The following is a 144,179-nucleotide window of genomic DNA, read 5'->3' on the forward strand; positions in this document are numbered from 1 at the left end:
AAAAGAAAGCCCAAGTACATGGGCTCTTGCACCCACTTGAGAGACCTGGATGAAGCTCTTAGCTCCTGGTTTCAGCCTGGCCCAGCCCTGGCAGTTGCGGTCATTTGGGGAGTGAATCAGTATATGGACAACCTTCCTCTCTGTGTGGCTTGCTCTCTCTGCAACTCTATCTTTCAAATAAATAAATAAATAAATAAACCTTTTAAAGAAAATCCACACCTAAAAAGACAATTTACTTATGAAAGCTAGTTAAACATATCATTTGCCTGTGTGACAGATTCACTTAAATTCTAATTCCTGAGGAAGCATAGAAGCAAGCTTGAATTGAGCCAATACTAACGTTTTGGCTTATGCTGTCATTTATAATTAGGGTTTTAAGTTTTTGTTTGATTTCTTAATAAAGAATGATCAAATCTCTTAAAACATGCAGTGACTAATTTATATAAAATAATTTGAAGAATAAAAACTGGTCAAGAAGCCCTATCTCAACTTTAATCTGATCAACTATAATGTTAACTCCTACTTATTTTTAGTAATAGCCACATAATGAAACAATAACCATAGCTGTCTTATAGATAATAAAGCTTTACTTTAAAAAAAAAAAAAAACTTACGTATTTGAAAGACAGAGATATTTCATCTGCTGGTTCACTCACCCAAATGGCCACATGAGTATAGTTGGGCCAGGCCATAGGCAGGAGAATGGAACTCCATCTGGGTGTCAGGAGCCCAGATACTTGAGCCATTTTCCACTTAATTCCCCAGCACTTTACCAGGAATCTATATTAGAAGCAGAGCAGCTAGGACTCTAACTAGTGTTGATGTGGGATGTTGCTAGCAGTAGCTTAATCCACTTTGCCACAACACTGGTCCCATTTAGTTTTACTTTTTAAGATCCTCAATACACAAGTAATTTTGACATTGACCTGTTCATCATTTGGCCTCTTGTACCTTCTTTGTAAGTATTTTGAGGAAAAAAAAGTATTGCATATAACTCTATTCTATGATCAATAATAAATGTTATAGACTGATTTTTTTCTGGCCAAAAAGATATGTGGAAGCCTTAACTTTAGCATATGACTTTATTTGAAAACAGGATTGTTCCCATATAATTAGTTAAGATGAGAGCATAATGGTATATGCCGGGCTCCTAATCCAATATTCCTGGTGTTTGCTAATTGTGGCCTATTGTGTAAGCTGCTCCTGGGCCACATTAGAGTGCCTGATTAGGTACTGGCTCTAGCTGTTGATTCCACCTTCCTGCTAATGCAGAGCCTAGGAAGCATCAGATGATGGCTCAATTACTTGGTTCTCAGTCACCTAGTTGGGAGACCAGGATTGAGTCCCAAACTCCCAGCTTCAGCTTGGCCCAGTCCCAACCACTGTGGGCATTTGGGGAGTTAACAAGCAGATAGGAGCTCTCTGTTTTCCCTCTCTGTTTCTCTGTGTCAAATAAAAATAAATGCGTTAAATATTTTTAATGGCCATGCGAAGACACAGAATGATAAGAAGAATACTAAACGATAATGGATAATGGTGGCTGAGGTTAGAAATATGTAGCTAGAGGCCATGAGATGCCAGTCATTGCAGGTGATAACAGATGGTAGGAGAAAAACAAGAAATGGATTCTCCCCTAGATCGTTCCACACAGTATGACTGGGCTGACAGCTTTACTTTGGACTTCTAGCCTACAGAACGATGAAACAATATATTTCTAGGCATTTTTGGAGTGGATTTTTAAGAGCCCCTCCATTTATAGTACTTCATTATAGCAGCTTTAAGAAACTAATACAATAAGTTAGACAAAATAATTTGTTTGCTATGAGACAATCAAACCTACATTTTCTTCATCTGTGTCTACTCCTCTTAACTATACCACCAACATTTTCTTGTGAAAATGGGAATGACATTTGCAAGCTTGCCATAATCACTCCTGCAATATAAGAAGGAAGTCAGGTTTTATGAGGAAAGTCTGGTTCTTCTTACTCTAAAATGCAAACTTCAGTCTTAACAAACAATTTGAAATAAAACTCCTAAGAGAGACAGATCTTTTCAGTAACTGGCAACTTACTGTCAGGACACTGCCAAAGCACCATGGGTGTGTTATAAACAAGGTAAAGATTGCAAAGGCTGTGTATTATTCAAACATGGTTCTGACAAACAACTGAATTAAATAAGCCATTAGGGTAAGGCTTAGTGAAAACTGAAATTCCATTATATGATCCCACACCTTGAGGAAGGCTAGTACAAAGTAATCAGATAAAAAGACAAACCACAGAATGGTCTCACTGTGAGAATACAGTCATAAGAATTGGACTAGTAAGAAAATAGAGACTAGAAAATGTGTTTTCACTAAATTCTTCCCTGTCATACTGAACACAAAAAATAGCTCAGAACACAGTATTATTCTAAACCCTAATGATGAATAACTTTTGAATGACTTTTATTTCTTGATTATTCAAAATGAATGACAGAGAAAATGTTCAAACCTAAAACTTTAAAAGAACATCATTAGTAGAACCAGGTTGCAGGAGACAAGACAGGTAAGTTAAGGAATCAAGAGAACACTAATTAACTGTGGACTGATAAGTCAATTCTCAGTATTTCATTACTTTTGGACCATCGAGACAGCATGTGTCTTGTTTAGGATGGATTCTCTCAGAGCAAAAACATCTGAAACTCCCAAGACCAAGCTAGTTTATTTTCTTGGTACTTTTCTTTGTGGATCCATATATAAACTTTTTCTCCTATCTTCTTTTTCTAGTACCTCAGTGTCTCTAACTCTGTTCTTTCCAATACAGTTTACTTTGTCTTTTCATATTGTGTTTCTTAAAATACTAGTAAAATCATTATCATAATCGACACAAATCTTCATGGCATAAATCTATGCCAAACACTTTGCTTGTTACTTTGTTAAAGCATCATTTACAAAGTTTTGACAAGTTTAAAGCTCTTTTTCCTTTCTATCTTTAATGTTCTGTCTGCTCTTTGCACTTTTATTTGCTTTCCTGAATTTGAAACCTTTTGATGTTCTTATTGCCTCCAATTCATGCACTTCATTTTGTGATGGTTCCATTATTTGCCACCTTGCTTTTGTCTTGTTGCCTCAGTCAGGAGTCTCATTCAAAGCATTTTTTCATTGTAATTTGTGAATAATTGCCTGGGGAAAGTTCTAGAGTCTAATTAAATTTGACATTAATTGCTTCCAAACTCTGTGAGTTACTATAAATGAAAGCGAGCATCTCTTGCAATAATTGAGGTTTCTTAGGATGAAAAGTGATCACCAAACTCAAGAATCACATTAAGCACTTTTCTACAAAGGTTGCCATCATATACAAGTAGTACAGAGTAAAAATAATGACACAAAAGTAGAGCTAATGTAAAATAGAAAACAATGTCATAAAATGAAGACTACAAAGTAAATTCAAAATAAATATCTCTTGTCAATCTTTAAACATATATTGGAAAAACTATTATAAACTGAGTAGCTTCTTAGTACTGTAAATTGAATATGTGATATATAAGCTTTGACTTTGGCGAGTTTATTAAGTGACAATACTGCTATGTATATGAAACAATAATAAGTTCTATTAAAGTTAGACTAATGAATGTGCTGACTACAAATATATTCAATGTTCAGACAATGAAATATCAAGTAGAGACAAGAATAATGTTGGAGTCGAGTGACCGTATGAACCCTTTTGCAACTGACAATTATAAAAATAGAATTAGCCATTTTAAAAAGATAATGGAAAACATGCAAGTACTTACTGAAGCCCAAGTAGAGCTTACTTTTGAAAAACCACTGTAAAGGGTAATAATTGTGAATCTGGTATAGTTATGACTGTAGAAAAGAATAGCCAAACTGCATATTTACTGATATTGTGAGAGAAACATCAGAAATAGACCAACAATCTGAATATAAACCCTGTCCAAATCCAAGAATGAAAGCTAAATTATGCAGGCCAAAAGAGAAAATCAAGGTGCCTTGTAGGACAGGTGTTGTGTGCAGTGGCTTAAGTCACAGCATGCAGCAGCTGCCATCCTGTATCAGAGGATCTGTTCACTATCCTACTGTGCCATTTCCCATCTAGCTCCCTGCTCTTACTGTGAAATTTGTTAAACTTCAAATAAATAACCAGATAAATAAATAATAAATAAAAGTTTTAAAAAGATACAAAAGCCACAAAAAATGACAATCTTGTGATTAGGAAAGGCAAATTAACTGAGATTATATCAGATACATCTCTACATGAGAACAAGCCTATTTTTTAATTTATATAGCATTTTTATTTTTCATATCCCATCAGTAAAATTCATAAAATTTCTATGTATAAACATATATTGTACTTTAAAATATAGTGTCTGTTGGCAGTTAAGTAATCAAGTCTTTCTTGCATGTTTTAATTGTTCCTCTTCTGCTTTTTGAAAAAGTTTGCCTGTCGAATTACATTCACTTAGAAATGGAGTGCCTTTCAATAATATTAGAACATAAAACAGTAGTATATTTCTACATAAATATCAAATGATCTCCTTATACTTAGAACCAGAAGCTATGGTTCATGTTTTAAGCATATTTTTAAATTTCTTTTCATCTACTTAAAAGGCAGAACAACAACAACAAAAAAAGAGAGACAAATAGAGAGAAAGTGAGAGACACAGAGAGAGAGAATAATCTTACATCCTTTCGTTCATTCTCCACCAGCCTATAACAGTCAGAGTTGAGCCAGGCCAAAGATAAAAAGTTGTAATTTCATTTGGGTCTCCCACATGGTTATCAGGGGCCCAAGTACTAGAGCCAGGACAACTACAACTCAGGAAGCATTATCAGGTTACTAGATTGGATGCAGAGGAGCTGGATCTTAAATCAGTCCACTGTTATAGGGAGTGGTTTTACCAACCAGTGGTTTAACCTGCCACACTACATCTGTCCCTGGTTCTTAAACTTTATCCTGAATAAGAATCACTGTTAATTGTGGGGAGCAACTCGGACTAGACTGTTACTGGAATTAAGACTTATTCTATGCATCTGCTCTCCCACAATATGGCGCTGGGAGAGGAGGAAACAGCTTCTACTCAGCTGCCTCCAGTTCAACCAATAACCTGCAGGACCTGCTCCTGATTGGAGGAGAGCAGCGTACTCGGCGTGTGGGTAGCAGAGTTGGGATTGGTGGAAGAGGACTATAAAGGAGGAGAGAGACAACATGCACGGGGAACATCTATCTGAAGGAACACCTGAGCAGCCCCCGAGAGAGCCGGCCGGCGGTGTGCCGCTCCCCTGCGGAAGTGGGGAAAGTGGCTAGGGGGAACCGCCCTTCCACAGAGGTGGAAGGGTCGGTAGCCAACCCGGGAAGAACCAGCAGCAAACCCGGGGAGGGCTGAGCAGACAAAAGAACAGCGCAGGGTCCTGTGTTGTTCCTCCACGAAGACGGGGAGCGACAGTTAATGATGCTCACTTTAAATTTCTTGTTTACTTAAAAAGTTGCTAATTCAATAAATCTAAGTTGGCACTGAAGATTGTATTTCATAAAAAGTTAACTGTATTGCATTGCAATTAATAGTAAATAATATCTGCATTCCAATGGTTCCTTAATTCATTGATTTAATTTATTTACAGATCTTGATTTAGGCTCAGTGGTAATCTAGGGTATTTTAGAGACGTGCTTTTACTTTAAGATTTATTTATTTATTTGAAAGTCAGCTACAGAGACAGAGGGAGAGACACAGTAAGAGACTGAGATAGTTCATCTGCTGGTTTGCTCCCTAGTTGGCCACAAGAGAAACCAGGAACCAGGAGTCTCCCATGTGGATGCAGGGGCCCAAACATTTGGGCCATCTTCTGTTGTTTTCCCAGGCCATTAGCAGGGAGGTGAATTGGAAGTGGAGCAGCCAGGAAACAAACCAGCACACGAATGGAATGCCAACATCTTAGGCAGTGATTTTAACTGCTACACCACAATGCAGTCCCTACAGTTCTGTTTTTAAGCAATGGTTCTAGGGCTGGCACTGTGGTGTCGTGGGTTGGCACTGCCTGCAGTGCCAGCTTCCCAATGGGTACAGGTTCAAGTCCTGGCTGCTCAAATTCTGATCCAGCTTTCTGCTAATGTGCCTGGGAAAGCAGTACAAGAAGGCCCAAGTCCTTGGGCCCCCATACCCACATGAGGGACCCAGAAAAAGTTCCTAGCTCTTGGCTTCTAGCTTCAGATCAACTCTGCTCTGGCCATTGCAGCCATCTGGGGAGTGAACCAGCGGATGGAAGAGCTCTCTAACTCTGCCTTTCAAATAAATACAGATATCTTTGAACAAAACAAAATAATAAAAAATAAACAGTGGTGCTTAGGGTGGCAGTGGGGGCACAATGGGTTGGACCCTGCTTCAGAAATGTGCATCACATATTAGATGCCTGCTTCAAGACCTGGTTACCTTGTGCTTCCAATCTAGCATTCCTGTTAATGTATCTGGCAGGCAGCAGATGACACACCAACCACTTGGGTTACTGCCACCCATGTGAGACAGCCAGATGGAGTTCCTGGCTACTAGTTCCTGGCTTCAGCCTGGCCCAGCTTTGGTTGTGGTGTAGCAGGATAAAGCCCTGACCTGCAGCACCAGCATCCCATATGGGTGCCAGTTCGAGTCCTGGCTGCTCCACTTCTGATCCAGCTCTCTGCTATGGTCTGGGATAGCAGTAGAAGATGAACCAAGTCCTTGGGCCCCTGCACCCATGCGGGAGACCTGGAAGAAGCTCCAGGCTCCTGGCCTCAGATCAGCTCAGCTCTGGCAGTTGTAGTCATTTGGGGAGTGAACCAGCTGATGGAAGACATCTCTCTCTCTGTTTCTACCTCTTTAAGTAACTGTCTTTCAAATAAATAAAATAATTTTTAAAAATTAAAGGAAAAGCAACAGTATTATTGTGAGAGAAACATTAGATAAAATCAAATTGAGGGACTTTCTATAAAATATCTGACCCATGACGCCCAAAACTGTCAAGATGATGAACAAATGAAGGAAGACAGTGCAACAATCACAGGAGTAACCAAGGAAATATGACTGGATAGAACACTAAATGCAATCTAGAAAAAGTAGGAAATTCCAAAGAAGTGTGCAGTTGAATTAATAGCATTGTCCTAATATGAATTTCTTAGTTTTAATAAAGGCCTCATGCTAATGTAAGTTGTTAGAATGGTTCGAACTGGACTGAGGTATATAAGAACCTTTGGTACTATCATTGTTACTTTTTTATGAAGACAAATGTAGTAAAAAGTAAAACACAAAAACAGAGTAAAATTCAACTGACTAAAAGAGCACACTCACACACCCACACTACCCAAAAGAGTTAATTTAAAATAGGCTTAGTAATTATGACAGAAAAATTACACTGGACACAGTTAAAAAATCAAGGAAGGTTCAATAGTCAAAACTATTGCAAAAGGGAACAGAAATTTAACTAAACATCCCCAACAATCATTTGAAAAGGCAAGACAGTTTCTACATCCCTGAGGTGAGTTAAGAGAAAAACACTGGAGGAAGTTTGGACATTACTAGGGAGATTGGTCAATGGTGATGTCATTGTTTGTTAATTGGTTCTATTGAAGTTAGGCTCTTCCCTACCCTCCCACATAAATAAGAAGGCAGGGCACTACCTCTCATATTTACATTTCAAAGGGGTGGCTTCTAGATTGTTGAGAAAGATTTACTAGTATTGTCAATATGGTAAGAGGCTGAAAGATTTACTTCCTAACAGGAGGGAAGATGACTCTGAAATTATGAATTATCTAAAGTAAATACTTAAACAAAAGGAAAGTCAGGGAATTAGAAAACTCATTTTAATCATTTGTTGTGATGTAAGCAGGCATACAGGTTGAAATTGATTAGGTTTGTGAGCTGGAAGACCACAACTTCACCACACTCCTGTGTGACCTCATACCTGTGCACCCACCAGCCAATCAGGTTAATTGGTCACTCCCCTTTGGAAGTGGATTAAAAGCCTGGGACAAGGTGTGCCTACTCTCTCTCCTTTCCTTGGCCTTTTTGCCAGTATGGGGCTTGCTGCAACACTTGTAAGACAGCTGTTTAATAAAAAGGAAAATTTTAAAATCTATAAATGAAATATTACAATTGGAAATTTAGCAAGATTGAAAGAATAAGGTCAATATTCAAGAATTAAATTTCAATATGTCAGAATGAATTTTAAGATTATTAAATTCACTGATTTTAAGAATTTAGAGAATTATTTACTTTCTGAGGGTGAAAATTGTTGGTCTTCAGTTAGAAAATAAAATTTAAAATAGATTATGAAGAAAGAGGTATTTAAATAAGATTTAAATACCACAATTTTAAACAGAGTAATGTAATGCTTTTAAGTATGCCTTTTGGTGAGTTTCCTGAAACCTACTAGATATCGCCCAGTTCTAACCTGCAAGAGGCTACTGTTTCTGAGAACACATAATTTTTCTTCAAAAACTGTCAGACCTTGACTTTCCTACGTTTTCAGCTTCAAGTCATTCTGTTAATAGCTTTTTAAGGCAATCAGTTATCTAGATATGTGTAGCAATATTAGCTACTATGCACTGAATGAGCAATGTCTCTGCCTCTCCATAATTACATGTCAAATGTCTGAATTCCAGAAGCAAGGTTTCAGCTTCAGAAAACCTAAATGAAATGTTGACTAGATGGATACATCTTGTTGTTGAGATGAACATTGCTGTTCTTTTTTTCTGTGAGACTTACTTCATCTTAGAAATGATCTCAAGGAATATCACCCACCCAAAATTGTGAGCCTGCATCCTGTTGAGTTCTAAGAAATGCACCAGGAGGAATTGCCACACAAAGTAATTCATCTATAACAAAGAAGGAATAACTTCCAAAGCCATGCCTCCTTGAGTAGCAGAAATGAGTTTCTTGTATTTTAGGGAAAAACAAGTATGTCAAAAGAGGAAGTATTTGCCCTCACATTTAGGGAGGAACACAAATCCAGGAAGGCATGTTTCAGAAACAAGCTCCAACATAGGTTGCTGGTTATGGCAACAAGGCTTAAGCTGACCCTGAGGAGATCTTATTAAATTGAAGCAAAGGGTGACCTTTGAATACTTTGACTCATCTGCAGGACACTGAGCTTTTTTACTTTAAAGATTTATTTATTTGTTTCAGAGGTAGAGTTACAGACAGAGAGAAAGGTCTTCCATCCGCTGGTACATTCCCCAAATGGCTGAAATGGCCAGAGTTAAGCCAATCTGAAGCCTTGAGCCAGGAGCCTCCTCTGCGTCTCCCACACAGATGCTGGGGCCCAAGCACTTGGACCATCTTCTACTGCTTTCCCAGGCCAAAGCTGAGAGCTGGATTGGAAGAGAAGCAGCCAGGATAAGAACCAGAACTCACATGCCGCAGGTAGAGGATTAACCTACTAGGCCACAGTGCCAACTCAAGGACATTGTTCTTGTAAGAGGGTAGGGACCATTCCACTGTGCCTAATGGTTGCATCTTTTCCTGAAATGCTACTGAAAATCTGAAAGATCATCTTAGAGAATATCAGGCTCTTTAAGGTCTTGAAATAGAAATGAGTCACAAAGACTGTAGAGCAGCTCAGGCATTAGCCAAAGTAGAAACTGGTACATACAATGACATTGGCCAAGTACTAGGCAAATTACTGCTAGATGAAAACATAATTCTGGGGCTGGCATTGTAGCATAGCAGGTAAAGCCACAACCTGCAGATCTCCACCTATACCACTGTTCTACTTCTGATCCAGCTTCCTGCTAATGCATCTGGGAAAGCAGCGAAGGATGGACCAAGTGCTTGGGCCCCTGCCATCAATGTGGGAAACTAAGAAGAAGCTCCTGGCTTCTGGCTTCGGCCTGGTCTTAGATGTTGTGGCCATTTGGGGATTAAACCAGAGGATGGAAGACCTCTTTCTCTCTTACTTTCCCACCTCTCTCTTTAGTTCTTTCAAATAAATAAAATAAATAAAAGTCTTTAAAAAGAAAACCCATAATATAAATAAAATAAATAAAAGTCTTTAAAAAAGAAAACCCATAATTCTAACAAATTTCTTGTATTATTCCTCACAATATTTATTGAAAAATTCTGATTACATTGGCTTTCCATTCTAGACAGGTCAAAGCTTATGGGGAAATTTAAAATAAAAGTGAAAATTACACTCTAAAACTACTCACTGGCCAAATAGTTAAAAATATTCACACTTATTTACAAGTTTGGATAAAATACTGACAGTTAAGGACTCTAAAATATTAGTGGTCCTGAAAAAATTAATGGAAAATGCACATCATAACACTGTGTGTGGATTTTTAAAAAAAAATTTCACTAAGATAAACTCCTTTAAATTCTCTTTAAATTAACTATTTGAAATACCTACATATACATGGTCTTTTAAAGGATAGATAATCTCCACTTTTTTGGAATAAAATATTTAATATATTAATATTTAATATATTGCAATTAATATTTACAATTTTGAGAAACCATGTAAAATATTTGATATAATAGTGCAATTTTCCTTTTTGAATATTTGGTTAGTGAATAGAAAAGCAGATGTACAACAAGACCAGGTGCACAGCCGGCGCCGCGGCTCACTAGGCTAATCCTCCGCCTAGCGGCGCCAGCACACCGGGTTCTAGTCCCGGTCGGGGCGCCGGATTCTGTCCCGGTTGCCCCTCTTCCAGGCCAGCCCTCTGCTGTGGCCAGGGAGTGCAGTGGAGGATGGCCCAGGTGCTTGGGCCCTGCACCCCATGGGAGACCAGGAAAAGCACCTGGCTCCTGGCTCCTGCCATCGGATCAGCGCAGTGCGCCGGCCACAGCGCGCCAGCCGCGGCGGCCATTGGAGGGTGAACCAACGGCAAAGGAAGACCTTTCTCTCTGTCTCTCTCTCTCACTGTCCACTCTGCCTGTCAAAAAAAAAAAAAAAAAAAAAGACCAGGTGCACTGCCACTGTAAGTGTTAACATTAGGACTCCTACTTCATCATTTCTGAAGAGAAAAAATTATATTAATAACTTCTAAACACTCTATATGCCCCGAAAGTACAAGAAATGGAAGTCTCAAAAGACATGTGTTCAAGTTCTAAAATTTGTTTCAGAATCCCACCAGACTCTAACAACTCACCTACACACTCTCACCTTCTGCTATTTCTTTCTTCCTTTTTCAGAAAAGGAATATAGCATTCAAAAAGCAAGACACTAAATAAACAGCAAAAAATAAAACTCTACCCCACTAGTCCCCTTCCCATAACATTCATTGGGGTTCATCATTTAATAATAAGTTCAGAGAGGTAGAATAATTTTAATTTTTCTTTACTTATCCATGAGATTGGTTTTAACTGATCATTCAGGAAAATATACTTTATAAAACAAATGGATTTTATAAATGTGTATATATGTGTACATGTCTACCTGTGTACATATATGTACAGGTGTATGTATATATCTCACAGTATGTATCATTGTTCATTTACTTTCAATCTTTTGTTCTTTTTTTCTGTTTTGTTTTTTATTTTCAAATTTTTAAATTTATTTAAGATGAACGAATTTCAAGTATTTTATACATATAAATTTAGGAGCATAGTGATAAATTTCCATCCCACCTGCACTCCCATCCTCTTCCTTCCTTCAGTTCTTATTATTTCTTTGAGTTTTTACAATAAGATAATTTCAGTTTATTTTATAATCATAAGCTTAATCCTCCACTAAGTAAAGAATTCATCAAATAGTAGGAATTAAAAAACCAGCCAGTGCCACAGCTCAATAGGCTAATTATCCACCTGGCGCTGGCACAGCTGGTTCTAGTCCTGGTCGGGGCACCGGATTCTGTCCCGGTTGCTCCTCTTCCAGGCCAGCTCTCTGCTGTGGCCCGGGAGTGCAGCGGAGGATGGCCCAAGTCCTTGGGCCCTGCACCTGCATGGGAGACCAGGAGAAGCCCCTGGCTCCTGGCTTCAGATCAGTGCAGTGCACCAGCTGCAGCGCACTGGCCACAGCGGCCATTGGGGGTGAACCAACAGAAAAGGAAGACCTTTCTCTCTGTCTCTCTCTCTCACTGTCCACTCTGCCTGTCAAAAAAAAAAAGAAAGAAGGAAAGAAAGAAAGAAAGAAAGAAAGAAAGAAAGAAAGAAAGAAAGAAAGAAAGAAAGAAAGAGAAAGAAAAAGAAAAAAAACCACTGCTCCTCAGTGGTAAAGATAAGATCTGCAAAAAATAATCAAATCTCAAAATGTCAATTTTACTCATATATATTACATTATTTTATTTTGTACTTTATTAGTTACCACAGATCAGGGAAAACATGATATTTGGCTTTTGGAGACTGGTTTATTTCACTAAGTATAAAAGTTTCCAGTTGCATCCACTTTGTTGCAAAAGTAGTATTCCATATTGTATATATACCACATTTTCTTTATCCAGTCATAAGTTGATAAATGATGGAATCTGGATTGATTCCATGTCTTAGCTATTGTGAATTGAGCTTCAGCACACTGGCAGTATAGATAACTCTTTTCATTTTTTTTTTTACTTTTTTTTTGAACCTAAAATCCTTTAAGACATACAAATTTCATATATACAACTTTAGGAACATGGTGATTCTTACACCCCACACTCATTCCCATCCTTCTTCATCCTACTTCTCCTCTCATCTCCTATTCCAATTTTTTATAAAAATCTATTTTCAATTAACTTTATGCTCATAAGATCAAACCTACACTAAGTGAAGAGTTCAACAAATTGTATGAAAAGAAAAAAAAAAAAAAAACCTGTTCCTCAACAGTCAAAACAAAGGCTATTCAAAATCATAACATATCAAAGTGTCAATTTCACTCCTATAAAGAGTACCTTTTAAGTACGCTATTAGTTACCACAGATCAGGGAGAACAGATGGTATTTATCTTTTTGGGCCTGCCTTATTTCACTAAGTAAAATGGTTTCCAGTTGCATTCATTTTATTGCAAATGACAAATTTCATGTTTTTGTTTTTGTTTTTCTTTTTTACTGCTGTGTAGTATTCCATGGTGTACATACCATAACTTCTTTATCCTGTCTTCAGCTGATGGACACTTAGGTTTATTCCATATCTTAGCTATTGTGAATTGAGCTGCAATAAACATGGGAGTACAGATCACTCTTTCATATGCTGATTATATTTCCTTTGGGTAAATTCCCAGCAGTGGGATGGCTGGGTCATAGGGCAGGACTACTTCCAGATTTCTGAGATATCTCCAAACTGTCTTCCAAGGTGGCTTTGCCAGTTTACATTCCCACCAACAGTGGATTAGAGTAATTTTCCCCACATCCTCAACCACATTTATTGGTTTTTTGATTTTTTTTTTTTTTTTTAACAGGCAGAGTGGACAGTGAGAGAGACAGAGAAAGGTCTTCCTTTTACCGTTGTTTCACCCTCCAATGGTTGCCGCAGCCAGTGCGCTGCAGCCTGCGCACTGCGCTGATCAGAAGCCAGGAGCTTCTCCTGGTCTCCCATGCGGGTGCAGGGCCCAAGCACTTGGGCCATCCTCCTCTGCACTCCCGGGCCACAGCAGAGAGCTGGCCTGGAAGAGGGGCAACCAGGACAGAATCCGGCGCCCTGACCAGGACTAGAACCCAGTGTGCTGGCGCCACAGGCGGTAGATTAGCCTATTGAGCCCTGGCACCGGCCAGTTTTTTGATTTATGTCTAAGAGCTATTCTAACTGGAAAGAGGTAAAACCTCATTGTGGTTTTTATTTGCGTTTCCCTGGTGGTCAGTGATCCTCAACATTTTTTTCACGGGTCTGTTGGCCATTTGAATTTCTTATTTGGAAACTGTTCAAGTCCTTTGCTCATTTTTTTTCCCCCCAGGCAAGTTAGTGAGAGAGAGAGAGACAAAGAGAAAGGTCTTCCTTTTGTTGGTTCACTCTCCTAATGGCCACTATGGCCAGCGCTGTGCCGATCCAAAGCCAGAAGTCGGGTACTTCCTCCCAGTCTCCCATACGAGTGCAGGGACCCAAGCACTTGGGCCATCGTCTGCTGCCCTCCAGGACCACAGCAGAGAGCTGGACTGGAAGAGGAGCAACCGGAACTAGAGTCCAGGGTGCTGGCGCCACAGGTGGAGGACCAGCCAAGTGAGCCATGGCACTGGCCAGCTTTGCTCATTTCTTAAATGGAATGTTTGTTTTTGAGGTTCTCATATAGACTTTCCCCAGCATTTTCCCTGGAATTTGAAAATGACACCTCAAAGTCACATGGAAATTAATTTAGCTCACTTTCTCTGTCAAATGTTTCTATTTTATCCCTGTCCTTTTATGAATGCAACTTGGAACCCAAAGAACAGTAGTCTTTTATAAAAGTCAATCTTTCTGCCTAATGTCTAATGGCTAGATTTATCCCTGAGGAAGGATGTAAATTCATTGCAAATGATACTTTAATGGAGCCTAGCTTTTTTGTCATGCAAAGAGATCCAAATGGATGTGGCAGCCAGCAGCAATTCCTATGGGAAGCAATGCAACATGAAGCAAGTGATCTTGTCAGAAATAAGTAAATAAATACTTCTAGCTTTGCCATTTTAACAATTTTATTCCATCAAAGAAATGCAGAACATGATTTACATGTTGTTGATATCTTTTTAAAGAAGGAGTCCAAGTGCTAGAGCTTGTTTGCACTTATTGTAATGGATCTGACAGGTATTTTATTCATGATATGCTGGAGAAAACATTAGCTACTACAAAGATGCAAAATGCTCATAAATGAATATACATTCATTTACTTTAGATAAATGATCCCTTTACATTGCTATGGGTTGTGTTAATTTGTTGACTACCTCTTCTACAGCAGTGTACGTTATTTTTTTGAATGTGTAGTTCCCTCTATATTTTATCATACATTGTAATAGTAACACCCTGGCTCTGAACAAACTGATGGGATTGTGAAGTTAAAAAGATGAGGAAGGAAATGCACACAAACATAGTGAAAATACGTTCGTTCCAAGACATCACAGATAACAATGGCAGGTAGCCCCTTCATAGAAAATGCTTAAAAAATAACCACATTTTAGTTTCATTAAATTACAATAGGTAGCAAGTTTTTTAATACTTTAATGAAAATTATTTGAAATGATATGGAAATAAACAAATATAACAATCTACTTAATCTAATACTGAATTATTAAGGGAATGGTTTGCTGATAGCAACTCTATGGGTAATATTGTAGACATGTCCAGAGTTTTTGAACAAGTGTTATTTGATTCTAACTCCTGTCTTTTGAAAGCAGGGCAGGTTCAGCTACTCATGGATCCGTGAGATAACAGACCAGTTAACATTCTCTTCAGGGGAGAGAAATAATTTCCATGGGAAGTAACCATTGTGAATTTAATAAGATTCCAAATAGTTGCCATAGGAGATAACAGTGATTTAATATTGGCATTAATCTTTTAAATGGAGGAAGGTGTTCAGCCTAGAGGTTAAGATACCCACATCTCATATCACAGTGCCTGGACTCGATGTCTGACTGGCTTCTGACTTCAACTTCATGCTAATGTAGACTTGGGAACGTGGCAGTGACAGCTCAAGTAATTGGCTTCCAGCAGTCCACCTGAGACACCCAGATTATGTTCTCAGCTCCAAATTTCACCCTGGCCCACCTCTAGCTATTTTAGGCATTTGGGAAGTGATCCAAAAGATGGGACCTCTCCCCTCTCTCTGCCTTTCAAACAACAACAACAAAAATTACAGAAATTTTCTATGCTATTCAGTTACTTTATTATTTTTAATACATTCAGTTGTCAGCAATATACAAAATACACATTTTTCATTTAAATTGCAAATATGCAATTATAAAGGTTAATCAGAATGTGAACATCTATGTACTATAAGACAGGTCAAGAAAAGGAGCATCTTTAATATACTAGAAACCGCCATCCTGTGAGTCCATCCTCAACACAGGTCCCTTCCTTTCTCCAGAATTAACCAATATTGTGACATTTGAATGGTAACCGTCTTTGTTTCTGGAGAATAATTAACCCTACCAATTGTATTACTAAAATTGTTATAATTTAGATTTGGGGGAATGTTTTAATATTTACCTATGTTGTTACATGTAGACATGATTATTCTTATTACAGCATAGAACACTACATTGTAATGAAAGACTACAGTACAACTTATATATATGATTTACTTGGTCAATTCCAGCGTTTATAAATAACACTGAGATGTGTAAATGAATGTGTATTTTAAAGAGAGATGAGGTCGACATTATCTATAGAAGTGTGATCTTTGGATCACTAGTGAAAGTATTATCTCAGGACTAATGCTACAAGTATAAATTTTTGAGTTTTTCCCCTAAATGTAGTTCATCAGAAATTCCAAATTTGGGACTCAGCATTCTGTTTTAGCAAGGCTTCTGGTTCATATTGACACACTTTAATGTGCGAGAACTGGGTCCAGCTTTGTGGCACAGTGGATAAAGCTGCCACCTGTGAGGATGGCAGCCCTTATGGGCGCTGGTTCATATCTCGACTGCTCTTCTTCCAATCGGTCTCCCTGTTAATGGCCTGTGCTTGGGCCCCTGCCTTCAACATGTAGCCATTTGGGGAGTGAACCACCAAATGGAAGATCTCTGTTTCTCTCTTTGTCTCTACCACTCTCTCTGTAACAATGACTTTCAAATAAATATGTTTTTAATTTTTTCATCAGAAATCATCTATACCTGTATTTATTTAGTTTTTTGTTCACCTCTGTACATAACATTTAATTTTTTTTTTTTTTTTGACAGGCAGAGTGGATAGTGAGAGAGAGAGACAGAGAGAAAGGTCTTCCTTTTGCTGTTGGTTCACCCTCCAATGGCCGCCGCAGCCAGCGTGCTATGGCCGGCACACTGCGCTGATCCGATGGCAGGAGCCAGGTGCTTCTCCTGGTCTCCCATGGGGTGCAGGGCGCAAGCACTTGGACCATCCTCCACTGCACTCCCTGGCCACAGCAGAGAGCTGGCCTGGAAGAGGGGCAACCAGGACAGAATCTGGTGCCCAAACCGGGACTAGAACCCGGTGTGCCGGCACCGCAAGGTGGAGGATTAGCCTATTGAGCCGTGGTGCCAGCCATAATATTTAATTTGATCTCTATGGTAGTACATATGTTATTGGTAAGGTCATTTTTTATTACTTTATATTTTTGTTGCTAGTATAACTTTTGTGTAGCATTTTTATTTTATACACGTGGATGTATAAATCTGAGAAAACTCTAAAAGGTGGAGAAGAAAAGACAGATACATTAGAGAACCTTGGAATCCAAATAATGACAAGATGGTAGCTGGATTCTTAATTTTTTTTTTTTTTTTTTTTTTTTGCACCACGTATCACTAACACAAAATTGAAGGAAGCAAACCAGAAATGCTAAGAGGTGCAAGCAAAACAAATTCCAATAAAATCTGTTTCTCTAATTAAGGAACAAGAAAAGAGGCAGCCTTGTAGGATCACATGAAAATATGTGGTCTTATTCCTCACATATGCAAGCAAAAGATGAGTAAGGAATCTAGATTTCCACACTCACCAATCCATAATAAGATAACCTAGTCTGATGTTAGCACTGTAGTGCAGGGGGTAAGCCGCAGCTTTCTTCTCCAGCACCTCACATTGCAGTGCAGCACTGAGACAGTTTCTTCTCTGAGGATAGTTATTACAATGTGAAGTCTGGACTCCTACTCCCACTAAGCAGTGAGCCTACACTTTCCTTGTTGCAGAAAAGGTCCAGTAGGACATTAAGGATTTGGGTACTACCCAGTGTTTAGGAGGCTACCTCACTCCCATGGTACTAATAGGTCAGTCACAGAGCATTAATGAGGTAACCTGCCTTCTCCTAGGCATATAGTCTCAGGGGGAAGCCAGAACTCTCACCAGCTCTTAGCTAATGAGGAGGTCATTGTGAGTGTCAACAGAAGCTGAGTAGACTCTGAACTTCCACCTGCACCTGGCAATACTTAAGAGGCTCTTTCCTTCCCTGCTACATGACCTTACTAAACAGAAGATTTAAATAACTTCCAGGGGCCGACGCCGGGGCATAGCAAGTAAAGCCGCACCTGCAGTGCCGGCATCCCATAGGGACGCTTGTTCCAGTTCCAGCTGCTCCACTTCTGATCCAGCTCTCTGCTATGCCCTGGGAAAGCAGCGGAAGATGGCCCAAGTCCTTGGACCCCTGCACTCACGTGGGAGACCCAGAAGTAGCTCCTGGCTCCTGGATTCAGATCAGCACAGCTCCAGCCATGCAGCCATCTGGGGAGTGAACCAGTGGATGGAAGACCTCTTTCTCTCTCTGTCTCTCCTTCTTTCTGTGTGTAACTCTTTCAAATAAATACATAAATCTTTAAAAAAAAATAACTTCTAGCATCCATAAAATATATAAAACCCAAATGGTCAGTTTCAGAAAGAATGAAAAATTACTTATAAAAAGGAGAATGAAATCTCAGGGAAGAGTTAGGGAGAAAATGACAGAGGAAACACCATGCAAATTAGAGGGACACTGTGGATCTATGTGGAGGGTGTGGATGCACATAACTCAGGACCCCAGCAGTTGAGAACCTCAGCACCAAATCTGGAGTGAAGTGAGACCAGACTGCAACAGCCCAAGCCACTGGTGATAAGGATTCAGAAAGAGCCTTGTGAGGAGACAGCTTGGAGCCCTGTGGGAGACAGTGCGTCAGCCAACCTAAAGGGAAAAAAAGGGGGGCACGCTTCTCTCTTCCTGACCACCCGGCACCAGCATCCTGTAACTAGCTGCCGGAGAGTGGGAGCCATTTTGGACATAAATAACACCTGTGCCAGCTGGTGTCCACACGCCCAGCAACCAGCCGAGAGGAGAGCTTAAGTCTGGCTGGCAGAATTGACAGGGGCTGGAGGCTCGTGACTATGGGAGCCTTGTGTGCTGGGACTGTGAAAACACTGTGGCTGCACGGGAGGGAGCAGGGTGTGCCTAGGAATTTGGGCAGTCACTGTGGGCAGCTCCGACTGCTGGGGGCTCCCTGATTCCCTGGTGACGGTCACTGCTGCAGAATCCGTGTTAACACTGAGGACTGCATGGATCCTTTCTGTGGTTCCTGTGGCAGCATAGATGAAATTTGTACCCACTGAGGCTAGCGCCCAGGCATTGGTCTCCTTTGCGGCAAGGAGGAGAGTGTGAGACTATGCCAACAGAGCACAACAAACCTCCCCTCTGATTAAAAAAAAAAAGAAATTTACCACATCCAACTTGGGTGTCACCTTGGACACTCCCTCATCCTGGAGCACAAACAGAGCTCCCTGACTACACCCAGCACACACCTCTTTGTACTCCCTGAAAGAGCAGACACTTCACTAAGCCATAGAGGCATAGTTCAAAGATAAAACAGCTCACAGGGAAAAGAAAACAAAACAAAACAAATAAAAAATAAGTATCACCACAAATGCCTAATAATAAACAAATAAATACAGCAATTCAAAAACAAGAATAAGGAAGACAACATGAGCCCCCCAAAAACACAATACCTAGGGGCCTGCGCCATGGCGCACTAGGTTAATCCTCTGCCTGCAGCGCCAGCATCCCATATCGATGCTGGGTTCTAGTCCTGGTTGCTCTTCTTGCAGTCCAGCTCTCTGCTGTGGCCCGGGAGGGCAGTAGAGGATGGCCCAGATGCTTGGGCCCCTGCACTTATGTGGGAGACCAGGAAGAAGCTCCTGGCTCTTGGCTTCAGATCAGCACAGCTCCGTCCATTGTGGCCATTTGAGGGAGTGAACCATTGGAAGAAGACCTTTCTCTCCATCTCTCATCTCTCTCTCTCTCACTGTAATTCTACCTGTCAAAAAAAAAAAACAAACAAAAAAAAAAACAACTAAAGAATACAACACTTCAAGATTAGAATGTGAAATGAAATGCCAGAAACGAAATTCAAAAAATTGATCATATGATTACGTAGAAGTAATAAGAAGCAAATTCATGAACTAAAGAAATCTGTACATGATATGAAGGGAAATTTTTCATACAAAATTGAGATTTTTAAAGAGAAATCAAGATGAAATACTGGAAATGAAGTATTCAATAGAACAAATAAAACATACGGTGGAAAGGCTTAGGAACAGACTTGGTGAAGCAGAAGAAATAATATCCGAGTCAGAAGACAACTATCTGGAAATTTTACAATCAAAGTGAAAAAAAGGAAGAAATTAGAAAACTAAAACACAGTGTTAGAGATCTATGGGATACTATCAATCAACCCAACATACAGGTCTTAGTAGTTCCTGAAGATGTGGAAAGAGATAATGGGTTAGAAAGTCTTTTTAGTGAAATATTAGTGAAATAATTACAGAAAACATCCCTATTTTGGAAAAAGAAAGGGCAGCCCAAGTACAAAAAACTCACAAAACACCTAATAGACATGACCAGAAAAGAACTTCATGATGACACATTGTAGTCAAAGTCTCCACAGTAAAACATAAAGAAAAGATTCTAAAATGTGCATGAGAAAAACAACAGATCTCCAATTAGACTCACAGCATACTTATCAGAAACCCTACAGGCTAGGAGAGAATGGTGAAACACATTCCAAGAGAAGAGAAAAAAAATGTCAACCCATAATACTGCAACCTACAAAGCTCACATTTATGAATGAGGGTGAAATAAAGACCTTCCATAACAAACAGAAACTGTACCACCTGTACAGCCTTACAAAAAGATGCTTAAGAATGTGCTACACACAGAAACATGGTCATCACACAGAAGGCAAAGGAAGTAAAGCTCCTAGTAAAAGTACAAAAGAAATCCAAAGTAAAAATAGGAGTCGCCTCAAGAGAGGCAGCAGAAGAGTTCTTGCAGGGCACTACTGCAGACCCTCCCCAGATGAGATTGGTTAGAATAGCAAAGAAAAAAGTCCTAGACATCAAGGTGATTAGACCAAAGTCCATTAGGAAAGCACACATACAATGGGGCACAGTGTCCTCACAGCAGACATCAAGATGAGAGATGCTCTATTCAGGTCTGTAAAAAGGGGGTCTGGTTAAGGAATTTGCATGAGGGTTGAACTAAGGCACGTATTTCGTAGCATATCTGTGCCTGGGAATGTTCAAGGCTCTGGCTTGGGCTCAAGCCTTCAGGGAAAATATGGAGCTGGCTCAGTCACACATTGGTCAACGTACTGTATTTCCTGGTCAGGATGAAGATAGAAAGCAGAGGTAGCTGGGGGACCATGGTGCCTCATTCCAACAATAAGCCATTACTTCTTGTTCTTGTTTTTCCAGTGTATCATTTAACATCTGTGGGTCACCTATGTTGATTTCAGTTTCAAATACCTGCCACTCCTTATCTTGTCTACCATATTATATTTTCAAATAAGAAAAGAAATCAAATAAAAAATCTTTCACTTCCTCAAGAGTACAACCACAGGATTACCTACATTCATATCTTTTACTTTGTTCTTCTACTTATAAAGGAGGAACTGCACAGGTTCAGTGACGGCCAATCTCTTCCTGTGTGCTCTGGTAAAAATATATTCCAATCACTTCAGAAATCCCCTCCTGTTACATATTTTTCTTTTCCTTTTTAATTTAACCTTTCTTGTTAATATATTTCCATTAAGTAGGAGACATAGTACTCCTATTTTTCTTCTTTAAATCAAACTGATTGTTTTTTTCTTACCAAAGCTACTTTCAATGCAGAATTCCAAATGATGGGTATAGCATAAATCTTCAATGTTCTTTTTTCCTATTTTTACCCTTTTGTGCAATATCAGTTTTAAATGAATTCATGAATAACAAACCTTATCACATTTCTTACTATTCCCTTCGTTTCTCATCTGCTCCAGACATGCTGTTCTCTCTTTTGCCCATGAACCTTAATTTAAAACAAACATTCCAATCATAGAAATTTAGTCTTTCCCTGTATTCTACTGAGAATACTCTTGTTCCAATATCTGCATAGCTCATTACCTAACTTCACCCAGGTATCTTCCCAAATGTTGTTATGACTACCCTAGTTAGACATATCTCACAGATTCAGCTCCATTAGACTATTTTAGCATATCTCAGGACCCTAATTTATTTTCTGTTTTGGACTTTTTCTACATTTGAAACTGTACATTGTATAGTTATTTAGTTTGGGGACCTATAGTATAAAAACTTTCATAGTTACAGTAATGGTAATTATTTCATGAAGTTATTGAGACAATTAAATGAGTTTCTACATGAACAAGTCCTTTTAAAAAGTTCTTAGAAAATATTGTTCAATGAATTTTTATTTGTATTATTTTAAATTTTTTTCTATAACTAGAATACAATATATAAGAAAGGTTCCAATTATTTTGTTTTCTGCTTTAACTCCAGTTCCTAGAGAAATGACTGACAATGCTCAACAGATATTCATTGAATTAATTCAAAGATGTCTCTCAAAGCTACAACTCTAGCCTGAATTTACCTTGCATTTTATTTGGGTATTTCAAATCACCTTTTAGATTTCCCTTGGATGTCTAATAATATTTCAACCTGTGTGACTACAATAAAAATAATGACTATGTTTCTTAAAATAGTTTTCACCATCTTCAAAAAATTAGTTATCTTTGATCCTTTTCTTTATTGCCGCCCCCCACCAAGCAGTCAGTCTCATAATCACTGAAGTAAATTCCAAACCCAATCACTTGTTACCACCTTCTCTGCCAGCTTCATATCTTACCCAGACCAAAACAATTGCATCCCAATGTTTTCCACTGTTATTTTCTAATTGTGTGTTTTTACACAATAGTTTGATCATAGCATATTACTTTCTAAAACTCACTGATACCCACCTACTGCAATTGGAAAAAAAAAATCAAGCTCTTCATTATTTACAGTTTCCTACAGGACCCAACCCTGCCTGAATATCTGTGCCCATTTCCTTCAAATATTTTCCTCACTTTCATCCAGCCATCCTGCTTTTTGTTGTCTTCCAACTACAGCAAGGGTGTCACCAAGTCAAATTTGTTCTTCCTTCAGCTTGAAGCCCTCTTTATCTAGATCTGTTCTTTCCAGCACCTTAGCCATTAGGCATATGTGGCTATTTAAATTCAAATTAAGGTTCACAAATTTAAAATTCAGTCCTTGGCTTCATTAGCTATATTTCACATGCTAATAGCACCTGAAACAGATCCATCATCACAGAAATTCTACCAGACAGGAAAGCTATATACCTTTCTATTGCCACCTTCTTAGGGTTGTGCAGATTTCACCCTTCTCAAAAAGTTCTTCCATGGTCCCTAAAGTAGCCTTTCACCCCAGTCATTATCACATTACAGCATTTTTTAAACATTTCTCTTATATTTATTTCTTTAAAAATGTAATAACCTATTTGACAATTTTAGCCACCTAACAATTACTATGAAGAATATCCCAAGCATAAGTAGTAATTCAGTAAATACTGTGATTGGCTCATCAATTGGATCAACTGGAGTTTACTACACACATTAAATGTGCTTAAAAATTATATCTTACATAACTCATCCTTAGACAATTTACATTTTCCTCTATTTCCTCCAGCTTTCTCCTTCCTAGGTCAAGTTGAATGGAAAAATCCAAAAACAAACAAAAAATCCCTTTATATCTAGAACTCTATTGACTAGGTAATCTACTTGCTTATTAGTCTAAATTTACTCATTTGGTATGAATTGATTCTGAGTTCTGGCTCCAGTTTCCAACCACCTGCTAATGTAGACACTGGGAGACAGGAATGATGGCTTAAGTAATCGAGTCCCTACCAATCAGGTGGAGACCTGGATTGAGGTCCTGGCTACCAGCTTCAGCTCCTAAAGAGGAATTATGGGCATCTGGGCAGTGAACCAGCAGATGGGATGGTTTTTTCTAGCTCTCTTCTCTATCTATATTTCTCTTCAAATAAGTAAAAATTAAAATAAATAAATAAAGAGCATAATGGAACTGAGAATGTTGAGATACATTGATTCATGGATGAGTACTGAAGCAGAGAATTAAAAGTTGTCAAATAGGATGTTGGACTTCTCCTTTCTATTCCTATCTACAAAGGGATCATTTTCTACCAAGATGGGGAAGAATCACAGCACCTATAAGTTATGGGGACACTAAAAATCAAGCATAAAATATAACCTTTTATTTCTCACTTATTTTGCCACTTTTCTAAATCTATTGTTTTCGCAGGGAAAGATACTTACATGTCCTCATCTCAGAATCTCAGAATCTCAAGGTTATATTTTATGCTTGATTTTTAGTGTTCCCTTAACTTACAGATGCTGTGATTCTTCCCCCATCTTAGTGGAAAATGATTCCTTTGTAGATAGGAATATGTGGGGAGCAACCCGGACTGGACTGAGTTACTGGAATTAAGACTTATTCTATGCATCTGCTCTCCCACAATATGGCGCTGGGAGAGGAGAAAACAGCTTCTATGCAGCTGCCTCTTGCCAACTTGAGTGATGACCTCCAGGAGCTGATCCTGCTCCTGATTGGAGGAGAGCAGCGTACTCGGTGTGAGGGCAGCCGAGTTGGGATTGGCGGAGGAGGACTATAAAGGAGGAGAGAGACAACATGCACCAGGAACATCTAAGGGGAACACCTGTGCAGCCCCCGAGAGAGCCGGCCAGCGGTGTGCCGCTCCCCCACGGAAGTGGGGAAAGTGGCTAGGGGGAACCGCCCTTCCACGGAGGTGGAAGGGACAGTAGCCAACCCGGGAAGAACCAGCAGCAAACCGGGGAGGGCCGAGCAGACAAAAGAACAACGCAGGGTCCTGTGTCGTTCCTCCGCGAAGACGGGGAGCGACATAATGGTGCCGTGACTCAGATAGGAAACTTAGGAGGGAAGAAACGGGAAGAAGTGGAAAATACCGGAGAGAGAGACTAGCAAAGAGCCTAGGGAAAAACCGGACAGAAAAGGTGCCGGAAGAAGCTATCGAAAGCCTAGGCATAGACTCGGATACGGACTGTGGGAAAGAAGTTAGGATTTAAAGTGAAAGCAAGAAGAAACTTAGACTCAGATACGGACTGCAGGTTGAAAGTGAAAGTGAAACCTATAAGAAACTTAGACTTGGATACGGACTGTGGGGAGAGGCCAGGAGAAATGAGGGAGGAATATTGTTGGAAGAAAACTTAGGGAAACATACCGGGTAGAGAAAAATGTTAGGGAGGATGAAGCCGCGAGTGCAGGCCGAGGCGGAGACGTAAGCCAGCTTAGAATTCTTCAAGTCAGTCCGGGGAGCAAAAGGCGAAAATCTGGAACCAGAGGCAGAGACGTGGGCCGCCAGGTTGGAATTCGCCAGGTTAGTCCGGGGAACTTGGACTGAATGCCGGTGGTGGCGGAAACGTAAGCTACGCTGTGTGATTCACGGAAGCCGCCGCGTGCAGAGAGAGCACGGGGCGTGAATAGATAGGGAACGCGGGGCTGGCGCGAGGCCGTGGTGCAGGCGCGAAGGGCATGGAGACCGCGGAGTGTGCGCGCGAAGCCGAGCTGCGCAGAGCCGGGAGCCCGCCGCAGGGCGGGCGCCGGGAAGCCGCGCAGATGAGAGAAGCGCGGGCTGAAGCGGCTCAGAGCCGGGAAGCCGCCGAGAAGCAGCCTTGGGGCGGGCGCTGGGAAGCCACAGGGATAAGAGAAACAGAAGTTTAGAAGTAAAATGAGAGAAATAGGAATGCTGGTAGATAGAAGTAAAATAGGAGAAATAGGAATGCCCGGAGATAGAGAAACAGAAAAATAAGGCCTCCCCACAACACAGCAATGAGAGAGCTTGGATTCAGTCTGCCTGATTAGGACGATAAGCACCTGCGGGCGGCTAGCAGCTTATGCGCCGCAGGTCACCGAAGACAGGCACGAATTAACATTAATAAGTCTCCCCACAATACGGCGATGAGAAGGCTTGGATTCGGTTTGCCTGATTGATAGGACTTGTAAGCACCTGTGGGCAACTCTAGCAAGCAGAGCAGAGTGTGTGCTGCGGGACACCGAAGACAGGCGCGTATCAACGCCAAAAAATAAAAAGAAAGGGGGATCTGTGGGGAGCAACCCGGACTGGACTGAGTTACTGGAATTAAGACTTATTCTATGCATCTGCTCTCCCACAATATGGCGCTGGGAGAGGAGCAAACAGCTTCTATGCAGCTGCCTCTTGCCAACTTGAGTGATGACCTCCAGGAGCTGATCCTGCTCCTGATTGGAGGAGAGCAGCGTACTCGGCGTGTGGGCAGCCGAGTTAGGATTGGCGGAGGAGGACTATAAAGGAGAGAGACAACATGCACCAGGAACATCTAAGGGGAACATCTATCTGAAGGAACACCTGTGCAGCCCCCGAGAGAGCCGGCCAGCGGTGTGCCGCTCCCCTGCGGAAGTGGGGAAAGTGGCCAGGGGGAACCGCCCTTCCACGGAGGTGGAAGGGTCGGTAGCCAACCCGGGAAGAACCAGCAGCAAACCCGGGGAGGGCCGAGCAGACAAAAGAACAGCGCAGGGTCCTGTGTTGTTCCTCCACGAAGAGGGGGAGCGACAGAAATAGAAAGGAGAAGCCCAACATCCTATCCGACAATGAACAGACCACTAGCCTACGTGCTAAACCATGTAGATGGGCTAGGGATTAGAGTAGGGTTAGAGTTTCTCTCCAAAACACACAAATTGCTTATCTCAGTGTATGAGAGGACACAGATGAAATATTCCAAACACCATAATCTGGTGACAGTGGATATAATTATGGGGAGAACTCAAGGTATCTGCATTTCTCTGCAAGCCATTCTTTTGTATCATGATGTATCTGGAAAGTCATGCTTAGCCTTTGAAAATCTCCAGTCAAGTACCACATGACTGATTCTGCCCTCAAGGAGTTCACATGAGATGGAGTATGAATATATCCCTAGGGCTGAGATTCAGTCCTGGTCCTTTCAACAGAAAACTACTGTCTGCATAAAATCAAGGATCACTTGCAGAAAGCCTCCCTTCAAGTTTTCAAATTATAAAATATATTTATCTACTTTGAAAGGAATAGTCATGACAGGTAAAACCACTGTATTTTATTCATTATAATATATATATATATATATATACACACACACACATATACATATATCTGTATCAATCTAGAGACAAGGGAGTGGATTAAGTACAAGACAAAATTCTGCCTTATCAATATGCAGTGCTTTGGTGTTTAACTGTAATCCTTCCTTTCCAGAGGCCCTATGTCTACAGTCTCTAAGGATGTCAGTTGTGAGGCAAGTCCCTCTGAGAAAATGGAGCAGGGTCTTCTTAGGATCAAAGTAAACCTTTGACATGTCTCACATTCCTTTTCTGTCCATCCATGGCAATGAAAGGATGATAGGAGTAGACAATGGATGTCTCCTTTGGAAGTAGTGTGAAATAAAGAATACTTCAAACATCTGTAGAAAATGTGAATTATGACAATATGCATGGAATTCAAATTTTTCAACAACATGAATGTATCACTTAATTCTATATTCCATTAACTTTTTGAAATAACTTCACCCAGTGAAATGACTGTTAGGTGGCTTTGGGGCAAAACTTGTAAATTTTTACCTTATTTACTCCTTTGAGATAATATAATATATACCAAGATCTTGGTCGTGAGGATCAAATACTGGGATGTGCTGAAGAACCATAAGGAAGGAAAATGTTGAGAAATTCTGGGAACTTGGAATAGAATGATTCTTCCCACCATTCCTGCCCTCCCACCCATACTTCCACCCTATCACTTCCTCCCTCTCCCATTTCCAGTCCCATTCTCCTCTAAGACCCAGTTTCAGTTAACTTTATACACAGAAGACCAACTTTATACAAAGTAAAGAGTTCAACAATTTGCGCGGAAAAAAAAAAATTGTTCAACAGGCAAGACAAAGGCTGTTCATAGTCATTGCATCTCGAAGTTAATTTCATTTTTTTGAGAAACTTTAAAGAAGCACCAGAGAATGATACATTTTGTTTGAGCATTTAATACATTAAAAAAAAAAGTAAGTCCTTGAGAACAAGTTTTATCATTAATTAATGAAGCACCTAAGAAAACAAGCAATGGAATTGGACACTAAGGCATAACTAAAACTTGAGACATAAGAATATCCTCCACTTAACACACTAAACCAAGTAAATCTTTGAGAAGAAGTTTTACTGTTAACTCTCATAATACAACTCTGAGAACAGAAGACCTGAGTGGGAAATTAGTGCACAGTGACTCCTACTGTTAATTTAAGTAAAATGTCAGTGACCACCCAAGGCTCTTGACATGCTCTGCCTAGGCTATGGAAGCCCTTTGAATTCACACAGTCAGTATTTAGACAAGGCTTTCTAGGTTGGGGCATTCACTCTTTTTTTAACTCTATATATTATTATTACCAGACACCTAATCCTATTTATATGATCACTGTAATACTTAATTCTATCTATAGCCAGTTCTTTTGACTCAGTTATGCCCCTCATTTTTTTTTTTAAATATTTAGTTATATATTTATTTGGAAGGTAGAATTACAGAGAGGAAGAGAGAGGGAGAGCTTCCATCTACTAGCTCACTCACCAAATGGCTGCAATGGCCAGAGCTGGGCTGATCCAAAGCCAGGAGCTTGGAGCTTGGAGCTTGGAGCTTCTCCTGGGTCTCCCACGTGGGTACAGGGACCCAAGGAGCTGCTTCCCCAGGCACATTAGCAGGGAGCTGTATTGGAAGTGGAGCAGGCAGGATTTGAACCAGTGCTCATATGGGATGCTGGCACTGTAGGCAGCAGCTTTACTCACTACACTACAGAGCTGGCCCCTCCCCTCATCTTACTCTATAGCTACCATTTTCTGTAGGTATATTGGCATACGTCTTGAGATGACTTGATAAGGATAATTTACTTCATCACTGATGGCAAGATCTCTTATACAATATATGAAGCTGTTGAACATACAGGTCTTAAATTCTTTGGGGCATCAGTGAAATATGTTATTCCCTTTATTTCCTCTTTGGATTCTGTATGAATTCTGACTGAATCATCTCTAATGATGGCCTTCATCTCATCAAACTCTCCAAAACATCAATGATAAACTTTCTACCTTAGTTTTTCTTAAATCTGGTCTTGATCCTATACTGTTTTCTATGAAGAAGCAGTTATCAGACTCCTTTTTGATTCCTCTTTATCTCTTGCCACCATCTATTCTGAGACCTCTGAGAGTCTCCTTAGCATTCTGTCTAGCTGAGGACCTTACTGAGGTTCCTTTTCTTTCACTGATCTTATTTCTGATTTCTTCTTCTTCATCTTCCCCTTGATGTTACTATACTTTACCTTCGAGATGACCTCACACCTCATTACTTTATTCACCATCCTCACAAACTTTCTTCTGGGTACCAGAGTCCATCCTATAATTGTCCTTTTTTTTTTTTTAAGATTTATTTATTTATTTGAGAGGTAGAGTTACAGACAGTGAGAGGGACAAAGAGAAAGGTCTTCCTTCCATTGGTTCACTCCCCAAATGGCTGCAACGACCGGAGCTGGCCAATCCAAAGCCAGGAGCCAGGTGCTTCTTCCCGGTCTCCCATGCGAGTGCAGGGGCCCAAGCATTTGGGCCATCTTCTACTGCTTTTCCAGACCATAGCAGAGAGCTGGATTGGAAGTGGAGCAGCTGGGACTAGAACTGGCGCCCATATGAGATACTGGCACTGCAGGCGGAGAATTAACCTACTGCACCATGGCGCCAGCCCTGGCCTTTTCATTCTTGTTCCCATTTCCCCACAGTAGCTGATGTGTATTTCCTCTGTTCAGAGCCCTTATTGCCTCTAGTCACTTCAAATCCTTTGCAATTTCCTGCTTCACATTAGGCTTTCTTGCATCTTTCAACAGTGTCCTTTCTCCCACAGTGTACTCTCCAGCCCATCCAAATGATCCCTTTATATCACTCAAAAACCTGTATCTGTCACTGGATACCTGATTGCTGCTGGATCCTTTTAAGCCTGATTTTCACTCCTTCCACCCTCAAAATTGGGTACCTCTCTGCTACCAGTACCTTTTTTCGCTGAACTTCTCACAACGCTGTGGACTGACACTTCATGAGGATTTTAGTTCTCCTGCTCCCAACCTTTTTTCAGTATAACCTGGCCCATCAGGACGCTGTGCCAGTATCCATTATTCCTGTACTGGTTTCCATCAGTGATGAGATGTAAAACTAACTACAGCATTGCCCTCAAAGAAGCTCCTCTAACACTGGTGTACTCTGGATGACAAAATCTGAACTTCTCTGGCACTGATACAACATTCAGGGAAATTTAACGGAAATGGTATTGCCAAAGAGCAAGTGGATTTTAAGCCCTCTGTACTTAAGGATCAAAGTGGCAAGAATATATAAAATAGATTGAACCTTCTCTGTGAAACTCCCAGCAATTTTACAGCTAGGAAATAGTGTGGTGAATGATCTGGAGCATATCTTAGGAAGGAGTCCAAAAGATAACCTATTAATGCACTCAGAAGGCTACTTCAAGAAGGTTCTATCATAGAGGAAATTGACTAGCTAAGTGACTCCCAGAAATGAATGATGAATTGCCACAAGATGTTAAAGGAGGAAAATAGTTAGAAGACTTGGAAAATGACCTGAAGGTACACTTGGCTTTTAATAAGTTGAACAGTACCTCGATCACTGGTTGTCTTTTTTTAGAAGTGGAAGCTATATACTTCTTAATACCAGGTTTTGCACTTTAAAACATGGGTGATAGAGTAAATTTTGAGGATGCAGTTAAATTGCCAACTTCAACTATACCTTCCAAGATTTTTATGTGATGTTGTTTAAATAATAATTTATGACATTTTTAGAAAACACACATTTCATTGTAAATAATTTCTGTAATATTGAAAAATCTTCACTAATATCAACTGTACTGATTATGATATTTATCAAACCTTTCCTTTTCCTTTGACATCAGGATTTTTCTAAAATTTTTGACATAAGGTATCATCTATGTGTATAAATGTACTAGCCAATAAATTGTCTTATTCCACAAAGCTTGAACTATTTCCTTAATGACAAATTATTTCTTACTAACATTGCTTCTCTTGATCCATTGTTCTTATTACTCTACACTTTAAGAGAATCACTAATATATGTGCTAGTTATTTTAGAACTGATTTGTGTCTGAACAATCAGCAAACAAGGAATAGAAGGAAATGCTCTCAACCAAATAAAGAACCCTTATAACTAACACCATAGTTGATAGTGAAATAAATTTTGCCTCTCTAAAATCAGGAACAAGATTATGATGCTCTCTTTTATCACTTCAACATACATGTGGAAAATCCTAAGAAATCTATAACAGATCTACCAAAGTTTACATGTGATTTCAAGGTAGTGACAGATGTCTACAAACTTTGTGAAGATAAATGAATCAACATACAGTAGAGAAATGAACTGTGTTCCAAGATCAATATCTTAAGACATTACCTACAGATTGATTTACATACTTAATTCAATCTCAATATAAACTGAAACAAACATAGGCATGCTAATTTTAAAAAAAGGACTCATAATAGCCAAAATTTGTTTTAAAAAAAGACAAAGTTGACAGAACAAGACTACTTGTTTTTAAGACTTCTAATATGGTTACTATAAAGCTTGGTGTCTACTTAAATGCAAATAGATCAATGGAACAGAATAGCGTCTAGAAATAATTATTTTTCAAATTATGCAAAGGAAAGAATAAGAAATGAAGGAGGGAGAGAGTGGGAGTGTAGAAGGATCATTATGTTCTTAAAGCTATATATATTTGAAAAACATGAAATATGTTCCATTTATATAAATAAATATTTAAAAAAGATATTAAATCAATTCCTTCTTAGCCCTTCAGACTGTTTCCAATGCTTAATGTTTCAACTTCAGCCTCTCTGGAGAGCACGCACGTATCTAGAAAGTAGATATGAAGTGTCACAAATTATGGATACATGATGAAATTCTGCTTAAATAAAATTCAAATTCGTAACTACAAGAGTAAAAGTGTTAAATGAATATGGACTGCCCGGGAGTTGGGAAATTCGACTTACTTGCTAAGATGGAAGTAGCCAGAACACATTACCCTGTTTTAGACCTGAAACACCCAGCTGAGGATGCTTATTCATTCATCAAGCAATTGACCAAGCACAGTTTAAAACGACAAAGCTTAACAAGACCGGATAAAAAGAAAGAAAACGGCACGCGTGCACAGAGCGCCCACCGCGAGCCAAGCGCGGCGTCGGGTGACCACTGCGGGGGTCTCCAGACTGGGGCTTGGGGAGGAGGCAGCCCTGGAGGAGAAACGAGCAGGGATTCCCGGCAGTCACTTCCAAGTAGGATCCTGGGGTCAAAAGCTGAGCTCTGCAACCTGCGGGCTGTCCACCACTGCGCGACTTGGGGAGGGGGCGGATCTGCTCTTGGGGAAGCTTCAGGCGGGATCCCGAGGACCCCGTAACTCTTCCAACCCCAGGCATTAGCCTACGCGCGAAGCAGAACACACCGGAGGCCACGGACGCTGTCACAGCGGGAAAACTCTGGCCAACTTCTAGCAACTCCCCTTCGCCTAGCTCTAATCCAGTAGCTCCTTCCTGGTCACAACCTAAGCCGCACGATGCCCTTGAGGAGCAGCCGCCTCCTTCAATCACCGTCTAGAATCTCGCCTGATGGGCGGGGCCATGCCGGCCTCGGGCGGAGACAGATTCTCCGCCTTCCTCAAGCTTGGTTGAGAGGTCTGCCTGCAGTTCCAAGTGAACAGCTGTTTGAAAGCCGGCGCCAGAGGTGGCTGTGCGTCCATTGGAGGACTTGTGAGCCAATTACGAAAGGGTGGACTCTGGAGTGGGCGGGCTTATAAGTTCGCTAGAGAGCCATAAGCACCTGGTCTGCTATCTTTGATCAGTAAGCAAAGCGGGATCCCTAGCACCACTGGGGCAGAAACAGGAGCTGTGGCTCTTAACCTTGACCGTTTCCACTCCTAAACTCCACTTCTCGGCTACAGCACTCAAGCTCCGTGTTTCCTCACAGCACTCTTGCCTTAGAGATTTTTGCATTTGCCCTTCTTTCTTAAGGCGCTGGTTTCCCAATAGCCAGATGTGTTGCTTTTGCTTTGTCGTATTGCTCCCTACGTCCTGCCTTGTGTAAGTGTGGTTTTAATTACTAAAAAGATGCCACATGTTCTCCCATGTGTATTCACTGACTTCCTTGACTATGAATGCTTTTTCACTGAGGTCTGTGTTAACCTGTCCTTTAGGGCAGCACCACCTGTCTTCTATAAAACCCATTATTATATCGATCTCCGCTGGTTAAAGGGTTCCCGTGAGCATCAAATGTTGGCAGCAGCAGGTTCATCATAGCCTTCTAATTAGTGCTTTCCTATGTGTATTTGCGTATAAAGTGCTTGTTCAAGGCAAAAAAAAAAAAAAAAAAGGATAATCATTACAAGAACTAAGGATGAAACAGTTGGAAATGCATATTCTAAAATTAATACAATCCTTCTGTAACATATAAGTAATGATTCAAGATAGACCATACTTAAGTATGAAACCAACTATTATAAAATTTTAAAAGAAAATAGGATTAAGTCTGTGAGCAGTTTACTAAATATTTCTTAGTTAATATACCAAAAGCAAGATCCATCCATGAACAAATTAGCAAATTAGACTTTGGAGCCCACACTGTGGCGGAGTGGGTAAAGCCACCGCGTGCAGTGCCGGTATCCTGTATGGGTGCCGGTTCGAATCCCAGCTGCTCCACTTCCAATCCAGCTCTCTGCTATGGCCTGGGAAAACAGTAGAAGATGCCCCAAGTTCTTGGGCTCCTGCACCCACGTGGGAGACCCAGAAGAAGCTCCTGGCTCCTGGCTTCTGAATGGCACAGCTCCAGCTATTGAGGCCATCTGGGGAGTGAACCAGTGGATGGAAGACCTCTCTCTCTCTCTGCCTCTGCCTCTCTGTAACTGTGTCTTTCAAATAAATAAATAAATCTTTTTTTAAAAATTTAAACTTGACCAAAATTGCAATGTGTTATTTGCAAAGCAATATTAATAGAACAAAGGAAATCTGCAAACTTTAAATAAACATTGTCAAAGAAATATATATGACAATATTCTTCTATCTAGAATATATGAGGGTCACTAAAATGTTCATAAAAATGGAATTAAAAGATAACATATTTTCCATGACGTTTGAGGATCCCTCATATAAAGAAATCACAATTGAATAAGAAACAAGCAACTCAATAAGAAATTAGACAAAAGATTTAAGTAAACAAACACATTGTTAAGTTCATTTCTTTACCTTTTTGTTAGGCTTGATTTTGTGGCTTGACTAGGCCAGTGGAACAGTTTTTTTTTTTATTATTATTACTTATCTGTTGCTCCCCCTCTTCGCGGAGGAACGACACAGGACCCTGCGCTGTTCTTTTGTCTGCTTGGCCCTTCCCGGGTTTGCTGCTGGTTCTTCCCGGGTTGGCTACGGTCCCTTCCACCTCCATGGAAGGGCGGTTCCCCCTGCCACTTTCCCCACTTCCGCGGGGGAGCGGCACACCGCCAGCCAGCCGGCCCTCTCGGGGGCTGCTCAGATGTTATCCGGATGTTCCCCTTAGATGTTCCTGGTGCATGGTGTCTCTCTCCTCCTTTATAGTCCTCTTCCACCAATCCCAACTCTGCTACCCACACGCTGAGTACGCTGCTCTCCTCCAATCAGGAGCAGGATCAGCTCCTGCAGGTTACTGGTTGAACTGGAGGCAGCTGTGTAAAAGTTGTTTTTACTCCTCTCCCAGCGCCATATTGTGGGAGAGCAGGTGCATAGAATAAGTCTTAATTCCAGTAACTTAGTCTAGTCCGAGTTGCTCCCCACACTTATCCTGGTTCTTTAAGAGTCACAATATGTCTATAACATTCCCTCACTCTTTCCCACTACCAACACGTCCCTGCCATTCTCCTAAAAAGCAATAAAAGATTACTTCACAACAGAGACTTTTTGAACATATTTCCTGATTTCCTTGGACTGTTTATATTAAAATATGATTGGAAAAAGATAAAAGTGAGGAAACTATTTATTAAACAGAGAACCAGAACTAGATTGTTTGAAAACATCTGGCCTCTTCAGAAAAGGTGCTAAAATTAAGAAACGTTTTCTGAGATATTTGGTTTAGAGATAATGCAAAGGTATGCCTACATAACCTTTTATTATGACCTCAGGGGAGAAAAATGTTCAGTCACACAAAGGGTTCTTTAGAAAGGTTAAATGCATGTTTCATAGATACTTAGGGTGGGAAGTATCACTATGCTCCTAAATCTGTATATTTGAAATACATGGACCTTATATACCTTAAATAAAATTCAAAACAAACAAACAAAAAATGTATGACCAAATTTCCAACATTCATCCAAATGGATTTCACAAGTGTTTTGGAGCAGTGAGTTCTTTGAGCCTCCCATTTTTCCTTATCTTGAACAGGAATCTTGGTGGCAGTTATGACTGTTTAATCATCATATGTTGAATGTGTGTGAAGTGTGTGTGCGCACTGGGGGAGCACTGCAAATAAATTGCCTATATCTGTTCCTCAGTTCCAAAGCCTTTTTAGTGTTTGCCATAGAACTGGCCTACATCCAGTAGTGAAATGTCATCTGTTCTCTACTACTGTGTCATTAAGTACTCCAGAACCTTGTGGCTTCAATTTACAACATGTATACCTTACAGTTTGTGTAGGCCAAATCCCGAGGCAGCACAGTAGGGTCCTCCATGTATGATTTCTAGAGGCTGCAATCATGATACCAGTCAGTGCTTCAGTCATCACAAGGTTCATCTGGAAAGCTACCCACTTTCAGTCTCACTCAGATGGCTGCTGCCACAATTCAATTCTTCTAAAGCTGTTTGCAAGAGGCCAACTTTTGTTACATTATGCAGGGTTTTGAGAGAGGAAGAGGGGCCTCACTGCTAGTTCATTTCCTAAATGCCTCCAAGGGCTGGCACTGGGGCAACTGAATCCAGGAATCAGAAACTCAATCCAGATTTCCCACATGGAACAACTACCTAAGCCATCACTGCTCCCTTTCAGGTTCTGCATTAGGAGGAAGTGGGAGCCAGGAACTGGAGCTGAGAAATGAACCCAGGCACTCCAGTGCGAAATACCAGGTTAAATGCTCATCCTCATGTAGACTTTTCAAGAAGGCTGCTCATTGTGATCAAGAAAGAATAAAGACGGCACAGGCAAGAATGAAATCTTAGTCTCACATGTTAGTATTAGAAGTACCACTCAGCTGTTCATTTCCATTTAATTCTTATTAAGATTAGGCTATCAATCAGATAAGCCTGGCCTTTTCATTACTTGGGAAATTTGTTTTAACCTTTCCAATTCTTTACTAATTCTAATTGGGTACTAGTATAGGTGAAATAATCGAATAGACATGTAAATTTTATGAGATAAAATGATTTGAAATATTTTTGGTGGTATTAAGTATGAACACATAGACTGAAGGATACACAATGATTATTTCTCTGGAGAAAGGGAGAGGGAGGTGTGGATTATGGAGACAATATTTTTTATGTCTCAATACAATTAAGGACCTCTGAGAAAATCTTACTGACCTTGGGGACTGGACCAAAAATTGTGCATTATAAGATAATTTATGGCTTCAAAGACAGTGAGAATGAATGAGAGACAGATCAAGTGTTACATTCCAAGGGAGGATGAGTCCCAGGACCTCAAAGACACCATTTGCTTTTAACTTTGGAGATGTCACTTTCATTTTTCCCCTGGAGAGACTTATTTACTTTCCTAAGTGCGAGGACATGGAATTATTCTCATAACATTTTCAAGGACACTCTCTCAGAAGTTGAGGACAAGAGTTTCCTCTCTGTCTTCTATAAACACCAAGATTCATTTTGTTGTTGTTTTGATATTTCTTTGGTTATAATAGACTCTCATGCCTGTAGGATGACATCTTGTCCTTAACATCATCTCAGGAATAGGAACTTAGGAAAAAAGAAGCCAGTGCAATTGTTTGCTGTAGGAAATAATAACCTCTTTAATTTCAGAAACCTCATATCTGAATTTTGGATAATATAAATAATTATAGATATATGAATATTCTCAGAGGTTTACATGTGCATTTCAATTATATTTGTATTATCTTATTTCTTGATAAAATAATATCTGAAACAAATATAACTAAATATTTACATGGTTCAACCTGGTAAGATATGCAGTAACTAATATATTAGTGTCATATTTTAAAAGAAGCAAATAAAACTATCTTTCATCAACATTTTGGTACAGTCAAGAAAAATATGCTGAAAGAAAAATTTGACCTTCACACACATTTTTCTGTAGTGAAAACATGAAAGCAGTAATTTTACTCTGAAATGTATAAGGAAGTTGTCTGCTTTTCAAAAATGAAACCTTACTGCTCTATACTTATAAACTTCTGAGAAATAATTCATACAGTTGTCAATATTCTGATTTGAGAAAAAGCTTATTTTAAAGATTATAATTTTAATTAATAAATGTATTTTGTAAAACAATCAATTTTTAAAGCAAATCAGATTTTCAAGAGTTAATTTTAAATTTTTTTAAATAGATGATTTTGTCCATAGGGATAATAGTGGCTTATAAAAGTGGCAGAAAGGTGAAGCAAGTGTGCATTCATGTCATCTGTATGGCACATGATATTTTGGAATTTAAAAATTATATAACTACAAGGATCACACGCTCCCAGTTATAGCAGAAGACAGTGCCGATTTCCAAACGGGAATTTCTCCAGATTGGAAGAATTGCCCTTGAATAGTTTAATTACCAATCCTGTAACCACAGTCTATTTATTAATTACTTGAAGTGCTCCCAAATCGTATCACCAGTCATTATTTTAAATTTTAATATGGTTGAAGATTTTACCTGTGGGGATCTATTAAGGGAGAGGAAAAATTTAATCACATAGCTCAATGACTTAAGTCGGCGGTCAGCATACCCAGTGAATTAGTTACTAATGCATTCAACCAAAGACATTAGAATATGGAGGATTATTTGAATCACTGAAAGAAGTCCAGAGACATCCAATCCAGTAGTCACAAAGTGGGCTCAGTGATGTAACTGGGGACACATTTTTCAAACTTCTTTTTTCTACCAATTTTCATGTGGCACATTATGTTAAAGTGTAGTCTGCAGATGGCTCCTGTTGCTCAAAATCTTTTAATATTAGTCTTACAGGTAGAAAGAAGGTAAAAAGGGCAGACAAGTAAATATTTAACTAAGATTTAAAGAGAAAACCTTCTAGATATCCTAACTATAATTTCATTAGCTATAAATCAGTGCCACATGATTGTCCTCACTTATAAGGGAGTTTGACAAAGATAGTATTTTTGGCTGAGAATATTTCCTCACTGTGAAAACTGGGATTCTGTTATTAAGGAAGAGTAGCAAATTGACAGTGGATAAGCAACCTACTAATGTGATAACAAATTAGTATCTTCTCTGGGTCATTGTGAATTTGGATTCTAAACAATGCATCTCATTAAAAAAGATTAACATGCAGTCGGTATTCACTGTGTTTTTAAAAAACGATGACAGCACTTTTTGTGCTAAATAATTATAAACAAAAATTTTATGAAATGGGAATAATCACCCCAAGCATATATGAGGGAATTATAATATAAATAATTAGCTCATGGTCACTCAGATACCACATGTGGTTAGATTCTGTAGCGTTAAAGTCCTCATGGTGATACAGTAATGACCAAATAAAGGTCTACACGGAGACCTCAATATGGTAAATCTCCAATTAAATTCAAATATTATTACTATTTGAACTTTGCCACATTTTTAACAAAGATAATTATTTATTTATTTAAAGACAGAGCAACAGAGAGGGAGAGACATGGGAGATTATATATATGTGTATATATATAAAAAGCTATATATCTTCCATTCCCTAGTTCGCTCCTCAAATGACTGCAATAGCTGATTTGAGCCAGACTGAAGTCTGGAGCCAGGAACTCCATCCTGGTCTGCCATGTGAGTGGCAGGAGCCCAAGCACTTAGGCCATCATCTGTGTCTTCCAGGGTGTATTAGTAGGAAGCTAGATTGGAAGCAGAGGAGTAGGGACTTGAACTGGCACTGCGATATTGGATTCTTGCATTGAAAGCACCTTAACTACTGCACCACAGGACAAACCCTATTTGCCCTATTTTTAAAATATTCTGGAAAAGGCCGGCGCCACGGCTCACTAGGCTAATCCTCCACCTTGCGGGGCCGGCACACCAGGTTCTAGTCCCGGTCGGGGCGCCGGATTCTTTCCCGGTTGCCCCTCTTCCAGGCCAGCTCTCGCCTGTGGCCAGGGAGTGCAGTGGACGATGGCCCGAGTACTTGGGCCCCGCACCCCGTGGGAGACCAGGATAAGTACCTGACTCCTGCCATCGGATCAGCATGGTGCGCTGGCCGCAGCCGGCGGCGGCCATTGGAGGGTGAACCAACGGCAAAGGAAGACCTTTCTCTCTGTCTCTCTCTCTCTCACTGTCCATTCTGCCTGTCAAAAAAATAAAAATAAAAAAATAAAAATAAATATTCTGGAAAAAAAGGTGCTTAGATTAGTATTTTTTTTACACATAGACAATTCTGAGAAATTTAAAGCATATGACTTTCCATAAATACATTAGTGAATTATTAAAATTTCAAGATAGTTAGAATAAACACAAAAAGCAGGGCAGCCAACAAAATTTCATTTTCCTGCTGATAATTTAAAAATAAAATATTTTCACTAAAAATTTCAAACTGAAATTTTGGAACCATTTTATCATTCTTCAATAAAAACACAAACTGTCTTGTTAAACCTTCACAGGAGCCAATAAAATAAATGAGCCAGTTGTTTCACTTCCACTTTTTAGAAATGATAAAATTAAAACTCTGCTTGATTAAATAACCCACTAATTCAAAAGCCCAAGGACCTTGCAAAGGAGGGGCTAGAATTCATTCTGGTGATACGAAATTCTGAATCCAGTGCTTTAAGCACAGGTTGCAGTGAAATTATAATGACATCTTAACCTGTATTTTCCTGTTGATTCAGAAAGTAAACAAGGAAATAAGTATTCAATCAATTTTAAAAAATAAAAATATATTTTCTTTTACAGCCGAGTGGTTTTTCAATATCCTGATTGTTCACTTGAATGCAGAACAGTACAAAAATCACTACTTCTAGTGTTTTTTAAAAAAGATTCATTTATTTATTTGAAAGGCAGAGTGAGAGAGAGAGGGAGCTACAGAAAGAAAGAGATCTTCAAATAGCTGGTACAATCCCCAAGTGGCTGCATCAGCCAGGGCCAGGCCAGCCTGAAGCCAGGAGCCTGGAACTTCATTCAGGTTTCCCATGTGGGTAGCAGGGGCCCCCTGCTTTCCCAGGTGCATTAGCAGGGAGCTGGTTCAGTGGTAGAGCAGTTGGGACTTGGATCTGTATTGTGACACGGGGTGGCAGAATTGTAATCAGCAGCTCAACCCACTTTCAGTTTTCATGCATTAAAAACAGACTCAAACACAGGTCAAAAAAGGCTAGTGAAAAAAACTCAAACTCTTATTTCAAATATTGCTTCTCCAATTGATTTGCTGAATGCCCCCAAGTACATGACTCATAATACATTTGTGTCATTTTCTTGTAGTAAAACGGAAAGTAAACTGCTTCTTTTTTTTTTAACCTTGCATGGGTGTTATATGAACTAATTAGTCAAGTTTAATTAGCAGGTAAAGACATGTTCTAATTAGTCAGTTACAGAATAGACAATTGACTGGTCAAGCTCCCTAACATTTGCTAAAAAGTAGTATTGACTGAAAAAAAAATACAGATTTATTGTAAGTTATTTTAGTAAATTTAAACCACATTTACTGGACAAAATAAATACTTGTTAGCCTTTCTCTTAAGAAAGAATTACCTCTTCTGTTTTTAGTGAGTTCCTGAGAGGTTGGAACTAAATAGATCATTATTAGAATTTCTTTATTACAGATACTTATAAGAAATTATGGCATATAGCTTCAGCATGAAAATGTACCATTCATTTCCTGGAAGCCTACCATATATTTAATTCCTTTCTTTAATCCACTTGCCCTGTTACCCTGTCTTTGAATATTTCTAGTGAGCCCACTACATGTAAGTGTATAGGTGAGTACATATTCATTGCAGACAAAAATGATCAATATTTTCAATCGGAGGTTGTTTAAATCCATTATATGTAGAACTCATGGACATGGAAGGCCAATTTAATATTAAAGTATACAAATGTAAACATATAAGACATAAGTGGTAGCTCAGTGAATGATCAGAAACTGAATACACATGTAATCTCAATCTGAGTTAAGAAATTAACCTTTTCTTTTTTTATTTGAAAGAATTACAGAGAGAGGTAGAGACAACGAGAGAGGTCTTCCATCTGCTAGTTCACTCCCCAGATGGCTGCAACAGCCGAAGCTGAGCCGATCCGAAGCCAGGAGCCAGGGGTTTCTTCAGGGTCTCCCACGTGGGTGCAGGTGCCCAAGGACTTTGGCTGTCTTCTACGGCTATCCCAGGCCATAGCAGAGAGCCGGATTGGAAGAGGAGCAGCCGGGACTAGAACCCGTGCCCATATGGGATGCCGGCGCTTCAGGTCAGGGCTTTAACCCAATGTGCCATAGCAAATTAACCCACGGCCCCCAAATTAACCAATTTTAACACATACATTCCTGTCAACACCTTTTCAATACACATCACATTTATCTATTGAAAGGCAGGAAGAGAGAGAGAGAGAGAGAGAGATCTTCCTTCTGTTGGTTCACTCCCCAATGGTTGCAATGGCCAGGGCTGGGCCAGACTGAAGTAAGGAGCTAGGAGCTTCATCTTGGTCTCCAAGGTGCGTGCAGGGACCTAAGCACTTGGGCCATTTTCTGCTGCCTTCCTGGGCCATTAGAAAGAAGCTGGATGGGAAGTGGAGCAGGTGGGACTTCATTGAGTGCCATTATGGGATACGTGCTTTGCAGCAATGGCTTGATTTGGCTTCTGGCTGTGGCTCCTGATGCCAGCTTCCTGCTAATGTAGGCTTTAGAAGGCAGTAGTGATGACTCAAATGATTAGATTCCTCACACCTACGTGGGAGACATCGATTGAGTTCCTGGCTTTTGTATCTTTGGGGAGTGAAACAATAGAAAGTCTCTCTCATGAATTTAAAAAATTTTGAACGCAGTTCCAAAAAAATTAGATGCATAAACTGCCGGTGAACATACAAAAAGTGCTCAACATTATTGATCAACATAATATAAATTAAAACCACATTTTGATACTTTTTCATACCCACCAAAATTGCTAAAAGACTGATTAGCACAAATATGTTGAGCACATTTTCATAGGATTCTTGGCAATTTATGTATTTCCTTTTGAGAAAATAAGATTCTTATGTATGTCCTTTATTTTGGCAAAGATTTGTGATTCTAATTCTAGATTATTTGAATTTTTCATTTTTGTGCAAACTTCATTCTTTTGTGAATACTTTAGCTTATGGAAATCCTGAAATAAAGCAGTTCAAATCTGAGTCTTCATTTTCAAACTTTTTTTGTTTATTGCAGATCCTTTGTAAGTATTTGGATTTGAAATGTCTGACCTTGAGGGACCATTTTTTTTTTTTTTTTTTTTTTTTTTGACAGGCAGAGTGGACAGTGAGAGAGAGAGACTGTTGGTTCACCCTTCAATGGCCGCCATGGCTGGCGCGCTGCAGCTGGCGCACCACGCTGATCCGAAGGCAGGAGCCAGGTGCTTCTCCTGGTCTCCCATGGGGTGCAGGGCCCAAGCACTTGGGCCATCCTCCACTGCACTCCCGGGCCACAGCAGAGAACTGGACTGGAAGAGGGGCAACCAGGACAGAATCCGGTGCCCCAACCGGGACTAGAACCCGGTGTGCCGATGCTGCTAGGTGGTGGATTAGCCTATTGAGCCGTGGCGCCGGCCAACCATTTTTCTTTTAAAGTTGATTTGTATGTTTTTTCAAAAAGATCCTAAAGGTATTTGAGTTAATATTTCATTAAACTATAGATCAATTTGAGAAAGTAGGCAACTTAATAACATTGAATCTTTTAATGAATTATATTTTAATAATCTTTAGCACATTATAGTTCTACATTATTTGAGTAAAAATCAGTTATCAGCAGGTTGATGCCCCAGTGAGGTTCTGCATAGAATGATTTCTTGCCTCTCAACAGTTTCTGGCGTTGGCTGAGAATCTCAACATCCTTGGTTGTGGTGGCATAACTTCGGTCTTTGCATTAGCATCACATGGTGTTCTTTCTGTGTTTTTCACATAATCTTTTAAGAGCTACATTTACATTGGATTAAAAGCCCATCCTTCTCCAGCATGCCCTTATCATAATTTAAATAATAATATATTGCTCTATATAAATCTATAATTTGAGATAATGGGGTTAGGATTTCAATATATATTTTTAAGGAGATAAATTAAGCCTATAACAAAAGTGTTTTATAATTTTATTGGAGAGATCTTGTATAAGTTTTTGAAATGTTTATTTCTGTATTTATTACTTTGGATGCTATTATAAATAATATTTTTGCTTTTTATTTTTATATTATATGGAGATAAAATTGATTTTTTATATTAACCTTGTGTCTCACACAATTGCTAAATTTTCTCCTTGATTTATTTATTTGAAAGTCAGAGTTACAGAAAGAGAGGAAGAGACAGAGAGAAAGATTTTCCATCCACTAGTTCACTCCCCAGATGGTTGCAATTGCCAGGACTGAGCTAAGCCAAAGCCAGGAGCCAGAAGCTTCACCTGGGTCTTCCACATGGGTGACAGGAGCCCAAGTACTTGGGCCATCTTCTGTTGCTTTCTCAGGCCATTAGCAGTAAACTGAATGGGAATTGAAGAGCTGGTACTTGAACTTGCACTCATGTGGGATTATGGCATTGCAGGCTTTGACGTTACCTGCTATGCCACAATGCCAGCCCCTGACTACATTCCTATTTCTCTAAGTTTTAAAGCACTTTATACATACTTCTGTTTGTAAATATAGTAGTTTTACTGTTTATTCATTTATTTGAAAGGGAGAGAGGGAGAGACATTGAGAGATACACACACACAGGGAGGGAGGGAGGGAAGGAGAAAGAGAGAGAGAGAGAGAGAGAGAGCGATCTTCCATCCACTGGTTCACTCCCCACAAAAGCCACAAAAGCCACAAAAGCCAGGGCTGGGCTAGGCCAAAGCCAGGAGAAAAGAGTTTCATCTGGGTTGCCTACATGAATAGCAGAGGCTGAAACACTTGGGCTTTCTTCTGTTTTCCCTGGCACATTAGCAAGGAGCTGGCTCAGAAGTGCACCAGATGGGACTTGAACTGGCGTCCATATGGGATGCTGGTGCCACAACACCAGTCCTTGTTTTACTACTTATTTCTTTGCCATATACTTTTTTTTTCTCAGTCATATTTGCACTGGCTATGGTTTCCAGAAAATGTTAAATGGGAGTGATGAACTATTGGGGCTGATACTGATCTTAAGTGAAAAGCATACAAATGATAGCAGTGGATTGTTTGTAGATGCCTCAGGCTTTACAGGGTTCCTGATTGCAGTGAAGCAAGGTCCTCTCAGTTCAGATATCTTATTGAGTTCCCTAACATTTTATGTCCTCTCACCAGGAATTAGGCAAGTCCTAAGGAAAAGTGTTGGCAAGCTATTGAAAACAATGTTCATGGCAGGCGCCGCGGCTCACTAGGCTAATCCTCCACCTTGCGGCACTGGCACACCGGGTTCTCGTCCCGGTCAGGGCACAGGATTCTTTCCCGGTTGCCCCTCTTCCAGGCCAGCTCTCTACTGTGGCCCAGGGGTGCAGTGGAGGATGGCCCAAGTGCTTGGGCCCTGCACCCCATGGGAGACCAGGAGAAGCACCTGGCTCCTGCCTTTGGATCAGTGTGGTGTGCCGGCCGCAGCACGCCAGCCGTGGCGGCCATTGGAGGGTGAACCAACGGCAAAGGAAGACCTTTCTCTCTGTCTCTGTCTCTCTCACTGTCCACTCTGCCTGTCAAAAAAAAAAAAAATGTTCATGGGTAATATATGAGGTTGCTACTCATATTGTTCAGTTTGAACTCTCTTACTGTGAACATTCTAAGTTATTTCAAAGTTTGGCAGTTTCTTGTTGTACCTGCATGTGGCATATTTAGTTAAGTCCCATCCCTCGCCAAGAATGAATGCAGCTGTGGGAATCGCCAATCCTTGGAAAGGCTCAGCATTTTCTGAAATTCAGTTAATCTGAAATTGTTTCCTTCTTTAACTCTCTTATGTGTTGAAAAATATATCCAATGTTTTAACTTCCCTAGCTTGTTATCATTGTTAGAATGAAAGCATCTGTCTCTAGTGATTTTCTACAACTTCATCACAAGCAAAAGACTGAAAATCTGTTTATCTTTTATCTATTGTGAATCTTGCAAAATGTACTATTATCATGAGAAAAAAATAACTCACAGAAAAATGTACACCCTTCCTCCTAGATTCTAAGATGTCATACCTTTTGTTGTAAGACATTTTTGGAATTTAATAGAACTTTTGACCCTTTGAAGAAAAAAAAAAACAAATAAAAACAAATAAAGTACTATCACATTAAAAGTACATTTAGTCCCAAAACTGTACCTATCTATTAGAAATAAAATAATTTACTATCATTATCATAAAAGCATGGGTTTTCAAATTGTTATCAGCAAATTTCTGCTTGTAATTCTAAATGAGCTTGTGTTGGGCATATACGATTCATCACTCATAACAAACGTGTTGTGGACAGTACAATTATGATTACCAATCAAGTGAAAAATCCTATAATTTGTTTAATTTATTCAATGCTGTCAAGTAGAAATAAAAAGCTCTACAGAGAGCTCCTGCAGCTGTGGGGATATTAAAACCTCTGGGTCCACCCACTCTCTTGAACCAGAAATAATCGCTGTGCAGTAAGGAATTCACTCATTGCTATTTGTTGGTACACATTAAGTGTCTAATAATATTAATACCAATGAAATGAAAATATATGAAATAACATCAAAGTAAGCATAATTACATTTAAGAATTCCGGTAACAATTTCAGATAGCTTTTAGGCAATCAAATTGGAATGAGGATAGAAACCCCAAATACTTTCTCACCCCAACAAACCAGTCCTTTGAGGACAATTTTCTTTAAAACTTTATGTATTTGAAAGGCAGAGTTACAGAGAGAATTGGAAAGACAGATATATCTTTTCCATCTGCTAGTTCACTTCCCAAATGGCCACAACTGCCCAGGCTGGGCGAGGCGAAAGCCAGGAGCCTGACATTCCACCAGGTCTCCCACATGGGTGGCAGGGGATCAAGCACTTGGGCCATGTTCACTAATGTGCTTCCCTAGGCACATTAGCAGGCAGCTGATTTGGAATTGGAGCAGCTGGGACTCCAACCAGCACTCGTATGGGATTCCAGCAATATGCTGCACCAAAATGCCATTTTCATGAATGATTCTAAGTATATTTTATTTAATAATGACTTTCATTTATTGCTATTATTATTAATTGTTCTTTAAAGTACCTCCTAATGTTGGATAAAAACTAAGACAATCTCTGGTTCCTGTTATTACTTGAGAGGGAACAATCAAATAATTTAAGAACCCAAAAAATTAAGAAATCAATTTGTATAGATTTAAGTTTAAATTATTTATTTTATGAAAAACTTAACTAAACATTGATATTACATTATTAAACAAGTATTGTTACATTGTAATTTTAATTTTTGAGAGAAAGAAAAATGATAATTTCTGTTGTGGGTCATTGAAATATTCATGGTGAGCTAAAATATTAACACTAAGTGGGAAAACAAAAATGAAACAACAATCAATTAAACTATTTTCCAGTTACTAAGAGAAATCTATGGTGCTTAAGGGTCTAAAATACTACCTTTCACATAGTCACCATTTATTACATGTTTTATTAAATTCACTAATTTTACTTATCTTTATAATTTGTGTTAAATGTATAAGTACTATATAATAGGGGTAGGTTCTCTGCAGCCATTATTTAATTTAAGCAAGAGATAATTTAAATAATTATGAATATACTATTACCAGCCAGGTAAGGATGGGGAAACTAAAGTTACACAGTAATTGGTAGATGTGCTATTGTCAGTGCCTACAGCTGTGCTATAAGCTCCAATGAATGTGTCTCTAATATGTGTATATGAGTGTGTATCTACAAGGATATATTGAAAGTTGCTCTATATTTGATAGAATTTTTCTTCCAGTTTATCTGTACTATCTTTATTGTATGGTATGATTAATTATATGGATATTACATTTGAGATGACTATTATTTTAATACCATAGGATATTTATAAGGTATCAGAAGAGCTAATAGGAAACATTTAACCAGGCTGCCAAGTTTTATTAGGGCTCATGTATTTATTGTGACTTTGTAATTTTTTTTTTGACAGGCAGAGTGGACAGTGAGAGAGAGAGAGACAGAGAGAAAGGTCTTCCTTTGCCGTTGGTTCACCCTCCAATGGCCGCCAAGGCCGGCGCACTGCGGCCAGTGCACCATGCTGATCCAAAGGCAGGAACCACGTGCTTCTCCTGGTCTCCCATGGGGTGCAGGGCCCAAGCACTTGGCCATCCTCCACTGCACTCCTGGGCCACAACAGAGAGCTGAACAGGAAGGGGGGCAACCGGGAAAGAATCCGGCGCCCTGACGGGGACTAGAACCCCGGGTGCCGGTGCTGCTAGGTGGAGGATTAGCCTATTGATCTGTGGCGCCGGCCTATTGTGACTTTGAAACTGGCAACACATCTTATAAACTTAAGCTAAAGATTTTCTCAAATTAAAACACATGCAGGATCATTGTGAATAGGAAACTGTAAGACCACATATTGGTGTATTTCAAGTTATTTGTTCCCATAAAATTACTATGCTTGAATTTCAAGTTTAGCTTAGGACTTTTCAACATTTTGATCATTTGTCCCTAATAATTTTCAGTCATACTCCCTGTCTGGCCTTTCTCTCCACATCAGAGTTCTGTTGCCAGAGTTCAGAATAATCAAGTTGAAGACCATAATAGCTACTATGTTTGAAATTTTTTAGAAAGAGAATGAAGGGCTTTTAGATAAATTCTGTTCCCTTGTATCAATACAGTGATTTAGAACAAAATCCAGCAGTGTTTATCATTTTTTCCTTATTTCCTCAATTACAGGATCTCTGTCTTTCCTTATAATGAAAATGAAACTAGAAGTCATCACCAAAGGAATTATAAGCATTTCCACACTTAATTGAATACTGGAGCACATAAAACTTCACTGTAAATTTCTTGATTAAATTTTCCACACTTTCCGACTATTGCCTTTTGTCATTTAAATACTTCTTGTGAAAGGGCAAGGAACAAATTTAATTTAGGATCTAATTTTGAATGGGTCTGATTATTGTTACAATAATAGTCCAGTTAAATAAGATGTGGTATGTAGGATTTATTAAGTTCGAACTCCAGAGTGTAAGCATTCTCCTAAAAGAAAGATGATTTGATGGTTCTAACACTAGTTACGTGGTTAAGAATATGTTTAAAAAGAGACTCATTTCTTAGGAGGTGCATTTAGAGAGAATCTGAGCCTCTGCATTTGATGATTTAGCTGTGCCGCATTAGAATGCTGCTTGGTCCAGAAGTCATATGGGATTCTCTGCCAATACCAGTTATGGGAAGTTTAGGTACACCTGTCAGGATGATTAATTTTGTTCAGTATAAGCATTTTATCCACAGCTAGATTATAAAGGCTGTTAGTATTTTATTCTTTTTAAAGATTTATTTTTGTTTATTTTAAAGATAGAGTTACAGAAGGAGTGACAGAGAGACAGACAGTGTTCATCCGTTGTTTTACTCCCGAAATGGCCACAACAGCTGGGACTGGGCCATGCAGAAGACAGGAGACAGAAGCTTCATACAGGGCTTCCACATGGGTATAGGAGCCCAAGGGCTTGGACCCTTTTCTTCTGCTTTCCCAGGCACATTAGCAGGGAGCTAGATCGGAAGTGGAGTAGAGGGACTTGAGCTGGCATTGCAGGTGACAACTTAACCCACTGCAGTGACAACTTAACATTTTAGAGAGTCTCTTAGATTTTCTCAGTGCTTGGAGGATGTGTGTGTCTGTGTTTTTGCATACTAAGTGGAAAAGGATGAATTTTCTATGTTTATTCAAACAATTAGCTGATTTATTCCAAAGGGAAAAAAAGAACTTCATTTACTTTCCTATGACCTATTACATGTTCAGAAATTTCACGGAAATAATTAGTTATTGAAAGAAATGCATATTTGCATAAAGAGACATCTGTAAATTTATAAGAACACTTCTATCTATGTTGCTGAAATTTATAAAACATTATTCTTTCACTTGTAGCTATTTAATTGTAAAAGGAACTCATTCAAGTAACTATGATTCTATTTACTTTATAAGTCAATAGTTGAAATTAATTAAGCTTTATATAATATAATATTTTGTGTTATGCACTTTCTAATTAATTATAATAAAATTAGCATATGTATATCAACTATAATTTTAAGAAACAGCATGTTATCAATGTTGTCAGATTTCATTAGATAAAATTCTCATCATACTTACTAATTTACTTATTTTCTGATACATAATGGAATGACAACATGATGAAGAAGAACATGCTTTATGTAAATAGACATGTCAGTTAGATGAGGATTTTGCAAGAAAATGAAAATTAAAATGGTCGTGGGGCAGATATTGGATACAAAGGCTAAGATGCCACTTAGGCCAGCACCGTGGCTCACTAGGCTAATCCTCCACCTTGCAGCGCCGGCACACCAGGTTCTAGTCCCGGTCGGGGCGCCGGAGTCTGTCCCGGTTGCCCCTCTTCCAGGCCAGCTCTCTGCTGTGGCCAGGGAGTGCAGTGGAGGATGGCCCAAGTGCTTGGGCCCTGCACCCCATGGGAGACCAGGATAAGTACCTGGCTCCTGCCATCAGATCAGTGCGGTGCGCTGGCCACAGCACTCTGGCCGCGGTGGCCATTGGAGGGTGAACCAACGGCAAAAGGAAGACCTTTCTCTCTGTCTCCCTCTCTCACTGTCCACTCTGCCTGTCAAAAAATTAAAAAAAAAAAAGATGCCACTTAATCTCATACCAAGGGTATCTGGGTTTGACTTCAGCTAGGTTTCCAGTTCTAGCTTCCTTTAAATGTGCTCCCTGGTCCTTTGCAGGCGATGGCTGTTGCGGGGGTATGGGGAATGAATCAGGATGTAAGATTTCTGTTTGTCTCTGTCTCTCTTTCTTTGTCTTTCTGCCTCTCTGATATGAAATAAATGAGTCTTTAAAAATATATGAGGATCGGCCGGCGCCGTGGCTCACTAGGCTAATCCTCCGCCTAGCGGCGCCAGCACACCGGGTTCTAGTCCCGGTCGGGGTGCCGGATTCTGTCCCGGTTGCCCCTCTTCCAGGCCAGCCCTCTGCTGTGGCCCGGGAGTGCAGTGGAGGATGGCCCAGGTGCTTGGGCCCTGCACCCTATGGGAGACCAGGAAAAAGCACCTGGCTCCTGGCTCCTGCCATCGGATCAGCGCGGTGCGCCGGCCGCAGCGCGCCAGCCGCGGCGGCCATTGGAGGGTGAACCAACGGCAAAAGGAAGACCTTTCTCTCTGTCTCTCTCTCTCACTGTCCACTCTGCCTGTCAAAAAAAAAAAAAAAATATATATATATATGAGGATCATAATATTAAAATATTCTAACTTTAAACATTTCTAACAGAAGATTTTTCAACATTTGTTGTAGGATTAGTAACAATAAAGCACTATCTGAATCCTTACAAAAGAAAGGAATTCTGCCATTTGCAAGAACATGGATGAATCTAGAGGACATATGTGAAATAAGCCAGATGCCAAAAGACAAATACTGCATGATCTCACTTGTATGGGAAATCTTAAAAAATCAAACTCAGTTAACTGACAGTAGAACTGTGGTTATCAGGAGCTAGCAGTTGAGAGAAAGGGGGAGATATTGGCCACAATTTCAGTCCTAAAATAGAGTCCTGGAGACGTAATGTACAATATGATGACTAGAGTTAATAGAAATGTAATTATTTTCAAGCAGAATTGAGAAATCCATCCTCAAGCAGAAATTTAAAATAATATACCAAAACCAAATAATACAAACAAGAGATAAAAGTGAAAGAATGGGAACTATGGGAGGACATATTTAATAGCATTTGAAATCAGGAACTAATGTATGGAAAAATGACAAATAAATGCTAATCCCCAAAACCTAGTAAATGTGGCAAATAAAAAGGTGGGGATGTTCACAACTCAGACAAACTTAAGTCCTTATAAGCAAGAAAAGATATGGTTCCAATGCAAGTGAACAGGACAAAAACTTTCATTATAGCAGGAAATTTACTAGGGAAAAATACTGCAAAGTAGATAAAATTTTAAAAGGCAAGATATGTAACAATAGCATTGCAGCAAAGCCGTATAATGAATGTCATCCTGAGGTTGGCATGTGGACTAGTGATTAAATTGACGTGCACCCATCTTATATCAGAATGCCTTTTCCAGTTCCTGCTACTCTGCTTCCAACTGTTTCTTGCTAATGCACACCCTGAGAGGTAGCAAGTGACAGCTCAAGTACTTGAGCCCTGCCACTCACGTGAGAGAACTGAACTGAGTTCCTGGCTTCTGTGTTTGGCCTGGCCCAGTCCTAGCTGTTCTGGCATTTGGGGAGAGAAACTGAAGATGGAAGATTTCTGTCTTTCAAATGACAATGAAAATAAATAAATATATTTTAAAATGTACATATTTATAAAGGAAAGAATATCATTTGAATTATGATTTACATATAATATTAGAGAATGGGATAGAGATAGTCACTGCTTGCAACTGAGTGTAAAAGTCCAATTTTCTTTCTGCCTGACATGTTTCTGATATATACTTTTTTATCATTTTACGAAATCTGCTGATAAAAAATAAATCAAAGAAAATTTAAAAATTCCAATAACTATGGGAATATATTTTTTCACACTCATTATTCCATTTACACAAGTTGAATTAAAAAGTGGAAGAATTAGAGCAGAAGGAAAAATAAATTATACTTTAGCCGTAAATGGAATACAATTTGAATTAAAAAGGAATAAACTTGCAAGGCAAGGATAGACAAAAGAAGCTTGAACACATGTGACAGAAGGAGTGATGTAATTGAAGATAATGTTACATTGTTTTCCCCAATTGATTTTTAACAAGCATTTGTTTCTTCATTGTCAAATATTATATCATATTATATTTATGTATGTATAAATCAATGTTTACAATATATCATAATGGTCATCTCAATGAAAATACTTGGGCACATAAACTATGGTAATAATCAGTTAATACTTTAATAAAACCAAATAAAAATTCTTCTAACTACTCTAGCCACCATGGTTTTAAAATTATTTATTTATTTATTTACAAGGCACAGAGACAAAGAGAGCTCCCATGTGCTGGTTCATTCTCCAGATGTCTATGATGGGTGTGGCTGGGACAAAAGCTAGGATCCAGGAACTCAAACTATGTCTTCTACATGCCCATTTACCTAAGTCATCAACACTGCCTCCCAGGGTCTGAATTCTGGGGAGGGTACAGTCAGGAGCCAGAGTTGGGACTTGAGCTCAGGTATTTTGATGTAGTACATTCAGGTTTTAAATCCTGGGATAAACAGCTGATCCACTAACTGCCGTGTATTAAGTATCACAATTTTACCAGGGCATGAATCAACAAATGTTTATTGTATTAGTGGCTTTGGACCTGAAAATATTGAATAAGATTTTTGTACCTGCATGTTAAATTTTTGAAGAATATTGAGCAATGACATATATAAAATACATACATAAGGCACAACTGTTACATATTCAAGATGATGGCTATTATTTTAACTAGAGTAAAAGAAATCTCTAGAAGTTTTTCAGAATGCTTTTTGTGAATTATTATACAGAGGTCATTGAGAATAGTTACACTGTCTCCTCAAGTGCTTACCATTTGGCTTTCATAACACACACAACTCCTACAGTGCCTCATAATTCATAGCACTTAACTAGCTGTCATACATAATGAGAAGAGATTGTTCAATATATCTGACAATAATTCAGCACGTTGTCAAACTGGATTATCAGCTCCATTAAAATCCAATTAGACACAATAATGAGATGCTTGATTAATTTCACCATATGTGGATTATAGTTTGACCTCTGGGAAAGAAGTATATATATATATATATATATACACACACACACACACACACACACACATATATATATATATATATATATATAAATCCAGAGGAAATACACATACTGCTGTGATTTGATGTGCCCCCAAAAGGCATGTGTTGAAAACTTATTCCCTAGTGCAACAATGACAAGATCATATGTGAGGGCTTTGAGAGGTGATTAGGATTAGGCCATGAGGGTTCCTCCCTTATGAATCGATCATCATCAATTATACAAAGGGGTTTAGGCTGTGAGTTTGATCTCAATTTTTCTTGTTCATGCTCTCTTAACTTTCTAACTTTTCCCATGGGTGGATGATGCAGCAAGAAGATCCTTGCCAGATATGGCCCACTTGAATTTGGACTTACCTATGCCCAGAATCATAAGAAATAAACTTATTTTCTTTACAAACTAAACACTTGATTATATCACATTATAGGAGCCTAAATAGACTAACAAACCACACATACCACCCTATCCTACATGCATATAATTACTGTAGGGAACAGTTTTATTTTAAATGGGATACCAATGATTTATATACCTGTAGCTTTACTTTCGAATTATTTTAAATACTATGATGCATTTCTGACTGTGGAACATTAATTGACATAATTTATATTTTCCTTAAAAATTACAATTTCTTATCCATGACATGAAGAAATAAAGCTTGCTTTGTACAAGTGTAAAGTAAGTGATTTAAATAAATGTAAGGCTTTTCTGGTATAACCAATTGGATCTCATGCCCTATGTACTTTGATAGCAGAAGCAATACTAATACATATTTATATGGTTCTCTGGTAATTATCATAAATGTTTCTAACCTGGAGAAAAGAAAAAAGAAACCATAGGGAAAGTCTTTTTTTTGAAGGCATCATGTAGTATTTCAGGGGACATATCTGTTATTAGTATTTTTAGGTTTTGTTCTTGTTAACTTACATTAAGTGGGCATTTTAAATTGTCTTTTTTAATTTTTATTCCTATAATAAAAGGTGAGATAATCTTTAAATAAAATATTTCCTTGAATTTTAAAGTTTCAAAAAAAAAAAAAAAACCCTCACTGCTCCAGAATCCTAATGATTTTGGTTTATATTCAAGTTCTTCTGCCTATTCTTTGTTTAACCTTCATCAAATTCTGTGTTTGTTTCCTCATCAGGAAATCACATTTCTTTTTGTGAGTAGTAATTGCAAATTTGCCGAGGAATAAACTTTCTAAATTTAAAGAACTATGCAAGTGCAAAGCAAAAATTTAGTAATGAGAGTGTCATTAGTCTTACATGGTTCATGAATCATAAACATAATAAGATAGTCAAATATTTGTGTCATATTTAACAGTGGTGCAGAAATCCACTTCTGTCCAAAGAAAATTTAATGTAGATTTCTTGATGATATTTCAATTTGCTTTCTCTTGTCTTGCATCTCCCACCCTTGTATGGTCAGATTACAACATTGTATCCGATGTCAGATTTTGACATCACACCAAAGTAATTATTTATGTTCTCTATTAAAAAAATCTGTAATAAAAGTTAACTTTAAGATGAGTAGCTAATTTAGTTTAGATGTTTTTTCCAAGCCCATGGTTTAATTTATTAAAACCTCACTGCTTTATGGATTAATTTCTGCTTTATAACTTTAGTTTTATTGCAGCAGAAACTGGGGCATGGAGAGATTAAGTGACTTCTCCCAAAAGTCGTCTGATAAGACAAAAAGTCAGGAAATGAGCAAGACGTTGTAACTGCAGAATCTTCAATATTAATGAATATGTTACTTTCCTTTAACATCTAGATTCCAGTGTGGATCTCAACTCAGATACTCATTTTTTAACTATTCTTTTTTTTTTTTTTTGCTTCAGCATCTTTGTCAAGTTAATTGGCCATTACTAAAAGTGGGGAGGGGAAGACACATCCCAGGAATAATGCAGAAGGATCAGGATATATGCTGAAAATTTCACATGACTACTTGCATGTAATTTTATAATAATCTTATAAGAGTTATATTAACTTCCTGTGACGGAGAAGAAGAAATCTTGAAAAGTATGAAAGTCCTTATAATCAGCAACTGAGAGAGACATCATCAGTTATGCTCCTAACCACCGCACAATCTCAATACTCAAATGTCATTCTTTAAAACGAAGTGATCTTCCCTCACATATCACATTCTACAACATAATTAAATTAAATGCATGCAAACTTTATAGCAAAAACAATCATGGAAGCGAAAGTTGTGAAATAATTTGAAAAATTGAGGAATCTTCATTATGTTTCAAAATGTACTTTAGGAATTTATCATTTTTCTGAAATACCTCAGTGTCACAACTTAATATCTTGAGATTAAGGGTAGGAAAGTTTACATTCATTATACTTTCCTCTGCCAGTAATAGAGAGGAGTGTCATGAAAAGAGACACTTTGATCAAATATTTGAATGCACTTTTAAAACTTAAAATGATATAAAAGAGGATAATTTGTTATGAATGAATAAGGAAGTATAGGTGAGAGTTAACAATTTTTTAAAAAATATTTATTTATTTACTTGAAAGACAGAGTTACAGAGAGCAGAGGTCTAAACAGAGAGAGAGACAGAGAGAGAGGTCTCCCATCTGCTAGTTCACTCCTCAAACGGGTGCAACGACTAGAGCTGAGCCAATCTGAAGCCAGGAGCCAGGAGCCTCTTCCGGATCTCCCACGTGGGTGCAGGAACCCAAGGATTTGGGCCATCTTCTGCTGCTTTCCAAGGTCATAGCAGAGAGCTGCATCAGAAGAGGAACAGCTGGGACATGAACTGGCACCCAAAATGGGATGCCGGCCCTGCAGAAGGTGGCTTTATCCGCTATGCCACAGTGCTGGCCCTTTAAATTTTTAAGATGAGAAACTAATTGTTTTCATTAAGAGAAAGTGATAACCGAATTGAATGCATGTTTATTGAGGGATAGTAAGATAGCTTAAAAGGGAGCAGCATGGGTAGTGTCGCTCCCCGTCTTCATGGGGGAACCACACAGAACCCTGCCTAGGCTTCATATCCGAGTCACAGCACCATTATGTCGCTCCCCCTCTTCGTGGAGGAACGACACAGGACCCTGCGCTGTTCTTTCGTCTGCTCGGCCTTCCCCGGGTTTGCTGCTGGTTCTTCCCGGGTTGGCTACTATCCCTTCCACCTCCGTGGAAGGGCAGTTCCCCCTGGCCACATTCCCCACTTCCGCAGGGGAGCGGCACACCGCCGGCCGGCTCTCTCGGGGGCTGCACAGGTGTTCCCCTTAGATGTTCCCCTTAGATGTTCCTGGTGCATGCTGTCTCTCTCCTCCTTTATAGTCCTCCTCCGCCAATCCCAACTCGGCTGCCCACACGCCGAGTACGCTGCTCTCCTCCAATCAGGAGCAGGTCCTGCAGCTTGTTGGTTGAACTGGAGGGAGCTGTGTAGAAGCTGTTTCCTCCTCTCCCAGGGTCATATTGTGGGAGAGCAGATGCATAGAATAAGTCTTAATTCCAGTAACTTAGTCTAGTCCGAGTTGCTCCCAGTTGCTCCCCCCCACAGGTAGTTATTTGGAGTAGCAATTAAGACATCACTTGGGACTGCTGTATTCCACTTTGGAGCTTGTGGTTTGAGATGCAGATCTGCCTCAAAATACAGCTTCTTGCTAATGTTCACCTTAGCTCAAGTTGGTCAGCACTCACATGGGAGATATGGATTGAGTTCCAGGCTCTTGGTTTCAGTCTGGACCAGCCCCAAGTGTTGCAGCATTTGGAAAGTGAACTAGTACATGGAAGATCTCTCTCTCTCTCTCTCTCTCTCTCTCTCTCTCTCTCTCTCTCCTATCCTCTATCCTTCAAACAAAATAAAATGAAATGCATGAGGATCACCATCAGGAACTATATATTCTTATTGAGTAGATCTCCAGTGAATTAAATGAGTGTGCTTTGTCAAAAATAAATACCACTTGATATTCTGAAACAGGTGATGTAAAGATCATATTTCAAAAGATGTATGTTTTGGTTGCCTCTTCTTCGGGTAGTATCTGAATAAGTTTTATCTCCTGTGGATTTCTTTTTTTTTTTGCTGAGTGGAATAATCAGTAAGAGAAGTCTGTGGTTTGTCCCAAAACCATTGAATGGAAATGATTTCAGTCCCAGAAGGCAATAGCCTTTGTATCAGTTAAAGACCTTACTTAAAACAAGCAAAGAAATAAAAGTGAAAACAAGTAAAAATTCAAATCAACAAACTCAGAAATGGATTTTATTCAAAAATATCATGTGATAGCCACATTGCACAATGGAAGAGGAATGGAGAAAGCCTGCAGGCTTTAATAGGCGGCCTGAAATGTTTGCTCAGGTGTTTGTACCTTTGCCAATCGTTAGGAGAGGAGCTTGCCCAGTTGGCATTTTTTTTTTTTTTTTGACAGGCAGAGTTAGACAGTGAGAGAGAGACAGAGAGAAAGGTCTTCCTTTTCCGTTGGTTCGCCCCCAAAATGGCCACTACAGCCGGCGCACTGCACCAATCCGAAGCCAGGAGCCAGGTGCTTCCTCCTGGCCTCCCATGCAGGTGCAGGGCCCAAGGACTTGGACCATCCTCCACTGCCCTCATGGGCCACAGCAGAGAGCTGGACTGGAAGAGGAGCAACCAGGACAGAATCCGGCGCCTCAACTGGGACTAGAACCCGGGGTGCCGGCGCTGCAGGCGGAGGATTAGCCTAGTGAGCTGCGGCACCTGCCGCCCAGTTGGCTTTTGACACTGGCTTTTACAATGAGAAATATGGGGAGACTTAAGACTGACCATACAGCCTAAAGCAGACAGATCCCAGCTAACTCAAAAACTCATGAAGGAGAAATAAGTGAAATTTTCAGTTGCATAAACTGAATTTATGTAGCAAAAATGTAACAAACAATGAGTAATTCTGATGTCATGAAGGAATTACATTCAAACCATGCATACTTATACTATTCTATCCAAACACACTTGGATATTGTGATGCAATATTAACATTGGATGCCAGGAACTACATGCTAGAACCATCATCAATATTTTCTCTAGAAAGGCAAAACTTCTGCCCATTTCCTAATGAAAACAATTACTATTAGGGTCTACTTAGCAGTGCTACTCTTTTCTGAATTGAAGATGTCCTCATACTAAACCTTGATGTTATGCCTATGTATGTTAAATTGTATGATAAAGATGACAGCACAGAAGGAATTAAGATTTTTGACCCTAAATTAAAGGATTATCATAGGTAACCTGGGGAGCTCCAATGTGATCACACACTTTTGTAGAAGGCAGAAAACTTCAGTCAGAGAGATGAGACAAAACGAGAACAAGTATTTGAAAATGTAGGAAAGGGGCCAGCACTGTGGCCTAGTGGATAAAAGCCACCACCTGCAGTTCCGGCATTCCATGTGGGCGATAGTTCAAGTCCCAGCTGCTCCACTTCCGATCCAGCTTTCTACTATGGCCTGGGAAAACAGCAGAAGATTTCCCAAGTCCTGGGGCTCCTGCACCCACATGGGAGACCTGGAAGAAGCTCCTGGCTCCTGGATTTGGATCAGTGCAGCTCTGGCCATTGCAGCCAACGGGGGAGAGAACCAGCGGATGGACGACCTCTCTCTCTCTGTCTGTCTGTCTCTCTGCCTCTCCTCTTTGTGTAACTCTGACTTACAAACAAATAAATAAATCTTTAAAAGAAAAAAAATGGAGAAAGAAAATTGGGAGCCAAAGGATTCAGCAGCTTTTGGAACCAGAGAATGGCTTGCTGACACCGACACAGGACCTTGGTCAAACAGCAGTAAGGAACTGAGTTCTGCCAACAGCCCACATGAGCAAGAAAATAGAGGCTGCAGAATGGAATGGCCCATGGGATCTGCAATGCACTTCTGAATCTACAGGTCTACCATTAATATATTTGTGGTGTATTAAGCTGTATATTCGTGGTAATATGTTTGGACAGCAATAGAAAGCTTAAATCTTTATATATTTTAAAATGTGCACACTGAGGTGTTAGCTGTGTTTCACAGTTTATTTATTATCTACTGTATTTCCTGACCTTCCAGTGTAGGAGAGAAACTAGCACCTTTTACATTCCTCCACATCTAGTCTTCTCTCCCCACCTCTCGGCATCAGTCTGGTGTACAATAAGTTTATATTGCTAAGGTGAAGAACAACTGTAGTTTCATAAGATTAAATTCCATGGCTTCATATTTACATTGTCAAAAAATTTAAAACATTTGTATCATAACAAAATATCCTTACATCTTCTCTGTGGATGATTGTATGAAAAGTAAAAGCTCAAAAATACATATTTATGATGTTTTGATAATACAAATATGATTCACTTCAAAACCACTGAATTAGAGAGTAGTTTCAATCATAGATTAGTGAAAGTTACTTCCATAAAATGATTTTCATTACTTTTACATTTCATATTTGCTACATACATGACTTTAATAACTGTCAAACAAATCGCCCCTCTTTGTACTACATCAATAAAGTGCTCTAACAAATATTTATAGCCTCGTTAGACTGTATCCCCCATTGTAATGTTTGGGTTCAATATTGGTTATGTTTTCCAACTCTATCTTCTTTGTAATGAAGAAGGGTAGTGCTGACTTCAAAGTGATTTGAATCCTGTCCAGCCTGATCTGTGTAGTGAAACAGCAGATAGGATTTCTCCCTCTCTCTCTCTCTCTCTCTCTCTCTCACACACACACACACACACACACAGACACAAATAAATACATTTAAAAAAAGAATAAAACACATGCCACAATTACTTTGACTCTTACTCAAAATGCAAAAATTATTCCATTTCTTTATTTACTTCATATTTGATAATTCTTTACTTTTCGGGATTTTTTTTCATTTCATTTCATTTTGACAGATAAATCACACATGACATTGTTACTATGTCACTTAAAATTTTCATATTTCTGTTACACAATTTATGTAATTTGAGATGTTCTCACTTCTAGATCTTGAATTTACTTTTATTTCATATAATGTGAGTATTTTCTTGACTCCTATAAAATCATGTTTAGACTTCTCCCTTTTTATTTTTTAAAAATTTTTCTGAAGTTTACTTGAAAATGATTTCTTTCTTTCAAAAGCTAAATCATGGTATTTTAAGCTTTGAGAAATTATCTTCTATTAATCCACCAATTCTATCTGTCTGTATTTTTTGTCCTTTTATTCTAGAACATTGGAATATGATATGTTTACTACATTTTCTCTCATTTTTTGTATCTCTGTAGTTTGCTCCTAATTCTCACAGATAAGCTCACTATCTTTTCTCATAGAGTACAAAAATATGTTTTTAATTTTCATGAGTTCCTATTCTCTAATTGCATTTTTCCTTACAGATATTTATTATAGTAGAGTAGAAAAGTTATTTCCTCTTATGTCTCTAAGTTCACTGTTGGATTTTTTTGTTTATTCTTTGTTATTTAAGAAAATTAAATTTATTTTCACTTTATTTGAAAGGTAGAGATAGCGATAGAAAGAGATCTCCCATCTACTGTTTTACTCCCCAAATATCTGAAAACAACCAAAGCTGCACCAAGCTGAAACCAGGAATCCAAAACTCTTCACCACCACAATCATCAAGTAGCATATCAAAAGATCGAACTCTGAAGCAGTAGTCCCACTATAGGAACCCAAATGCGAGTTTGGTTTTCCATCTGAGAAAAAAATGTTGATGTATACACTTTAGAGATAGTAGAAGGTGATGACAGAACTCAGTAAGACTATGTAAGAATGTATGTGGAAGTCCCTGAAGAAAATTTTAAGCTTGACAGGAATGATTTTTTTCTCTACTTCCTCTCTTTAATATGTTCTATAATATTAGTAACACAGTGAAGTCTTTATTGTCTGCTTTCCTTGAAATATAAAATGAAGATCCCTTTGTTCAATTTGTTTCCTTGCAGTAAAACTTCTGTAGACAATTTTCCCAATTTTATTTCAAAAGGAAAATATAAGAGGTATCTTCAAAATATCCATGGAAAATGCATATTATGAAAAAAAACCTATGCATGGATATCAAATTATTTTAGCACAGAAATAAACATGTTTTAATTCCTATGAACTTTTTGAAGTACCCTCATATGTGTTTATGATATACATTATAAATAATTTGTAAATATTTTCTAAATTGTAAGAAATGTTCTAATGAATTGCTTAAAATACTGTCTAGACTGTATTATTTATCCCTGGGGATAAAAAGGCATTTTGGATCAGCAGATATTTTGCTCTCTACAACTGTTCCCCACATTGAAAGTTAAATAGTGTCTCTGTTCCTCCTACTAACGTGTTATTTGCTTTATTGCTATGACAACTTCTAACAATCTCGCACAGTTCCACCCTTCTTGAAAGATACAAAGGGTTCCCACCAATGACCACACTATGTCAACAGTTGATGTCGTCTTTTCCTATCAGATCTGACTTAAATATACATAGTATATGATTTCTTTATCTAACTCTAATTTAAATAATTTGAGTCTATAAACCATGCCTTCTATTACCTTTGTGTTTCTTGGAAGTGACTGATATTAGATGATGCTTATCTTTTAATGAATATATGCTATCTGAGATGGACCTCATTCCTTTGGGTACTGCATCAGCATGAATGTGATTACATGGCTTATCTTTTGTAGGTTCTCAATATCAAAATTTTTAAGTTGAAGAGGTAATGGAGTATGTGTGTGGAGAGAGAGAGAAGGAGAGAGAGAGAGAGAGAGAGAGAGAATATGGATGTGTTGTGTTAAGGTACTGTGTACTGAATACAGCCAATATAGAAGTTTTGGAAAGTTCTGTATGAAGACAATAGTTTCTGACATCAGTAAGAACACATGAAACTTAGGTTTGTCTTATTCATATTAAAATGTAAATATAAAGCAGACAAATATAAAGCAAAAAGCATTCAGTGAGCAAATTTGATGTGATTGGGTAGGTCTTGTAGTTAGCCGTAAAATGTGAATTTTGATATTAATGTTAAAATAGTCCAACACAATGAAATGCATATTGATTTTGCAGTTAGACAGACTTTAGAATGAATTCTAGTTTCTACCACATTGTGAGAAAAAAATTTTTAATTATATATGAATTTGGAATGGGGAGTAGGAATTTTAGGATATGCAATGTAAAACAAATATATTGATTCATTATTCATACAGAATAGCTAAATGCCATGCCTGGCTAATAAAGCTAGGATGTAGTAGTGTGAACAGGTATAGGCCAGTTGGTGGAGATTTGAGTGATGGTAGCAATTTTCCTCTGGAGAGAGCAGATTTGGATAATGAATCAGAGACCTCTGTCTTCCTCCCAAGACTTTACTTAACATGGATATTGTAATGAACAGGATGGAAATATGAGAGCAGTGAACAGTCAATACAAGTCAATACAAGTTGCTGTAGCAGTTGGAAACGATCTTCTACTACCCCATTAACTCCTAACTTTTTTTAAAAATAAAAAATTTAGAAGCCAGCATTGCAGCCCAGAGAATTAAGCTGCCATCTGCAATGCCAGCATACCATATGAGCACTGATTTAACACGTTGCTGCTGAACTTCTGAGCCAACTCCCTGCTAATGCACCTGGAAAAGCAGAAGCTGGATCAAGTACTTGGGACCCTGGGCTCCAGGGTTTGTCTGGCACAGCCAGGGCTGTTGCAGTCATTTGGGAGAGTGAACCAGTGGATGAGAGATCTGTCTCTCTGTGTCTCTCCCTCTATCTCTGTCTGTAATTTTTCAAATAAAACTAAATCTTTTAAAAAATACTTAAAAAATAAAAAAATCTGTCAATTGATCTTCAGAATACACTTTATAAATTCTAATTCACACATATAAATCCCACTGAGAACTTGGAATTGTGTTATGTTATAGATTTTTCTGTAAAACATAATATCTGGCTGGCGCCGTGGCTCACTTGATTAATCTTCCGCCTGCAATGCCGACATCCCATATGGACATTGGGTTCTAGTCCTGGCTGCTCCTCTTCCAGTCAGCTCTCTGCTGTGGCCTGGGAGTGCAGTGGAGGATGGCCCAAGTGCTTGGGCCCTGCACCCACATGGGAGACCAGGAGGAAGCACCTGGCTCCTGGCTTCGGATCGACATAGCTCTGACAGTAGCGGCCATTTAGGGGGCGAACCAACGAAAGGAAGACCTTTCTCTCTGTCTCTCTGTCTCACTGTCTAACTCTTATCTGTCAAATAAAAAAAAAAAACATAATGTCAATAATGTACCCTGCCCTATAAATACTAGAACACATCAAAAAGTTGTAGTAATCTTGTGTGGACTTTGCAAAATGGAAGAATGAGTTTAACAAAGCAAAAGTCCAGACAAATGAGATTAATATTCATAAACATTTAGAATAGCATGGAATTTATATATCAAAATAAACCAAACATTTTATGAACAGAATTATAAACATTTGAAAAAATAAAAACCATATACTCATACCATATAAAACATAGATTATTTGAAGATATAATCATAAAAATGAAAAACTATATATTAAAGAAATGTTTGCTTGAATATTTATAGAATTTTATAGTAAAAAGCCCATTTAAGAATAATATAGACAAAAAACATAAATGAAATTTTTGATATATTTTTCCATAAGCAGACAATAATTTTTGGCTCTGAAAATTATTGGAAATTGTTTGAATAAGATTCCTGACATAATTACTAATTGTTTCTTTCTTTCTTTGTTTTTACAAGTTTATATATTCCCAGATTTGAGTATAATTTTTAAAAGTCTTATATTTGAAAAATTACTTTTATTTCCTTCTGATAACAAAACAGTGTTCAACAACACAAATGGGGAATTCATAAATTACTCAAGCTAAGGAAGCCATATTTATACTTCTACTTGTCTAGAGATAGGTAAAGCTTCACGAACTAGGCCCCTGAGCCTCACTTCTCTTTATCTGGTTTATAAATCAAAATGAGATGATTCAAATGGGATTTTAAACATTCATAAAACTTCAAAGTGATGGATCATATTTTCAGTTCTGGAACAGAGGTTGCAAGATTTGCATTTAAGTTCCATTTATTCCATACACTAAGAATTTTTACTTCAGTCAGATTACTTAGTTTATAATCTTAGTGATCAATGTGTATATATATATATATATATATATATATTTACTTTTCTAAAAAGAATATTTTATAATTTATAAATGCATTTTACATCATAGCATTGAGTTTGTTTCTTCAAATCTATAAGTTAATTAGTCATTTTAAAACTATCAAAATTATGTTTATATTCCACAAAATGTATTATTTTATTCTTTGATTTTTCTGCAGATAAGTGAGTATATTCACTGTTGATTCTGGGTTGTACTCTGTCTAGGCATCAGAGATAAAAGATTCTAAGATGAAGAAGGTCCCTAGTCACTATGCTGGAGTCAGGAACAGAGCCAGGACTTGAACCCAGGCACTCTGATGGGATGTGGGTTTTATAATCTAGGCCAAATGCCTGCTCCAAGAATATGTATTTTTTTATTTTTTTTTAACTTTTATTTAATGAATATAAATTTCCAAAGTATGATTTATGGATTACAATGGCTTCCCCCCCATACCGTCCCTCCCACCCACTACCCTCCCCTTTCCCACTCCCTCTCCCCTTCCATTCACATCAAGATTCATTTTCGATTATCTTAATATACAGAAGATCAGCTTAGTATACATTAAGTAAGGATTTCAACAGTTTGCTCCCACACAGAAACATAAAGTGAAAAATAATAGATGATTTTTTTTAAATGATGATGAAATCAGATCAGACCTATTGTCATGTTTAATCCCCGTGAGAGTCAAGTTGGGAGTTGATAATTTCTTTTTTTTTTTTCTTTTTTTTTTTTTTTTTTTTTTTTTTACAGAGGATCAGTTTAGTATACATTAAGTAAAGATTTCAACAGTTTGCACCCCATAGAAACACAAAGTGAAATATATTGTTTGGGTACTCGTTATAGCATTAAATCTCAATACACAGCACATTAAGGACAGAGATCCTACATGAGGAGTAAGTGCACAGTGACTCCTGTTGTTGACTTTACCAATTGACACTCCTGTCTATGGCATCAGTAATCTCCCTATGCTCCAGTCATGAGTTTCCAAGGCTATGGAAGCCCTCTGAGTTCTCCGACTCTTATCTTGTTTAGACAAGGTCATAGTCAAAGTGGAGGTTCTCTCCTCCCTTCAGAGAAAGGTACCTCCTTCTTTGATGACCTGTTCTTTCCACTGGGATCTCACTCACAGAGATCTTTTGCCAGAGTGTCTTGGCTCTCCATGCCTGAAATACTCTCATGGGCTTTTCAGCCAGATCCGAATGCCTTTAGGGCTGATTCTGAGGCCAGAGTGCTATTTAGGACATCTGCCATTCTATGAGTCTGCTGAGTATCCCACTTCCCATGTTGGATCACTCTCCCCTTTATTTATTCCATCGGTTAGTGTTAGCAGGTACTAGACTTGTTTATGTGCTCCCTTTGACTCTTAGTCCTTTCATTATGATCAATTGTGAACTGAAATTGATCACTTGGAATAGTGAGATGGCATTGGTACATGCCACCTTGATGGGATTGAATTGGAATCCCCTGGTATGTTTTTAACTCTACCATTTGGGGCAAGTCAGCTTGAGCATGTCCCAAATTATACATCTCTTCCCTCTCTTATATCCACTCTTATGTTTAACAGGGATCACATTTCAGTTAATTTTTAACACTTAAGAATAACTGTGTATTAATTACAGAATTAAACCAGTCATATTAAGTAGAACAGACAAAAAAACTACTAAGAGGGATAATGTATTAAGTTGTTCATTAACAGTCAGGGCTATGCTGATCAAGTCACCGTTTCCCATAGTGTCCATTTCACTTCAGGAGGTTTCCTTTTTGGTGTTCAGTCAGTTGTCACCGATCAGGGAGAACATATGGTAATTGTCCCTTTGGGATTGGCTTATTTCACTCAGCATGATGTGTTCCAGATTCCTCCATTTTGTTGCAAATGACTGGATTTCGTTGTTTCTTACTGCGGTATAGTATTCTAAAGAGTACATGTCCCATAATTTCTTTATCCAGTCTACCGTTGATGGGCATTTGGGTTGGTTCCAGGTCTTAGCTATTGTGAATTGAGCTGCAATAAACATTAGGCTGCAGACCGCTTTTTTGTTTGCCAATTTAAATTCCTTTGGGTAAATTCCAAGGAGTGGGATGGCTGGGTCGAACGGTAGGGTTATCTTCAGGTTTCTGAGGAATCTCCAGACTGACTTCCATAGTGGCTTAACCAGTTTGCATTCCCACCAACAGTGGGTTAGTGTCCCTTTTTCCCCACATCCTCGCCAGCATCTGTTTTTGGTAGATTTCTGAATCTGAGCCATTCTAACTGGGGTGAGGTGAAACCTCATTGTGGTTTTGATTTGCATTTCCCTGATTGCTAATGACCTTGAACATTTTTTCATGTGCCTATTGGCCATTTGGATTTCCTCTTTTGAAAAATGTCTATTGAGGTCCTTGGCCCATCTCTTAAGTGGGTTGTTGGTTTTGTTTTTGTGGAGTTTCTTGATCTCTTTGTAGATTCTGGTTATTAACCCTTTATCTGTTGCATAGTTTGCAAATATTTTTTCCCATTCTGTCGGTTGTCTCTTCACTCTCCTGACTGTTTCTTTTGCAGTACAGAAACTTCTCAATTTGATGCAATCCCAATAGTTAATTTTGGCTTTGACTGCCTGTGCCTCCCGGGTCTTTCCAGAAACTCTTTGCCTGTGCCAATATCTTGAAGGGTTTCTCCAATGTTCTCTAGTAACTTGATGGTGTCAGGTCATAGATTTAGGTCTTTAATCCATGTTGAGTGGATTTTTGTGTAAGGCGTAAGGTAGGGGTCTTGCTTTATGCTTCTGCACGTGGAAATCCAGTTTTCCCAGCACCATTTATTGAATAGACTGTCCTTACTCCAGGAATTGGTTTTAGATCCTTGATCAAATATGATTTGGCTGTAGATGTTTGGGTTGATTTCTGGTGTTTCAATTCTGTTCCATTGGTCTATCCATCTGTTTCTGTACCAGTACCATGCTGTTTTGATTACAACTGCCCTGTAGTATGTCCTGAAATGTGGTATTGTGATGCCTCTGGCTTTGTTTTTGTTGTACAAGATTGCTTTAGCTATTCAAGGTCTCCTGTGTCTCCATATGAATTTCAACATCATTTTTTCGAGATCTGAGAAGAAGGTCTTCGGTATCTTGATTGATATTGCATTGAATTTATAAATTGCTTTTGGGAGAATGGACATTTTGATGATATTGATTCTTCCAATCCATGAGCATGGAAGATTTTTCCATTTCTTGGTATCCTCTTCTATTTCTTTCTTTAAGGTTTTGTAATTTTCATCGTAGAGATCTTTAACGTCCTTGGTTAAGCTTAGTCCAAGGTATTTGATTGTTTTTGTAGCTATTGTGAATGGGATTGATCTTAGAAGTTCTTCCTCAGCCATGGCATTGTCTGTGTATACAAAGGCTGTTGATTTTTGTGCATTGATTTTATACCCTGCTACTTTGCCAAAATCTTCTATGAGTTCCAATAGTCTCTTAGTAGAGTTCTTTGGGTCCCCTAAATAAAGAATCATGTCATCTGCAAAGAGGGATAGTTTGAGTTCTTCCTTCCCAATTTGTATCCCTTTGATTTCTTTTTCTTGCCTAATAGCTCTGGCTAGAACCTGCAGAACTATATTGAATAGCAGTGGTGAGAGTGGACATCCCTGTCTGGTACCAGATCTCAGTGGAAATGCTTCCAACGTTTCCCCATTCAATAGGATGTTGGCTGTGGGTTTTTCATAGATTGCTTTGATTATATTGAGGAATGTTCCTTCTATACCCAATTTGCTTAGAGTTTTCATCATGAACGGGTGTTGTATTTTATCAAATGCTTTCTCGGCATCTATTGAGATAATCATATGGTTTTTCTTCTGCAGTCTGTTAATGTGGTGTATCACATTGATTGTCTTGCGCACATTAAACCATCCCTGCATATCAGGGATAAATCCCACTTGGTCTGGATGGATGATCTTTCTGATGTGTTGTTGCATTCTATTGGCCAGAATTTTATTGAGGATTTTTGCATCTATGTTCATCAGGGATATTGGTCTGTAATTCTCTTTCAATGCTGCATCTTTTTCCAGCTTAGGAATTAAGGTGATGCTGGCTTCATAGAAAGAATTTGGGAGGATTCCCTCTTCTTCGATTGTTCTGAATAGTTTGAGAAGAATTGGAGTTAGTTCTTTTTTAAATGTCTGGTAGAATTCAGCAGTGAATCTGTCTGGTCCTGGGCTTTTCTTTGTTGGGAGGGCCTTTATTACTGTATCAATTTCTGTCTCAGTTATGGGTCTGTTTAGGTTTCGATGTCTTCCTGGTTCAATTTAGGTAGGTTGCATGTGTCCAGGAATCTATCCATTTCTGATAGGTTTCCCTGTTTGTTGGCATACAAGTCCTTGTAGTAATTTCTGATGATTCTTTTTATTTCTGTGGTGTCTGTTGTTACGTTTCCTTTTTCATCTCTGATTTTATTGATTTGGGTCTTTTCTCTTCTTTTTTTAGTTAGTTGGGCCAATGAGGTGTCAATTTTGTTTATTTTTTCAAAAAACCAGCTCCTCGTTTGGCTGATTTTTTGTAATGTTTTTCTTGATTCAATCCTGTTGATTTCTTCTCTGATTTTAATTATTTCTCTTCTCCTACTAGATTTGGGTCTGGTTTGCTGTAGGTTTTCTAGATCCTTGAGGTGAATTGAAAGCTCATCTATTTGGTGCCTTTCCAATTTCTTGATGTAGGCACCTATTGATATAAACTTTCCTCTTAACACTGCTTTTGCTGCGTCCCATAAGTTTTGGTATGTTGTGCTGTTATCCTCATTTACTTCCAGAAAGTTTTTGATTTCTCTTTTGATTTCTTCTATGACCCATTGTTCATTCAGGAGCATGTTGTTCAATCTCCATGTGTTTGCGTATACCCTAGGGATTCCTGAGTTGCTAATTTCCAACTTCATTCCTTTATGGTCTGAGAAGCTGCATGGTATGATTCTAATTCTTTTGAATTTGCTGAGACTTGCTTTATGGCCTAGTATGTGGTCAATCCTAGAGAAGGTTCCATGTACTGCTGAGAAGAATGTAAAATCTTTAGCTGTAGGATTGAAAGTTCTGTATATATCTGTTAGATCCATTTGGGCTATAGTGTCGTTTAAATCTACTGTATCCTTGTTGATCTTCTGTCCTATTGATCTGTCTATTTCTGAGAGTGGAGTATTGAAGTCCCCCAGTACTATTGTATTGGGGTCTAAGTCTCCCTTTAAGTCCGTTAACAAGTCTTTTAGATAAACCGGTGCCCTGTAGTTAGGTGCATATACATTGATAACTGTTATATCTTCCTGTTGAATTGATCCCTTAATCATTATGTAGTGTCCCTCTTTGTCTCTCTTAACGGTTTTTGTGGTAAAGTTTATGTTGCCTGAAATTAAGATGGCTACGCCCGCTCTTTTTTCATTTCTGGTGGCATGGTATATCTTTTTCCAGCCTTTCACTTTCAGTCTGTATGCATCTTTGTTGGAAAGATGTGTTTCTTGTAAGCAGAAAATAGATGGGTTTTGTTCCTTAACCCGATCAGCCAATCGGTGTCTTTTAACTGGACAGTTCAGGCCATTCATGTTCAATGTGACTAATGATAAGTGGTAACTTTGCCCTGCCATTTGCCAAAGATAAGTTCTAATATATGCTTTGAATTCCCTGTGATCTTTTGCTGTTAGCTTTCCTTCCTTTACCTTCTTTCATATTGATGACCGTGTTTCTTTGTTTCTGTGTGTAACACATTTTTAAGCATCTTTTGCAGGGCTGGACGAGTGGCAACAAATTCTTTCAATTTCTGTTTGCTATGAAAAGTCTTTATTTCACCTTCATTCACAAATGATAGCTTTGCAGGATATAATATTCTGGGCTGGCAGTTTTTCTCTCTTAGTACCTGGGCTATATCTCGTCATTCCCTCCTAGCTTGTAGAGTTTCTGATGAGAAGTCAGCTGTGAGTCTGATTGGAGATCCTCTGAGAGTAATCTGACGTTTCTCTCTTGCACATTTTAGGATCTTTTCTTTATGTTTCACTGTGGAGAGTTTAATTACAACGTGTCATGGTGAGGATCTCTTTTGGTCGTGTTTATTAGGGGTTCTGTGAGCTTCCTGTACTAGGATTTCTCTGTCCTTCTCCAAACCTGGGAAATTTTCTGCTAATATCTCACTAAAAAGGCCTTCTAATCCTTTCTCCCTCTCCATGCCTTCAGGAACTCCTAGAACCCGAATGTTGGGTTTTTTAATAGTATCCTGAAGATTCCCGACAATATGTTTTAGATTCCTAATTTCCTCTTCTTTTCTTTGGTCTGACTGTATCCTTTCCTGTTCTCTGTCTTCTAAGTCCAATATTCTCTCTTCTGCTTCACCCATTCTGTTTGTAAGGCTCTCTATTGTGTTTTTCATTTGATCTATTGAATTCTTCACTTCAGTCACTATCCCAGTTTCCTGTTGTACTAGTTGTTTCGTTTCATTTTGATTCCTCCTTAATATTTCATTTTCACGAGAGAGATTTTCTATCTTGTCCATTAAGGATTTCTGTAGTTCAAGAATTTGTTTTTGAGAACTTCTTAATGTTCTTATCAATTTTTTGAGATCTGCTTCTTGCATTTCTTCTATGTCATCATCCTCATAATCTTGAATTGGGGTGTCTTTTTCATTTGAGGGCTTCATGGTGACTTCCTTGTTTTTATTACCTTGGTTTTTGCGTTTGTTATTTGGCATATTGGAGATATTTGGTTTCTTCACTGTGGTGCTTTTTCTTGTTATACTATGACTCTAGATTAAGTGGACTGTTTTTGATGGAGCCTTAGGGCTTGAGATGGGTGTGGCCTGAGAGCTCTGTTTGGTGTGCCAAAGGTGACACTCCCAGGTTAGGCGTGGTAAACCTCTCTCTCTCTCTCTCTCTCTCTCTTTTCTTTTTTTTTTTTTTTTGATTCAAAAGGGAAGTTATTCTGCACAGCTGAACGAAGTTGGAGGTAGTTAGCAGGCAAATGATATACCCACAGGAGCCAGAGATCAGAAGTTCTTTCCCAAGGACCACACAGGGAATCTGTTTGGCCCTCAGAGTGGGCTCAAATTCTCCTTCAGTCTCCCACTGGGTTGCCAAAGTTACGGAATTGTAGCGTCTCTGGAGAGTGCTCGCGTGAATTCCGTGAGTTCTCTCCCCCACCGTCTCTTTTTTCACAGTCTCAGTTCAGTAGCACCACAAATTTACAAGGTCCTAATCTCCTGTTAATTCGCCCCGCCCAGAGTCAGGTTTTTCTGCTAGGCTCAGGGCCGGTGCAGACCTGAGGTCGCTCTGCTTATGACGTATGTCCAAGATGGCGCCTGCTCTTTGTCTTGCTCGCCCTTGAGAGGTGAGCGGAGAGAGAGAAACCCGTGTCCGTACTAGTCACCTTTTTTTTTTTTCCTCTCTCTCTCCCAGTTAGCCTGGTGAAGTCCCCCCCCCCCCCCCGGGGGTCGTTCCCTCTAGTCTCCTCTCTCCGCTTGGCTGCCGGTGTCTCGGGCTATTGAGGTTCGGCTCACCTCGAGTTCCAGCGCTGGTGTGTTGAGTCTGCCGCTGGTGTCCCGAACTGTGGGCTCCCACGCTCTCCACGCAGGTCCGCTCCCCTTCCAGCGCCGATGTGTGGACTCGGAACCCTGGACATCCCAAGTCTCCCCACTGTTGTCTGTGTGGCACACACTCCCCTTCGAGCACTGGCGCCTATTTTTAAACATGTATTTATTTACTTGAAAGCCAGAGGGACACATATAGAGGGACACAGCACACACACACACACACACACACACACAGAGAGAGAGAGAGAGTGAGAATCTATCGTCCACTGGTTCATTCCCCAAATGGCTGCAATGGCCAGGGCTGGGCTAGGCCAAAGTCAGAAGCCAGGAGCTCCTTCTAGGTCTCCCACATGCTTGGCAAGACATGAACCAAAGCTTTCCCAGGTACGTTAAGAGGGAACTGGATCCAGTCTGTTGGGTGTATAAGCTGCAGTCTAACCTGCTACACCACAGTGCTAGCGCAGAATATATATTTTTAAATATTCTTCATTAAAGATTAATTTTCAGACATCAGCTAAAGAAAAAATAAAAACACTCTAACTCTTACTTTCCACAATGACAAACACAGTAATTAAGGGCTCATGTAGACGTGCAGTTTCCTCGTATGCTGCTAGAACCAGAGCTCAGATTGTCCCCTTGACCATCCAAGGAAAGAGATGTAGCTGCTATTGCTATCACCAACACCAGAGATTTAAATTTCAGGTAGTTTTTGATATTTGAATGCTTTATTTCTGTCTTTTCAGTGTAAAGTTCAGTCTTTTCTGTGTAAAGAACCAATTCTAATTAATTTCACTTCACTTAAAAAAAAAATCCAGCTTTCATATGTAGGGATTCATGCTTGTACCTTATCCAAATTGACCTGTGATTTCAGAGTATCTTAGTTAAGAGCTACAAGTCTCTCAATTTTTTTAAACTTTTATTTAATGAATATAAATTTCCAAAGTACATCTTATGGATTACAATGGCTCCCCCCCACCCCATAACTTCCCTCCTACCTGCAACCCTCCCCTTTCCCTCTCCCTCTCCCCTTCCATTCACATCAAGATTCATTTTCAATTCTCTTTATATACAGAAGATCAGTTTAGCATATATTAAGTAAAGATTTCAACAGTTTGCACCCACATAGAAACACAAAGTGAAAAATACTGTTTGAGTACTAGTTATAGCATTAAATCACAATGTACAGCACATTCAGGACAGAGATCCTACATGAGGAGTAAGTGCACAGTGACTCCTGTTGTTGACTTAACAAATTGACACTCTTGTTTATGGCATCAGTAATCACCCTAGGCTCTTGTCATGAGCTGCCAAGGCTATGTAAGCCTTTTGAGTTCACCAACTCTAATCATATATAGACAAGGTCATAGTCAAAGTGGAAGTTCTCTCCTCCCTTCAGAGAAAGGTACCTCCTTCTTTGATAACCTGTTCTTTTCACTGACTGGGATCTCACTCGTGGAGATCTTTCATTTAGGGTTTTTTTTTTTCCCCAGAGTGTTTTGGCTTTCCATGCCTGTAATACTCTCATGGGCTTTTCAGCCAGATCTGCGTGCCATAAGGGCTGATTCTGAGGCCAGAGTGCTGTTTAGGACATCTGCCATTCTATGGGTCTGTTGTGTATCTCGCTTCCCATATTGGATCGTTCTCTCCCTTTTTTATTCTATCAGCTAGTATTTGCAGACACTAGTCTTGTTTGTGTGCTCCCTTTGGCTCTTCGTCCTATCATTATGATCAACTGTGAACAGAAATTGATCACCGGGACTAGTGAGATGGCATTGGTACATGCCACCTTGATGGGATTGAATTGGAATCCCCTGGTATGTCTCTAACTCTACTGTTTGAGGTAAGTCAGCTTGAGCATGTCCCGAATTGCACTACTCTTCCCTCTCTTATTCCCACTCTTATATTTAACAGCGATCACTTTTCAGTTAAGTTTCAACACTTGAGAATAACTGTGTATTGATTACAGTATTCAATCAAAAGTATTAAGTAGAACAAACAAAAAAAATACTAAGAGGGATAACGTATTAAGTTGTTCATCAACAGTCAGGGCTGATCAAGTCACTGTTTCTCATAGTGTTCATTTCACTTTAACAGGTTTCCTTTTTGGTGCTCAGTTAGTTGTCACCGATCAGGGAGAACATATGTTATTTGTCCCTTTGGGACTGGCTTAATTCACTCAGCATGATGCTTTCCAAATTCCTAACAGGGATCACTTTTCAGTTAAAATTTAAACACCTAAGAATAATTGTGTGTTAATTACAGAGTTCAACCAATAGTACTAGAACAAAACAAAACAAAACAATACTAAAATGGATAAAGTATTACATTGTACATCAACAGTCAGGACAAGAGCTGATCAAGTCACTGTTTCTCATAGTGTCCATTTCACTTCAACAGGTTTCCCCTTTGGTGCTCAGTTAGTTGTTGCGGATCAGGGAGAACATATGATATTTGTCCCTTTGGGACTGGCTTAATTCACTCAGCATGATGTTTTCCAGATTCCTCCATCTTGTTGCAAATGGCCAGGTTTCATTATTTTTGACTGCTGTATAGTATTCTATAGAGTACATGTCCCATAATTTCTTTATCCAGTCTACTATTGATGGGCCTTCGGGTAAATTCCAAGGAGTGGGATGGCTGGGTTGAATGGTAGGGTTATATTCAGGTTTCTGAGGAATCTCCAGACTGACTTCCATAGTGGCTTAACCAGTTTGCATTCCCACCAACAGTGGGTTAGTGTTCCTTTTTCCCCACATCCTCTCCAGCATCTATTATTGGTAGATTTCTGAATCATCAGAAATTATTACAAGGACCTATATGCCAGCAAACAGGGAAATCTATCAGAAATGGATAGATTCCTGGACACATGCAACCTACCTAAATTGAACCAGGAAAACATAGAAAACCTAAACAGACCCATAACTGAGACAGAAATTGATACAGTAATAAAGGCCCTCCCAACAAAGAAAAGCCCAGGACCAGACAGATTCACTGCTGAATTTCACTAGACATTTAAAGAAGAACTAACTCCAATTCTTCTCAAACTATTCAGAACAATCGAAAAAGAGGGAGTCCTCCCAAATTCTTTCTATGAAGCCAGCATCACCTTAATTCCTAAGCTGGAAAAAGATGCAGCATTGAAAGAGAATTACAGACCAATATCCCTGATGAACATAGATGCAAAAATCCTCAATAAAATTCTGGCCAATAGAATGCAACAACACATCAGAAAGATCATCCATCCAGACCAAGTGGGATTTATCTCTGGTATGCAGGGATGGTTCAACATTTGCAAATCAATCAATGTGATACACCACATTAACAGACTGCAGAAGAAAAACCATATGATTATCTCAATAGATGCCGAGAAAGCATTTGATAAAATACAACACCTTTTCATGATGAAAACTCTAAGCAAACTGGATATGGAAGGAACATTCCTCAATACAATCAAAGCAATTAATGAAAAACCCACGGCCAACATCCTATTGAATGGGAAACGTTGGAAGCATTTCCACTGAGATCTGGTACCAGACAGGGATGCCCACTCTCACCACTGCTGTTCAATATAGTTCTGGAAGTCCTAGCCAGAGCTATTAGGCAAGAAAAAGAAATCAAAGGGATACAAATTGGGAAGGAAGAACTCAAACTATCCCTCTTTGCAGATGATATGATTCTTTATTTAGGGGACCCAAAGAACTCTACTAAGAGACTATTGGAACTCATAGAAGAGTTCGGCAAAGTAGCAGGATATAAAATCAATGCACAAAAATCAACAGCCTTTGTATACACAGACAATGCCATGGCTGAGGAAGAACTTCTAAGATCAATCCCATTCACAATAGCTACAAAAACAATCAAATACCTTGGAATAAGCTTAACCAAGGACGTTAAAGATCTCTACGATGAAAATTACAAAACCTTAAAGAAAGAAATAGAAGAGGATACCAAGAAATGGAAAAATCTTCCATGCTCATGGATTGGAAGAATCAATATCATCAAAATGTCCATTCTCCCAAAAGCAATTTATAAATTCAATGTGATACCAATCAAGATACCGAAGACATTCTTCTCAGATCTAGAAAAAATGATGCTGAAATTCATATGGAGACACAGGAGACCTTGACTAGCTAAAGCAATCTTGTACAACAAAAACAAAGCCAGAGGCATCACAATACCACATTTCAGGACATACTACAGGGCAGTTGTAATCAAAACAGCATGGTACTGGTACAGAAACAGATGGATAGACCAACGGAACAGAATAGAAACTCCATAAATCAATCCAAACATCTACAGCCAAATCATATTTGATCAAGGATCCAAAACCAATCCCTGGAGTAAGGACAGTCTATTCAATAAATGGTGCTGGGAAAACTGGATTTCCACGTGCAGAAGCATGAAGCAAGACCCCTACCTTTCAGCTTACACAAAAATCCACTCAACATGGATTAAAGACTTAAATCTACAACCTGACACCATCAAATTACTAGAGAGCATTGGAAAAACCCTGCAAGATATAGGTACCGGTAGAGACTTCTTGGAAAACACCCCAGAAGCACAGGCAGTCAAAACCAAAATTAACATTTGGGATTGCATCAAATTGAGAAATTTCTGTACACAAAAGAAACAGTCAGGAAAGTGAAGAGGCAACTGACAGAATTGGAAAGAAATATTTGCAAACTATGCAACAGATAAAGGGTTGATAACCAGAATCTACAAAGAAATCAAGAAACTCCACAACATCAAAACAAACAACCCACTTAAGAGATGGGCCAAGGACCTCAATAGACATTTTTAAAGGGGAAATCCAAATGGCCAACAGACACATGAAAAAATGTTCAAGATCACTAGCAATTAGGGAAATGCAAATAAAACCACAATGAGGTTTCACCTCACCCCAGTTAGAATGGCTCACATTCAGAAATCTACCAAGTCTCTCAATTTTTAAATATGGATGTGGTAAGAAATGTTCTTCATGGCATATAGTGTCAGAATGGCTGGTCTTAGCTGTTCTTCATGAAGCCACTCCAGATTCTTCCCTCTTCTTTGGTAAGTTCCCCTTTAGAAGCTCCTTGATAGTTTCATTGTCACCTTGGATCCAGATGATCTCAACCCAGCAGAGATGAGATTGGATCTCAAAAAGGGAGTGATGGAAGTCTTGAAATTTTTCATCCCAGGGGATTCCTTCTGCCTTCTGCATCTTAGGCCATCTCATCCCAGGAATAATACGATCCACTAAAAACAAGGAAAGGAAAGGGCAGGTTTCTGTCATTCCAGAAACATCTCATTTGAACATTCTTCCAGAACAATGGAAGCTTTCATACAAGTGTGATATTCAAAATTTGTAATAGGTCTCTTGATACAAGCATTGACCTCACAGAAGAGACTTTAAGCAAAACTTCTGACTTGATGACTCATCAATTTATTCTATACTCCTAACAGGCATAACTAAAAGCTTTCACTCCAGTAGTTCTTTCTAAGATGACTGCACTATTAGTAACATTTTTAAAATTTAAATACCGATCATCCCCTATTAGTAAGTTTCTATTTTAAAGATTTATTTATTTATATAAAGGCCAGAGTGGGAGAGAGAGAGAGAGAATCTGCCTGCTGGTTCAGTCCCCTCTCCCTAAATGGACACAACTGGCTGGGCCATGCTGAAGCCAGGAGACAGGAGCTACATCCTGGTCTTTCACATGAGTGGCAGAGGCTCTACTACTTGGGTCATTGTTTTCTTACATTAGCAAGAAGTTGAATTGGAAAAAGTGTGGAGAGGACTGGAGCTAGCACTCCGATGCATCACAAGTGGCTGCTTATCCCTCCGCTTCACAATCTCAGCTCCATAACTTGCTACTTTATTTATTACACTCTCAAGTGCGGTAAGATCACTTTGTGAGGACAACATACTATTTTAATTAATAATAAGTTAGATAAGCTTAACATACTTGGCATGGAATTGAAAAATATATATAATCATTGGTTGGGAATGATACAGGGGCTACAGAATAGGCATCAAAGTTTATGAAATAAAGCAAATAATCCACCCTTTTAAAAGAGATTTAATTTTTATTTGAAAGTCAGAATTACAGACAGAGACAACGAGAGAGAGAGAGAGAGAGACAGACAGACAGACATTGATCTTCCATCAGCTGGGCTCACTCTCCTGATGGCTGCAGCAGCCAGTGCTGGGCCAGGCTGAAGCCAGGAGCCAGGAGCTTCATTAGGGTCTACCGTGTGGGTTCAGGGGCCCAAGCACTTGGGCCATTTTCCACTGCTTTTACCAGGCCATTGGCAGGGAGCTGGGTCAGAAGTGGAACAACCAGGACATGAACAGTTGCCCATAGGGATGCCAGCGTTGTAGGCATCGGCTTTACTCAATAGGTCACAAGTCCGAATAATTCGTCTTTTAAATAGAAGTGAGGTAAGCTCATCAGAGAAAAAGTTGTGTATCATTGCCCATTACCATGTGTAATAAAAACTTTATAATATCAAAACCCATTTCTGTTGGGAGTTGAAGTTATCTCATGTTGGCTTCATTACTAGTCAATTACTGTTATAGGTACATTCAGTATCCATCCCTATTACCACAACTTTGATCATCTTTCCTGTAAACTCTCCTCTTCTCCCTCAGCCTGTCTCAGGAATTATGTTGATGAATGACACATTAAGGACTCAGCCCCAGCATACCAGGGGGCCTGCCTTTGTGGGAAGAGAGGTTATACCAGCTCAAGATGAGAACTGTTGGAAAATTAATGTATGCAAAGATGATGATTATGCTACAGGCTTCAAAGAAGCTTGATTGAATAGACTTGACGCAATCTGTTCACATTTAACTACAGAATTTTTAAATTTGAAAACATAATATTTGCATTTGTGATAGCCTGAAAAATTATTTAAAATAGGAGGGCTGAATTGGCATTATTATTTTATTTTTTAAATGTTGATGAGCATATTATTTCTACCTATTATAAGTTATAATATAATAATTCAATATATGTATAAAATGCATAGTGTTTAAATCAAGGGGGTTATCATTTCCCTCTTCATGTACATTTATTATTTCTGTGTGTTGGGTATCTTAAAGTCTCTTCGTTTGCAGTTATTTTGAGCCATATAATACATTCTTATATATTAGTTACCCTGTATTGCTGTATAACACGAAACTAATTCCTCTGATCTAATTATATTTTGGTGTGTATTATCTAACCTCTGTCTCCCTACCCATTGGCCACGCGTATTGTCTGGGGAAACTGTTTTACTCTCTTCATTATGAGATAAGCTTTTGTAACTTTCACAAATGAGTGAGAACAGACAATATTAGCTTTTCTGTTCCTGGCTTATTTTACTTAAGAGAATGTTCTCCAGTTCTACCCATGTTGCAGCATTGGCTGAATTTCATCTTTTTTATTACTAAATAATATTACAGTATGCATATATGCCATGTTTTCTTTATTTTTCTGTCAATGCACAAGTGACATAACGATTTAGTTTTCTTTGGCTGTATACCCACTCTTGTGATTTTCGGATCATTTGTTAGTTCTAGAAACTATGCTGTTTTCCATTATGGGCTATACTAACATATTCTAACAGATATCATATAGAAGTTTTCCATTATCTGCATTCACACCAGCATGTGTTACTTTGTGGCTTCTTGATAGTAGGCTTTCTAACAGGTGAGATGAAATCTCATTGTGGTTTGGATTAGCACTTCTGTGACATTAGTGGGATTGAGTATTCTTCCATATAGTTGTCAATTTATATGTTTCCCCTTGAGAAATGTTTATTTGGATTATTTGTTCATGTTTAAATTGGATCATTTGTTTACCTACTGTTGAGTTTTTCATTTTCTTATTGATACTGGATATTAATCCTTTATGACATGAATAGTTTTCAAATATGTTTATTCATTCAGCAAGTTGTCTCCTCACATTGTTCTTCATTTTCTTTGTTTTGCAGAAGATACATTTATTTATGTATTCAAAAGGCAGAGCATCAAAGACAGGGAGGGAGGGAGAGAAAGAGGTCATACATCACTCGTTCACACCCCAAAATACCACAACAGCCAACCCATGAATATGGGAGACTTTTCCATTTTGGGGGGTCTTCTATTTGTTTCATTAATATTTTAAAATAGCAGTATTCTTAAAATATCTAAATACCATTTAATCTCCTCTAACATAATATAATCAATAAAATTCTATTTTTAAATATTTATTTTTGTGAAAGGTATCTTCTGTCTGTTGATTCACTCTCCAAATGGCCACAGTAGCATATGCTGGGTCTAGTTGAAGCCAAGAACCAAGAACTCCATGTGGATCTACAACATGGGTAGCAATGGTCTGAGTACTTGGGCCATCATTTTCTGCTTTCCCAGGCATATTAGCAGGAAGCTATATTAAAAGCAGAAAAGAGGGCTGGTACTGCGGCATAGCAGGTACTGGTATCCCATATGGGCACCAGTTTGAGTCCTGGCTGCTCCACTTCCAATCTGGCTCTCTGCTATGGCCTGGGAAAACAGTGGAAGATGATCCAAGTCCTTGGGCCCCTGCACCCACCTCGGACACATGGAAGAAGCTCCAGTGTTCTGGCTTCGCATTGGCCCAGATCCGGCCATCTGGGGAGTGAACCAGTGGATGGAAGACCTCTCTCTCTCTGCCTCTCTGTAACTCTGCCTTTCAAATAAATAAATAAATAAATAGGAAGCAGAGAGGCTGAGACTTGAACCAGTGCTGATGTGAGATGCTGAGTCCCAAGCTGCAGCTTAACCCACTTTGCCACATGCCAGTACCCAAAGTATTTGTGCCCATGCTAACATCAGAAATCTTTCCTCAATGTTTTCTTCTAGTAGTTTTATAGTTGCAGATCTTGTATTTATATCTTTTTATTAGTCTGTTTTTCATCACTGTAACAAAATACTTAAGACTAATGACTAACGAAGGCGTAAAGTGTATTTTGGGTGATGGTTTGGGAAATTCACAGTTCAATATGTGTCCCATTTATTTGATATCTGGTGATAGCATTGTTACTGGCAGAGCCTGAAGGCAGCTAAGCATATCTCATGGAAAGAAGGAGTTCTGAATGCAGACAGAGGAAGGATCACATGTAAAGCCAGGAAGCAGAGAGAGGGGCAAGACCCAGGTGAGCTTTTTATAACTCTCTCAGGAGAACTACTTCCCAGGGCGTGTCTCCAGTGACCCAAGGACTTTCCACTAGGTCCACCTTTTAAATAGCATAACAGGGTTATTTACTCCCTTTTATTGCCTTTTTCTTATGACTCTGGTGTTTATACATTTGGGTAAGTTTGGAGGTCAAATCTTGTTCAAACATAGCAGTTTTGGGTACATTTTGGTTAGATTTATGTATAAGGTGAGAAATGAGTCTATTATTCTCCTGCACATTAAATTTATATCTAGGTTTCAGAGCTCAAGTTATTGAAAAGGCTGTCCTTTCTCCAATTTATGTTCTTGATGCCTTTGATAAATGTTAGTTGAGTTGTAAGTATGTGGATTTATTTCTGGGGTTGCTATTCTGTTCCATTGGTCTATGTGTCTGCTTTTATTATAGGACGAAGTGTTTTGGTTACTGTATCTCTGTAGAAGAGTTTGGGATTAAGTGCTGTGTTTATTCTAGCCTTCTCTTTCTGTACATAATTCTTTGATTACTCACAGTCCTTTGTGATTACACATGGAATGTTTTTGTTTTCTGAAATGTCATTGGTATTTTGATGGGGATGACATTGATTCTATAAATCATTTTAAGTTGTAAAAACATTTTAACCTTAATTCTTTCAATTCATGAATATGTGATGGCTTTCCTTTTTGGTATCTACAGATTCTTCCATCAGTGTTTTATAGTTTTCACCACAGAAATCTTTTACTTTTTGGCTAAATTTCTTCCTAAATATTTATTTCACTTTTAACTATTATAAATATTTGCAAATTTGTTATCAGTAATAAAAATACTATCTTGGCATGTTGATTTCATTTCCTGAAATGTTACTGGATTCACTTGTCAGTTCTAATGGGTGGAGTCCTTAGGTTTTTCAACATATAAGACCATGTCATCTGCACACAAGGGTAATGTGACGTCCTCTTTTCCAAGTTGGATGCCATTTAATTCTTTCATTCTTCTGACAGGACTGACTAGAATTTCCAATATATATTCAATAAAAGTGGTGAAAGTGAATAACCTTTTGTTGCATCTGTGTTCCTCATTTATTGAAAGTTCTTTATTGTGAAGTGTTGTTGGATATTATTGAATGTTATTTCTTTATTTCTCAATAGAATCATATTTTGTTCCTTATTCTGATGTAATATATTTATTGATTTGCATTTGGTGAACTATCATTGCATCTGTGAGATAAATCCCACTTGTTCCTGGTATATAATCTTTCAGATGTGGTGTCTGATTAAGTTTGTTTATATTTTGTTGAGAATTTGTTTTAACATGTGCCATCATGTTCGTCATGCAATTTTCTTTTCTGTTGTGTATTTTATTTTAATATTTTTAGATTTTATTTGATTGAAATTCAGAGTTACAGAGAGAGGAAGGGTGTGGGGTGAAAGGAGCGAGAGAGATAGAGAGAGACAGACAGAGAGAGAGAATCTCCCATCCCCTAGTTCACTCCTCAAATGGCAACAGCAGCCAGTACTGAGCCATGTGGAAGCCATGAGCCTGGAACTTGATACAGATCTCACACGTGGGTGGCAGGCGCCAAAACACTGAGATCATCTTCTGCTGCTTTCCTAGGTTCAGTCCTAGCAGGGAGCTGGACTGGTAGTGGAGCAGCCAGGACATGAATCTGCACTCTCATGGGATGCTGACATTACAGGCAGCACCTTAACCCTCTGTGCCATGATACTGGCCCAGGGTCTTTGGTTTCAGTATTAGGATAATACTGGCCTTAGAGAATGAATTTGGCAGAGTTTCCGTATTTTCAATATTTTTGAAAAGAATCTAAGAGTAATTCAAATTAGTACTTTAAAATATTATAAAATCAGGCAGGGATTTCTTTTTTGTTTTGTTTTTGTTTTTGTTTTTGATTTGAGATGCCTGTGTGTATCAATATTGCTACAAATGTAGTTTTGTTGAGCTTTTATACCTTTGTCAAACCAATGGTCAACAATGTTATACTACTATAGTCTTAATGACTTGTGATTATTTTAAAATTTACTGTAAATGAGTGAAAAAAAAAAAACCTGAGGCATAGAAACTATCAAGTCATGAAATTTTGATTGATAGGAGACTATTAAATAGTCCTTCAATCTTGTCCTTTCTTATTATTCTGTTTAGATTTAAATTTTATTCAATTTTGGTAGTTTTTGTGTATACAGGGATTACCTATTTTTTCTAGATTTTCCAATTTGAAACGTGCATTTTTCAGTTTCATATGATCCTTTGTATTTCTGTGATATCAGTCATAATGTCTCCTGTTTCACTACCTTTTTTATTTATTTCAGATTTGTCTCTTTTTCTTTGTTAGCCTAGCTAACGTTTGCTGATTTTGTTTTTTTCAAAAACTCAACTTTTATTTTGTTGATTTTTTTGCTAAATTTTGTTTATCTGTGCTGCAATCTTTGTTATTTCTTTCCTTCCATGAGTTTTGAGTTTGATTGATTCTTGCTTTTCTAGGGTCTTAAGGCACATGAGTATGCTGTTTATATTAAATCTTCTACATTTCTGATGTAAACATTTATTGCTATAAACTTTCCTCTTAGAACTGTTTTTAATACATCCTGAAGTTTTCATATTTTGTACTTTTATGTGTTTCAAGAATTTTTTTTATTTTCCTTTTAATTTTTTCAGTGACTCATTGTTTTTTTCTGGATAATATCGTTCAGTTTCCATGTAATTGTATAATTCTCATTATTCTTGTTGATAGGGTTTTTGTATTTTTAAATTTATTGCAGCTTTTATGTGGCCTAACATATGCTCTATGCTGGAGAAATCTATGTGCTGATTTTAAGAGTGTGTATTCTAGGGTATGTTCTAAAAATGCCTGGCAAGTGTGTTTGGCACATAATGTAGAATAACCCTGGTATATTTTATTTTCCATGTGAGTTAACTATCCATTGTTGAAAATAGGATATTGAAGACCAAAACTACCACTGGGTTCCATTTTCTCCCTTTTAACCAGTAATATTTGATTTTTACATTTGAACATTCCAGTATTGAGTGCCTCTATATTTATAATTCTGTTATTTTCTCACTGAACTGGTCCACTTATTGTTATATAATGTCTTCATTCATACATATCTTAAATTGGGCTATTTTATCTGGTATAAATATAGCTATGCTTTGCTTTTGGTTCTGTTTGTGTGGAATGTCATTTTTCATTCCTTCATTTTTACTCTGTCTCTGTTTTATAATAAAGTGAGTTTCATTTGGTAACATATATTTGTGACTTTTTTTTTATTGTTTGGCCAGTTTATATCTTTGTTATCTTTAACTTATCTTTTGTGCTGTTAATGTGATGGGGATCCTTTCTATGCGATGTGATGTTTTGTCTTGCTGTTTTTAGAATTTGTCTTGTATTATTTATAGCTTGAATATAAGCCTTGCAGATGACCTTTGTGAGTTGAGTCTATTTGGCACTCTTTGACTTTTAGAATCATGTCCATTGCTCTTTCAAGATGTGGGGAATTTTCAGCTATTATTAAATCAAATAATTTTTTTTAAAGATTTTATTTATTTATTTGAGAGGTAGAGTTACAGTGAGAGAGAGAGAGACAGAGAGAAAGGTCTTCCTTCAGTTGATTCACTCTCCAAATGGCCGCAATGGCCAGAGCTGCGCCGATCCGAAGCCAGGAGCCAAGAGCTTCTTCCAGGTCTCCCACATGGGTGCAGGGGCCCAAGGACTTGGGACATCTTCTACTGCTTTCCCAGGCCATAGCAGAGAGCTTGATTGGAAGAGGAGCAACCGGGACTAGAACCGGTGTCCATATGGGATGCTGGCGCCGTCAGCGGAGGATTAACTTACTGTGCCACAGCACAAGCCCTTTCATCAAATAAGTTTTAAAAATATATTGATTTATTTTTACTTATTTGAAAGGAAGAGAGACAGAGATAACTTCTGTATGTTGGCTCAAGTCTCAGATGCCCATAATAGCCAGTGGTGGGCCAGGCTGAAACCAGGAACTAGAAATTCAGTCTAGGTCCGCCACACAGGGGTCAGGGACCCAAGCACTTGAGGCATAACTTAATGCCTTCTAGGGTGTACCTTAGAAGGCAGCAGAAATCAGAAGTAGAGACAGACATTAAGCAGTTTTTTAATTCCATTATACCTCTCATATCTTTCTGGAATCCCCATAAAATGAATATTTTTCATTTAATGGTCCCATAAATTTCAGGTTTTTTTTTTTTCATTTTTTAATCTCTTCCCCCTATAATTTTGTCTGATGAGTTATTTTAAAAGATATGTCTTCAAGTTCAGAATTTCTCTTCTCTATTGTTGATGTTCTCAACTTGGGCCCTGCACCCCATGGCAGACCAGGATAAGTACCTGGCTTCTGCCATCGGATCAGCACGGTGCGCCAGCCACAGCGCGCTGGCGGTGGCGCCCATTGGAGGGTGAACCAATGGCAAAGGAAGACCTTTCTCTCTGTCTCTCTCTCTCACTGTCCACTCTGCCTGTCAAAAAATAAAAAATAAAAATAAATTATCAAGTTATCCAACTTCAAAATTACCATTAATTTTCAAAAATAATATCTATTTTCATGTTTAATTTCAAATTTATGTTATGACTTGTTTCCCTCATTTGACTGAGTTGTCTTCTTGTATTCTCTTACGTCACAGAGTTTAGTAAGAATCATTATTTTGAATTCACTTTCAGGCATTTCACAGATTTTCTGTATAGGTGAGGAATACTTCTGGAGAATTCTTGTTTTCATTTGTAGGTGTTTTCCTTACATTTTCATGCTTCCTGTGTCCCTATGTTGCATCTGCAAACAAGCAACTTTTCCAAGGTTATGGACTAGCTTTCATAGAGGTAGATTCTATATTTGTAGTTTAGGAAACGATTCATATATTTAGGCCTTTGGATATGTATTTTATTCATTCAAATATTTATATATGCTGAAACCATAGATAAAAAAGCATATTTACATAGAAATAAAAGTTTTAAACAAAATGGAAAGGAAATATAATAAAGATATAAGTATACAATTACCAGAAAATATACTCTGGAAATTATAAATGTGTACTCTTAGATGCAATTGGAATTTATGAATTGTCAGGATTTGTAGAGTTTAGGATGATGTCATGAAACGTCTGTTAATTAAGTGTATTAGGGATAATGAAAATATCTGAATGTATTGACCTTACTTAAAAAGAATCTTACAGGGGTCTGGCTCTGTGGCACAGTAGGTTAAAGCCCCAGCCTGCAACGCCAGCATCCCAAATGGGTGCTGGTTCAAGTCCCAGCAGTTCCACTTCTGATCCAGTTCCCTGCAAATGAACCAGGGAAAGCAGCAGAGGATGGCCCAATTCTTTGGGCCCCTGTACCCATGTAAGAGACCCAGAAGAAGCTTCTGGCTCCTGGCTTCATAGAGGTTCAGCTCTGGCTGTTGCAGCCATTTGAGGAGAGAACCAGCTGTTGGAAGACCTCTCTCTCTTTTTTTGACAGGCAGAGTGGACAGTGAGAGAGACAGAGAGAAAGGTCTTCCTTTTGTCGTTGGTTCACCCTCCAATGGCCACCGCGGCGGGCGCGCTGTGGCCGGCACATCGCGCTGATCCGAAGCCAGATGCCAGGTGCTTCTTCTGGTCTCCCATGCGGGTGCAAGGACTTGGGCCATCCTCCACTGCACTCCCGGACCATAACAGAGAGCTGGCCTGGAAGAGGGACAACCGGGACAGAATCCGGTGCCCCGACTGGGACTAGAACCCAGTGTGCCGGCACTGCAGGCAGAGGATTAGCCTATTGAGCCGCGGCGCTGGCCGTTGTAACTCTTTCTTTTTTTTTTTTTTTTTTGGACAGGCAGAGTGGACAGTGAGAGAGAGAGACAGAGAGAGAAAGGTCTTCCTTTGCCGTTGGTTCACCCTCCAATGGCCGCCGCTGCAGCCGGCGCACCGCGCTGATCCGATGGCAGGAGCCAGGATCCAGGTGCTTTTCCTGGTCTCCCATGGGGTGCAGGGCCCAAGCACCTGGGCCATCCTCCACTGCACTCCCTGGCCATAGCAGAGAGCTGGCCTGGAAGAGGGGCAACCGGGACAGAATCCGGCGCCCCAACCGGGACTAGAACCCGGTGTGCCGGCGCCGCAAGGTGGAGGATTAGCCTAGTGAGCCACGGCGCCAGCGTAACTCTTTCAAATAGATAAATAAATCTTTTTAAAAAGCCTTTCAGCAAATCCAGACCTTGCTATTTTTGTATAATATTGACTCCGATATGATCCCTAATACACTTTCCAACCTTCATCTTTATTCTGTATATACAAACAATATGAATTATTCTAGTGAAATTTTTAAGGTAAATATATATATAAGATATTTTTACTACAAAACATAATCAATTGAAAAGATCATTGCCAATTACTTTACATTTTTTGATGTTAAGTTTTTGAGATGCAGTGTGCATTTACACTTAAAGCACATTCCAAAATTGGACTAACTGCATTTCAATTGTTCATTAGATATATATGACTTGTAGCTACCATATTCAGCAAATCTTCTCAGGAACATTTGTCACAACATGATGATCTGGCGCCCCTTTCTCCAACTCCCGTGAAATTATGTGTCAGTGTTAAGAACATTTCTGGTATATTAAGGAGAATTTAACAAAAGTTCTTCTGAGCAATCACCTACCCTATTTCTGAACTGAGTGATTTTGTACTATTTTATTTTTATACTTTATCAGCGAAATTGCTATAATAATCCTACCTAGTAATGATGTTATCAGATTCTTAAGAACATTAAGCAAAAATGATCACACGTAAGGCATATATTGCTCAATAGGAACTGGCTGTAACTACGAAATCGGTAACATTAGTTGTTGAAGGTGGAGTAGAATATTGTGGGCTGAATAATTTTCCTATTTTTGTCAAAAAAGGTTATTATTGTTTGCATATTGCTATCGCTTGAACAGGATTTGGTTTCCAAAATCATGTAGCTATCCTCCCCTCCCCGTGAATAAATTAATGGTACTACAAGTGTGGAAACGTAATCGAATCATGTTGTTTTGGAGGTGGGAGGTTCTTAAGCTATTGGGGTGTACCCTGAGAAAGTAGCTCTCATGGAAGTGTTGGTTATAAAAGCCAGAGATGGTGGCTTTATATATATATATATATATATATATATATATATATAAAGTATATACATATAAATTATATTATATATATATAAACCTACCCACCTTTGCTTCCCAGTCTACCATCAAATTCAGATAGAAAAATCTCCTGTTTTCCTACAGCATTTCCTAACAAGAAGTATTTCACATAGATTTGTATTGGTTGGGGGTAAGAATTTTATATGTCAGTTTAATATTTTTGTATTCCAGTATTTACAGGCTTTTTATGTGTTCAACTTGATATCCTGAATTAAAAACAATGGTCAGAAAAAAACAGTCTACGTTGGGTCCACCCATTATTTCTGCTTTCTTCCTTTGCCAATTTTCTCTGTTCCCATTTGGTGTTCTGTGCTACCTGGTGACTCTGGCATCAGGACCAAACAATAGGGCCCACTCAATCTTGGACCTAGAACCTCAAAAACTGTGTATCTCTCCCAAACTAGGAGCCAAAATCAACCTCTTTTCCTCATAAGTAGTTGTTTCATGTATTTCATCATAATTATATACATATTCATATCCAATAATCCAAAGTTATAACTCCCAATAGCTAAATTTAACTGTATTGCATTTAATGTTTTAAATTACAGGGAACAACTAATTAATAATTCTAGAGAACATAAGTTTTCAAATTTCTTTGAGCTTATTCTCAATTTATGAGTCACAAGACATCCAGTAAGTATTTTCCAGACAATTGCTCCCTCTTTTTCTCTGGCTGAGAACTGAACACATTGAAAGTCATGACTTGTATTTCCCAGTGTTCACTTAATTAGCTTAGTACACTAACCAAGTAAAAACGCAGTGATATTCAAATATTTCAGGGTACTATTTAGGTTAATCCTATGCAAGTTAGTATTCAGAAAAAAATTGAGATAAAGAAACTAATCTCAGAATTATTAAATTATAGGCTAAAAGTCCATAATATGAGTTATAGTCACAATCTATTTATTATGCCTTCTGCCATGATATAGCTCTTGAAAGCAAAGGGCATAGAATAACTCTTTTTTTTTTTTGGAATAACTCTTTAAATTGAGTAGTTCAGTAAAATTTAAATTTAAAATTTATTTTTCATTTTCAGAAAAAAACTTAAGAAGAAATAAATTTGAATACAAGTGATGGAGAAAATTTACAAAAATTAGATTCAGAAATCTTCCTGTGCCTATGATTAAAAGTAATGATTGCATCATTAGTATTATCTAAAAAGAACTCAAATATTTTGACAAAGATATTTCATATCACTCATTCAAAATAAGTACCTTAAATATTTTTGTGGGAGAACAAGCATTAATTTACTACAACAGATTCTCCAAATCTCAAAGTTTTATTTTCAAAAATTGTTATCACATCACATGGATACATTACTTGAATACATAGGTTGATATGGTGACTAACACATGGTGGAACTGGTAGAGGCACAAATATAGTGAGTCTAAAGAATCCATGTAGCATTCTCTAAGAGGCATAATTACCATTTCTATAGTTAAGAAGTATAAACTATACTTACATAGTTAAGAATTATAAAAACTAGGCAAAATTGAAATGAAATTTGGAATCTATACTGCTTTTTTTTTTTAAAGATTTATTTTATTTATTTGAAACAGAGTTACAGAGAGAAAGGGAGAGCTAGAGCTAGATCACTCCCCAAATGGCCAAACAGCTGGGGGCTGGCCCAGGCTAAAGCCTGGAGCCAGGAGTTTCTTCCTGGTCTCCCACATAGATGCAGGGGCTCAACCACTTGGGCCATTCCCTGATGCTTTCCCAAACACATTAGCAGGGAGCTGGATTGGAAGTGGAGCAGCCAGGACCTGAACAAGCGCCCATATGGGAATCCAGTGCTACAGGTGGCAGCTTAACCTGCTATGCCAGAGCACCAGCCCCCAGAGTTTATATTTCAAAGCATGGTAAGAAATACATGAAAAAATGATATAGTATTCCTTAAAATTTATTTTGAGAGTTGTGTTTACTTTGTAATGTTACACATAACAAGGATCTATATTTTGGTACTTAGGGCATTGAGATATCTTAATCTGACCCTACTCATTATGCAGATAATGAGCCATGTATGGATTTGTGCCTGATTGACCATGAACAAATTAAAGAAACTATTTCAGGCCCCTAAAAATTATTAGGGCTATTAAGTCTGAAATAGGACACAGAAAATAAATGATCCCCTGCTAAAGTTGTTTCAGTGCCTGCAAGGAAGGAATTGGATGGGGTGGGCCCTGAAAGTTTATCAAGAAATTAAGATGCAATGCAAGTAGAGGTGGTACCAAATGCAAAAAGATGGAAGCCTTTTCCTCCATACTCCTTATGTGTTCCTGTTTGTTTTCACAAAGAGAATGTCCTGTTATTCTTGACCACTCTTCTTCATTGGAAAGAGAAAACCAACAGTTTATGTGCTAGAATTATGAATGTTTAATTGAACATTCTTTGATTATCAGATACTGAAGGGGTCAGCTTATAACTATGCATGCCTTTTATTAATAAAGGAAAATGTAGGATGCTCATTCATTTTTAAATCTTCCTATAACTACCAAAAGAATCAGAGGGTAAGTACTTACCTGCTCTCTAATTATTATGAATTTTTTCAGATTACCTTTCCTTTCATCAGTTACATTCTTGATAATTTCCACAACTGTGCACATTATATTTTCATATACTTAATAAATTACTAATAATAAAATTTATTAATTATGAATAAATATGTGTATGTGATTTAGATAATATCTGAAGTTAGGAGATTTAGCTTATTTCTGGGCTACTTATATTGAGTTGATAACATACCGTAGTACTATAAAGATAATTTAAAGTCTACTAATGAGATATTTGATCAAATGGCCTATGTTTTCCAAGCCATTAGGAAAGAGGTTAACTAATTTGTTCGTGATTATTAGAAGTACATGAGTGTGAGATATTACTTAATCCTAAACAAAAGAAAATTGGTTTATTTAGTATTAGGGTTTCCACTTATGCTACTTAATTATTTGTTTCACTTTTTCAACACAATCCACTTACTGTTTTCTTTGCTTCCCTTTGACCATTACTTTCGTTGTCAAAACAAGGAGTTTCAAGTTTGCATAGTACATTATTTCCAATTACCTTGTATGCGTTATTTTACCTCTTCCCCACAACATCTTTGTGTGGTAAGTTGAGTAGGGCTTATTTTCTAATAATGAAAATACATCATTTTGTTAAAAAGTTAAGAATCAACCACAAGCCTTTCTAAATATTATTGTTCATTTATTTTTGAATGACGGAGTAAGAGAGAGACAGACAAAGAGAGCACTCCCATACGCTTGTTTACTCTCCCAAATGCCTGCAATAGACAGGGTCTAAAGCAGGAGCCAGGAGCTCCATCCAGGTCTCCCATATGGGGGGCAGGGACCCAAGTAGTTAAGCCATCATCTGCTGCCTCCAAGGTTTACGTTAACAGAAAACTGAATTGAAAGTGGAAATGGAACTCAAATCCAGGCCCCTGCCAATGTGGGATGTAGACATCCCAAGGGGTACCTTAACTAGCTGCACCAAAATGCTCACCCCAAAATAGTCCTTTTTATTCAAGCCATGGGGTTTTTTCCATCATGTTTTCTATATAATTTGTATCTAATTTCTGTAAGTTGCAGATATTTTGTTATTTTATTTTCAACACATTTATAATTTCAGGATTATATTTATGAAAAGAGAGTAGAAAACATAAAAATTAGAATTTTAAAAAGTCATGCTCAAAAATTTTGTTTTTGCTGAATTACTCAACTCCTTTCATCTCACCTGGACATTATTAGTTAAATTGTGTTTAGTTAATAAACAGAATATTTCATCTTCCAATTTAAATGTTTTAATTTTATGTAACATTCTCTTGGTAATATGAGGGGGTCTTCAAAAAAATCCATGGAAATTGCATATTATGAAGAAACTTAAAAAATCTATGCATAAATATCAAAAATTGCTTTCCCCTACATTCATCTTTTAATTCATATATTTCAGAAACTTTCTGAAGGCTGCTCTTATGAACATAAAAATTTAGAACTTTAGGCAAATGATAAATTATAAAACATTTGGATATGTAGGAAAAGCACATTAAACATAAGATATGATTTATGTCTCCCCAAATAGCAATTAAATATTTTAATATATAAAATTCAGTATTTCTATTCATATTTTATTGCATTTATTTTTATGTCCAAATTATCCATAAAAATTTATAATATTTTACCTATGCTTGTGCATCCACACAACTTGTATATTGTATACATAAGCTTGTTTATATGGTTAAATATATTATTTTAAATATTGTCTTCCCCACTCGGGATCATCATACATTTTTAATATTTTAAGAATATTATTAAAGTCCATTTATTATATACAAAATTATACAGACTTGATATAGTAAGGTCGATAAAGCCATTCCTTAAAGCTGAACTTTACTTTTTTCAGTATATTGTTATCTCATATATTAAATTATCATTATTCATATTTCATATCTTATCTTCCAACAAGGACATTTTGCTTTCCTTTCTATAAGGAGTCATAGTGCTTTTTTTTTTTTTTTTTTTTTGACAGGCAGAGTGGACAGTGAGAGAGAGAGAGAGAGAGAAAGGTCTTCCTTTTTCCGTTGGTTCACCCCCAATGGCCACTCTGGCCGGCGCGCTGTGGCGGGTGCACCGCGCTGATCTGAAGCCCGGAGCCAGGTGCTTCTCCTGGTCTTCCATGCGGGTGCAAGGCCCAAGCACTTGGGCCATCCTCCACTGCAATCCCAGGCCACAGCAGAGAGCTGGACAGGAAGAGGAGCGACCGAGAGGAGTTATAGTGCTTTTCAAATTCAATCTTCATTATGTTATCTTCCTAATTGCAGATCATTTTCCCAGGACATAAATACTTCAAAACGTTTTCAGATCCCCAAAGGCACTCATGAACTAGTCCCTGGTTGCTTTGCTGTCCTCATAACATTTACTGATTTTCACGACTTTGCAGTAACATCAGGCACCCACCTTCCCACACCATTGACTTCATGATCATTGTTTCCCCTGCTATTCTTCCCATAGGTGCTTATCCTGGATAATAACATAACAGTAGCTAAAACTCTTGAAAATAATGTGCAATCTTTTAAGAAATCAAATTGCCAAAGACTTGGTGCCTTCATATTATGTTGTAGCCCTAATCCATCATGTGCCTATTTTTGAGGTTGAGCCTTTTAGAAGGAAAATAAAGTTAAATACAGTCATAAGGGTGGAGCTCTAATCTTACAGGGTTGATGGCCTTATAGAAAGAGCTTATGGAAATAGACATAAAACTCCATTTTTATATCTCTCTCCACTGCATAAGGACACAGTAAAAACGGCCACCACCTGCAAGACCAAAAGAGAGTGCTCACCAAAAATAAAACTCTACCATAACCTTGACCTTAGAATTTCCAAATTCAAAATCTTACACTAAATAAATTTCTGAATTTGAGCCATGCAGTCTATGATATTTTAATAGGAGCTTAAGAGGATTAAGATTTGGATGCTGAAAGGGGTTCTTGTGTAACAAATGTCTAAAATGGTGGTAGCAGCTTTGGAACAGAGTATTGGATAGAGGCTGGGAGAGTTTTGAGGTGTATGCTAGGAGTATGGACCTAAGAGGATATTCTGCTGAGATCTTAGAATGGGAAAGTCAAATTTGGTTACAAAATGCCTACATTCTGGCTGGCGCCGCTGCTCACTTGGTTAATCCTCCGCCTGTGGCGCCGGCACTCCGGGCTCTAGTCCCGGTTGGGGCGCCGGATTCTGTCCTGGTTGCTCCTCTTCCAGTCCAGCTCTCTGCTGTGGCCCGGGAAGGCAGTGGAGGATGGCTCAAGTGCTTGGGCCCTGCATCCACATGGGAGACCAGGAGGAAGCACCTGGCTCCTGGCTTCAGATCAGTGCAGCGCCAGCCGTGGTGGCCATTTGGGGGGGTGAACCAATGAAAGGAAGACCTTTCTCTCTCTCTCTCTCTCTCTCACTGTCTAACTCTGCCTGTCCAAAAAAAAAAAATGCCTAGATTTCTTTGTGGAAGGTAGAGCTTGAGAACAATGAAGAATTTAGCAGAGGAGCTGTCTAAGCAAAACACTGAAGGTACAGCTTATGTCCTTTTTCTGTTTATAGTAATATAGTAATATGAGAGGAGACAGATGAACTGATAAAAGAAATTGTTAGGCATAAATAAAGAATTTTGAGTTATGGAAAACTTTCCATTTATATGTGTTATAAAAATGAGAAATTTTCTCTGAAAAGAAATTTAAGTAATGTTTGTTTGATAAAGAGATCCTAAGTTTGACTCATGGACTTAGCTATTTCAGCAGAAGTCAGGAATGGAGTTGGGATTTTACTAGCACAAACATTGCCAGCTAGGACTTAAGAGCACAGGAAAATAAAATAACATAAAATAAAGGATAAAATAAAGGAAGGTATCAGAATTCTGCAACTAAGAGACTAGACTTTAGAGCCATTTGGCTACAAACGTGTGTACTATACTTCAAGGAAAGGGAAGAATGAACCCAAAGGCAGTTCAGAGATAATCAGGGCTGCTTTCTTAGTTTCAGAAGTAGTCATTCTATTTTAAGAGAAAAGATGAACTCCAGCCATGGTTGTGGTGATGGGGGATCCCTGAAGCCTCGGAGGTGCAGCTGGAGGCATTGTCACCACTCATCAGAGCCACAGGGCAGGATTGCAACCCCTGTGGATCTGGATGATGTAAAATCAATGAAATCAGGTTACTGTCATCCTTTGAGATACAACTGGGGGCTGATCCTGTGGTGCAGCAGGTTACGCTGTCACCTGTGATGCTCGTATCCCATATGGGCATCAGTTCGAGTCCAGGTTCTCTACTTCTTACACAGCTCCCTTTCAATGTGCCTGGGGAAGCAGCAGAAGATGGACTAAGTGCGTGATACCCTGCACCCATGTGGGTACCCTGCACCTGGGAGAAGTTCCTGGCCTCTGCCTGGCCCATCTCCAGCTGTTGTAGTCATTTGGGGAGTGTAGTTGTAGATGGAAGACCTCTCTCTCTCTCTCTCTCTCTCTCTCTCTCTTTGACATGTGAGGACACAAGAGGGCAACTGTCTGCAAATCAGGAAAAGAGCCCTCATGAGAAACTAAATCTTGCCAGAACTTAGATTTTAGACTTTTCAGTATCCAGAACTATCAGAAAAATGTTTCTTGTTTAGACAACAATTCTGTTTTGTCATAACACTGGAGCTGACTAACACACTGATTGAAAGCAACAATAATGATTAATAAGTAGATTAAATAAAAGGTTATATATTACTGACATAGTAATTCTTATACTTGATATGAGTAACAAATATAAATATGTTGATGTATATAACATACAGATTAAAGCACAGAGCTTTAAATGCATCAGGCAATTTGATAATCAAATAACTAATTAAGAATAAAATCAAGTCATTTGACTTCTCCTGGAAACTTCTATTCATCCTCCAGGCTTCAACTTTCATCACATCTTCTTGAATGAAGTACAGGTATAACCACACACTAATTTAGATAAGCCTATTTTGTGCTATTTTTAAAAATAGAACAATATTTAATTTGCATTTTGGTTTAGCAGTGTTAAGTCCTATCATTTTGGAATCTTATGAGAATAGAAATCTCTCTCTGTCTCTCATTTTCAAGTAGGATCAAGGTAGCCATTGCTTACTAAATTTCAACAAATACTTGTTGAATAGATGAAATTTTAACATGGGTTTCAAATATTTCATTGAAATATATTCAGGGATTTGGAATTGTTGAGAAAACCTATCGTTTATATGTGATGGCTAGTTTCATGACTCAACTTGACAGGATCAATTCCAAGTTAAACATTATTTTTGAGTGTATCTGTGAGGTTGTTTATGGAAAAGATTATTATTTCAATCAGTAGACTGAGTAAAGCCAATGATAGTACCTACTACAGCCCGAGGCTATATGGGACCACTGTCATATATGCAGTCTGTTGTTGATGGAGCAGTAATTACATGACACAAAATAAATTTGTTTTAAATAAAAGAAAATGCTTGCATAAATGAAAATACTTGCAGTTACTCTAGCAGTTGAAACAATTTAATAAGATACAAGCACATTAACACAATACAACATGGAGATATTAAGATATTATGATAAAGAAGTAAAAGTAAATAAAGCTGGTGGCAAGACTGATTGTAGAGTGGAAATATATATGTTTTAATTCATACCTTAATATATATATGTGCAAAAAGTAAATACTGATTAAATACTTTTTAAAAAAAAAGAATATTTTAAAAAATATTTTAGAGGCAGAGAGACAGAGAGAAAGAGACAGATAGGCAGAAATAGAACTTCTATCAGCTGGTTCACTCCCTAAAGTTTCAAGTAGTTGGGGGTCCTGCCTCATACATGGAGACCTGGATTGAGTTCCCAGCTCCTAGCTCCTAGCTTTGATTTCTCAGCTGTACTGAGGAGTAAGTGATACAATGCATATCAAGTACTTAGCAGTGAACCTGGCAAACCGATAGTAAGTAATCCAAAAGTATTGACTAAAGCAATAGAAATAATACTATTATCATAAAGTATATTTATATATGTAGGTAAAGAAAGGAAACAGAGAACAATGGAAACAATGCAAATTGTTAGACTAGTATTGGAAATCATTTCTTTAAAAAATAGTACAATAATGCAATTTAAAACTCTTACATTAAAAAAATCAACTCTGTTGCAATGAAATTTTAGAGCAAGGACTTATCCCATCCCATAAAACATGCCTTTCAAAATTGATTTTCATGCACACACAGATATAACACATACGTACACAAAAATAAAGGCACTACAAGTTTCTGTTTATACAGAATGTGTACAATTTTCTCAATCAGCTGCTTTGAGAAATCCAATTTCTAACCTACAAAGTTGAATTTTTCTATATTATGAAAAAATGTATAAAAGAAGCTATTGTAATGACATGAAAAGCAGATACAAGAGTGCATCTCCAAGAAGCTTGTCATCTTGTAGAAAACCAAGTGTGAAATAACAGGCACTGAAAATGATGTAGGTGACACCATATACAAAACAATTTCTTTAGCCAGCTACTTTTCCTGGCTTCTAATGTCACCAACAGAAATAAATCAAATAAGTGATTCAGGGTACTAATACCTTTGTTGATTTTCAACACTTTACAAAATTCTTATGGATTATTGCAAAAATTTAACAAATCTAGGGCCGGCACTGTGGTGTAACGGATTGAGCAGACATCTGCAACACAGACAGTATGAAGTTCCTGGTTCCTGGCTTCGGTCTGGTCCAGCCCCAGCTGCTGCAGCCATTTAGGGAGTGAACTAGTAGATGGAAGACCTATGTCTCCCAGTCTTTCTCTTCAAATCTTCCTTTCAAATAAATAAAATAAATCTTAAAAGAAAATAATAAATCTAACATATTTACTTGGTAAGTTTGCTATGCAAGTATTTCAACCAAAGGGATTCAAATTGTAATGTGATTTTAACCTCACAACCTATCTGAAGAGTGGCTATATCTGTAATGCTACATATTAGGTAAAAAAAAAATCTTTAATCATAAATTGTATGTGATGTGATTTTAATTCTAAAGCAAGAACCCTTTCCTAGCAATATACTGCCTACACATACAGGAAAAAGAGGCAAATGGAAAATTTATATAAGAAACAACCACAGTGAGGAGTTGTTTCTGCATACAAGAATAAAACATATTTTTTAAAATGAAAAAAAATATCCATGCTATCTAAAAACATGTCATTTTTGGCTGGCGCTATGGTGCAGTGGGTTAACATCCTGGCCTGAAGCGCCAGCATCCCATATGGGCGCTGGTTTGCGACTGGGTTGCTCCACTTCCCATCCAGCTCCCTGCTATGGCCTGGGAAAGCAGTAGAAGGTGACCCAAGTCCTTGGGCACCTGCACCCACGTGGGAGACCCAGAGGAAGCTCCTGGCTCCTGGCTTTGGATCGGCGCAGCTCCGGCCATTGCAGCCAATTGGGAGTGAACCATCAGATGGAAGACCTCTCTCTCTCTCTCTCTCTGCCACTCCTATGTAACTCTGACTTTCAAATAAATAAATAAATCTGTAAAAAAAATTTTCATTTTTCCCTTATGAATTAATCAGTATCCAATATACCTATTTTAGAAGAAATGCATAGAAAGGTCTCTTGGACATACAAAGAAGTTACCCTTGGTTTATTCACTACTATGGAAAGAGGCTTGATTATTTTGAATATAGGAATCAGTTTATTTTAGTCAGTGGACATTACTACCCATGAATAATGGCCTTGATGTGCATTCAAGAAAATTGACTCTTTTCATTTGTTATGTATTTGTGTGCCACATTCTTCCTAAGCCACATGTCATTGTGCTCTCTTTCAGTACTTTTGAACTTGCTGATGTAGATTCATTTTTAATATTAATCATATATCCTTTTATTGTAACATTCATAGATTAGAAAATAAGAATTCTTATAATTCTAAAATAGAGAAATGAACAAAAATTTACTCCTTGCACATTATCAAACATTTCTTTATTCTTATTTCTCTAGTTGCAATTATACTTGCATTTATTTATTCTTTTTTTTAAGATTTATTTATTTATTTAAAGTCAGTTACACAGAGAGAGAAGGAGAGGCAGAGAGAGAAGTCTTCCATCTGTTGGTTCACTCCCCAGCTGGCCACAAGGGCCATAGCTGCACAGATCCAGAGCCAGGAGCCAGGAGATTTTTCCAGGTGCAGGGGCCCTTGGACTTGGGCCTTCTTCTAGTGCTTTCCCAGGCCATAGCAGAGAGCTGGTTTGGAAGTGGAGCAGCTGGCACTGGAACTGGTGCCCATATGGAATGCCGGCACTACAGGCAGTGGTTTCACCCGCTATGCCACAGTGCCAGTCTCTTATTTATTGTTTAAATAAATATTGAACTGTGTGTTTTGGGTGTTGTTCTGGCCACTGAGGATAAAGCAGTGAAAAATCTTCACTCTCATAGAAATACATTTTATTTTGGGTAGTAAGCTAAAAAATAAATGAATAGACATAATGCATTGCTTGTTGAAAGTTGAGTGATGTGAAGAATCATGTAACAACGGAGAAACAAGACCACAAGAGAGATGGGAGAATTGCAAGTTGCAAATGGCATGAGAGAAGAGCTCTGTGAATGAGTCACAGAATGAAATAGAAAGTGAAGAAGTGACATCCATGGCTATCAGTGAGGGCCAAGAGATAAATCTATTAGGTAACTAGAGGAGAGGAAGCAGAGAAAATCTGCTGGGGATGACAGTGGAGATGTAACAGGTGTCTGGATTAAATAAATTGTGAATTTTCTACATTCTGACTTGATTCTGAATATCTTGGGAACCATTGGAGAGTTGTGATCTGACATACGCTTACAGAAACACCCTGAATCCTTTTGAATATAAACTCAAAGAGAGCAAAAAGCAAAGAGAACAAAGAGCAAAAGCAGGGCAACCCATGAGAAGCCTCTGCAATTATCTACCTGCATCAGTAATGGCAAAATTTATTAAAAATGTATGACTTAGGTAAATTTGTGGGGAGCCATTGCACGGCGCCCTAAAGATGGCGCCGGCTCCTTTCCCCCGGAAGGACTGGCGAGAAACAAACATCTCCTAATAAGGAGATGTTTGAGCTCCCTTCCGGCTTCCGCGTTGCTGTACCAATCAATGCTTGCCACTTGGCCGCTTTTGATTGGTGTGCGGATGGCTATAAGAGGGAGGGGAGAAAAAAGGGCGCGAGATTCAAAGTTTGAAAGAGGTTCCTGGATAAACTGCTGGAAGAAGAGTTCGGGTCGTGTCTTCCTTGCTGGTCGAGGGACGCGACATAAATTTAATTTTCTTACACAAAGTTAATGTGCTTGGTTTTAAATATCACCTAAATCTTGAAGTCTTTGCATGAATATCAGTAACTTTCTTTCCTCATTTCAGAGACAACCACTTTTTAAATCTCTAAGTCACTTCCATCCCCATTATATGTTGTTCCTTAGTTCTAAATAACATAGCTTTCATGAAAAGATTTCTAGTCATGGATACTACACTGTCATTCTTCCATGGAAAATGAAGACTTAGCCTTCTCCCTATCCCTTCCCTACAGGCTAACAATCCACACATATTTAAAAACAATAGTTTTTGTTTTTTGTTTTGACATACAGTACCCATTGTTGGTACTACATAGTTTTGACATACAGTACCCATTAGACCATTAATTAGCCCGTTCTATCAATATAGTAAGATTTGGCTAAGTAAATATTCAACATTTGTGTAATTGTGTTTCTTTAATAATTATTTTCTGCTCCAGCATGGAATACACTATGATTCAGTTTAATCCACTTTCTTATAACCTCTTATTGTCTTCTCAAAGTTTACAATTTTCTAGTATGCTTAGCTTTTTATGGACTTGCCAATTATTTGTTCCCCAAATCTTAAGAGAAGTAAAACTCTTTTTGTTTTTCATTTACAATATTATTCTAGTTTTTTGAGTCATTGTGGGTTTATTATTACACTAACATAACTTTCTGCATTTCTGGGAGTAGGTGTTTTCAAGGAAATGCTTTTGATTTTGGAAACTATTTGGATAACTAGCTGTTAGGGCACCCATTTTTCACTTTGGAGTACTTGGTTGTATTTCCAGATCTGGTTATTGGATGTAGCTCCTTCTTAGTGCTGGCCATGGGACAAGGTAATGGCTCATGTAATTTGTCTCCTGACACCCTTATGGGAGACCTGGATGGTGTTCCCAGGTTCTGACCCTGGGCCCTGCTCACCCCTTGTCACTGGGGGCATTTGGGTGGTCAAACAACAAAAGGGAACTCCTAGCCCACCTCCTCATTTCAAACTAATAAATAAAATTTTTAAATATTTCTGAATTTGATAGTCTGGTAGGTTTGTAATCACTTGTTGGTCTGTGTTACAGTTTTTAATCTCCTTGCACCTTAATATGTTACATGCACATGGTATTTAAGAGTTCACTGTGGACCAATGCCATGGCTCAATAGGCTAAACCTCCGCCTGCGGCGCGGGCACACCGGGTTCTAGTCCTGGTCGGGGCGCTGGATTCTGTCCCTGTTGCTCCTCTTCCAGTCCAGCTCTCTGCTGTGGTCCTGGAGTGCAGCGGAGGATGGCCCAAGTGCTTGGGTCCTGCACCCACATGGGAGACCAGGAGAAGCAGCTGGCTCCTGGCTTCGGATCAGCGGGGTGCACCGGCCGCAGTGCGCAGGCCGAAGCAGCCATCTGCGGGGTGAACCAACGGAAAAGGATGACCTTTCTCTCTGTCTCTCTCTCTCTCACGGTCCACTTTGCCTGTCAAAAATAAATAAATAAATAAATAAAAGCATTCACTGTGGTTTTAAGTATGGCTAGAACAAACTTTCTGAATAAACACATGCTAGACACACACACATACACACATACATATACAAAATACCATTTTCTTATATCTTTAATAATGTATGTAGGGTGAATTTGGTTATATACAGAGCTAATAAAGCAAATACTCATTTTAAAAAGTGAAATTAGTTATTATTTCTTACTGTTATATCACAAGTCATATAGGATTACAAAGTAAAGAAATGCTACTTTTAAATTAAAAAATAAATTCTGTGCAATAATGGCATTACTATATTTTAATATTTAATGATCAAAACTTTCCTTTTTTCTTTTCCTGTTTCTTTTTGTTTTCTCTTTCCTTCCTTTCTAGCTCTGTGTGCTATGTGTGCTTCTGGTAACGTGTATGCAGTACTTTACATGTAACTATTTAACTACAAGGTTGGCAGGTGGGACTTGTAGTGTTTAGCAGTTTCTGTGGTAAATCAATCCAGTTGTAGCTGGTATCAAGCTATCAACCTCAAATCACTTTGGAAAACAGAGTTGTGAAGAAATGAATAAAACTGACACTTGTGAGCAAATGAGATGCAGTTCTTTAACAGTTATCATGCCAGGTAGCTTTTAGATGTTTGCTACTTTGTTGTTTGTATTTCATCTTTTGAAGTTTTTACTGTTATTTAAGAATTTCATTGTTCTCAGGCACAAAGAATTTTTTCATTTTTTATCTGCTTTTGTGTATAAAAATTTTTTTATCTTGCCTCTACTATCATGTAGCTTATTCATGCATATATTCTTCCAGTAGTGTTATATCCACCTGTAACTTACTGAGATACGAGGTATGGTGTATTTAACTTTATATATTTAAACATTACTATCCCATCAACATTTACTGAATAATTCTTCATCTAATAATTTAAAATACTAAGTTTATTTATTCCTCATTTTTATGTTAATTGGACTACTCTGTGTTTTCTTTATTTCTCTGTTTACTTATTCTTGCATTGGCACTGAACTATTTTAAAATCTTGAGGTTTATAGCATAATTTACTATCTAGTTATAATGTATCCTGTGTTCTTTCTTTTCTGAGTTATTTTTACTATTCTAACTACATTTTTTCTAATGATATTATATTTTCCAATGATACCATATTTCCATTCATAGTCATGAAAGCCTGCATAATGTATTCATCCTTTTATGTGTCTTTGTGGAATTATATACCTCTAATTATATATATTCTAGACATAATTGGTTAGCTATCCCAGACATTATATTGTTTATTTTATTGCTACTTCAATTTTTTCTGTTTATTTTGTCTTATTATTATATATGAGTTTTAGGTATAATTCGTAGTATAGACAGGTATAAGTTTCCAAAAATTTGTTCTTAAAATATTAAAACAAGTTAACTTTTTAGCTAATTTACTCACAATTTCTCAGTATGAAATACTATCATTTGTAAATAATTGTCACTTTTTCCTTTTCTTTTCTAACCTTTTTTTTTCTTATTTTTCTGATGTTAATGCATTGGTAAGAACATCATATTCAATATTGTGGATAAGAAGGCACATCTACATTCGATAATTTTATTTACTGAGTCATTGATTTATTCATCCCATTCAATTAGCTTTAAGTGCATACTTTATTTTTGAAAATGACATTTAGGTTTCACTACTGTGATGACCAATTTTTTACGCCAACTTAAAGATTGCCCAGTTGGTTGAGTAAAACACTACATCTGGATGTGTCTGTAAGCATGTCTCTGCAAAACAGCTTCAGGGTCAGAAGACTCAGTAGAGGAGACTCCTCCCCCTCACCTATTGGACAGTGAATCATAATATCCTTTGAGGTCTCAGATGGAACAAACCAGGCAGGAAGAGGGTGAATTCTCTCTGTCCTTGAGCTCTGGAATCTATTTTCTCTGGATCTTGAACTATGGACTTCCTGGTTCTCAAACATTCAAATTCAGATGGGATTACCCCATTGGCTCTCCTAGTACTCCAGCTTGTAGATAGCAGATCCTGGAGGATTTCTCAACCTCCATAATCATGTAAGCCAGTTCCTGTTATAAACATTCTCTTCAGGGTAGGCGCTTGGAGGAGGGGTTAAGATGCCGGTATCACTTATTGGAGTGCCTGAGTACAAGTGCTAGCTTCGCTCTTGATTGTAGCTTCCTGCTAATGTGCACACTTCTACCTTTTGTTTTCATTAGTTCAATTTTTTAGATTCCATATATAAATGGCAACATGAAGTATTTTGTTTGTTTTTTTTCACTTAACATAATGTTCTCTAAGTTTATCCATGCTGTTGCAAGTGGCAGGATTTCTTTTTTTCCAAAGGTGATTAACATTCCATTTATATATATATATATATGTATATATATGTTTTTATATAATACATATGTTTATATATAATACATATGTTTATCTGTAATACATTTATAAGTGTCACATTGTCTTTATGTATTGATTCATTGATGAGCCATTAGCCTCCTCCACCATATCTTGGCCATTATAATAAGAGTGAAATGAACATGGTTCAAATAACTTTTCAAGCTATTGATTTCACTTCTCTTGGATATTTACCCAAATGTGAGATAGTAAGATCACATGGTAGGTCTTTTTTAACTTTTTCATCATTATTATTATTGATATTATTATTTGATATCATTATTAGTTGATATTTGATAATTTGATCAATATTATACATTGTTAATAATTATCAATGTTATTCTGCATAATGCATGTAGCAATTTACACTCCACTTGACAGGGTACAAAGGTTCCCTTCCCCCCTTTGTACTTGCCAACACTTGCTATTTTTTGTTGTTTTGATTACAGCTATTTTAAGAGCTGTGAGTTGATATCTCCTTATACTTTTTGTTTTTAATTTTCCTAGTTTTTTTTAAAAGTTATTTATTTATTTGAAAGTCAGTTACACACACAGAGAGAGAGAAGGAGAAGCAGAGAGAGAAAGAGAGAGGTCTTGCATCCGTTAGTTCACTCCCCAATTGGCTGCAACTGCGGGAGATGTACTGATCTGAAGCTAGGACCCAGGAGCCTCTTCCAGGTCTCCCATACAGGTGCAGGGTCCCAAACACTTGGGTCATCTTCTCCTGCTTTCCAAGGCCGTAGCAGAGAGCTGTATCAAAAGTGGAGCAGCTAGGACTTGAACCAGCACCCATATGGGATGACGGCACTGCGGGTGGGAGCTTTATCCACTATGCCACAACATTGGCTCCTCCCTAGTTATTCGTGATGATTACCTTCTCATGTCCTTCTCATCCATTTGCATGTCGTCTTCTGAGAAATGCCTACTCAAGTCCTTAGCCCAATTTTTAATTGTCTTTTTTTTTAACTATTGAGTTTTTGGAAATTTCTTTTGGATTTTGGAAATGAACCATTAATACTTATAATTATTGTGGACTAATACCAAATTTTGGAAGATTCATCATTACTTAAGATTTCAATTTTCCCTCAACTTTGGATATCTTTGTTTTAATAAACATTTTAAAAGTTTTATTTAATTTGAAAGAATGACACAAAGAGGAAGAGGCAGAGAGGGAGAACTCTTTCATCTACTTATTCACTTCGCAAAAGCCCACAACAGCTGAGGCTGAGCAAGGTTGAAGCCAGGATCCTGGAACCCAGTCTTGGGGGGGAGGGTGTCTCAGTTGAGGTCCCAGGACCCAAGCACTTAAGCTATTGTCTGCTGCCTTTCAAATCACCTTAGCGGGAATGCTGGATCAAAAACAGAGTATCCTCACATCAGTTGTAGGCATCCCTAGTGCCTACACTTACCCCCAGTTTTTGCTGTCTTGTTTGGACATCAAGGATTTGTACACATATTTAGCAAGTGTATTCTATTAGTGCCTTATGATAACTTTATATAAATGAGATGGCTGATGTACAAAATAAACACATTTTAATTGTGAATATATGGGGCCAAATTGCTATCCGGGGAAATTATATCAATTTAAAGATTGAATGGTGCAATTAATACTAGGTGATACTTCCTATTGAGAAACAGTTGCCCTCATCTAATTTTACAATCAATCTCTTTTTATGTAATATTTGATTCTGATTAAGTTTATAGTATAGATCATTTTAACTTTTCAGAATGTTATTAATATTCTAGTTTCTGTACAGTTGGAAAGAAAATGAGCTTCACATTGCAAAACAAAATTGATAGACAAGTACTTAAAATTTCCCTTTAAAAACTTATATACTGTCTCAAACTAAGGAAGAATATTCCTCAACACTGGTGATTTCAAAACTGGAGAGCCATATATCTCTTTGATTAGAAATGCAACTTACTTTATATATCAACATAGTTTGGGATAGGATGATTTTAATTTTTCATGTAACACCAAAATTCTATCATTATAACTATTTAGAAATGTATAGCTTACCATGATGAATTTTGATGTGGTGAAAACATCATTCTTTATTCAACGTGTGGATGACTCTTCTCAGGCGTTATGTGTGCATTTCATTCGTAGCCTCTCATTTCCCCTTTTTGTGATTTGGTTAGAGAAGAAAGGTGACCTGAACTTTAATTATTTTCAAGTTTATTATTATGACTTTTAACATGCAACAGACTAGTATGATTGTACACTACTTTTAAAGAGAAAAACAGATTTTTTCCTGAATAAATCATGGTCAAAATATGACAAAAAATGAGCTTCTCATAAATGAACTGCGATAAATCATGTTTCAACTATGAAGGAGACAAACAGTGTCATCCTCGCCTTTTCCTAGTCAAGTACAGCACTTATTTCATGAGAAAAGTAATTACCTCGGTGACATTAAAGGCCCATTTTAATAATATTACAAGTCTTCTTTAGGTCTTTTCCAGCTGTGTTCCATTTGCAGCATTTTTTACATTCATGCACTGAAATGGAACTTAACTTCAGATAGCATGTGATGCACATTTCATTTTATGTTGTCCTTGAGAATATGCAAAGACATAGCAATAGAAGTGTTGATGGACCTCTATTCAAACTAACTCCTAGATCAGATTTCAATTAACTTCTCTTCTTTTCTGTATTTACTTCTCAAGCACTTATTCTCAAGAATAATATGTATTTACTTCCGTATTTATTCTCAAGAATACTTTTGGACTTGCATACATTTCTATATGTGATTGTTTTACAATATTTTGATACAAAAATTAGTTCTTTGTTTAAATTTTCAGAATTATTATTTCAATGTGACAATTTATGCTTATTCTGTCTGAAACAAAAGTAGAACCAAATGAAAAAGATCACTATTGCTACACAAATAATCAGCTTCACTTCAAAAATGAAGGGGGATTTTAGATTTTGCTTTGTGAACATACAGTGTTATATTTCTTTCATGAACCTATCCCTTATCTGTCTAGTTTTCTACAGGTTTCACCAATATTTACAAACTGGTGCTCAGGCTATACACTATACCTTAGCCAGAGTGGACTCTGCCAGGTCACAAGTAATTCATGTTGCTCATGAATGGGTCTTGCTAAGAACAATAACTGTAATCATGATTTTTTAAAATGTATTGGTCTTTAAAGACTTGCATGAACAAAAGATAACATAAAAGTCAGAGTATCCAAGTACCACAAAACATTACTGGTAAATTGATTGATGAATGTCAATAGTTCAGTGAGTATTTAAGACTAAATATTTCATAAGAAACTTGAAATTCTCTGAATTTCTATAGCTCATATATGAAAGAAATTTGATGTTTCCTTAAGTTTGACAACAATCCTAAGGTTTCTTTGATTTTACTAATTTTGAGTCATAAAGCTGAGATAAATTTTTCCAAAGTATTAGTATTAATTTCTTTTGGCCAACTTTTCTAACAGAAAAGCTTAATTACTTTTAAGAAATGATATCACAAAGTTGTTGTCAAATGAGACATATTTCAAAGGTAAATCAGCTAATGATTATAAAAATCAGTGATGAGGCCAGTGCTGTGCCATAGCAGATTAAGCCTCTGGTGTCCCTGTGTGTGCCAGTTTCTATCCAGCTCCCTGCTGATGGCCTGGGAAAGCAGCAGAAAATGGTTTAAGTGCTTGGACCCACATGGGATACCTGGAAGAAGCTCCTGGCTCCTGGCTTTGGATCTACCCAGATTTCTGTTGCAGCCATTTGGGGAATGAATTAGTGGATAGAAGACCTCTCTTTATGTCTCTTCCTCTCTGTAACTCTGCCTCTCAAACAGATAAGCAAATTTTTTAAAAAACAGTGATAGTATTAGAGTTTGTAAATACTGTGAATTTACCATTCTGTATTTAGAGATTATATGCTGACTAAAGTGTTTTGGTGTTCTCCTCATCTTGACAAAACTTTAGAGAGGCTTCTTCCTGACTATAGGCCCCTGACCTCCAATTTCTTAGAGCCTTTACTTTAGAAAATCTGCAGTTGTGACCTCAGAATCAACCCTTAAGGCTTCGTGGTCTGGCTGAAAGGCCTGTGAGAGCATCTCAGGCATGGAAAGCCAAGACTCTGTGGCAAAAAATATCCTACATGAAGGATCTCTCTGAATGAGACCCCAGGGGAAAGAAGGGACCATCAAAGAAGGATGTACTTTTCTCTGAAGGGAGGAGAGAATTTCCACTTTGCTAATGGCCTTGTCCAAATACTGATGGAGTCTGTGGTCACAAAAGGCTTCCATAGCCTTGGCAGCTCAGGCAACAGCCTCAGGTGATCACTGATGTAATAAATAAGAGTGTCAATTGTTAAATAAACAACAGAAGTCACCATGTACTTACTCCCCATGTAGGACCTCTGTCCTTAATGACTTGTACTATGAGAATTAACTGCAAAACTTGATCTCAAAATGTACTTTATATGTTGTATATGTGTGTGGGTGCAAGCTGTTTAAATCTTTACTTAGCATAGAGTTGTTCCTCTGTATATAAAGTTAAACTAAAAGTGAACCATAATGAAAAATTGGACGGGAGAGGGAGTAGGAGGTGGGACAGGAGTTGCAGTGGGAGGGTGGGTGTGGGGAAAAGAACCACTATATTCCTTAAGTTGTACCTATGAAAAATGCATTCATTAAATAAAAGCTTTAAAAAAAAAAAGGGAAAATCTGCAGCTGTAAATTCTTTCTCTGCTCCTTTTAGAGATAAACTACCCCCAGGAATGTCTTTCTCAAGGACCTGCGAACCATTCCTTTGAAAGAAACACAGGTACCCTTTCTCTCTCAGCCTCTGCAGAGGGTAAGAGCCTAAATTCTGAAAGCAACAATTAGCCAACACAGATGACCTCATTACATTAACCAAAACCCAAGTCCTTCAACAATTTCTCCTTAATTCTGTTGTTGGTTCTAACGGAGTTGTGTTCAGTCCCTCCAGTTTTGCAATATTCTTGTCCCATGGTAATAATCTTAGTCTTTCTTGTCATTTTTAACAAGTGTTTAGTTTATAATTTTTTTCTTTGAATCACACCCTTCAAGTTTTCAAAAATGTGTCATTTCTTGCAACTGTGTTCTCTTCTCAACTAAAGTCACCTTTGTACGTAATTTGTATTTGTACTTTTTTTTTTTTTAAAGAATAATGTCCTTCAGTTTTGTCAGCTCCAGACTCCAAAAAACTAGATTCCTCTTTCTTTCCTCTTGATTATCAGCCTAATATCAAGTATCAGAGAATATATTTGAGGGCTGGCATTGCAGTGCAGCATCCCATGTGAGCATTGGCTCAAGTCCTGGCTGCTCTATTTCTGAACAAGATCTTTGTTAAGACTACTAAAAGATGTTTGTCTCCATCTCTCTCTCCCTCTTCAACTCTGCCTTTCAAATAAATAAAATAATTCTTCAATGCCTTTATTCAACATCCACTCAAGTTTTTTTATATATTCATTTACTAAAGTACAGCCAATTTACAGAAGATTAATTCTCCTCATTTGTGGAAATATTCTATGATCCTTCAACTGGAATTATGTCTTATGTCTTTTTCCTCCTAAGCTTCCTACTGTTGCTACTATTTTAGTAATAAAAGTTTATTAGCCTACCAATTAATAGAACTATTTCTACAGTTCCCCACTTTTACAGTAGAGATTTAAATTTTTAGACTGCAACACACTTATGTTATTAGTAATCACCTCATTACCTAAAACAGTAGATGTAAAAATATATGTGGAATTAAATTGCTGCAACACGAATTTCTTTGATTTAATTTGAAATTTGATTCTCGTCAAAGAAATACTGAAGACTCTCCCAAGATAATAAGCTACTTGAGAGCAAAAGTCATAATAGAAGAAAGAATATTCATGAGATCCTGTCATGTATCTTAGGGAGATAACCTTCGTGACAGGTCAAAATTGAGTTATATTTTTTCTCTTTCTTTGAAGATTTCCATGACATTGGATAGCCAGAGATAAACTTATTTATTTATTGGTATGTTGAATATTCTCTTAACTCTATGATTTCCCTACAAAATAGAAATTTATGAGGTGATAGGCACTGTTCTTACTGGCCTCTTCTTCCTCAAGCCTGGTATAGGACTTTTCACATAATGAGGTACCTGATAATGCTTAAGGAGAAAAAGGAAAAGATGAAAGAAGGGAAGAGGGAAATAAGAAGAAAAAAGGATGAGGGCATAAGAGAGAGAGAGAGAGAGGGAGGGAGAGAGAGATAGAGCGAGTGAGAAAGGTAGTAACCGAAAGTAATTCGATTTGCCCTCATCTTTGTGAGATTCTAATGCAGTGATCTCTTTTTCGGTAGCAATGTCTCCCATTAGAAGACCAAGAACCAGCTGCACAGAATACTCAGTTTTGCCTTCAATTAAGATGCCAAAAAAAAAAAAAAAAAATGTAAGCACTAATGAAGACTATGAATCATTTCCCTTTTCAATGTAAATTACACAGCAATCAGCATAAATGAGTGTAGTGTAAGACGTATAAAGAAGTTGCCTTAAAAACCCTACAAACCTTTTCCTCCCACACTCTTCAGTTGCATGTATACTACTGCAAATGTTTCCTTTGTAAACTGAAGCACTTCTCTTTAGCTAGGACACAATATAAGCAAACACAATTTGCCTACTCACAAATGCGTTTGCAAACCTCTTTTTCCTATTATTTACATGTGTTCTTTTCTAGTAGAAAAAATGTACTTATTGTAATAAAAATATTATAAAATACACATTTATTTTATAAAATTTAAAGGAACAAAAAGTAAACTAAACTAGTCCTGAAGTTCAGCTGAGAAAATCGTCACACAGGATGCTTTTATGATTACGCTAAAGTACCGGCAGTGGAGACGTAGAGAAACAGAATCATGATGGGTACGGATTTTATTTTTCACATACTGATGGCATATTATAATGGGTTAGAAGTGAATGGTGGACTCTTTTCCCTGCAGCCTCCGAGGCGACAAGCTGGTTCAAAATGAAGCTGAATATCCCCTTCCCCTCTGGCTGCCGGAAACTCATTAGAGTGGACGATGAATGCAAGCTTCGGACTTTTTATGAGAAGCATAGGGCCACAGAAGTTGCTGCCGAAGCTCTGGGTGAAGAATGAAAGGCTTATGTGCTCTGAATCGGTGGTGGCAATGACAAACAAGGGTTTCCCATGAAGCAAGGTGATGTCCTGAGCCAAGGCGAGGGTCCGCCTCCTGCTGAGTAAGGGGAACTGGAGAAAGAAAGCACTTATCTGTTCTGGGCTGTATTGTCGATGCTGATTTGAGTGTTCTCAACTTGATTATTTGTGAAAAAATGAAGAGAAAGCTATCCCTAGATTGACTGATACCACGGTGCCTCATTGCCTGGGTCCTAAAAGAGTCAGCAGAATTCGTTCGCAAACATTTCAATCTCTCTAAAGAAGATGATGTATGCCAGTATGTTGTAAGAAAGCCCTTAATCAAAGGTAAGAAGCCCAGTACCAAAGCACCCAAGATTCCAAGTGTCCTCAACACAAATGCCAGGCATATTGTTCTGAAGAAACAGCGTACTAAGGACAAGGAAGAGGCTGCAGAATATGGCGCACTTTTGGCCAAGAGAATGAAGGAGGCCAAAGGAAAATGGCAGGAACAGATTGCCAAGAGATACGGGCTGTCTCTGAGCACGTCTGCTTCAAAATCTGAGTCCAGCCAAAAATAAGGTTTAATAACAACAAATAAATAACTGGGTTTCAGATCTCCAATACATAAATGAATAAATCAATCAATCAGGAAATGGTAGAATTAGAATCAAGGTTAGCTGTCTCAGTCTGCTCGGACAGTTATAATAAAATGTAGGTCAAGTGGCTTTTTACAATAGTCATTCAAGTTTGGATTCTGGGAAGGCTGAGATGATAGGCGCTGGCCTTGTTGAGAGCCTCTTTCTGGTCTGCAGAAGTTTGCCCGCCTTCCCATTGCCGATTCATGTGGCAGAGAGAGATCTGCTCTCTGTCTTATCATAGGAAACTGATCTCTGCATGTAAACTCTACCTTCATGTTCTCAGCTAAACCCAATTCCCTGCCAAAAGTCCCACCTCTAGATCTCACTGCAAGAGGTTTAGGGTTTGAACACATAAATTGCAGGGAGGGAAAGACAAATATTCCTCCATTACAATGGTCCTTGCATAGATGGCCACTGCACTTGAGTTTATGTAGGAAGTTTCTTTTATGGAAAGGAACAAGTTTGGGAACACGTCAAGAGTTCCATTTTTGGGGATGGGAGTGTCTAATATTAAAGGTGCCTATTATAAATTGAAGTTAGTATGTCACTTGACACTCTTAGGCAAAACTATCAAGCTGGTCTTTTCAAATTGGTTGAAAGGCGGTGAGTTTTGGCTCAAATGCTTGGCTCCCTCCCACCCATGTGGGAAACCTGGATTGAGTTCTTTGGTCCTGGTTTTGGTGTAGCCCAGCCCAGCTATTACAAGCATTTGGGCAGTGAATCAGCAGATGGAAGATACCTCTAGCTTCTGTCTCTCTGCATTTCAAATAAAATTAAAATAAATTATTATACTTTTTTAAATGATAGGAGCTAATACAAGACAATATTTTGTATTTGAACCTGCTCAAATTTCAGAATTTGGCATCTGAAACACAGGGAAGCTATCTTTCATTCAGCTACCTTTTTTTTTAAAGCATCTATTTCCCATCTGACAGTCATTTCACTTTGAATGCTAATGTCCCTTTCTGGCTTTTCTAAAATATTGTAATTTAAACATTGAGAGAATGTGTGTAATATTCAAGATATGAGTATATAACTGAGTTTCTGGAGAGATATTTTTCCCTTGATACTTGAGAGCTCATTTCATATTTGTGGAATAACTGGCTTTTATGGAGCTACATATTTCTTCATATGAGAAAATAGATTATATATATAATATATACACACATATATATTTATATATATACACACATCCATATATATATATATATTTCTTCCAAAGAAATAAATTCCACAGGAATGTACTGTTATCTGGTGTCTGAAGAGAGGGGCTGAATTTAAATAAATGGCCATTTGTCAAATATGATGGTTGTTTATTTGTAATCAGATTCACAAATCAATATCAATATACTTATTGCACATCAAATGGCAGAGTAAGTCTCATGAAACTGTGGGAACTTCCTATACTTCAGAGTGTCCATTATTGTAGACTGTTGAGATATTTGTATAAAAAATGTTTTCCATTTTTGATTTCTCAACTATCTCTAATTTTGGATTATTTGATGATGTCATAGCCCAGTGTCTGTGATATCTGAATTGATTACTGAGGAAAAACACCACGGTGAGAGTGTGCATATGAAACTGAAGGAACAGCCTGCTGATTACACAGAAGAAAATTTCTATTTACATGCAAATATCTTTGTAATCAGCAGTGAGAGGAAAGGAAATGCATGAGAATCTAAAGCATTTAGTTTTGTAAGAGTTCCAGCTTTCCCTAGACCCTACCTCAGAAGACATTCCCTGATATTAACGACATAGCTTAGCTCATTTAACACAATTTTATATTTTTTGAAAAAATACATATTAATGAATCTTCTCTCAGTTCTTTCTCAGTGAAGCTCTTACATTTTTGGATTATCTCTGGTTACATATTTTCTAGTCAATATTGTAGTTTTAGATAACAGCTTTTTAGAATGAATGCTTAAGTCTTACTTTTGTTCTCTTAAAAGGGAATACTACTGACTGCCCAAGTTATTCTTGGGTTTAATTAAAACAATGCATCATGGGGCTGGCACTGTGGGGTAAGCCATCACTTGAGATGCCAACATTCCGTATCAGAGTACTGGTTCTAGTCCCAGACACTACACTTCCCACCCAGATTCCTGTTGATGCATCTGCTCAAGGCAGCAGCAGATGGCCTAACTGCTAGGACCCTGACGCCCATGTGGGAGATCAGTTCCTGGCTTATATCTTCAGCCTGACTCTGAAGTTGTGGCCGTTTGAGGGAATGAACCAGTAGATGAAAGATCTCTTTCCATCTCTCCTTTTCTCTGTCACTGTGCTGTTAGAATAAATAATACTTAACTCAAATGCTGCATATTTTAGTACTTCTCTGAATGCTTGCTTTATCTCTTAAATACTCAAAAGTGATGACATTCATGTCCTTTAATTATTTTAAGTTCTTTAAACTTATTTATTTGAAAGTCAAAGAGAGGGAGAGGTTAGTTTCCCATTCACTGGTTCTTTCCTCCAAGTGCCCAGAAAAGCTAGGGTTGGGCCAGGCCAAACTCAGAAGCCAAAACCTCGGGTTTCCAACATGGGTGGCAGGGACTCGAGTACTTGAGCCAACATCTGATGCTTCCCAGGGTGTACATTAGCAGGAATTTGGAAATGGGAGCTGAACCTGGTCTTAAACTCATGCATTCTAATAGGGAAGATGGTGTCCCAAGTGGCATCTTCTTCACTGCTAACCCAAATGCTCAACCCATTTTGTTTGCTTTTGAATAAGCCTGAAATGATGTCTCAGCTCATGTGATCATAAGAAACTCTGTAAGGAAAATGATATTTCATGCCTATGATTTTATAAGCGGTTTAGTGCAATTGGTAATAAGCTATAATGTTAGCACAAATCTAAGATTTAAAAACTGGAGGTTCATAAACATTTAGAGGGAATTGATTTCTTATAAGTAATATTGTCACAGGAAAAAATGTCAATTGAGCATAATTTTAGTTTAAAAAGTGAAATCCTGAGAAAAATTTCAGGTTCTACTTAGAAAATTAGCAGATTCATTCTTTTGTCAACCATCATTACATGTGATCATTAATCTACATTTCCTTGACTCAAAATAATATAAGATGGATATATTACTTGTATGAGATTTGAAGAACCATGTGCTAAAGAAGATTAGAAAGGTAAGATTTTTGATGAAAGCAGTTGCTGTAGTGTGATGATACTTGGGGGTTGTACAGAAGTTCTCAGAGTGGTTCAGGATACCTTTCTGGGAGTCCATGGGATAAAACATATTTTCATGTAATAGCAGATTCAACAAATGCTGCTGCCAATTGGATACTCACATACAAAAAATGTAAACATGGCACGTACCTTACACTAAGATTAATTCTAAGTGGGTCATAGAGCTAAAAGCAAGCACTAAACTGCAAAACTCTTAAACAGAGAAGTAAATTGGAATGAGCATGAGTTAAGCTATGACTTCCTAGATATAATACCAAAAGCACAGAGCACAAAAATTTCACAAGTTGAACTTAATCAAAATTTTTAAAAATTATGTTTCAAAGGACACTAAAAAGAAATTGGAAAGATAAAGTAACATAGGAAAAATGTGTACAAATCACATTTCTGATTTTAGAAAACTGCATTAGGATTTTCTAGTGAAGCAGAACAAGATATATAAATAAATATAGAGACAGAAATTTATTTTAAGGAATTGGTACAAGTGATTATAGAGAATTGATGAGTCCAAAATCTGCAGAGTATGCTGGAAACCAGAGAATAGTTACAATCTGTATCCAAAGACAGGCTGCCAACAGAATTCCTTCTTAGTGGAGATTAATATTTGTTCAAACAAGACCTTCAGTTAATTGGATGACTTTAGTTGACATGAAGGAGGGTAATGTTTATCAAGTTCCATCTATTTAAATGTTAATCTCATCTCAAAAATATCTTCACCGAAGTATTGAGAATAATGTTTGACCAAATATCTGGGAACCAGTTATCCTGCCGCATTGACACAAAAAATTAGCCATCATGACTTCTTTGCAAAATATCCAGAGTTCTTGCAATTCAACAGTGTTAAGACACATAACTCAATTGAAAAAGGGACAAAGGGTTTGAATACACAATTCTTTGAAGGATATATATAAATAAATAACAAGTGCATGAAAAGATGCTCAACATTATCAATGATTATGAAAAATAAGTCAGAATCATGAAATACTAGTGCTTATCCACTGAACTGTCTCAAATAAAGGAAAACGACAGTAACAAGTATTGGTGAAAATATGGATAAATTGGAACCCTTAAGCATTGCTGATGGAAATGCAAAATGGTTAAGCTGCTATGGAAAACATTTTGCCACTCCTGGAGATGCTAAACATAGAGTAACCAGAGAGTTGGCAATTCTCCTCCTATGCATCTAAGAGAAGTAAAACTACTATGTGTCCAAGCAATATCTTGTGTACTAATGTTCATATTAGAGTTATCCTTAATAGAGAAAAAGCAGAGAAAACCTTAATGTCCAACAACTAATGAATGAATAAACATGAGGTATAGCCACAAAGGGACACATTAGTTTGCAAACAAACTAAAAGGAATTAAGACTGAAAGAATCCAGTCACAAATCAAATGTCTTAGAATATTATTTAGGTAAAATGATCAGAGTAGGAAAGTCTATATAGATAGAAAGAGAAATAGTAGTTTGAAGGTGCTGTATAAGGGAGATCAGAGCAACAGGTCACAAGTGTAGTTTCTTTTTTTGCATTGATGAAATATTCTGTAATTAGATTATAGTTATTATTATATAACTTACTAAATATACAGAAAAGCAATGAATTTTATCCGTAAACAAGTAAATTTCTGATTGTAAAGTTGTAAAATTGATATTAGCATATAAGTTAAATTTCCTCTTACTTTTTAAAAAATAGAATTTTCCAGAGACAATGTAACATGTGATATCACAACAGATTAATGATGGATCAGATATACAGATTTTAATGACTTCTAAATCAAATAATAGTGAGATTTGCAAAACATAAAACAATGATTTGGAAAATGTAAAAAAAAATCTTGAGAAACATTTTTCACAAAATATGTTACTTTTTTTAACATCTATGTATTTTTATTATGTTTAAATACATCAATAAATAAGTATATTCAAAATGTTCTAAGTTTTAATTTCTAATACAAATAAATACCTAAAGTTATACTTTACATAAACAAAAACTCTTAGGATTCTTTAATAAATTTTAAGAGTAGAAATAGATTCTGAAAGAAAAATGTCAGAAGACTGTGGGAGTAAGTTAATGAACACGCATAATTGGTTGAGGTAGTGCACCAGAGTGTCACCTTCCTAGGTAGCATGCTGTGAGTGAAAACGGAGTATAAATTGCACTGTAGGGAAATCCTCTTTTTCTCATATATTATGATGAATAAATATTGCAATGAAGTTTTCTGGTGATTACAGAAGCATAAATATAGGAAAGGGGAAATTATTATTTAGTTTAGCTTAGCTTTTGTTCGGTTTTACTTTGTAAATGAACATAAGGCAACTGAGCAAAAAGATTGCCATTTTCAGAACTCTTTGTCTCTGTGAAATCTCTCTGTGAAATAGTTGATGGTAAGGAAACACTTTGGAAATGAGCCCATGGTAGTTGTCTTTTGTGATCAAAGAGCATTTTACTCAGAGACATACAAAAGAGCATATTTCAAGGAGTACAACTCCAAACAAGAAGAGGGATATTTTCTGAGAAACAGAACTAAGTTTAGTCAAAACACACACACACACAGGCACACACACACACATTCAACAAAGAAATACTCAGGAATACATCCATACATTGGCTAGAAATACATAGCAGAAGGAAGATACCTTATGGTGGTTCCTAGCATTTGTTGCTCTTTTCTATTATAAAATTCTAATAAAACTCTGATGAAATTTCAGATCTAGGTTTGGCTCTGTGACTTAAAATCTCAGATTTACATAAACTCTTTGTTTCACCATTTCCAAGTTTGTGAATTTATGAAAATAATGCAAATCTCATAAGGAAGCTGAGAGAATTAAACAAAGCAACAGTAAAATAAATATAATTTAGCTCACTTTCCATTGCATAGATAAGACAATCAGGCATAAAAGATTAGCAACTTGCTTCAGGTGACACAAGTGCTGATAACAGGTCTTAGCTTAGTTACTGTTAGTTCAAATCTGATTTTTAAATACTATGACTCTTTTTACAACAGTATGCTTTATTTGTGAAGTGGAAAGCACTACACAAATAAAAATTGTGCTGGTTTTAAAAGTAAACTACAGTTAATAGACACTTTGTTAAATTTAAGAAACATAAAATTACAGGACTAGAAAGGTCTTCTAATGGCTGTTTCAGGACTGCACTCTAAATAACTTCTATAGCTATCTTTACAGTTTTTAACAATGTGTAATAATCTTTTAATATTTGATTTTTTTAACTGTTCAATAAAAATTGAGATTGTTGTTGCCAGGAATATATAGCATTCATAAGCCACATTTGCTTATGCTTGACCAACCTTATCCAATGTCCTTTCATTTTGCAATACTGTGCAAGTTGAGGTCCATCTCTCTCTCACATTATCTCAAATTTCATTGCACTGTAAAAGGGAGCAATATTCACTATTCAATGGGGCAAAATCTCAGTCCCAAAGAAAAAAATAATTATTCTCCACCAAGAATTGATACATTCTGTATACCTTATTTCATCTAGTGGAACTAGAGGGCTGAATGCTTTTGTGACAATTATTAAGCATAAGGAGGAAGGGAGGGAGGAAGAAAGGCATGGGGGCACATTCTCTCATTTATTCTGTATTCTTTTTCATTCTACCTTATGTTTTGACAATCTATCCATTTTAATGTATATAGTTCACTTCTTTTAACATTCCATTTGATAGATATATTACATTTACAGATTCCTCTACTAGAGAAAATTTTAGTTATTACCAACTTTGGCTGCTTCAATAAATATGCTTGTTCAAGTTACTGAGCCAAATGTTTCTTGTATATTCCTGGAAGTCAAGATGCTGGATCATGAAGAAGACAAATTTCTAATTGAACCACATCCCAGAAGCACTATTTTTGCAGTTTACTGACGATTTATATATAATATATATTTTTTCTAATAATATATATAATATATTATTAGAAAGATATATTTTACTTTTAATTTTGACACATTTATTTCTTTCTGTGAGTTTAATGTTTGTTGTTTAAATATTTTAATTGTCTTGTTATTAATTTGAAAATTTGATTTTCTTTTTTTTAAAGATTTAGTTATTTATTTGAAAAGCAGAGTTGCAGAGAGGCAGAGGCAGAGGCAGAGAGAGAGAGGGAGAGAGATACGGAGAAACAGAGAGAGTCAGAAAGGTCTTCCATCTTCTGGTTCACTCCCCAGGTGGCTGCAATGATCAGAGCTGTGCCCATCTGAAACAAGGAGCCAGGAGCTTCTTCTGGGTCTCCCACGTGAGTGCAAGGGCCCAATCTCTTGGGCCATCTTCTACTGCTTTCCCTGGCCACAGCAGAGAGCCTGATCAGAAGTGGAGCAGTTGGGACTCAAACTGGTGCCCATATGGGATGCTGGCACTGCAAGTGGCAGCTTTACCCGCTATGCCACAGTGCCGGCCAACACAAAATTGATTTTCATGGTTAGTTTTATATGTGGTTTACACATCCTACAGAGGACTATTGCTAATATCTTAATTTTTTCCCCATTTTCTTGTAATCATATTTATCTAATACATGCCGTTCCCATCTGCTAAGGAAGCCCAGCTTATCCCAAGTTGAAAATATTTTTATAGTTTCTTCTTTTAGCAAAAAAAAAAGGTAAAGAAAAGTATAGAGCAGGTTTATGTTTACAGCAAAAAGGAGTGGACTGTACAGAGATTTTCCCACCCGTCCTGTGTCCCCAACATGCATATCCCCTATTATCAACATCCCTCCATACAGAGGTACATTTGTTCCACTTGATAAAACTACTCTGAAACATCACTATCATACAAAGTCCGTAAGTAACATTCAGGTTTGCTCTTGGTGTTGTACATTCATTTTTGTTTAATAATTTTTTGTGTGCTCATTAATTTAAATTCCTTTAGATAAACACAAACTATAATTGCAGGACTGAATTTTGTTTTATAAGAAAGTTCCAAGGTGTCTTCCAAAATCATGTTACATCCCCATAAGCATGAATGAGAGTCCTTGTTGCTCTATTGCTTTACCAGCATTGCTCTTGTTGGTGCTGTAGATTTTGTTCATTCTCTTTTTTTTTTTTTTTTTCTTGACAGATAGATTAGACAGTGAGAGAGAGAGAGACAGAGAGAAAGGTCTTCCTTCCGTTGGTTCACTTCCCAAATGGCCACTACGGCAGGCGCTGCCCGATCTAAAGCCAGGAGCTAGGTGCCTCTTCCTGGTCTCCCACGCGGGTGCAGGCACACAAGCACTTGGGCCATCCCCCACTGCCCTTCCGGGCCACAGCTGGACAGAGCTGGACTGGAAGAGGAGCAACCGGGACTAAAACCCGGCGCCCACATGGGATGCCGGCACTGCAGGCAGAGGATTAGCCAAGTGAGCCATGGCGCTGGCCACTTTTGTTCATTCTAATAGTGGTGCTATGTCATTGTTTTCACTTATATTTCCCTGATGGCATGTACTGTGGGACATCTTTTCATGTATGCCTATTTGTTATCTCTAACATATCTGGCCTGCTCTTAATATTTTTTTTAATTGTTGAATTTAAGTGTTTTTGTGGCTAGTAAACCTTTATCAAATATGTCTTTTGCAATAATATTTTTGTTTGGCTTATCTTCTCAAGCTGCGTTTGGATATCGTTTTAGCTCTGTTAAAATCCCAGACTACACTGTGGTCAAATCATCTTTCCTGAGGTCACACCTTGTTATGAAAAACAGAATGCTTGGTGCATTTCAAAAAGGTTCATCTCCTCTCTCTATAGAATGTTCTAGATGTTTCCCCAGTATTCTGTATGAGAACATTAGGACGTTCCAGGAGATAAAAGTCACAAATTGTGCCCCTTTCATCCTTCCATGACTAGGCCCCACAGAAATGTGTATCTCTCTAAGTTATCTTTTCTGAGATTTCAGGATTTCTCAGTTACATTTCTGGGTTCCCTACCCAAACTCTGGGTAGGTTTCCTGCAGAAGTTTGTCATAGTGAGTTTCTGCACATCCAGGTTGTGGCTATCTCACTTTGCTTGTTGGTCTTTCCAGTTTTCAATACAGCATTTTGCCCCATATCTTTCTCTCCCATAAATCAAAAAATTGCTGAATTTTCTTTTTTTAAGCTTTTTATTTGTTATTAATATGGAGTGGTGATTTCTTAAGTGCCATACTTTATAAAGTATACTTTTTTACATATACATTTTTTTGACAGTAAGATTTCATTTTGGAATGAGATAAGCAAAACAGAATTAATTTCTTTTAAAAGTTCATTAACTTGCCTTCAATCAATTCATTTTACAGTTCATTTCTTTCCAATATATCTAAACCTCCACCTACATCAGATACAATGGCCAATATTTGTGTATATTTGCCTCCATATTTTGTTTTCCCACTGTGATTGTCTAGTCCTTCACAAAAGCCATAGTTGTAATTAACATGTATTTTAATATGACTTCATACTTAAGAAATATGATCTCCCTTACATTAGCTTTTCATGTTTTTTTTTTAAATAACAAATGTAACTAATCTTTGTAACCTGAAAATGTTTGAATGTTCAGTGAATACTCTTATTTTGTCTCTTTATTAAAAGAACCTTTTTTTTTTTTTTTTTTTAGAGACAAACAGTGAACTCCCAGGTGAAGGTTCATTCCCCTTCTGCTCACAATGGACAAGAGTAAGCCAGGAATTCAATACATGTCTCCATCAAGGGTGGAAGGAATCCTGATACTGGTTCCATTATCACTACCTCCCAGGGACTGCATTAACAGAAAACTGGAGACAGGAACTGAAGCCAGGAATTGAATCCAGGTACTATAACATACGATATAGGCCTTTCAAGGATTGTCTTAACTGCTAAGCCAAATGCTTGTCCAAATGAATACTCTGTTTTTATAGATTGCCTATAATTAGAAATAAACTTGAGAAAACTTACTGTATTTATCTTGAACCTATATGAACACATTACTAAACATTTATTGATATAGTCACCCTCATGAATGTTCTTCTGTAATTAATATTTTTCTCAATAAAGTACTTACAATTTGTGCTATTTTTATTGAATTTACTCTTCAGCATTCAGATTTGTGTATTAATTTTTCTTATTCTATTTCATTTGCTAATTAGTTACTCTTCCTATATAAGATTCTATAAACTTTTAAATATTAACCTTGAATTCTGTTTTGATAACTTCTTCAAATGTCACATCATTTTACAAATGTCATATCATCTTATAAAATTAGGCAATCAGCATTTGTTATTTATTCAATAAATAACCTTTTGAATTTCTTTTGTGCACATGGCACTTACTAGGTGCTGAAAGATACACACACATGGAATAGATACCTTTTTTAGAAATATTTTACTAGCTAAAGTAAATAAGCAAGTCTTATGAGTGAAATGAGTGGAATTTCAATACCACCTACATGATCATATTTTATTTTCTAGTATGGAATGACTAAAACAGTGAGTTGGATAGCAGTTGGCATTCATTCTTCTGGGGAGACGAAGAAGCAGCTAACCACTGTTCTTGACTAGAACAGTCCCCTTGGTATAGGACCAGATCCTGTTAGCACAGAGGAATCATTAATTAAAAGCAGGAAAGATGTCTCCCTAATCCAAAGCCTTTCATTAGTATGTGTTAAACTTTTTCATTATTTCCAAAAACATATGGGCTTCAGCTCCTGTTGATGAAAAAACTCAAATTGGAATGGAATATAAAATTAGGAGACCTGGATTTATTATTACTTCTGGAATTAAGGCCTTGATACATTGCATTAGTGCACAGAGGGTCAAGATCTCTGGCATTTATAAATTTTATTGGATCTAAATTTGTGAAATTGAATTGGTATGGGAGCGGGCACTATGGTATAGCTGGTAAAGCTGCCGCCAGCAGTGGGGGCGTCCCATATGGGTGTCAGTTCTTGTCCTGGTTCCACTTCTGATCCAGCTCTCTGCTATGGCCTGGGAAAGCAGTGGAAGATGGCCCAGGTGCTTGGGCCCCTGCACCCGCGTAGGAGACCAAGAGGAAGCTCCTGGCTCCTGGCTTCGGATCGGCGCAGCTCCAGCCGTTGCAGTCATCTGGAGAGTGAACCAGCGGATGGAAGACCTCTTTCTCTCTCTCTCTGCCTCTCCTTCTCTCTGTAACTCTGCCTTTCAAATAAATAAATAAATCTTTAAAAATAAAAAGAAATTGAATGCATATGATGCCAAGATGGAGATGAGTAGAACCTAGTGATTGAGGACTACTCCTTTGCTAGTGAATTTTTTGTTTAAACTATGAAATAAATTTCTCAATTGGGACACATGGAAAATAGTTATTAGAGTAGAAGGCTACTAAGGAGATGTCCCATGCTTGAGAGACAGTAAGACTACATTTTGTGATTCTTTTCCCTTATAGATTAGAGATCATCTGTGCATTAAAAAGACAGTATTGATCTTACGTAAACTCTTGGGATTTACAGACAATAGGTGAATGTTTATTTGCTAGAAATTGTTGGATAAATTAAAACAGAGATGAAGAACCTAGATGCTGTTATTAAGGAGCTCAGTGAGAATCACAATATACAGAAGACAGTTTTCATAAACACGAAGCAAAAAAGTGCTCTATTAAGTAAAAGTGCATAGGATGCTCTAAGAACACAAAGGAGAGTAGCGAACTCAGTCTTTAGCTTTATTCTAGTTTGGAATGATCTAAAATGTGACTGTTGGGCTGACTTGAATAGTTCACAGCAGAAAGGGTATGTTGATGGGTGAAGTATGTCAGACAGAAAAAACAGGCTTGCTTTTTAACCTGCACTTGAAGGAAATGGAAGATACATTCAGAGGAATGCCACTGATTAAGTGGGATAGATACAAGGGAAGCACCAAATATGAAAAATAAAAGATGACTGTTAGGTAGGTCATCTCATTGGGGCCTACTCAAAGAGATTTCCATATATTCCAAAAAACCACAACATTCAATAAATATTTTATGAATTTTTGTACTAAGCTTATTATAAAATCATAGTCCTCATTAATGTAACTTTTGTATGTAGTCACAGAACTGGGTATTTAAAACATATGGTGAGCAAAGATTTGCTTTAACAATGTCACTGATCACATATTGTATTACCTTTAGTCATTATGTTAAAACACCATACTGTGTTTGTACTGTTCAGATTTTTACAGAAGTTTTACTTCATTTTCTTGAAGGTATGACTATTCTTTGAATAACTGTCATTCACTCTTCTTCCTTGTGCATAGTTTTAGAAAGGTATCCCACTCACTCATGTTTCTGGTTCACTAACTACATCAACCAAGGATATTTAAAAGGCTGTATCTGTCTTTGAGATGCAATAGAACTATACATAGGAAAATCATTCCAATGTCCTCATTTCCATTTAAACATTCACTCTTATAAAGTAACCATGTGTCCCACTGCTTTGATCTTCAATAAGTTTCAACATGCCTAATTAAAAGAAATATAATTTTTTTTGACGGGCAGAGTGGACAGTGAGAGAGAGAGACAGAGAGAGAGAGAGAGAGAGAGAGAAAGGTCTTCCTTTGCCGTTGGTTCACCCTCCAATGGCCACCGCGGCCAGCGTGCTGTGGCTGGTGCACCGTGCTGATCCTGTGGCAGGAGTCAGGTAGTTATCCTGGTCTCCCATGGGGTGCAGGGCCCAAGCACTTGGGCCATCCTCCACTGCACTCCCTGGCCACAGCAGAGAGCTGGCCTGGAAGAGGGGCAACCGGGACAGAATCCGGCGCCCCGACTGGGACTAGAACCCGGTGTGCTGGCGCCGCTAGGTGGAGGATTAGCCTATTGAGCTGCGGTGCTGGCTCAAGAAATATAATTTTTAATCCCTATTTCTACATTTTAAAATAATGAAAATGAAACATTAAAAATCAATACACAAATACAAAAATAAAAATAAAACTTCAGCCTCTGTTTTTGTATACTTTATTTCTGAGAAGTAAAAGCTCCTTTTAAAGATTTCTCTTACTCATTTTATTTGAAAAACAGAGAAATAGAGATAAAGACACAGAGACAAACAGAGAGAGAGAGCATGAGATCATCTATCTGCTGGTTCACTGCTCAAGTACCCATAATAGCAAAGGCTGGGCCAAACCCAAGTTAGGAGCTGGGAAATCAATTTAATTCTTCTATGAGGTGACAAGGAGCCCATGGTGGGTTGGGTGGTAGGAACCCATGTTCCGGGCCATCATCTGTTGCCTATCAGGGTACACATTAAGAGGAAGCTGGAATGAGAAGTAGAGATGGGACTCAAACCTATGATCTACAACATAGAATACAGGTGTCCCTAGCAATGTCTCAACCACTGAGTCAAATATTCAACTCACTGCTTTTTAAAATTATATTTACAGAGACATTTGCAATCATGAACTTTAAAAATGGCCAGTCGATTGCAATTATAAATTCCATATATATGATCATCCATGCATTTTTTAAAACATTAATACTTAGAGTTAGAAGTAGAAAACTCCTGAATACTTTATAAAACTTCAATCTTTATGTGAAATACACTAACTCAAAGGACAAATAAACTCATAAAAATAAACATTCATATATTTGTTGGTACCTTCTTTCTTCTCATTGTAAAGTCTACACGAAATTTATATTTATAAATTATAAGATCTAATATTTTGATCAACTTGTTTAGATCAACATTTCACAATGAGTATGACTTATACTCCAAAATAATTGAATGAAAATTGTCAATTGCAAATAATTTTAGAATTTATTTGACCCATTTTTATTTTATAATAAAGGTTTAAAATGTTATAGCCTTGCATTCTGCTTATTTAGTTATCACATATGGAGATGTCTTTTCCATACAGTCCTTCATATGTGCAAGATTTTGCACATCTTATCCCTTTCCACATTATTTTTGATGTATTGTTGTTTAAAGAATTCTGAAATTCCATCTTAAAAGAGAAGGGATGATTTTGTATCACAACACCAGATTTAAAGACATGCTGCATGGCATTTATAGTCAAAACAGACTGGTACTGGCACAGAAATAGACATATAGACCATGGAAGAGAATACAATCCCCAGAAATCAATCCCCACTTTTTTTTTTTTTTTTTTTTTGGACAGGCATAATTAGACAGTGAGAGAGAGAGACAGAGAGAAAGGTCTTCCTTCTGTTGGTTCACCCCCGAAATGGCTGCTTCGGCCGGTGCGCTATGCCGATCCAAAGCCAGGGGCCAGGTGCTTCCTCCTGGTCTCCCGTGCAGGTGCTGGGCCCAAGGACTTGGGCCATCCTCCACTGCACTTCCGGGCCACAGCAGAGAGCTGGACTGGAAGAGGAGCAACCGGGATAGAACTGACACCCTAACCAGGACTAGAACCCAGGGTGCCAGCGCTGCAGGCGGAGGATTAGCCTAGTGAGCCGCTGATCCCCACGTCTACAACAAACTAATATTTGACAAAAGAGCTAAAATCAATCCCCAGAGAAAGGACAGTTTCTTCAATAGGTGGTGCTGGGAAAATTTGATCTCCACCTGCAGAAGTATGAAATAAGACCCTACCTTACACAAAAATTAATTCAAAATGGATCAAGGATCTAAAACAAAAACCTGAGACTATCAAATTACTGGAGGCGAACATTGTGGAAACTATGAAGACATTGGTATAGGCAAAGAGTTCTTGGCTCAGACTGCAGGATAAGACCCCAGGTACCCTAATCCACTGTTAGTGGGGATGTAAACTAGTACAACCATTGTGGAAGACAGTATGGAGATTCCTCAGCAAATTGAAAACCGATTTACCATATGACCTAGCCATCCCACTCTTGGGAATTTACTTATACGAAATGAAATCAGCATATAAATGTGTTATTCATACCCCCATGTTTATTGTAGCTCAAATCACAATAGCTAAGATATGGAATCAACACAGATACCCATCAACTGATGACTAAATTAAGAAAACGTGGTACATATCTACTATGGAATATTACTCTGATGTAAATATTACTCAGATGTAAAATCCTGTTTTTCATAACAAAATGGATGCAACTGGAAACCATTATACTTAGTGAAATAAGCCAGTATCAAAAAAACAATTATCATGTTTTCCCTGATCTGTAGTAACTGAGTTCAAAAAATGTAAAATATAATTATTTGCATTGTAATCTACATAAAATTATTCCTGCACACAAACTGTTGAGTGGAAATGGCTTAAAGTCTAAATAAATTATCACCACACAGGAAATATTTAGATGTCATACATCATTCCTTATATTTCATTGAAAAAATTATCAATGACTAATTAACCAAAAACACCTGTATATGGGTGAAATGGTCATTCAATTATTATTTATTGTCAATGTCTATATTCTTACTAATGTAGGGTGTTTTTGCTTTTTACATGTTAAACTTCTTATTCAGTGAAGTATTAAGCTTCTTATGTAATGTAAATTTAAAATGTTATCTCACAAACTAAAAAAAAAAGAAAGATGAGTAAGGAGAAAGTAGGGTGAGAGGGAGGGAAGCAGGAGGAGAACATCATGTGCTTAGATTTGTATCTACAAATCATATTGAATTTGTTAAAAATTAATTAAAATGAAAATAAAAATAAAAAAGAATAAAAGTCCAATAGTGAAGGTTTTTTGTGATGGACCCCTTTTGATCTTAAGGTATTTTAGGAGATCATGAAGGGCTCAAATCTACATCTTATAAATGCCTCAGAAAACTGAGTTTTCAAAATATAGAACCCAAACATGTGCAACAGAATATCTAACTCCCCACATACATTAACCCATCAGACATAAGGTGACCTTCTGATGCTAGGTTTTATGGATATTTGTACCAAAGATGATTTTGTCATAGAAAGTTCTACTGCAGTTAGTTACAAACTGTCCAGTTTGTCACATATAGTGAACTGTTCTCTACCAGATAGAATGCATGTTTACAATATTCAATTAATACATCTGGCTGACTTTAATTGCATTGGCTTTGTCACACCAGAGGTGGCATAACTTTCATGTGAGATAATTAGGTTTGCTCAATCTAAACAGACACATTAATGCAGCTCAGCAAGGCTCAATTAAATCTGTTTTCAAAGCAAAATCACAATGTGAAGCATTGTGGGTAATGTTATGCAAATTGTCATATTGGCAGAGAAACTGAGTAAGGTTTCTGCAGCGCCTATTGGCACAAAATGAATTTTCCCATTTGGATTATCAAGGCAAAAACAGCAAGATGCCTGTGCTGTGATTTCTCTCTTTTAGAGCTTATCAAAGTGATGCAGCTGTTGGCCTAGTCAAATGAATTGTTTTATCACTTTGGTTTTCTTTACATAATTTTTAGAAGATTTTATTATAACCAAAGTATCTATTGTTTAAAAATGTAAACACAATTTGTCTTCTTCTAGACAGAAGGCATAATCAAAGATTCATTTTCTTTATTGTATCTCAATAAATATATTTATCAATAGCAAGATGGCCCACATCTAACCATATTGAAACACTTACAGTTACCATTTTCAAATGGTGGTGTCTTCTTAGTTGTGTCAATCTGTTTACATGTGTCACAACTTGGCATTTGAAGAATTACCTGAATTAAATATGTAAAATATGTCAACAATAATGATTTCAGACTGATTTTTTAGCTGAAATGACTATCCTGAAAGTTTATAGATTTTAATAAAAGTTTTAAATTTTTCATGAAAAATTTAAATTAAATTTAAATTCTTTGAAATCTGATATGACTACAAGGACTTAATTATTCTTTCTCTTTCATTACATATAAACAAATATCTTGAAATAAACAGGTATAAAATATTTATGATACATTAAACATTAAATATATTAAACATATTAAATAATATATACTAATATGTAACTAATATATGTATGTGTACATAAAAAATAGCTCTCTGGGTGAAATTATAAAATTCTCTGCAATCTTACACCATTAGGTAGAACAGTTCCTTCCTACTTGCCTTTAATTCTATTGTGAGTTTAGATTATATTTGATATTCTTTTCTTCTGACTGTAAAAAAATTCAAAATTAGATGATTCAAGTCTTTTCCTTTCTACTTTAGATAATACACAAAGATCTATCAAGAATATTTCATAACATTTAGTTATCCTCTGTAGTCCTCAAGGATCACTATTTGCATTTTAAATTAAATAGAAAACATCAAGGCAGAAATGTTAGCAAATGTATACTACTTTTATGTTAGCAAAGAAGATTGTTAGAAATAAGGAGATCAGTATGATATGAGAATATATGCAGTAGGGATGTTATATATAAATAGGTACATATCGAATACTTTTATATTTTTCGTTTATACTTTTACTATAGAGTATATATTTTTATGTTAGGATCTCAGAAAAAAATCCCTGAAAAATAACTCTCCTTACTGTAGTATAATTTTTATTTATGTGAAATTGGAATGGTTAATATATTTAGATAATATTTCTTTTAAAGAAATAAAGAACTTACAATAAAAAAAGTTTTGTAGGGGACATGATCTGATTTCAGATATTAAATTAGTGAAATTCATGCCTGATATTAATGTTTATTAATACTTTGATTGCATATAACATTGCAAAATTTTTGTGATGCTATAGAAAGCCAATTATTGTGCCAAAATTGGGGGCAATTTTATATGATAAAATTTAATCCTGATCAAAATTATTGAGCTTCTCACTTTGTTCTACACAGAAGCCTCATAAATAGATCCACCAATGTTGAAAGCTAAGCTCTCTTCTAGAAAACTGTAAAAGTGTAAAAAAATCATTCTGCATCCCATAAATTTATACAGTTATTATATGTCAATTGAAAACAAAATACAACTACAGAAATTGTTAGGATCTTAGGGTAGTTTTTGAAGGTAATTATGAACACAGGGTTGTACAGTTGTTTTATTTTAGTTAAAACAGCATGTAGGTTTTGAACTACTAGTTATTGGTTACAATGTAACAGGCAGCTTGTTAGATTTTAGGATAATAGTGAATGAGATTGACTCCATTCCATTAATGAAATTATAGAGTGCAAGTGGGATTCGTTTTTAATTTTTAAAATTTTGAGATAAATGTAGATTCACACACAAATGTAAGGAATAATACAGAGAAAGTTCACACATTAATGGTAGTGTCTTATAAAACTATAGCACAATATCAGAATCACAAAAATTGACTTCGTCTTAGTTTTCACTAATGTTAACATGCAATGTATTTGTGTGTGTCTGTAATTCTATGTAATCTTAGCACACATGGAACTTCATATGACCACCTCCATCACAGTTAAGAAACAGAATAATTTCATTACAAGTGAAAGTGTTTTTTAGAAAGATATAAACATATTTTGTTATTTAGACTATTTTTTTTAGATTTTTTATTTATTTATTTGAAAGACAGAGTTACAGAAAGACAGAGGCAGAGAGAGAGAAAGAGAAGTCTTCCACCTGCTGGTTCACTCCCTAGAAGGCCACAATGGCTAGAGCTGGGCCAATCTGAAGCCAGGAGCCAGGAGCTTCTTCTGGGTCTCCCACATGGGTGCAGGGGCTCAAGTACTTGGGTCATCTTCTACTGCTTTCCCAGGACACAGTAGAGAGCTGGACTGGAAGTAGAGCAGCTGGGATCTGAAAGGGCACCCATTTGGGATGCTGGCACTACAGATGGTAGCTTTACCTGCTATGACGGAGTCCTGGCCCCTAGACAATTTTGCTAATTTCTAAAATATTTAACCCATATCTCTACTTAAAGGTTATATACACACACACATCAAATAATTTTGTTTTGAATAAACTTTATAATTGCTTTATGTACAGGTATTTTCTGCTCCCTCAAAATGTCATTTCCTTTGGGGTTATGGTTACCTTCCTAATTCAACACCTTCATTTCTCTACCTGTTGAATACATGAATTCAGAAAGTCATAAATTGAATAACCAAAAGGTATTGAGTCACTGTTGACCTCAAGGGTAACATGTCTGGCTGTAGTATGATTTTTTTTTTCACAAAAACGTTTTTGGTTACTATATTACTTTTTGTGAAAAGATGTTTAATCTTTTGATTTTTTTTCAATATAGTAATAGGAACAAAAACTACCAGGGATTAACAAAGTCTTCAAAGAGAATAGAGTAAAAAAATTAAAATTAGTCTGTTCTTGATGCACTAGGATGGACAGTAAAATTATATATTTATTAAATGTTCCCAATCCAATGGTTTTCAAGTGACCATTAAGTAATTTTTTATTAGTTTTCCTTTATGTAATATGTGCCAAGTAGTATACTAGGTACTTTGCACAGAACTGGCAATTGTGAAATAAAGGGATAATTGAAATCACAAAGTACAGCTAGTGTCATAGTTAGAGACATGAGATTTTGCAATGAGTGAGTTAACTTAATCTTGGGGTCAGATTTTCCAGGAGGAAACAATATCCATATTTGAGTTGAATAATAATGCATGAACCAAGTAAAGAAGGTGGAAAATACATTCAGACTGTGTGCAGGACATAATACGCTTATTCAATAGATGGTAAGAGCTCCCTTATATCCATATAGTAGAATGAAGATAGCAATTTACTATGTAAAAACGAATGGACACTCTGGAAGCATGTAAGAAGAAAATTGCCTCATACTTGGTTTACTGCTTACAAAGCAATTACCCAGCCATATCTCATTTGAACTCACATATTCAATAGATGGGCATACATTTGTGGAGAACATACCATTTTATATTGTGTTAATATAGTAATATAGCTAGTACAGAATATTCTTTGTTAGCTGAATGTAAATTAGGTTGCAACTTAAGCCATTTTGAACTCTATTACAAGAATGTTTCAATTTCTGAGATTTCAGAAAAAAATACATTGTGATACAAGCAAATATTCTCTAAGGATTTATCTAGAGAATTCTCATTTAACATTTTGAGACTTAACAATTGTGGAAGCACCAATATACAATGCATCTCCACTCAAGATTGTCTAAGACCACACTGAAAGTTTTAATGTTAATTTGCTGTGTTTATGATAATGTATTTTTAAAAGTTTTTATTTATTTATTTGAGAGGTAGACTTACAGAGAGAGGGAGAGATAGAAAGGTCCTCCATTCACTGGTTCACTCCCCAAAAGGCCACAACATTCAGAGCTAAGCCAATCCAAAGCCAGGAGCCAGTAGCTTCTTCCAGGTCTTGCACACAGGTACAGGGACCCAGGGACTTGGGGCCATCTTCTATTGCTTTCCCTGGGGTCATAGCAGAGAGCTGGATCGGAAGAGAAGCAGCTGGGACTAGAACTGGCGCCCATATGAGATGCCAGCACTGCAGGAGAAGGCTTAGCCTACTGTGCTGCAGCGCTGGGCCCTTTCAATCATATTTTCCAAAAAGTTCTCATCCACATAGTTATTACTCAAAAACAAAACAAAACAAAAAACACAAAGAAACAAGCAAACCAAAAAAAAGCCTCCCCAGATGGCTGCAACGGCCAGATCTGAGATGATCGGAAGCCAGGAGACAGGGCTTCTTCCAGGTCTCTTACACGGGCTCAGGGACCTGAGGACTTGAACCATTTTCTACTGCTTTCCCAGGCTATTGCAGAGAGCTGAATCAGAAGTGAAGCAGCCGTGACTGGAACTGGAACCGGTTACCTGTTTGGGATGCCGGCGCTGCTGGCAGCGGCTTTACCTGCTGTTCTCTACCGGTATTTATTTAAAAGGCAGTGTTACAGAGAGAGAAGAAGAGACAGAGATCTTTCATGTGCTGGTTCACTTCCCAAATGGCCACAATGGCCTGGTGCTGGGCTAGGCTGAAGGCAGGAACCAGGAACTTCTTCCGGGTCTCTCACAGGAGTGCAGCAGCCCAAGCACTTGGGCCCCTTCCGCTGCTTTCCCAGGTGCCTTGGCAGTGGGCTGGACCAGAAGTGGAGCAGCCCGTTTGACTGGGCACCTGAGATACCGGCGCCTCAGGCAGAGGATTAACCTGCTACACCACACACCAGCCCGAACACCAACCGTGAGTTTTATGCCTTTTATTACGTTTAATTTGTATTGACTTAAAAAATTTTTGTCAGCGTTACAGAAATTTACCTTAAACTTTAGATAATTTAGATATCCCAAAAGATTAATTTTAGAAATGAAATATAAGCACATATTTACTAAGGGCAGAATTTTTCAATTTAATATGCGAGGCTGAGGTGTATTTCTTTTTTTTTTCTTTTTTTAAAATTTATTTGACAGGTAGAATTATAGACAGTGAGAGAGACAGAGAAAAAGGTTTTCCTTCCATTGGTTCACCACCCAAATGGCCGCCACGGCCGCTGCTGCGCCGATCCAAAGCCAGGAGCCAAGTGCTTCCTCCTGGTCTCCCATGGGGTGCAGGGCCCAAGGACTTGGGCCATCCTCCACTGCACTCCCGGGCCACAGCAGAGAGCTGGCCTGGAAGAGGGGCAACCAGGACTAGAACCCAGCCCCCATATGGGATACCGATGCCACAGGCAGAGGATTAACCAAGTGAGCCACGGCGCCGGCCCCTGACGTGTATTTTTTTAATGTTGAAAAATATATTTGAGTACCAGTGTTTTATTTTGTTAAATATTAAAAGTATTGTTAAATATTAGAAGTAGGAGCCGGCACTGTGGCTGCGGCTCGGCCGACAGTGCTTGCATCCCGTGTGGGCCTCAGATCGCATCAGGCTGCTGCTCCTCCGACCTGGCTCGCTGCTTGTGGCCTGGGAAGGCGGCGGAGGATGGCCCGGGTCCTTACGTCACTGTGCCCACACTGGACCCTGGAGGAGGCTCCTGGCTCCCGGCTTGTGGCTTCTGATGAACGCAGCTCCAGCCCTTGAAGCCATTTGGGGGATGAGCCAGTGGATGGAGGACCTTTCTCTCTCTCTTCCTCTGTCTGTAACTCTGCCTGTCAGAAGGAGTTTGCAGCACCGGACTCCGTATGGGTGGCAGTTCAATCCCCGGCTGCTCCACTTCCCGTCCAGCTCCCTACTTATGTGCCTGGGAAAGCAGTTGAGGATGGCCAAAGTGCTTGGGTCCCTGCACCCACGGGGAAGCTCCTGGCTCTTTGCTTCGGCTTGGCTCAGGCCCAGTCATTGTGGCCATTTGGTAGTGGCCCAGCAGATGGAAGATCTCTTTCTCTGTATCTCCTCTCTCTCTGTAACACTGCCTCTCAAATCAATCAATCAATCTTTAAAAAAGAAGTAGTTTAAAATCCTTCAAAGTTGGGGCGGGCATTTGGCATAGCTGTTAAGATGCCATTTGGGATACTCATATCCTATATCAGTGTACGTTTCCACTCAGCTTCCCGCTAAAGTACACTCTTCTTAGAGGCAGCAGGTGATGCTTTAAGTACTTTGGTCCCTGTTAAAGTGCACTCGGAAAAGGCAGCAAATGATGGTTTAAGTACCTAAGTCTCCTCCACCCACATGGGAGACCCAGATTGAGTGCCTCACTCCTGGTTTCACCCTGACACAGCCCTGGCTACTGAGGCATTTGGAGAGTGAGCCAACAGAAGGAAATTCTCTTTCTGTCTTTGTCTCTGGCTTTCCAACAAAATGAAAATAAACACAAAGTTTTAAAAAGAAATGTAAAATATGAAAAAAGATTTCAAATATAAAATAAAATATTTAACAAGTCACTAAAATAGATTGATTTGAATCCTAGTATTTTTCTAACTAGAGTAGTCTGACGGTTAGCATTTCCTTTTTTCTGGTAATCCATTTTTTGTTAAGAAGATAAACATTTAATATTGCCTGTCTTGCACCAATTAAATTTGTAAGTATGCATGCTTAGAAACATATTGAAAAGTAGTTAATATATAAGAATAATGGAAGTTGATAGGAGAAATCTATGCTTAATATAATCAGTAGCTATTCACTTAAAAATAATAAGTTCTACATTAAAATGAGAAAACATTGATATTCATTTTTATTTATAAAAAACAGAAACAATTTCATTTATTTCATATATACAGTTTTAAGAGCATACTGATACTTCTCCCCTACCCTCTATTCCTCCTTCACTCCCACTTTCCCTCCTTCTTTTGTTATTTTTCTTTTAATTTTTACAATTATGTACTTTCAAAAATTTTCTTCATAATCACAAGCTTAACCCTCCACTAAGTAAAGACTTCAACAAGTAGTAAGTAGAAAAACCACTGTTACTCAAAAGTGTAGAGAAGGGCTATGAACAATAATCAAATCTCAAAATATCAATTTCACTCTTACAAATTACATTTTTCCCAGGAGTGGAATGAGTTGGTCATATGGTAGATCAATTTCAGATTTTTGAGATATCTCCATAATGTCTGCCCTAATGGTTGCACTACTTTATATTCATACCAATAGTGTATTAGGGTAACTTTTTCCTTACCTCCTCACCAGTATTTGTTATTTATTGATTTTTGGATAAAAGCCTTTCTAACTGGGGTGAGGTGAAACCTCATTCTAGTTTTTATTTGCATTTCCCTGATAGCTAGTGACCTTGAGCATCTTTCCATGTGTCTGTTGGTCATTTGTATTATATCCTGTGAAAAATAGCTGTTCATATCTTTAGCTCATATCTTAATTGGAGTGCTTGTTTTGTTATTGTTGATTTTCTTGGTGTATATATTCTAGGTGTTAATTCTTTATCGGATGTCTAGTTTGCAAATATTTTCTCCCATTATGTTGGTTGCATATTTACTTTATTGATTGTTTGCTTTGCTCTACAGAAGCTTCTTAGCTTGATATAATACCATTTATTTATTTATTTTGCCTTTATTGTCTATGCTGCTGAGGTTTTATCCAGGAAGTTTTTGGCTAAGCCAATGTCTTGCAAAATTTTCCCGTTTTTTTCCTGTAGTAATTTGATGGTTTCAGGTATTAGAGTTAGATCCCTGATCCATTTTGAGTTTATTTTTGTACAAGGTGTAAGGCAGGAGTCTTGTTTCATACTCCTGCATACAGATCCAATTTTAGCAACACTGTTTGTTGAAGAGACTGTCCTTTCTCCAGGGAGTGATTTTATCTTGTTTGTCAAAATTAGTTGGCTTTGTGATGTGTGAATTAATTTATGGGGTCTCTAGGCTGTTCCAATGATCACTATGTCTATTCTTGTGCCAGTACCAGATTGTTTTGATTATAACTGCTTTTTGGCACATCTTGAAATCAGACATTGTGATCCCTCCAGGATTGCTTTAGCTATTCAGTGTGTCTTGTGATTCCACATGAATTTCAGGGTCATTTATTCCAGATTTGAGAACATCTTTGGCATTTTGACTAGGATTGCATTGAATCTGTAAATTGCTTTGGATGGAATGGACATTTTGAAGGTATTAAAACTTCCAATCCATGAACATGGAAGACTTTTCCATTTTTTGCTTTCTTCTTATGTTTCTTTTCTTAATGTTTTGTAATTTTAATTGCAGAGATCTTTTATCTCCTTGGTTAAATTTATCTCAAGTTATTTACATATTTTGGTGGCTGTTGTGAATGGGACTGATCTTACAAGTTCTTTCTCAAGCATGGTATTGTTTCTATAAACAAAAGCTATTGATTTTTGTGTGTTGATTTTACATCCTGAAACTTTTTCAAACTTTTATGAGTTCCAATAATATCCAAATGGAGACTTTTAGTTCCCCTTTCTGCAAACAGCAAACAGGGATAATTTAACTTCCTCCTTTCCAATTTGTATCCTTTTGATATTTGTTCCTACCTAATGGCTCTGGGTAAAACTTTTAAAGCTATGTTGAATGATAATGATGAGAGTGGGCATCCTTGTCTTGTTGCAGATCTTAGTGGAAATGCTTCCAGCTTTCCCCCATTCAATCTGATGCTGGCTGTGGGATTTGTCATATATTGCCTTGTTTATGTTAAGGAATGTTCCTTCTATATCCATTTTGCTTAAGGTTTTTATTGTAAAAAGATGTTGTATTTTGTCAAGTGCTTTCTTGCATCAATTGAGATAATCAGATGGTTTTTATTCTTCAAATTGTTCATGTAATGTATCATATTTATTGATTTGCATATGTTGAACCATCCCCACATCTCAGGGATAAGTCCCACTTAGTGCAGTTTAATGTTCTTTCTGATATGTTGTTGGATTCAATTAGTATTTTGTAGAAGAGTTTTGCATCTATATTCATCAAGGATATTGGTCTATACTTCTCTTTCTATGGTATATCCTTTTATGGTTTTGGAATTAGGAGATGCTGACCTCATAGAAGAAGTTTGCAAGGATTTTCTCCTTTCAATAATAATTTGAGAACACTTGGAATTAGTTCTTTTAAAGTTTGGTAGAATTCTGCAGTGCAGCCATCAATCCTGGGTTTGTTTTTGTTGTTGTTGTTGGAGTGTCTTTATTACTGATACCATTCTTGCCCTGGTTATTGTTCAATCAAGGTTGTCAATGTCTTCACGACTCAATATTGGAATATTGTATGTGTCCAGAAATCTATCCATTTCTTCTAGATTTTCCAATTTGTTAACATGTAGCTGTTTGTATAATTTACTGATGATTCTTTTTATTTCTGTCATATCCATTGTAGCATCTCCTTTGTCATCTCTGATTTTAGTAATTTGCTTCACCCCTCTTTTTTGTTGATTAGGCCAATGGTGTATCAGTTTCATTTATTTTTTCATGAAAGCAGCTTTTCATTTCACTGATTTTATGTATCACTTTTTGTTTCAATTTTGTTTACTTCTCTAATTTTTATTATTTATTTCTTCCTATTAATTTGGTTTGGTTCTTTTTTCCTAGGACTTTGAGATACATTGATAGCTCATTTATTTGGCACCTTTCCAATTTCTTCATGTAGGCACCAATTGCTATAAACGTTCCTCTTAACACTGCTTTTGCTGTATCCCATAACTTTTGATATGTTGGATTTTTATTTTTAATTTGATGGCTTTTTTATTTTGAGTATCTGGACATATGAATGTATCATAATTTTCTAATAAATAATTTTAACCAAATTATTCAATAAGCACTAAACATTTAAAGTACATTAGGTATTGAATTTAAGAACTACTTTGATAGTATCAAATTACTAGTAAACAATGCTACCTATTAATTTTGAAACTCAGAGTAGCTTTGTAATTTGACTTTTTCTTAAAGCACTTAATTTTGATATATTCCATCGAGTAAATGTCTTTTAATTTTGTAACTTTTCTAACAATAAACTACCTATTCTCTCGCAAATAAGCACTATTTCCAAAGAATGCATTTTGTTTTATGAATGTACACAGTGTGTATATCCATTAACCAAGGAAATATGTCTTGTTTGTTTCCATTTGTTGGTGATTATGTATAATGCTGCTATGAAAAATCCTTCCTAATGAAGATTTAAAAACTATTGGACAAATATAAAGAAGTGTGATTGTTGCATAACATGAGTCACTTTAGTCTTGTAAGAAATTATCAGTCTGTTTTCCCAAGTATGTGAACCATTTTACCATCCTTCCAGCAATGAAAATGTTTCTATTGCTGTATATTAAGTTTCTATTGCTGTATAATCAAAATTAACTACCTTGTTCAAAATTGATGGTGTCAGATTTTTTTAAGCATCCCTTTTAGTAAGTGTATATGGGTGTCTATATCTTAATTTGTGATTACCTGAAGAAAAGTGATATTGAGTATCTTTATTATTGTTATTATTTTTAAAGATTTTATTTGAGAAGTACAGTTACAGAAAGAGAGAGGAAGAGATAGAAAGAAAGATCTTACATCTGCTGGTTCACTCCTCAAATGGCCATAATGGCTGGAGCTGGACCAATCCGAAACCTGAAACCAGGTGCTTCCTCTGGGTCTCCTATGTGGTTGCAGAGGCCCAAGCACTCGCACAATTCTTCTACTGCTTTCCCAGGCCAAAGTAGAGAGCTGGCTCAGAGGAGGAGCAGCCAGGACATGAACTAGCACCAACATGGGATGCCGGGACTGCAGACAGAGGCTTAGTGTACTATGCCACAGCGACAGCTCCTATGTTTATTATTATTATTTATTTATTTGAAAGGCAGAGTTACAGAGTGAGAGGAGAGAGAGAGAAATCTTTTTTTTATTATTATTTTATTTGACAGGTAGAGTTGTAGACAGTGAGAGAAAGAGACATAGAGAAAGGTCTTCCTTCCTTTGGTTCACTCCCCAAATGGCCTCTAGGGCCTGCGCTCCGCAGATCCGAAGCCAGGAGCCAGGCATTTCTTCCTGGTCTCACATGCACGTGCAGGGCCCAAGCCCTTGGGCCATCCTCCACTGCCCTCCTGGGCCACAGCAGGGAGCTGGACTGGAAGAGAAGCAATCAGGACTAGAACCGGTGCCCATATGGGATGCTGGCACTGCAGGTGGAGGACTAACAAAGTGAGCCATGGCGCCAACCACAAGAGAAATCTTCTATCTGCTAGTTCACTCCCTAAATAGTCACAAGAGCATGGGCTGTACCAGGTGGAGGCCAGGAGCCCCGAGCTTTTTCCAGGTCTCCCACCAGGGTGCTGGGGCACAAGGACTCAAACCATATTTTGATGCTTTACCAGGTGCATTAGCCGATAGTTGGATCAAGAGAGGAGCATCTGGTCTTGAACCGGCACTCATATGGAATGCTAGCATTGCAGACAGCCCCTTAACCAGCTATGCCACAATGCTGGCCCCAAATATCTTTTCATGTGTTTATTTTCCTTCTTCTTTGGTGTGGTGTCTGCTGAGACCTTGTGTCCTTTTTATAAAAACTATTTTCTTATTTCTGAATCTTAAGAAATCTTCGTTTTTTAGACAGAGTTCTTTTACCAATTTTGGAAACATTTCCTTTTTTCATGTCTTTTGCTTATATTAGCAGACTTTGATAACAAGTTTTCAAATTTGAATAAATAGAAACATCAGTCTTAATTTCATGTATTGAACTTTCCATATTATATCTAAAAACTCATCTTCAAACCCAAGATTGTACAGATTTTCTGATATATTTCCTTTTAAAAATATATAATCTTGTTCTTTATATTTAGATTCATTTAATTCTTAGTACAATTTGAATTCATGTTATAGTTCATATTTTTGTTCCAGTAAAGATTATTCTTTCTTTAGACATTGCAGTGCCTTGCTGTTTTGTTAAGGACAAGTTATAGATCTACATCTGGAAATATTTTTGTGTTCTGTTAATGTCTGAACCTCTTTCACCAATATAGCACTGTCTTGATTATAAGAGCTTTGTAATAAATCTTAAAATCAAGATGAAAAGTCTTCAAAATTTGTTGCTTTTAGATGTCTTGTTAGCTATTCTAAATATTTGCCTTTCATATACACTTTATAATCAATTTGGTGTATATCTATAAAATAGCTTGTTCAAATTTTGAGTGGAATTACTCCATACATCAAAGTGGAAAGAACTGACTTCTTAATAAATTTGACTCTCTCTACAAATAGTAAGATCTTCTTTGCTTTCTCTCATTATAGTGGTTTTCCAAGTTTGCCATATATATCCTGTATGGATAATGCTAGATATGCTCTTAAAGGTTTTTGATGTTCTTATTATTTTTTAATGGTAACACAATTGTTCATTGCTCATATGTATAAAAGCAATTGACTATGCATATTAACCCTGTGTCCTCGACCATTATAGAAGCTTCTTTTTTTTAACTTTTATTTAATGAATATAAATTTCCAAAATACAGCTTATGGATTACAATGGCTCCCCCCCCATAATTTCCCTCCCACCCGCAACCCTCCCCTTTCCCACTCCCTCTCCCCTTACATTCACATCAAGATTCATTTTCGATTCTCTTTATATACAGAAGATCAGTTTAGCATACGTTAAGTAAAGATTTCAACAGTTTGCACCCACATAGAAACACAAAGTGAAAAATACTGTATGAGCACTAGTTATAGCATGAAATCACAATGTACAGCACATCAAGGACAGAGATCCTACATGAGGAGTAAGTGCACAGTGACTCCTGTTGTTGACTTAACAAATTGATACTCTTGTTTATGGCATCAGTAATCACCCTAGGCTCTTGTCATGAGTTGCCAAGGCTATGGAAGCCTTTTGAGTTCACCGACTCTGATCATGTTTAGACAAGGTCATAGTCAAAGTGGAAGTTCTCTCCTCCCTTCAGAGAAAGGTACCTCCTTCTTTGAAGACCTGTTCTTTCCACTGGGATCTCACTCACAGAGATCTTTCATTGAGGTTGTTTTTTTTTTTTTTTTTTTTTTTTTTTTTTGCCAGAGTGTCTTGGTTTTCCATGCCTGAAATACTCTCATGGGCTTTTCAGCCGGACCCGCATGCCTTAAGGGCTGATTCTGAGTCCAGAGTGCTGTTTAGGACATCTGCTATTCTATGAGTCTGCTGCGTATCCCGCTTCCCATGATGGATCGTTCTCTCCCTTTTTTATTCTATCAGTTAGTATTAGCAGACACTAGTCTTGTTTATGTGATCCCATTGACTCTTAATCCTATCATTATGATCAATAATTAACTGAAACTGATCATTTTGACTAGTAAGATAGCATTGGTACATGCCACCAGGATGGGATTGAATTGGAATCCCCTGGCATGTTTCTAGCTCTACAATTAGAGGTAAGTCTGAGTGAGCATGTGCTGAACTGTACATCTCCTTCCTCTCTTTTTCTCATTCTTTATTTAACAGGGATCACTTTTCATTTAAATTTAAACACATAAGGATAATTGTGTGTTAATTAATGAGTTCAACCAATGGTATTAAGTAGAACAAAAATATACTAAAAGGAATAAAATAGTAAGTTGTTCCTCAACAGTCAGGACAAGGGCTGATCAAGTCACTGTTTCTTATAGTATCCATTTCACTTCCACAGGTTTCCCCTTTGGTGCTCAGTTAGTTGTCACAGATCAGGGAGAGCATATGATATTTGTATATTGACTGGCTTATTTCACTCAGCATGATGTTTTCCAAATTTCTCCATCTTGTTGCAAATGACTGGGTTTCATTGTTTTGACTGCTGCATAGTATTCTATAAAGTACATGTCCCATAATTTCTTTATCCAGTCTTCTGTTGATGGGCATTTAGGTTGGTTCCAGGTCTTAGCTATTGTGAATTGAGCTGCGATAAACATTAATGTGCAGACAGCTTTTTTGTTTGCCAATTTAATTTCCTTTGGGTAAATTCCAAGGAGTGGGATGGCTGGGTTGAATGGTAAGGTCATATTCAGGTTTCTGAGGAATCTCCAGACTGACTTCCATAGTGGCTTAACCAGTTTGCATTCCCACCAACAGTGGGTTAGTGTCCCTTTTTCCCCACCTCCTCTCCAGCATCTGTTGTTGGTAGATTTCTGCATGTGAGCCATTCTAACCGGGGTGAGGTGAAACCTCATTGTGGTTTTGACTTGCATTCCCCTGATTGCTAGTGATCTTGAACAGTTTTTCATGTGTCTGTTGGCCATTTGGATTTCCTCTTTTGAAAAATGTCTATTGAAGTCCTTGGCCCATCTCTTAAGTGGGTTGTTTGTTTTGATGTTGTGGAGTTTCTTGTAGATTCTGGTTATCAACCTTTTATCTGTTGCATAGTTTGCAAATATTTTTTCCTTTCTTTTGGTTGCCTCTTCACTCTCCTGACTGTTTCTTTTGCAGTACAGAAACTTCTCAATTTGATGCAATCCCAATAGTTAATTTTGGCTTTGACTGCCTGTGTTTCTGGGGTATTTTCCATTTTTTAAATTTTTTTGACAGGCAGAGTGGACAGTGAGAGAGAGAGAGACAGAGAGAAAGGTCTTCCTTTGCTGTTGTTTCATTCTCCAATGGCCACCGCGGCCGGCGCGCTGTGGCCGGCGCACCTTACTGATCCGATGGCAGGAGCCAGGTACTTTTCCTGGTCTCCCATGGGGTGCTGGGTCCAAGCACTTGGACCATCCTCCACTGCACACCCTGGCCACAGCAGAGAGCTGGCCTGGAAGAGGGGCAACTGGGACAGAATCCGGCACCCTGACCGGGACTAGAACCCAGTGCGCCGGCACCGCAAGGCGGAGGATTAGCCTAGTGAGCCACGGCACCGACTTTTCTTTTCTTTTCTTTTCTTTTCTTTTCTTTTCTTTTCTTTTCTTTTCTTTTCTTTTCTTTTCTTTTCGCTGGGGTATTTTCCAAGAAGTCTTTGCCAGTACCTATATCTTGCAGGGATTTTCCAATGCTCTCTAATAATTTGATGGTGTTGGATCGTAGATTTAAGTCTTTAATCCATGTTGAGTGACTTTTTGTGTAAGGTGAAAGGTAGGGGTCTTGCTTCATGATTCTGCATGTGGAAATCCAACTTCTGAATACAAAGAATACACAATTATGTCCTATCTTGTAGAGTTTCTTTAATTTTTCTTGCAAATATGATTTTACTTTTTCATTTTTTGATCTTATTGCAATTTCTAGGGTTTTTAGTAAGGTATTGAATGGAAGGGGTGAGGATGAATATTTATTTATTTTTTTTTTTGCCTCGGACAAAGTATTAATTCTCTTCTTAATCTATCACAGTATCTGTTAAGAATTTTGTAGATGCTCTTTATCAAGTAGGAAATTGCTCCCATTTCTAGTTTCTGATACTTTGTCTCATGAATGGATATTGGCTTTTGCCAACTGATTTTTATATATCAATTTTTATGATCATGTACTTTTTTTTCTTTAACCTGCTATTGTGACAGATCACATTGCATACTTGGAAAAAACCTACTTGTTCATGGACTATAATTCTTGTGAAATATTATTGCCTTAATTTACTAATATTTATTTAGGAATTTCACCTATATATACATACATAATATTTGATATTTATTTATTTTGAAGGTCAGAGTTTCAGAGAGAGAGGGAGAGACAGAGGCAGGGAGATCTTCTATCTGCTGGTTGACTTCCCAAATGATGCAATGGCCAATGTTGTGCTAGGTTGAAGCCAGGAGCCAGGCGCTTCAGTCAAGTCTCCCATGTGGGTGTCAGGGGCTCAGACACTAGGGCCATATTCTGCTGATTTTCCTAGGTGCATTAAACAAGGAGATGGATTGGAAGTGGAGTAACCAGGATATGAACCAGAGCCCATTTGGAATGCTCATGACACAGGTGGCAGCTTTACCACTATGCCCCAGCACAGATCACCCCACTACATTTTCATGAAATATGATCTATATTTCTTTTCTTGTAAAATCTTTATCTGGTTTTAGTATTAGGATAATGCTGATTTCCTATTCAAAAAATGTTTTTTATTCTATTTTCTAAAAGAGATTGTGGAATATTGGAATACTTTTCTGTAGTATTTGGAATAATTCACAAATGAAGACTTCTGAGTCTGTTTCATATTTTGGAATTTTATGTTATTGAATGTAATACTTTAGTCACTAGAGACCTATTTATAGGCTACAGGCCTTTTCAGATTGTCTATTTCTCCTTGTGTGGCTTTTTGGTAATTTGTGTCTTTTAGAAAATTAGTCCATTTAGTTTAAGTTTTCAAGTTTGCATGTATAAAATTGTTCATAGTATTCCTTTATATTCCTTTTGATGTTGATAGTATGAATCATGGAGATCTCTTTTATGTCTGATGTTGGTTGTTTATGGATTCTGTATCCTTGGTTTTCT

The 144,179-nt window shown here is 37.7% G+C and overlaps 1 long non-coding RNA gene and 1 pseudogene across 2 annotated transcripts; one reads left to right on the forward strand and one right to left on the reverse strand.

Moving 5' to 3' along the window:
* Positions 1-15,699: 15,699 nt before the first annotated feature.
* On the reverse strand, positions 15,700-32,516 carry LOC108176666 (uncharacterized). Of its 2 annotated transcripts, none has more exons than XR_016216171.1 (3): positions 32,128-32,509; positions 27,486-27,556; positions 15,700-19,786 (listed from the first exon to the last, which is right to left on the reverse strand). It is a non-coding gene; the product is annotated as an uncharacterized LOC108176666 (long non-coding RNA). The 2 variants fall into 2 exon arrangements; XR_016216170.1 differs by lacking the exon at positions 15,700-19,786 and adding an exon at positions 26,951-27,328 and having other exon boundaries at positions 32,128-32,516.
* A 1-nt stretch (position 32,517) lies between these two features.
* On the forward strand, positions 32,518-111,470 carry LOC149123533 (small ribosomal subunit protein eS6 pseudogene; annotated as a pseudogene).
* The last annotated feature ends 32,709 nt before the right edge of the window (positions 111,471-144,179 follow it).

This window comes from Oryctolagus cuniculus, chromosome 11 (genome assembly GCF_051225735.1).
Source record: "Oryctolagus cuniculus isolate XC-2025 breed Fujian yellow rabbit chromosome 11, ASM5122573v1, whole genome shotgun sequence".
NCBI lineage: Eukaryota > Metazoa > Chordata > Mammalia > Lagomorpha > Leporidae > Oryctolagus > Oryctolagus cuniculus.